Source organism: Diadema setosum, chromosome 5 (genome assembly GCF_964275005.1).
Source record: "Diadema setosum chromosome 5, eeDiaSeto1, whole genome shotgun sequence".
In the NCBI taxonomy this organism is placed as follows: Eukaryota; Metazoa; Echinodermata; class Echinoidea; order Diadematoida; family Diadematidae; genus Diadema; species Diadema setosum.
This window is the reverse complement of record NC_092689.1, coordinates 35,392,024-35,536,202: the sequence shown is the minus strand read 5'-3', so window position 1 is coordinate 35,536,202 and position 144,179 is coordinate 35,392,024. Positions and strand designations below refer to the sequence as shown.

At 39.4% G+C, this 144,179-nt stretch overlaps 1 protein-coding gene across 1 annotated transcript; it reads left to right on the top strand.

The window, feature by feature from the left end:
- The first annotated feature begins 66,588 nt into the window (after positions 1–66,588).
- LOC140228878 (apolipoprotein(a)-like) lies at positions 66,589–123,354 on the top strand. The gene is made up of 25 exons (XM_072309147.1): positions 66,589–66,703; positions 67,852–68,067; positions 70,710–70,851; positions 71,686–71,879; positions 75,816–76,046; positions 76,719–77,021; positions 79,092–79,349; positions 79,694–79,939; positions 80,776–80,916; positions 81,248–81,469; positions 83,539–83,676; positions 88,072–88,164; positions 89,061–89,312; positions 91,050–91,107; positions 91,703–91,779; positions 94,057–94,311; positions 96,085–96,207; positions 96,992–97,148; positions 98,453–98,634; positions 102,580–102,693; positions 118,995–119,151; positions 120,099–120,277; positions 120,971–121,157; positions 121,524–121,780; positions 122,943–123,354. The coding sequence occupies exons 1-25, from the start codon at positions 66,589–66,591 to the stop codon at positions 123,257–123,259; spliced, it is 4,614 nt and encodes a 1,537-aa protein (XP_072165248.1). The 3' UTR covers positions 123,260–123,354.
- The last annotated feature ends 20,825 nt before the right edge of the window (positions 123,355–144,179 follow it).

The following is a 144,179-nucleotide window of genomic DNA, read 5'->3' as shown; positions in this document are numbered from 1 at the left end:
CATTAACATACGGTAACAATACAAACGCAACGAAATGACAATTATTTCTGCCAGCTCACTAGTTTATTGAAATTAAAATATTAGGTATGACGAATTTAGCGCTACTAAACTTCCTGTCTACCAAAATACTATTACGTAGGTTAGTCCTAACGGGATTGAAGAACAGTCTAGTCAGCTCACAAATACATGTATCTCATTTCACATACAGATAAAGAGTGGGGGAGCAGTCCGTCGTAGTTGACCCGTGGTTTGGTGAAGGACTTCCGCGGAAGGGCTATACACTGGTGAACATGGACGAGAATAGCAAAGTAGCCTGTTTGGTCCTTGTGCCTTGGTGGTTTGAATACCATGAATACACAGCGAAGACATCTAAACACTTTCGATTTAACCATTGACTCAACGAGGGATATACAACTTAAATTGCTGGTTATTATTTTCTTTATCAACGACGAAGCCCCAACTGCATTTAGAATGAATGTGATTGGTACAAGTGGGTACGTTGTGGTTTTTCTACGTTTATTGCATCTTTCTCTAACTTTGAATCGACGGTGCAGTATTAGGGACGGTATAATTATTCCATTCTTTCCTTCCTTTTTTTTTTTGTGACTTATGCGTATAAATATATTGCGTGCTCTCTCTCTCTCTCTAAAACTTAACATTGCTTACCGAACGGAAAAAAGATATTGTACTAAATACATATCAAATGTATTGAAATTGAAGGGAAGTAGTATGCCTGGCATGCAAAGAGTTAAGCCTGATTACAGTCTCTTGTGTTCACCTTGTTGGGGGTGGAGGGTGTAATACAATGAATATCACAGTAACAAAGTGGCTGATAAACCTTCCTCAGGGGAAAAAAAAAGAGAAAAGAAGTAGCCACTCTCACTTTTCGCATCGCTTATTATCGCAGAGAGATTTGCGCCTGGCCTGCGCAAGATAAACACTTCAGGCAATGAGTATATTATAAGAGGCACGGCTTCGCCCTCCTTTATGCGCCGAAGTATTTCCCGTTTTGAAAAGTATTTGTGGATATGAAATGTCTCCCATAAACAGGACGGGATGAAGTGAGAGAGAGAGAGAGACAGACAGACAGACAGACAGACAGAGACAAAGGGAGACAGAGAGGAAGAGAGGGAGAGAGGAGGAGGAGGAAACGAAGGCAAAGTAGCGAATGTCGCGGGTTGACGAATTTTAATCAAAGCTGCACTCTTGAGATCGAGCTCGCTGCAGGCACAAGGAGTTGGGTGTCGTCCTGACTCCATCGGCAAATCGAAAACGGCGTTCGTGTTCGCGGCAAACATCGTCATGGATACGTTACAATGATGAGACCCAAGGGGGCGCCATTGCGGGCAAAAAACAAGAGAGAGAGAGAAAAAAGGAGGAAGATATAAACGCGAAATTGTGGCATCCAGATGCAGGATATCGATCAACTATCGCATGGCCAGAACTTTAGAAGAGAAAGAGAGCAATGGTTTGAAGGTTCTACATCTGCTCTCTCTTGAAAAGGCTTCTTCATCTATCATGTCTACGGTGAAATGTGGATGAGCTCGTTAGGAAATGAATACAGGTGCGTTATTGGGATTGTGTAGCCTTACCAAGAACGACAGAGCAAGGACAAATGGGAACCGTAATCAGAAGACGCCAACCTCCATCTTATGTCATCATGAATATACATGATGACAGAATACTTCCCAGAAGCGAGGGTAGACTAAAGTACAATTTATAACAATATTCAATGTTGAGCAAACACAAACCATACAACGACAAACAGGAATACACACGAACCACGTAGTTATCATGCGTAAGGCTCAAAATGAGCTGGTAAAGTTACGAACATAGTTTTGAATGCATAATCTTACCCCGCAACTCATTGTCTTAAAAATTGTACTGAAACTGGGCCAACAAAACTGATTTCTGCGATATGAATATGCCCATAATGTCTTGTAACGATCCAGGAAGGGAGGAATATTCTCCTTCTAGACCCCCCCCCCCGTCGCTTTGCTCCCTAAAACACAGCCACTTCATTTATTGTGAACATCCAAATATACTTGTAGATAGATAGATAGATAGATAGATAGATAGACAGATAGATAGATGGATGGATGGATGGATGGATACAATAAATTGTGCTGTTATTTCGGAATTTCAAAGATATTTTTTATGGCTAGTGGGAACATATACTTAGGACTGCAAATCACGCAGCAAATTTATATTCATACCATTTAATCAGTAATGTCACAATTCATCAATTGAGTGTAGCATGGAGGATTTACAAGAAACCACAAATCTGTCTCGAGGCTGTTTTTAAAATGAATCTGAGTTTCACTAATATGGTCCGAATTGGTTTAAACTGGAATGTGGTAAGACATAATCAGGGAACGAAAAGCCTTCATTATTCAAGTGGAAATTGCGTGAACACTGACAGGGCTTGGAAAATTGTCTTCCTGCCTCAAGGACAGACATCCTTATAGGAAAGAATTTGAAAGGAACCTGCCAAGTAAGGACTTTGATTTTGTCATTATAATGTCAAAAACAAAGTCATTGATCAGCGGCATCCTTTTAAGTGATGGTGGTTGGGGTGTATCTGTCATCGAAAGACAACACGCATAAACATGACATGTATCACAATTACTTTCGCCTAAAAACAAACAAAAAAAAATCTCCTTATACTCAAGAATAAGGACAATACTTAAAAAATCTTTTGCCTAGTTTGCCGGGTTGATGCTATTACTACATTCATCACCCAAAGTAATCAGGGCACTGCATGCATCAAGACGCAACCACCGCGCGTGCCTGCGTGATAGTACAGCTAGTTTACATCTACTCTATATACATGTACGTGTATGCATTCTGACACAGTAGACCTATAATTAAAAACGCGCATGATTAAAACGCGCAAACAGACAAAAGGCAGGGAACTTATAAACTCAAAATTTCGTAAACGCCGTTAATTATTTCTTGGTTTCTCTCTTCACAGAAATCATAGCCATTTTATAAAAGCATTCAATATCATGGCTTTATAAAGCAAAAATGAGATGCTGAACCAAAAAAAAAAAACAAAAAAAAAAACTTTCTTCGCCTGGCAGTTCCCTTTGAGTAGCTGTTATAAAATAATGTGTGAAGTATTTCTATGCTGCGAAAGCGAAATGATCTTACAAACTGCATGTTTAATGATGGCGATGTTAAAATTGGCTAGATGAAGCTCCTTTGCGTTTAGGGAAGAAAAAAGAGATATATGAAGAAGTCCCAGCTATGAGGAAGTTCTCGAACAGACGCTCGGAAAAGAATTTTAATCAAGACTCGAACTCCGGTTGCGGAGAGCCACGAGCACAAGAGACCCTCGCGTCAAGGAGGAGAGAAGATCAGAGCAAAGCTCAGTCGAGATTAGGCTTTGTTCTTTCGAATCGAATGTCTGATGCCGGGGCACCCAGGGAAACTCTAACTCACGGCATTCCACAATGGGGTATTTCTGACCTCCGCTGGGGTTTTTAGGCCATGAATGGATGAACTGGGCCCGCTAGAGAAAGGTATCGTATGTTGATTATGGTCTGCAGCTCAGTCATTTTCAACCATTTCTTCTAAAACAACAACAACAACAACATTAAATACCAACAACTGTACAGTGGTTTAAAGTGCGAGATAAAGTTTGTCATTTTATTCCTACGATTTTCACTCAAATCGTCATCTGATGCATAACAGGGAAAAAAGAATTCAAATTTGAATTTGATACATGTATTTTTTTCTTTCCTGACGAATCCTTGAATGATTCACATATCAGGAATAAAAGAAGGGAGACATGCCTCGACGGTACATGGAGGCGTCATTCTATATTACATGAGGATGCTGTAAACGCATCGTCGTGCAGTTACTATGGTGACAGACGTCGGCAATATGGCGACAACGTCATTTTTTATTATTTCTCCAGGAGGAAGGATATCGAGTTCCCTTTAATATCGAACACCACACAATTCCCCCATTGAAAGAGTCAATCTGATCTAAACGTTGGAGAGCCCGTGAAGTATTCACGAGTTGTGGCGGTGACACGGTGTCAAGTTTCTCTTTAATTATGGAACATTATTAAATCACAAAACTTTGCAGAATTTTACTAACCCACTGAGGTGATGTCCTGGTAGATGTGAGAGAAGTGTTCATGAGGATTCGCAGGTTGTAGAAAAGAATAGCGTAAACTCTTTCTAATCTTAATGTTCGATGCCTTTCATTTTCACTCACAACGGTACATGGCATTGCGACTTGTCATTAGTTTTACATGGCTGCTGGGAAAGGGGGTTAGTTCGTTTATCGAAAAACGAAAAAAAAAGTTCGTTTACGCAAAGGTTCGTTGATCCGAAAACGAAAGGAAAAAAAATGTTCGTTTATGCAAAGGTCCGTTGATCCGAAAACGAAATGAGGTTCGTAATCAGTGTTGCCAGCGTGAAAAATGGGATTGTGCTTGAGGCGGCTCAACGTTATTCTAGATTGCCATGAAATTATGTTTTTACATCACATCAACCAAGAAAAAAAAGGAAAGAAAGAATAATTCTCTCGCCAAATTGGCTGACAAGCAAAAAAAAAAAAAAAAGTCCTTACATTTTTTGCTCCCAATTTTGTCGCCGAGTCTGCTGACAAGCAAATCCACAAAATCCACAAATCCACAAATCACCTGATTAAAAAAACACAAAAACAAACAAACAAAGTAACAAAAAAGTATCACAGTACACAAAACGCATACTGGTTTCCTTTCTATGACAATTATGCTAATATGTTTAAAATGGCCTAATTATGCCTAGCATAATGCTAGATGCTGAAGCGCCAAATATTATGCCAGAAAGCACAATGATGCCAACTCTCGCAACGTTGATTCTCATTTCTTTTTATCTACGCACTTTTTTCTTTCTGTATTTGTTTGTTTGTGTGTTGTTGTTTTTTCATTTTCGTATAAACAAACCTTAGAAAACACGAACCTTATTTCATTTTCAGATTCGGAATAGCGAGCCTTATTCAATTTCGGGACTAATGAACCTTCGAAATACCGCCGCAAATGTTGGGGTTAACTGGCCTATTTCAAACTATCTTAGATAAACAAACACAATATCCACTTATACAGAATCTGTGCGTTTCGGAATAACGAACCTTTTTTCACTTTCGGATTAACGAACTTTTGGAATAACGAACAACATCAAGGGAAGGAATAGTTTGTAGGCATCAGGTAACCAAGTTACCGACAGCTTCCCACCGCAGTATGCAAAAAGCTTAAAATCCAGTCCAAATATATAATACAAGTTAGTCTGATGATAAAAAAGAATAAAATCTTACGGTAAAAATTTGACTGAAATCGGATGAAAAATAAGGAAGTTATGGCATTTTGAAGTTTGGCTAATTTCTTCAAAACTGTTCTTGTACAGTGGATATGAACATGCAAAGCATGAGTGAGCTAACCATGTCATGCATGCCCTCACAATTTTCCATTGATCGTGTACAAAAAAAAAAAAAAATGGCGAAAATTCAGTGTTTCTGTCATTGAAGTCTGAAGAATGATATTATTCCTGGTTGAATAACTTCAGAATAGTGATCAGTTAGATATACGAGGATTTGAGTCTCTGGCATAATTGCGTTTGAATGATAAACTGGAAATTTAAAAATTGTATGAATAAACTACATGGTAAGTTGTGAGGGGGTGACAATCTCACTTTGCCATTTGCATATTCATATTGACTGTTGAAGAACTGTCCTCCCCCCCCCAAAAAAAAAAAAAAAAATAGCGAAATTTCAAAATGTCATAACTTCCTTATTTTTTTTCATCCGATTTCAATCAAAATTATACTGTTGACTAGTTTTACATCTACCGAAGATTGCAACGAGACGAGCTGTTTCCTCCTCCCCCCCCCCCCCCGGTTTTTGTTTTTTTTTATTATTTATTTCATTTAAAGTCCCAGTAAAATGGCTATTGGAGTGGTAAGGCTGGCCCGGTTTGGATACATTCGAGAATCTCCGTGACGAAGTGTGTAAGGCTTTTATCACTAATCTCTATGTAAGTTAACATACAGGCGAAGAATACCGACTGGTGTAGACCGTTACGAGGGAGATTTGGTGCTCGTACTCGCTGACACGTGGCTGACGGGCGCTATTTGTGGTTTTGGAATGCCCCCTGTCTGCATGGAATTCAGTTGTACCACCTATATGTTTTCCCATAACTAGACTAACTTATATTTGGACTGAGTTTCCCCTTTAAGTAGCGTGCATGGTGGAGTAACAATTTCAGCCAGAGACTTGAACCAGGGACCTCATGATTGCGTCTATCCACTGAGCCACAGCGGCTCTTTGATTGACTGAAGGGTGTGTCACTGTGGTGTGTATGTGTGTATGTGTATTTTTGTGTTTATGTGTGCGATGGGGGTGCCTACGCGACATTGGTCCGAAGTATCTTTAAATCAAAGTTGTGATTCATATCCCCGGCAACGATCCATATTATAATGATATTGCTATTTTATTTGTGGATGGTTGTTAAGAAAGGGTAGTGTCTCTCAAAGAATCAACCCTCCTTTGTAGTATTTGCAGGGATCCTGAAAAATCAGACATCTGCCAGTAACCTCTTTGTCACAGAAAGTGTTAAGATCAGTCTAAGGATGCGCGTTCGTCTAAAAACAAAGAGAAGTTAGAATGAGCTTGACGGTTATTCTTGACTATACACTCTGCTCTGATGTCGATAGCTGTCTGTTATGTATGGGTTTATGAATGCTACTATGAGAGGCAGAACACATCCCCCACTGTACATGTTTGATGTTTGTATGTTTTGTCATTTATAAGTGAAAAGGGATTCATTTTGGCTAAGTGTCCGCTTGTAGGCAGAAATAAAGCATCGGTCGAATGGGATTATGCTGCGCAGATATCTCATGCTGATGTGAATGTGTCATCTGCGTCCCTTAGTGGATTTCATGAAGTATGTCGGAGGATTCTATATTTGAACAGTTCTGACGGAAAGGGAAACAACTTCGTCCCAGATACTGGCGCAAAATACCACGTAAGAGTTCATCAAATACCAAAAGGTCACATGTCTTATCCTGGGAAGGGACTTAACAATCCCGACGGGAAGCCACATCAGCATTAAGAACTCAAAGCTTCCATAATAATTATTATGAAGCAAACAAAAACATAATTCTATGAATTTTTTGCTCTCGATTCTCCACATTGGTTAATCCTGTTGATAGATACGAACTGAGTTCTATTAAGGTTTAGCCGGCAGCCTGCATCTTGAGTGGATATAAACTTTCACGGACATGATCTAATGCGTCATCCGAAAGGAAGAAAAAAAAAGATCTCTAGGAGAAGCAAACAAAACTATCGATCAAGACTCATTGCCGTGTATTTCAAAACCTTGTAGTCTACAGCCAAATTGATGAATTGGGTCCGACTACCTGTCATCATGTTTACCACCAACCTTCACCTACCGATCTCCAAATACCATGCGTCAGTTTCCATCAAAACACTTGACGGAATACTTCATCATGCGATATAAAGGATAATTGGATTCCAAGATATTCCTGACAATCATCAATCGCTGTCATTATAGAATAATAATAGATCTTGTAGGAAAACGACCACAGAGCCTTAATTCTGGTAAACATCCATGTATCATACGCATTCGTGTAGACCTTCTACATTTATGTCCTTTATTTATGTAAGATATCGTCTGCTAAATACCCTATGAATAACATTTCATTTAAAGACAAGCGTTTTGAACCCACCACGAGTAAAGACAGTGCTGAAACAGTTTATTAAAATTGCAAAAAAAAAACAAAAACAAAAACACAACAACCTCTCGTGATGATGGAGGATGTGGAAGACATGTTCTTTTTTTTTCTCCTTGTCTTGTTTTTGTTGTTGTTGTTGTTAGATATTCAAATAATCTTTATCCATTGCTGTCAACGGGGGAATCTCCACGACCGAAAAGAAGTGACATATCTGGCTCAGGGAGCCCCAAGGCTCAGTCAATGGACGTTACGCTATAATGAACGCCTTGACATGGGTTGCCACCACGCCGTGAGTTTCCGGTTAGTAGTCCTGATCAGCCCTGTCCGAAGTGGTTTTGGATTTTGTTTAATGTGTGCGTGTGTAAGTGCGTGTGTGTGCGTTGGTGGATGCATGTATAGTGTATGTGTGTGTGTGTGTGCGTGCGTGTGTGCGTGCATGTGACAGTTTTTGTTTTTTTGTTTGTTTTTTATATGGGAAGAGGGGTGCCTACATTGTAGCATTGTAGGAGGTTAGATAGATTACATGTCAGTGCAACTTCGAGTGTTATCAATATTCCGGTGTCATCGCAAAGTATTACCACAATATTGTGTATATGGGAACTATGGGGAGTTGTGGGCGAGAGTAAAGCGGTTGCTTTGCAAGTCCAGTTTCCAGCGTAGATCAAATGGCGCTAAAGTTACTATATAAGAGACTGCAGAGATACTCGTTTGAATCTCCGAATCGGAAATGAGAATAATTAGGCCTACACACAGTGCATAAAAACGTGTAAAATTTACGTCCACACACTTAAGAAAGATAATGATAGGGCACCGTGTATGAGGTGGTGTAGACATTACATCGATGTGAAGAGAAGCGTTTATAACATCTTGAATGCCATTGAATTGTTCATAGTTTATGTTGTTGGGAAACACAACAGCACAAATTTACAGCTACAAGACGCAAAGTTCTACAACACTGATCAGTGGTACTTGAATATTACAATTTAACCGGTATTTCTGTTCTAATGCAATAATAAAATTAATTTTGAATCTTTCAGAGTGGGTTTGCCATACCATGTATCAGGTCTATAACTTCAAATGCCATATACTCTAATAAGGGCGTTTTCAAGTCGGTTAGTTGCGATTTCTGTGATCGGTCGATTGTGACTTGCGCTCTAGTGTTTTCCTGGGCGATTGGCGCATTACTATGTGTGGAAACTAATCGTTAATATAGAGATTACTTAAAGGGATATTCCAGACGATTTTCATCATTTCACATCATGTAGTACATAAATCGACAACTCCATGTATAGATTTGTGGAATTTACTATGGTTCTTGAGCAGAGAAACAATACTTTGAAAAACCTTAAACAAATTACACTGAACAAGGATGATGACATAGGAGGTTCACATATTTCAGAAATGTAGCAGTGTAATACCATTACAATACCGCTTGTTTGCGAGTTCACCTGTGTATAATCTATGCATACCTTCTTCTTTTGTTCTGCTTCCTTGAGCCCCAACTCATGCATTCTTATGGTGACTCTGCCATGTCATCATCCTTGTTCATTGCAATTTGTTCTAAATTTTGAAAATATTCTCATTTTTCATCCCAATCATCACAAATTCTGAAACCCTGTCCTCTGTATAACTAATTTATAGTTGTTCAAATGTAAAAATCTGAAAATTATCCGGAGGTCTCCTTTAATATCCTCTGTTACTGTGTCACCATGACCTTCCTCAGGCGTGCCACATTGGTAAAGTTTGTTAACCTTTGTTAACTTAACTTAACTACGTCTAGTCCATTGATGGCATACTGAATGCTACTGAAAAAGAAAAACTTTGCAAGCTGAGTTTAGAATAAGTGCCTGAGCCAATAGGGGTTAATCATTGTGGGCGGTGAGCTGGCTCAGTCGGTAGCGCGTCTGCCTCCGACCTAGACGGCCAGGGTTCTAATCCGAGTCTGGACTGAGCAATGTTGTGTGTAATCATACCGTCCCCTCTAGCAAGAGGCAAAACACTCTGTCCCTAGGATAGGACATAAAATGGAGGTCCCATGTGTGAGAGAGCAACAACTCATGCACGTTAAAGATCCCGCTTCATTCATTCGTCGCAAAGAGCAGCGTGTATAACTCGGTGAAGTGGTCCCGCCTCACATCCAACTGGACCCCATGGAAGACAAGCTTAGCATAGCTGAATATGGGCTATCCAGCCATCTTTCAGATGGAACAAACAAACAAAACAAACAAAAGACCAAAAAATCATTCATCATGTAATTGACCAAGTGAAAATTGCTTGCGTAATTGACTAGTTGTTTGACCTTATATGATTGATGTCTTTTTTTTTTCCGCTTATATAGGCATGCGCATAACTGTTCATTTTCAATAAAATTTCACATCGATTACTTTTCATCGTGGAGGTTTGATTTTTTTTTCTCTTGATTCATGAGCGTGAGCAGTGTATAGAACCAATGACGTGCAACGCCACAGCATTTTTTTTTTTAGTCGCCTTATCATCTTTATGGGACATCCGTCTGTCAGATTTCGTCACACCAAACATACCTCCATCCCACCCATTCCCACCGCCCACTCTAGCCCCACGCTTTCCTTCTTGGAGTGATACACACATTCTCGCTTAGATGATGTCGATAAATTGGTTTGATTGTTTCTCGAAGACGTGGGAAATCAACTGTGTGATTTGTGTGCGCGCGTGCGTGCGTGTGTGTGTGTATGTGTGGGAGCGTGTGATGGTGTATGTTTGTGTGTCTGTGTGTCTGTGTTTATTCTGACTAAAATGTCTTGCCGAGGGAGCATTATGAATCTCCACACCGAACAATCTTCCCAAGAATTCGCTGAAAAGTGTTTCAAATTGCTTGTTGTCAAGGATGAAAATAGATCGCATCTGATTTGTACGCGAAGGAAAATAAATGAATAAAATTGGGAACCGTTGAAGAAGACGTAGAAGCCCCTTTTGTGAGGCTTGCTGGCAGCTAAATCGAATTGTCAGATGTCGACGGAGACAGGATAGCATACACTTTACGTTGTATACTGCTTCTTTCTATTCGTAATTTGTATCAAGTTTTTGTGACATTGAGCTTTCCCCTCCTCTCCGGTCTAATCTGCCCTTTGATAGTTCTCAAATCAAAACAAAGAGTCCATCTTTTCAGAGTTAAATTCCATCCTGTATTTACGAGTTGAGATTATAATTTTACTGTGTCTTGCATCCTTTATCTCATATTTGAGGCATAGCCTACTACACTACAAATGGGGTTAAGTAGCTACATTCCTTTTACATAATTTACCCATTGTATACATGCGGATTTCCAGTGGCGGGTCCAGGCGGGCGAGCACCGGGCACGCCCACCCCCCCCCCCCTTTAATTTTTGTTAAAACAAAATAAATTTAAAAAAAAATGGAGGCCGCATGCCCCCCTCCTTTAATTTTGTAAAGGCGCCCCTCTTTTACGGAATTCCTGGATCCGCCCCTGGATTTCAAACACTCATGTATTAATACTCTATTCACTCGAGGCAAGCACACGCAAACACACGCATGCCACGTAGTAGATAAAGACACTCAAACACGCGCGGAAATGTATCATAATCTTATCCGTGTATTATTGTGTGAGTGTAATTCTTATTCATGTGAATGCTGCCGAGGGTGTGTGTGTGTGTGTATGTGTGTGTGTGTGTGTGTGTGTGAGTGTGTGTGTTTGTGTGTGAAAGGTGTTATGAAGGACGGTTTTCTTTTGTTTAACCTTTTTATATTTATCTTTTATTCAACAGCTTCAACTGACTTGAGATTGTTTCATTTGAATTCATTTCGATCCATTGGTTCTACAAGAAAAATTTGAGAAGCCTGGCCTTTTTCATGCTTGGTAGTATCGGGCTTCTAAAGTCCGCATTCAGTAGGCCCGAGTGCACATTGATTTGAAATCTTATCACGTAGAGGGAAGATCGAACTCTGTATAAAGAAACACACTCTTAAATGACACAGCGGTGTAGGAATCGCATTCTTTAGACAACCCGCTCCTTCATCAACCGGTGAACTAGGCGCCCATTTTAGTTGTTGCTTTTTGCATTCCTCGCAGGTGGATACAACCATGTTTTCTTGAACCCCTTTTCCGGCTGACTCAGCGGTTGCAATATCTTGCTTGTTTGACCGCGTACCTTGCTTGACATGGTAGTCCAGGCAAGCACTTACCTGCCGAGCATTATAGCGATATGGAGTCAATAACCTCCTCGGGAACTACTTTCGTAATAGAGTTCACGTTGTTACAAAAAAAAAAAATACATGTTTGTTTGTTGTTGGTTTTTTTTTTTTTTTTTTTGGTTTTTTTTTTTTTTAAGATGCTCTCTAGTATGTTTGACCGCGAATACCTTGCTTGACATGGATGTAAGTCTTGGCAGGCACTTAGACGCAGACCATTTAATAGCGCTGTGGAGTCTCCTTGCCAGCCTCCTTGGGAGCTATTTTCGTAATGGAGTTTACATTCTGTATAAAAAAAAAATGCCTTATCCTTGTAAGACGCTCTCGCCCAGTCCAATACAAAGCCTCTTGTCACATGCGAAATTACACACGCACGACGGCAGAAAAATGCAGCTTTCGACAGCATGATAGATTGGGTACGTATCACACAGCAACTTTGGACAGAATCAACGTAATACATAAAACTGATACATTAAAGGAAAGCTTCGTCTTGAGCTCTGACGTCTTTCTTTTGACTACTTCAGGTTATATGCCCAGACTGATCTTGCTAAATAAACATAAACATTCGGGTGTCTGCGCTTGTTTGTGGACATACTCCGCTCAGTAAGCCAGCCCTCATTTCGCGCGAAATTTTCCAGCAAGTGTAAGAATTCATCAGACGGCGGAACGGAGCCTAATGTTCGCCATCATTAGAGGGTGAAAATGAAGCGCCCTTTTAGAGCAGACAGCCCGATCTGGAGAGATTAACGATACCATACAGACAATAAGTATCATCTAAAAGAGAGACAGAGAAAGTCAAATACAGACATGACGTACAAACGGACAGACTGAAAGAGAGAAGGCAAGAGAGAGAGAGATAGAAAGAGAAGGAAAGAGAAACAAAGCTGAATATCACGGTAGAAAATTCGTCAATCAAGACCAAAAGGCCCTTCGTGCATAATAGTCTTCACAAGACCACAAATTGTCGGCAGCAATCTCGAAAAGTAACCTCCGTGCCTAGTGGTCTGTGGTACAAAAGAAGTGCTACAGCTCCAGGAGCGAAGTACAGTCAAACCTGCATTAACGGGCACTTGTTCATAGCGGACACGCGCTGTATACGGCCATTCAAAGCAATTCCCCCGAGAGAAAAAGCAACGTTAACGAACCTGTCTATAGCAGCCACCCGTCTTTAATGGCCACTTTTTCCCTAGTGACAGATTCGACCGTAGTAGCGATACCTGATGCACCTATCAGTAGGACTATATATATGAAGTTATTGAGTGGTCAGTGTAGTCAGAGTTTTGGTCTAAGTTATGCCAAAATACTAATGATAGTAGTAGTAGTAGTAGTAGTAGTAGTAGGAGTAGTAGTAGTAGTAGTAGTAGTAGTAGTAGTAGTAGTAGTAGTAGTAGTAGTAGGAGTAGTAGTAGTAGTAGTAGTATTATAGTAGTAGTATAGTAGTACAAGTAGTAGTAGTAGTAATAATAGAAGTAACAATGGTGTGTAGTCACAGTTACTTTTTTGTTTGTGAGCATTAAAGAGCTGGTGGAGTGAAAGAAGTTAAGAAGAAGACTTGTGTTAAGATGTCACCTGCTCTCTTTTCATTTACTCTCCAAACTGTCTACAAATTTGAAAATAATAGTGAATTTAGATCGACTGGAAAAAAAAAGAAACCTACTTGCTCTTTCGCTGCTTATTCCTTAGAATTAATCAATTTTCCCTCTTTTCATCAATTGATTTTTCCATTATTCGTTACTGTCATTAAATCTTTTGCTCCTCTTTCTTATACCCTCTGCCCTTTCTCTTTCTGCGCTTTTTTTTTTCATTCTAAAACGCCCAGAGACAGCTAACTGAATATCCTAAACGACCTTCTTTTATGGAACACAAAGAAACTTGAACCTATTCCTTGCCCTCTCGATCCCGACAACCGCAAATTAAAGCGAGGGGGAAAAAAGAGATCTGTGAAAATTATCTAGGCTTACCAAATCAGGGCAATAGCTTCCGGAGCTTTGACCTTAAAGAAATCCTCATCTATCGCCCAGTTGCTCGTCTCGCTTTCATGCAGCTTGTCTGTCGGGAACCTAATATTATACATTCTGGTCAATATAGCCTCAAAATAATGTGGTACTCGGACAAGGACAAGACTGTAGGCGGTTGCATATTGGGTGAGAGCAACTGACACTTTTTGCTTGCTCTATCTACCTGCCCATGCACGAAATGAACGTGTTGCATTAACCTTCCGGTGCAAGCATGCCTCTGCAGGTAAACACGATTTCTGCCGTCTGTCATTAATGCAGTCGTTGGATTTTTTTTTTGTTTGCTTGGTTTTTTTTTGTTTGCTTGTTTGTTTGTTCGTTTGTTTGTTTGTTTACGAAGTTTGATTAAAAATACAAGGCCTCGTGACCTATATGTCTGCCGGTCCTAAACGACATGTATTCTATAAAATGACAGAAAATGTTTGAAAAGCCATTCCTGATCAGAAGGGCCAAAACAAGTCAAGAGTCTCACAGCACGAACATTTCTGTTTAACAGTCATCTGCATCTAGAACTGAATCGCTTCTGCCCTTGATTCACTCATTTTGGCCCGGGACTGCGTTTTGTTTATTTACCTAAATGCTTATCAAAAATTCATTCTGGAGACAACGCGAGACAAAATTGGTTTTATAAAGACTCATCGCATTCTTTTATTTATTTTTCTTAAGATATCAATTAATCTATTCAAAATACACATACACACACACATACGCACGTTCGAACACCATCACACACGCCCATTCCCTTCACACACATCACCCCCTACAAACACACGAACACACGCGCGCACATAAAACACACACACACACACACACACACACACATACACACACACTCAAAAGAACCACCAGTATGAAGTGGCTCCGCGGATGGAAGCAAAATAGTAATTACATCTATCTCTCTTGACAGCCGCTCTCAAACATTCTACATGGTCCCACATCATAATGACTAAAGCGTACATTTCGATTAATATCAATGATTTTAAGAGGCAATACTCACCGCAACACCGGCCCAGAGTGGCTCCAGATAGAAGTAGAAAAGCGTCTTCAGCGCGATGGACACTATTCCCAATATGATTGACACTATAGCACCGACGATCTGCAGTGTACCTAGCACGTAGGCCGCCGTGGATGAGTAGTGCGGGTAGACGCCCTTCCTCTCGACGAGGTCGTCGTACTGGTCGTCGGACAGCGACGTCATAGCCGTCGTCGTCGTCGTCGTTGTCGTCGAGGACGCTTTTTTCGAACTCATTCTGTGGTGTTGCACAATGTGAATATAGATAGTAGCAATGTAACTGATGACAGTTTTGTTCAAAAGATATATAGACCGTTATCTACTTTTTAGATAGGAGTTGTTCATTCATCATTGTGAAATAAGAGTATAATAGTATACACTTTAAGTGTAGACAGATCTCCCACCTCACTGAAATTAACTGACATGATATACACTCGACATGTCACGATTAATGTGTTACGTAGTCATCCTTGAAAGAAGAGCCAAATGAGAGGAGAAACGTACAAATTCTAATCAATGCCGTGTTTGGTTTCATTAATCAACTGGTTTTTGTATTTCAAATTAGTCAAATTCTTCCGTCGAGATGTTTTCATTGCAACTGATTGAGAAATTGGCCAACATCGACGTAAATAAGTTGCAATGGTTTTTGTCTGTTCGTTTGTTCCGTTCTCCAACAGTGATAATATGACACGCTGCAGGTCCTTGTTATTCTAATAAATGTCGGAAACATTTAATCTGTTTGGGTGCAGCATATTTTGAATGCCCCGTAATTCCTTATTTCATTTAACTCAGTGATTCCAGAGAGGCACCACATTAAAAGAATACTAAAGTTAACTCATTCTCTTTCACACTGGCAAGTATATAGGTTTGGGTCTCTTTGTTGTTGTTGGGTTTTTTTCCCTGATTTTGTGCAAATATCATGAGTATACCTACTTCCATCTAATCCTTTTCTAATGCATAATTTGTGCACAGAAAACCAGAGGAACCAATTTCATAATGCCAAGATGATGCTTTCTGCCCCAGGACTTTATGGTAAGAGATCATTAGAAATATTTCTTCTTCAGATATACCATATTTCCCGACCACAAGCATATGTCATTCCATCCGGATTACCGTCAGTCCACAATATCAGCCACCGATAACTGGCCCCTGGACATTATGCCCTAGAAAACTTATATTACGTTTCGAAAACCATCACAAATCGGCCATCTTTGCCAGAATGCTATAGATCTCATACCGGTTCTGATTGGCCCTTCTCGGCACATCTGACAGATATGTGAAATTATAGAGCAAAATGATGTTGAAAACAGAGATAAAATCAAAGAAGTATTAGACGAGGGAGAGTGGATGAATATTGAAAGCCCTTCCGAACCCCCCTCCTTTTTTTTTTGAAAGTTTCGAACAGAACACTTAAACATAAACAGCTTTGAATCTGAAAGTTCAGTGACATCGCTGAGGTGGTGAGAAGATTCTTTTCGCTTGACCGATATCGCTCATATGTTATCCGATCCCTTACATTTGTTTTATTGTCTCTTGTGCAAACACATTCTTCTGCGCGGTAAACCCTAATGCTGACACAAACGTGGCAGACTATATGTCATACAAGCAGACCATATAAATGAGCTTTCGAGGGGAGACGACATCTTAACCGAATTACATTTCTACTAGAGCGTGCTCAACTGTTCGATCGACGAGGCATGATATTAGGCGTTGACGACCACATCGAGTGACATATGTGGGACTGAACAAATCTTGAGGCGAGCAGCACGTCGGGATAGTGTTCAGCAATCTATCGAATTAATGTCATCGTGATCGGCAAGTGGACACACGCAGAAGAGAAATGTTACAATAACATGAGTAAGAAAGTCGAACTGGCAGGGCATGAGATGTTTTGCTTTGGGCAGGTTTGCGTAATCAGCATTCATTTCCTAATGTTTTCATGTCCTGCTTAATCTGCCCCCTTGGGGTTTTGCACCAACTGACGTATTAAACGTCAAAAGGCGTCGCAGATCTTGTTACGCCAGCAAATACATCATCAGTCCATCAGATGAGTGTATACGGTTTCTTGCGAGCAAACTTTACGACTCGTTTGAAATCTTCCTTGTTGGACAACATTTACTAACTGACGTTCACTAACCGTTACTGTCAGAAATTGCATGCATGTACGTATGTATGCATATTAACAAGTTAGTGTAAGTATGATTATTTGTATGTATCATGCATGTTCGTATGTATATTTTCCATAACATCAATTGTCATAACTTGCCAATGGAATGTCAAATGTAAAAAAAAAAACATGATTGCCATACATAAAATTTTCAATATTAATATCGATTCAATCACCTTTCTTGTGTGCAGAAAGAGGTTAGAAAGTTTCGGTAGAAAAATTGCCTTTCTACGTCTTCTGAGCGTTGACTCTGAAGTGAATTAAGCAAACGGCAAGATTTCAGAATTCCGCCAAAATACTGGCACCCCCTTCTGAATTATAAACCACTGGAAATCAAATTATTTGTCTTCATAATTTCGAAGACGTATTTGATTTGTATTGATTTTACTTGGTCTGTGCAGGTCATGAGAAGAAAATAAAAAAAAAAAGGAATCTGTTTTGATAGCAACCCCCTTTTCAACTCGAAGGCGAAGATATTTCATAATGAAATTCAAATTGAGTTTAAGCCAAGACTTATGGTTAGATCACAAATTTGCACTACTATCAATGCTACTTTAGTGAGATCAAACCTAATTCTACTCTTATGGTGCTATTTTCACAGCATCAGGGTTACATTTACTCTGCTATCACAGGTAATTAAGATGTAGGGTGCCTATACATGTAATACCACTCAGACTGATACTAGTCAGATCAAACAACATTTTGACTGCTTTTAAAGGAGCACGGGTTTGAGTATTATGTCAGAGGCAAAGAGTTAAACAAAGTCGATTTTTCCTTTAATGGATAAAACTGATCTCATGGTCTACACGCGAGTCGTAGTAAAGCCTTTCTACTACAATACACGCTCCCACGACTTCTGATTTGACGTGTAGCAATAGTGTCCCGTAATCAACACGGCTTTCCCCCTTGCACGCCGAAGTCGGCGTTTGTTTGTATACAGGACGCGCATCGCACGACGAAACGTTCGGAGAATCAGACACATTCGGATTCTGTGTTAAATCATGAAGCTCCTTGGTTAAATACATGCAGGCGTCCTCATAGGCTCTTTCTGATCCTCTGTCTCCTCTCCAAAATCTTTGATCTCCTCCTCTAATCTCTGTTTTGCCTTTCACGTGTATCATTTATCACTCTCGTTGTATGTGTGCGTTATATGTTTGCATGTAATTATTGAGTCACATGAAAATGGATATCAAAAAGTAATATGTCTCCAGAACAAAAAGACGGAGAAAAAAAAGGAGCGGGAAAAGGGGAGGGAGGTATTATAAATAGGATTCAGATGATGTTCAATCAAATGTAAAATTTGAGACGTATGGGGAAAATACAGTCTGGGGCCCAGTGACGTGAAACTCCATCAATCAGACACTTACCCTCACCCATCGCCTCTTCTTTTTCCTCTTCTTCTCCTATACGTTCTCCTACTACTAGTATAGCAACCTTCATCCTGCTACTCCTGTTCCTCCTCTTCTTCCCAATTCTTTCTCTCACCACCACCCTACCCCACCCCTCCCCTTCCCCCCCCCCCCCCCCCAACATCGTCCCCAGACGAGTATCCAGCTATTCATGGCCTGGCTGTATGTAGCGCGCTAACGGTTTCACGGTGCCGTCGCACTATCTGCTGTCCAGACGGGCCTATTTGCGCACGCTGCGGGACGGAATGATGTCCGTTAATATTCCGCGCCACGAGTATTGACAAATCACTGTGCCCACTCCTTGCGCACCGATCTAGAAACCCGGTTAATCCTGCACCCAAGACCCCCATACTTATTGGGCCGTGGCCCAGTTCTTGTGTTCTTCACATTTTTTCGCTCAGAAAATTAATCTTACTCATCAGTGAAGGAGAGAGAAAAAGGAATCTCTGCCATATTTCCCGCCTCATTTGAGTTTCGACATCATGTCGTCGTTCTTTTCTTTCGGTCCATTGAAGAAGTGGTATAGAGTTACCAACATTCCTTCATCATTTCCGTTAATGAAATTCTTAAATCCATGCCAACATTTCATTTCCCCTCACTCGTATGTTGCTTGGGTTTTTTATCATGAATCCGCTCTCAAAGTGAAATTCTACACCATGTTCGCACTGGATTCTGTAAAGAGACTAAACACAGAGACGAAATTGATAATCAAGGTTTTATCAAAAGCGAACATGCATTATGTAAATAAGAACGTGATGGAGTTTACAAGTTTTATATGTTTTCAGGAAAGAGTGGGGTCAGTTACAACCACGTACTTGGAGAAAGTGATGATGTCATTGAATCCCGGGACTCCCGATGACCTATACACCAATCTTATTATGTAATTCATCAATCTATAAAACGCAAAGCCTACTTGCATCATATTATTTTGGTATACTTTTCTGATATGATTTATAGTACTGCACAAGTGGGCCTTATTTGCCTAGCGTCAAGCCCATGCACCGTATAGTTCCTTGGCCTACTTTAGTTGATGGCCCTCGTGACCCTTGTTCGCTTAGTGTCTAGCTAATGGGCTGTATGACTCTTGAGCTTTATAACTCGTGGGCTGTATGACTCGTGAGCAATATGATTCTTGACTGTATGACTCGTGGGTAATATGACTCGTGGGCTGTATAACTCGTTGGCAATATGACTCGTGGGCTGTATAACTAGTGGGCAATATGACTCGTGCGTGTCGAGCTCGTGACATGCACCCCATGGAGTGTCGCAGATATGCAAGGAGCTGGATAATAATGCAGTGACAGTGCAAGCCGATTCCAATTGATGTGGTTATGACGGACAAACACTATAATCCCTCTAAAAAAATGCTTGCATGATTCAATTACCTGATCTAGGTTAACAATTCATTGCAGTTTAAGTAATCAACTTTATGCACACCTTAGAATAACAAATGTTGGAATATATCACAAGATATATGTCCTCCCAAAACACAATGTAATATGCTCATGGAAAGGGCGTTGCATTAGACAGGAAAAAAAAAAAAACAAATCCAAAAGCATATTGGCCACTTTCTGCTTGACAAGTCACGTACACGAGCGCTTTCACGGTTGAAGGCGTATAAGACCAACAAACTAAATTGAGTCAACAGTCTCTTGCGACTCATCTTCAAAGTGACACCGAACAAACTCGTTAAATTTCAACTCTCTTCCGCCTTTATACGTAAACCGCCGCTATTCCGGCGGGATGTAAAAGGTACCGGTGTATGCATGAGCGTATAGGGAATGAAATGTCATTTGAAAATGTATATATTCAACCAGATATATATATATGTAGATAGATAGATATAGATATAGATATATATACATATATATATATATATATATATATATATATATATATATATATATATATATATATATATATCATATACAAACAAAGAGAGATAGAGAGAGAGAGAAAAAAAAAAGAGAGAGAGACATGTACCTGATTTGGATATGTTGTTTGCTACTCTATACCTGACAAAGTCAATCGCGTGTGAATCCGTCTTACTTTCATACAACGCTGTTTCGTATACGCGGCGCTCACCTAGATCATCTTGTGGTTACATGTATGCTTCAGTGTGCGTGTGCTATATGGGGATCAAGTTTGAAAAACAAATTACCATCAAAGACTGCCGGGCGCATCGGGGGAAATAAAAAAAATAGAGGGGATGATTAAATCTACTATATATTTCTCTTTGCATGATGGCGCCATGGGTATAATCATACTCTGCGGTATTAAAATAAAGGATTTATACCAGTACTCCTTTCCAATCAGTTCCCTTGATCGCGTTGGCCTTTTTCCCTGCCACAGAACCAATACCCTCAATACAGGGAAAAGACAAAAAAAAAAGGTGAAAGAAAAGAGGTGACAAATAAAGTAAGAGAGAGTTTGAGAGAAAGAGAGAGAGAGAGAAAAAAAAGGAGAGATCTGGAGATGTTTGAGCTGCAAATATCGCCCCTGTCAGGGAATGCTGACCACGATGCACTTTATCTTTGCGACGGGACGATATTGACCAAGAGACCTCCCAAAAAAGCACTCGATGTCAGCGAGCCAGAAACCTGAGATGTGTTGCCGAGGAGTCCTGAAGAGGTAGTCCAACAACGGATTCATCTTCGCCTGATTGATAGTGAGACCCTGTTGCCTTGCCATTTCCTTCTTACATTTCTTTCTTGTTGTCCTCCTTCTTCTCTTCTTCGTCGTCTTCTTCAACTTGTGTTTCTTCATCAATATCCTCATCCTACTTCCCTTACTGAATCTCCTCTTTCCTCGTTTTCTCCCTTATTCACTTCTTTACCTTTCTTCTTTCTCTCATTTGCCTTCGCCTACTTCTTTCTTAGCTTTTTTTTCTCTTACTCCATCTCTTACAAACTTTACTTCGGATTGCTGTTTATCTTCTTCAGTCCTCTTGTCTATTATCAGTTCTTCTTTTCTAAATTGTTTTTATCATTTATTTTTTTCTTCTCGTCTTCTACATTTTTCTTCTCCTTCCTACTTTATAGTATTTGTCAAAAAAAAAAATCCTTATTGCTGTTGCTTTATCTCTTCACGTCTTTCTTTTGTGCCTGTATATTCATAGATTCTCTCCCCTCAACGACCCCCCCCCCTGCATGTTTTTGTTTTATTCTTCCACCTTAAACTGCCCAGCACCTTGTCAGGAGATTACTAGCAAACATTCGGCCACTTCGAGACCCTGACAATGACAAATCGCCCTTCGGGATCCGATGTCGTGTTTGATGAATGAATGCTTGTGCAGAGAGCGGCCAGGAGTAGAGCGTTCCGTCTGTCCACACTTTTCGCGAGCAAACATACAAAAGTCACCAAACAGCCGACACCACTTGTGTACAGAATCCGTGTTTGTCAGTGATCTCCTTCGAGGAGACGTATTTTCGCAGATTAGACAGAGTTTACTTCTTCACCCCCCCCCCCCCCCACCCATGACATAACTGGGTGTTGGCGTGAATTCTGCGAACTAATCGGTACCGCAAAATCAGGTCCACTAAACCAGTCGCTGCGTCTGACGCCGCGGTTCATTAAAGAAGCGCGTACGTAGTTCATCCAATATTTTCCGCATTGCACTGGCAATCTTCAGCAGTCACTTCCTATGGCAAGCTTTGCTCTATCACTATTCAGCCAGAATGAAAAAAAAAAAAGGTATCCTCCAATTCCTATAATGGCCTGGCGCAGTTCAAGGTCAAATAAACAAAAGTCATGGTTAACATTCCCATAGCCAATACATCGCAAACCTTGTGTTGTTGTTTCTGTTTTTTTCAATGTTTGCAATTATTGTTGGGAATTCTCCTGTTATCCTCCGCTTTCCTTTTCAACTATTTTGATGGATGCTGATACAAAAAGTAAAGGTTTGTGACATTCCAACAAGCGTTTGTCCTAAACTGAGGACAGTGTAATAGTTGAATTCGAGAATTTCCTCTCGATTGCCAATACTCAGGCAAGCGTCTATGGGAAATGCGTGTTGTAGCAAAATCAAACCGTCCTAAAATTAAGCACATGGCAACACCAAAATACACACAGATACTACATATATTTAATTATGTACGTCTGTTTGAAGGTGTATGCATGTACGTATACATTATGTATGTATTCTACTGTTTAAATGTTCCCTCATGTTTGTTTGTGTTTTTGGAGTGTGCTTTCTTGCAGTAGCATCCAATACAAGATTAGACTACTCTCACTGACGAAGTATAACACGGGAGTACGAAGTCAATAAGAACGACTCCCCTTTCCGTATCAAGTGAAGTTGACCTGAGCTAGCTTCAATATCACGAGAACTTGGTGATGAACAGCGTAGTATATTGGTTCTTGATTACCACTCAACATTTTTCACCCCCTGTCGTAAGTCTCCATAAAGGGTTGCGCGCCTTCATATTACCAGCAGTGTCAAAATGTCTCATGCCCACGCCATTACGAGTGGAATGATGAAACATTTTCTTAAAGGATTTCGGAGTATTCCCTTCGTATCGATAGAATATGATGACAGATAATGTCAGGTTTTTTTTTTATGGATAATAATGATATTGTCAAGTGGTTCAATCACAATCACACCTGAAGGGAGACTTCTGGGAGACTTACCGTCACCATTCAAACCATCATCTTGCAGGTCGATACATAGCAAGATAAATTAGTTTATATAAAAATGCAGATCTCTCTCTCTCTCACACACACACACACACACACACACACACACACAGACACACATACACACTCTCTCTGTATGTATGTATACAGATATATACATACATAAGTGTATAGATAGATATATTATTTGTTAAAAGTTAATAAAGTGTAATCAAAGCATGGATTCCGCACTGTCGAATGCAAATAAATGAATGTCAAGCAGGTCACAGGTAGAATATGTTTTCAATACATCGAACAGCACACTGAAATTCGCAACGTGATATTAACTTTCTCTGTATTCAGACTTCATGTGGCTGTTTTTGTTCTTTTTTTATTATTAGTAGTAGTATGAACGCCTAATGTTTCATACACGTCGCCTGCGCAATTTCAATAAGTGATCATTGGTATTTCGGCAGGAAAAATACGCGAAATGAATCATGATTTTGACAAAAAAAAAAAAAAAATGTGTGCACAGGTTAACCCCACCTGCATCAGGATGATTGCTCGACGAATTCAAGGAGAAGAGTCAACAGCAGATGAGAGGGAATATCTCTGATATAAATGATCATCGAGCGAGGCAATCTTGCAGTTGTTGGGTTGTCGTTTTTCCTTTCAAAATTATGGCGCCAGTGGAAGCATTGTCGTGCTGTGGTGAGTAAAATTACATACATTAAAAAAAATGGTATTCATGTCAGGATGAACCAAAGAAAACAATCAATTCTCTGGAGTAAAATCTTCCTTTGTTTGTTTATAGTTGTGTTTTTGTCTTATTTCAATGCAGCAATTTGTACTCAATTTGTATTGATTTTACCGAAACGCGTGCGTCAGACTCACGTCAGATCTGAAGGTAACAAAGAAGAAATGTAGGACCATGGATGTGTTCGTGGTTAGGGCCAAAGAATATCAGCTCTACCAATGCAACCTTTCCAAACGGTAGGGCGACCTTTCAAACAATAACAAGAATTTTGAAGCTTGCAATTCCTTGTGGAAGTGATTTGCCCTGCGTTAGTGACAAAGATGAAAACTCCATCGCAGAAAATGTATTTCGATATCATGATGAACAATGTGTCATTCCCAGGGGGTAATGACACAGAACGTTATCATTTATTGCAGAATCAATACATATCAGAAGAAAATAAGAAAGGAGTATCGGTGTGTGTAATCTTATCTAGTTTTCTGATAGGAGCTGAAACAGTGGTAAACATTTTGTTATGGTATTCCGGAGATGCCAAGATTTACAATTGTCCTTAAAACAAAGTTACCTTTCAGCTACATTTGGGTGCAATTTTAACGATTTCGTCACTATTTTCTTTCGTTTAGCTCATTTGGTCATGTAACCTTTATTCGACAATAGTAATACTGTATCATGTCTATTTGTGCGTGAATATGTGAATACATTACTGTAATCTATAATCATGTACACGTGTATACTTATTGTGAGTTTGATCTGGCAAGCTTGGTATCGGAAGGTTTCTATCAACCTCTCTTTCTTGCTCTTTCTGTCTCTCCTATTATCCCCCTTACCCACGAGCATCATGTTGGACCCCCTTCTCTTATTGCATTAACGTAGATATTGTATCATCGGTTGCCAAAGGGTCAAGCTTATAGCTTATTATTGGCGACCGTTCTGTATGGTAATTCATAATACATGTGCCGTAATTATGTTACAAATGTATTTGTAATCAAAATTGTTGAATGTACAAACAAGCTATAATGAGTATCATATTTGTATATATTATGTTTGATCATTTTGATTAAAAAATTGTAAATGATGCCATGCGGAGAATGAATAAATCAAATCAAATCAAATCAAATCAAATCAAATCACTATTTGGCAATGACGTTGTTTATAACAGAATTCAAACTTGAGTAAAAAAAAGAAATGAAAAAAAAAAAACCAACAACTACATTTCCAATAAATCAGAAGCCAGCACTTTGGAGTTTGATTTGTAATACTTCTTCCATTTATCAAGCTTATTGTTTTACCCACAACTTTAAGACAATTCATGCATAGGCCTATTTGAATTATTACTACCACATATATATTATTTGAAGAGTACAAAAGCATGTAATAAAGCAGACTGTTTTCATAGGGACTGTGCGATTGCAAAGGAAATTAATATTTTTTGTCGAAATGATGATAATGACGAAGCATGATATTACCACTGCACAAGATACGAACGCCCTGAAAATGTGTTAAATGAAAGGGGCTGTTTCTCTTTTTTTTTTTTTTTTTTGTTTAATATGGAGGGCTTACACGTTCAGGAGGGGTCCATGGGCAACGTCGGGACGGTGCGGAAGAAGTTGACCTTTTTCCCCCTGGTTTTAATGGGACGGTATCGTTTTGGTTTTAATTAGAAACTTCTTACATAAACTGTTAAAACGGTACAATTCTAAGAGGAATTCAAAGTTTATTTGACCAAGATCGGTTTTAAAGTGGCTGAGATATCCAAAAAAACAAAGAGGTCCTAAATGATCAAAGGTGGGTCCCACCTTTTATTAGCACCACTTTGTTCTACTTTATTTTTGATATCTCAGTCATTTCAAAACCGATTTTCATCAAATAAACTTTGAATACCTCCAACACCGTTATTGTATGCTTTTTTCATATTTCATAAGTGGTTTCTAATTATCATATAAAAAGTTAACATTTGAATTTCCCATCTTAACCAAAACTATACCATCCTAGCTCTATATTAATTCCTCAGCCCATTTACGCACAAACACACACACACACACACACACACACACATGCATACAAACAAATACACATGTATGTATGTATGTATTATATTATGATAAACAGGGCTCGACATTAGCCGTGGACCGGGGCCACTTCAAATGATGTCGGGCCACCAAATATGAGAAAAGATGATTATATTTTTCGAGGCCCAACGGGGCAACTAATATTAAAAATGGATGTTTCCTTTTGTTTTTCATTTCTGATTTAAAGTTTTAGTGGCCCGAACGGGCCACCAGAGAAAGAAATGAGTGTCGAACTCTGATATTACATTGATATCTCGAATAGCACTGTGCGTGATTGTGAAAGAGCAAATCGGTTAACCCTTTTCTGTGCAAGACGTCTATTATATTTCTCTGAAGAGAGAAAGAAGTTATAGCTTGGTCGCTAGGTGCAGCCTACCTGAATCACAACCTGCCGTCCTCCGAACACCTCATCTATCCTCGACGGGGAATGTTCCGCGAGTCAGTCATTCACAACGGGCGATGTAAATTGAAGCGACCTTCCTCCTCTCTTCCAAAACGTTCTGTGACGACACTAACGTGTATTTGCCTGCGATTGTCATTCACATCCCACCTCCATCTCCTAAGCAACGGGAAAAGATGCGGAGCTCGCGCGAAATCCTTCGCGAACCCTCCTGCACGTCCATGCAGCGGCTAGGAGATAGAGTGAATTAGCGCGTGGAAGTGCGGAGCTGTTCGCGCTGCAGTGAGCTTCCCTGGTTCGATTTCTTTGCGCAATCGATCGCAAGCCGAACGATCGGATATTGATTTTGCGCCATCAGCAAGGGAAGAACGTAGGAAAGGAGGGGGGGGGGGGCGGGCGGGCGGTCCGTGGGGCGTGGGGCGTGATCCAAACGTTTCGTATGCGTGTTAAAGCATTGTAATCATAAGTGTTCAGGGCCCCGTTGCAAGAAAGTTGCAATCAATTGCAAATAATTGCTAATTTTGAAACAACCATTCTGATTGACTCAGGGTCTGCCCTATTAAGGAGACATGCATGCAACAATGATTTTGATTGGCCAGTGACAATCAGTTGCAAGTTGCGTTTAAACGCAAAGTTTCTAGCAACGGGGCCCAGATCCTGAGTTTCTCGATTATTTCAGCACATTCTACATAATTGGCCATGTAGCTCCCTCTCTCTCCCTTTGTTTCTACACCTGACTTTCCTCTCTTTAACTTTCTCACTACTAAACCTGAAACTTATCGGTTTCCCCAGTCCCAATATTAAGCCCTTTCCCTTTTTCAATGTAATTATTCTCCGTTCATTTTTGATATTTGTATAGTGTGTGATTAACATCAAGGAATATATCTACTGCAACCAAGCTAAGACTAGTAAAATGTTACGTGCATTCAACGATCCTTCCCTGTTGTGAAACATGGACATTGTACTTGGATAGTATGAAAAGGCTGGCTGCATTCGAGATGTGGGTATTCAGACGCCCGGGCCGTACATCATGGTCAGACAGGAAAACAAATCAGTATGTTCTAGATCATCTGAATGTCACAAAAACCTTGATGAAAGACATTAAATCAAGAAAACTCAAATATTTTGGCCATGTTAAAAGGCATCAAAACATCCAAAAAAGTGTACTGGAAAGGATTGTAGAAGGCAGGAGATGCAGACGACGCCAGCGCAGTGTGTGGTGTAACAACATAAAGGAGTGGACAGGAAAGAGTGTGGCCGCATGTCGTAAGGCGGCCACGAACAGAACAGAGTGGAGGTCCATAGTCACCAACCTTCGGACTGAAGACGGCACTTAAGAAGAAGATAGTGTGTGAATTTGTTTCCCTTTTCCTTTGTCCTTTTTTCCTTATTTATTTCCTCATTCTGTTCCCTTTTCAAAACAGAAATTTCATCAAATGTGGATTTAATGTCATCCATGCCGGGCGCCAACGATGACTAACCGAGTTGACCTCTGACCTTGACCTCAAAGGTCACGGTAGAAAATGACACCAAATATGGAACCTCGCCTCGCTCCAGCCAAGAGCGAGCAAGTTAAGATTTTTTGTTACCCCTGCCTGGCATCCATTATTTACCAATCAAGTTGACCCGTGAACTTGAGCTATCTCCAAAGGTCATGGAGATAAATGGCGCCGAAAAATGCAACTTAGTCCTGACGTCAGCTAAAAGCGAACGATTGCTAATGATTAATTTGGGTGCTTTAGTCCCACTACTACTCTAAATAAACTGTCCATTTCTCCTCTTGGGTCCATTTCCCTTTAATTCGTTTTTTTTTTTTGCTTCTGTTCCCCCTCTCCACATACGCTCGATAGTGCAATACTCATTACTGTTTGATCGAACTCGCACTGGGGCTTCATTGGCGAAAATATTGCGTTTCCCACGCTCAAGCGCGGTGTACCCATGGGGACAGTTCGGTCCATATCCGTTCATCGATCGCAGACCATACGACCCTTGCTGAGCACCACTCTTTTTTTTTCCGTTCCCTCAGATTTCTGCTAGATCGTCTTAACTTGCTTAATGCCATGTTTAGATCTGGAAAGATTAGTCCCTCAGCCCCTTGATTGGCTTTCACCACAAACACCCTCTGTTCCAGGAGATGAGAGGGTTTGACACAACAGAAAGTGGGAGGTAAATCCTCTCACATTCTTAGTTAGTCCCTTATGTATTTTATAATGTGAGCTCGTAATTTCGGCTTTCTGTTCTTTTTCAGTCTTTCTGTTAATCATTCTGTCCATCATCCCCTAATTCTTGTTTTGCCGTTCTTCACCCTTTCTACGCTAGGGACTTTTAATAATGCCATGGGGTTTTCTACTCCCAAAGCATGCAAAGGATTAAAAGTGCTACTTCCGCATTCTCTGTGATGTTCTGTCACTTGCTTCTTTCATGTTCTGTCATCTCTCGTTTCTTTTGATACTCCAGTGTCCGTTCTTAGAAAGGCGACTAAACGCATGTTTCTTTGAGATGAGTTAGGTCACTCCTTTCTCTGGTTTTTAATTGAATATGTGGGGTGATGAGGGATCGTTGTACTAATCTAAATCAAACACACGGAGAGCGTCTGGAATAGATAATGATCTCGCTGAAGCCTGAATGCCAACTCACAGAATCTGAATTTGCTATCTCGAATGCCGGATGCCATTGATGTCAGCGACGAGACGCCTTCTTGATTTTAAGTAGTATGGCAGACGGCTCAAGAAAAGGAACATTATACACTTTTGGGCAACGGGAATTGCGCCGTAACCATGGTGACAAGTGGAACAATATTCTGTTTTCATCATCGACCAACAATGCAGTCTGATCAATGATTTGACATGTGCTTTCTATGAGTACAGGTGAAAGAGGGATGGAAAGGCTGCTGCGCCTGCGTTCGCTCGACAATTAACCCGCTGCCTCCGAAATGCAACCATTCCCTTTGAGTTAATTAACCTAATTCCAACATCCCGTAAGCAACGGGACGCTACCAATTCTATCACCCTCCTCTCACCTACTCTCCCTCTCTGTCACCATCTGTCTTTCTCTTACCTTCTACCTCCCTTCCCTAGCAATGGTTTGCGATTATTCGGAAGCAGCGTCGATGAATAGATCCACGCCTCTGGGTTCCGTTTCTAGATGGTCCGGGAGATATTTCGCGATATCAATCAAAAGAAGTGGTAAAACCGTAGAAACGAGTTGGAGCGCTGTAATTGAAATCTTTCGCCGGATAGTGTTTCGCGATGAGATGCGGTTCAAATGAAACGTCGCCGTTTGCGTGCAATAAAGAAGAGTAGAATTTCGTGACATACGTTGAAAAGTCATATTTCTGTAGGTGGATCTCATATCATAGACGAAGATAAAGGATTATGCATAAAAAGTCTTCCTTTGCCCATGTAATCCCCACGTAATATCTTTTCAGCCGTTTACATCTAAGCTCTCTCTTTTTTTCAATTGGCAACTGGGAGAAATCTATAAGAGCCTAGTAACCCACATCAATCCTGTACTAGTGTTTCAAAAAAGCTTCGAATATGAGCCTGTTCACTGTGCAGTAAAAAAGGTGCCTGCAATTCGATCACAAGTTCGACCAGCTTGTGGTGTGTCGGTTTACAGAAGGAAGGAAGAAACAATTTATTTGTGAACTTTTTCATTTTCGTAAAAGCAGCGAAAAGAAGGTATCCCGTCAGTGAATCTAGGAGTTCTGGTTGCACAGGTGACTTAGTTTGAGTGTCGGCATTTCATCCAGATGATTTCCTATGGGACCCTCAACACTGCATGCCATTCAGGTCACGTGAGAGTGCGTCATCATTCTGGGGTCTTTTTCATACCACTGATGCTTTTGCCGCTGTACTCATGTAAAACCGTGTGGGGCCGAAGTGAACATCAACACTGTCCAAAATGAGCGCATTATCAGTTTTTACTCAATATAATTGCCATCATGAATACAAAGAGGGGGTAGTTGCTGTTGCCCGATTGTATGCATCATTATGGGTTTGTAATTCATGAATCACTATGAATGTCTACTCATTTTAGCGGGAGAAATGTTATCAGTTTTCACTAAGTTTACTAGTTGATCTGCACACGGTGATTTTCAACATCCGCAAACGCAGAATCAATTTGATTTTCCAGACAAAACAAAATAATACCATAATCGTTATAGTTTTTAGTACCAAAACGAATCGGAAGCTCTTTAGATTTTATTTCCGTGAAAGTTTTCATAAACATCATTTTTTTAGAATTCAAACATACTTAAATACTCTTCATTCGACTGCACATTCTTACTCTCTAAAATTTCCATTTTATACTCAAAAGGATCAACTCAAACATTGATTCATCCGATTCTATAAAAAAGGGTTAGTCGATTTTGAAATAATACGTTTCCTGTATCCCAAATGATAGATTTTCGTTCTTGTAAACAAGCACCTTGATACACTTACTCACAGATATGAATATGGTACTCTCTTGCTTACATATTTACAGACAAACACAAGTACTCTTATCTGTTTTGTTGCTATTGTTGTTCATACAATTCTCACGTAAGCAATGCAAACAAAGCAATATAGTTCAGATCGTCGTTTGACAGGTTGTCATGCCCTCAGGGGAGTTTATCGGTTTGTTTTTTATTCCAAAGAAATGTTCATATAAATACCAGAAGAAAGCGTATCCTAGATTTTAATAAAAGAGGGATGTGGTTTTATGCTCGAAGGGGACAAATAATAATTTTGATTGAAAGATTCGGATGGTTTTTGGCAGTGGATTCTGGAAGTTTGTAAGAAATATACGCACCAGCTTCTTTCGTCTATTAAAGTACCCCACTCTACACAGCAGCCATGTGGTGTCTCTTGTGAAAAGTTTATATAGTGGCAACATAAGTCGTAGGAAATGGGTTAACTTTCTGAAATGGATTTGGACATTGGTGACAGGTACAATATCTATGGAGCCATCCCCAATGCCATACTCTGAATTTAAGATTATTCTCTCAATTTCAGTAATAAACAGTTCATGCTTAACAAGCTCTCGACGTGACCTAGATATACTACAGAGCCAGAAAAGGTCTTCTCGGAGAAGATTTTTTTTTTTCCGGCGAACTCGCAGTGGTCATTCTCCGTGTCTTTGGCCCCGAGTGCGATGTGCGATGCATGACCATGCATAGGGGGCCGAGTTATACACCAGAGCCCCAAAGCTGAGAGCAAGGCTTACGTCATCATGAACACTTCATTAGAAACGAGATTGTTCGTGTATTCTTAACCCGCCTTGTTGTGGAGCGTCCCGACTTTTGAATGGATGCCATCGGAACAAGTGGATAATCTGCGGGAACCTGTCACTGCCGGGAGGTGTTTTTGTTTTTGTTTTTTTGTTTTTTTTTTGTTTTTTTTTTCAGCGTCGGTTTGCTTGTCTGGAAGATAGTTTATGGAAGATATTGCTAATGGATTTGAACAAAATAAACAGCGAAGGTCATATAAGTTTAAAGGGGTAATACAGCTCAGTTTCCGATAGTGATCCTGATTACTCTCTAGATCGAGGCGTTTTTTAAGCATTTCATTCTCATTTCAAGAAAAGGGAACTGTATAGAGAGCCGAGGGAAGGCTTCATCTAATCGTTGTGTGGTGAAGATTTTGGAAAGGAATTGAAAATAGAATTTGCTCCTTCTGGAAATCATCTCTGAATTCACTGTCCCTACATTAAAGCTCAAAGCGAACATTATATTGCTTCATGATACTACGACTGTAGTATCCCATAATCCAAATGTATACATGTATATATATCGACACGCATAGCACAGAGAGAAAGAGAGAGAGAGAGAGAGTGAGTGAGTGAGTGAGAGGAATGAGGAGGCAATATAGCGACAGCTATTTTAAACTCCTAACTCTCTCACACACCGCACACCATCAATATTACGGCCTGCGGTACATGTTTAACGAATGTGTCGCGAAAAGGAACGGGGGGGGGGGTCGCGTTTTAGTCAGACAGCCGTTTTAGTGAACGAGTGATCTGCACTGATCAGTATCAAGCGAGTGAAATTGCATCCCCACGCGAATGCTGTTGATGTACGCCTGATGATACACCACGCTGTCAGAACCAATGCCTGCCCTCAGCCAAACTTGCTGTCAGTCTCAAAATCAAACTTATCGCTTCGAACGCGATATAGACAGACGATCATTAACGGCGGGAAAGAGCATAATGCTGGAACGTCTCCAGTTAATTTGCATTGCCATGGAAACCAGACTTTCTGCACGCGCAGAAGGGAGGAGAATGACAAAATTGGAGACGTTTACACAAAACGCAAGCGTAAGTGAGTAATAACGATAAGAAAGTACTGCGGATATTATTTTTGTAGAATCCCTTGGGTAAAATAGGAAAGAAATCCTATTACAGAAGACTTCATTAATTTCCCGAAGACGTGGTACAATACCCTCAAAATCATTAGACTTGTTCCCATGACAACAATGTAGCAGGAAAGATAAGCTGATGAAAACCGTCATCGTTGTCGTCATTGTTAATAGCGAGCTTTAGATCTGCGACGCGACAGTTAAGACGACGCAAATTGCGGGAAAAAAATATGTCCAGCACATGCGCGAGATATCTGTTTCCATTGTTTCACCAGCGAGGCTGAGTCGTCTTAGCGTTCGCGTCGCATTATCTCAAGCACGCTACTATCGTTATTACCACAACAACCACCACTTCACGACTAGTTTCATATCTTCCTAAGACCAGATGACAAATACCATTTATGTTGAGGGGTCAGAGGTCAGTTTAATGAATTTATTGGGAACAAAATACACCAAGAAGTCGTGCAGATTGTTACAAAACAGCAAATGACACTTGGTCGGATGTATTAATAACTAGCAATTGCTTGTGCTAGCCTTTTGTTTGATTCCGTATGCATAAAAACCAAGCAACTGCTTGATGTGTGTGTGTGCGTTTGTGTGTGTGTATTTTTTATGAGTGTCATTGCATAGCGCTTAAATGAAAACTCACAATTAGGAATTTAAGATAGGGAATACATCAATCACAACCATCATTTGCCTTTTAGAAGCAGTAGAATATTTATTACGAGGCTAATCTTCGTATCAGCAGTAATCGATTGTTGCGTTAATAAATGTTTATCTAAAAAAACAAAAATATTCGTTTCTCCAGGATGTTTTTCTAGCCTTACCGCTCAGTCATCCAGTCACCCACGACAAAGTAAAAATATCATATTATGCAACACATTAAAGTGGACGAGTCTCCCGGGAAATGTTACACAGCGTCTTCTTGTTCAGTTTTGTTTAATTCCCACTGAATAATTCGCGCGGGTAATTTCGCTTTGGGCTGAAAAAATGCGCATCGTTTACTCCATCTCTTCTGGTCGCTAAAACGATCACAGCGCAGACGCAGTGCTTGAAAAAACAGAGGATGCCCGATAATGAGAGTGGCTTATAATATGAAACATCTTTGGTTCTTTTGTGTTTATTTGCGTGTGTGTGTGCGTGTGTGTGTGTGTGTGTGTGTGTGTGTGTGTGTGTATTGGATTATTTTTTTTTTTCTCAAAGTGCCGTACAGCAACAATACTATAAATGTGCAAGTTCTATGCATACCACGTGAAACTTTTTCTAAAAGCCCCGATTTACTGTCTGGACTATACCACCATTCCACCCCTCCTCCTTTCAGCTCCACCAACATCCCACCATGGGTTAAACTTTGCCCTGCTTCTGCTCTGACTACATAGGGATGGGGGGAGTATTTACCCCCAGAGAAACTATGAAGAACATAAGTACCAGCAACTGGTGGGTTATTGCTATGGCAAAATTTTGACCCAAAACGATCGTGTAATTCGGAACCCAGATCGAAATCCTTAATCTTGTCGTCCTTTTATCTTTTTCTTTCCCTCGTACTTACCCCCCCCCCCCCACTCTCTCTCTCTCTCTCTCTCTCTCTCTCCTCTTCCTCTCTCCTCTCTTTCTCTCTCCATTTTCCCTCTTTTTTCATCCCTTTCTCTTCCCCCTCTCTCCCTGTCTCTTCTTTCTCACTGTTCGCGCCTTTTCTTTAACTTTTTTTTTTGGTCGTTCTCTAACTCGGTTGTCAGCGCCACTCTCACTAACCCATCGTCTTCGCAGAGGTTTCACACTTTACAGTCATAAGATAACAAAAACACAGAAATAGTAGTTGTCGTTTCGACACCGGCGCCAAAAATGAAAAATCGAATTCCGTGCATTTTGAGACGTGCTTACTGAACAGATAACATTGTTAAAAGGATTTTTTCCTTATCTAAGCGATCGATCAACCCTCGATCGATTCCACGTCGCCGCTGAAACTGTTGTCGCGTACTTGAACTTACACCGTTATCATGTTACGGGCTTTTTGTGTTTAGGTTTCGCCGGTCGGGCTCTTGTAGTTGGCATTCCACTCACGCACGCGCTTAATCGCATTTTCATCTTGCCAAGTAATGTCAGAATGCAGTTATAGCATACGTTGGAACCACAGACACGCGCGTACACACACGCACTCACAACCATACACTCACACACAAAAGGAAATGCAGCCCATGGGTGAACTGACAGAGGGGCTAGTCTATTTGTAAATCGATATCGAATGCATTTGGGCTTAGGTTGACTGCAGCACAGCCACATCTCCGATGAAGCAAGTTTTGGCATATTGATTTACGCAATCCTCGTACCATCAGCTCTTATCACTGCTTATCACGAAAGGCATAAGTATGTGTGATGCTATCGGCTTAGCGATGCCGAAGAATTTGCTCTTGTGCTGTTAAGGTTCTTTGCTTTTTCTTCATAAAACAACGTTACTTAAAGAGAAAGATTTGATTCATTTGCGCATGCATATGAAACGATATACTCCGATTTCAATTTAAAGCAATTCAATTTAATTCAATGCAATTCAATTCGATTCAATTTAATTATCATTTATTTCCATCCAACAAAAAAGTAAAACAAAATACAAAGCATACATTACACAAATTATATTGTTCTATCATTTTTTAAATAATGCATAATGTAATGTGGGAGGTAAAGTATATGATAAATGTACAATTAAGTAGAATAACAGAGAAGAGCTAAGCAATGTTATCAGAAAAGTAGATATGGTAAAGAGTGGACCGCTGAAAAGCTGTTTACAAATGCAATTTGCAATTTGTAAAATTATTCGAATCTACAAGTGTTAATTCAAAGATTAGAAGGATTTATTGCATATGCGCTTCTATGAAAACAAGCTAGTGCCGTGCTGCTGACGGTTACTAATGTTAAACCGTTCATCTACCACTTTGTCTGTTGCACAGATTAGAATCACAACATTCCTGTCGTAGACAAACAGTGGTCACGCAATAGAAATTCAAGTAACGAAATCATCAATATCGACGGTGTAATGTGAGTAATAAACAACACAATGCAACTATTCTTGCTAATTGGTCGACAGCTCTATACGTGATATTCATGATAATTATACCAGGGTGTATATATATATATATATATATATATATATATATATATGTATATGCATTACATAGACACATCCCCCCCTCTCTCTCTCTCTCTCTTTCCCCTTCTCTCTTTATACCAGCAGGATGCAAGGAACACATCCGCGATTCTCTCACTTCGGGCCCTTTGAACTAGTCCCGTGGCGGGAATTGGATTTTCGCATTAATGCTGCATTATCGTCTGGGTTGAGGCACTAGATCACACATCTTATCTCACAGCATTATGCGCTGTCACGAACGCATCGGAGTTGGGTTGGGGGAGAGGGTGCAATTAGTTTTGAAAAGAGGGACGGATAAGTGGTGTCGACGATACTGAAAAAGAAGTACGTGAGTTCCAGATGTAATCCAGGTTACCTGATTAGACATGTTTTCGGTAATTAAGATGCTCTTCGTTCTAACTTTCCGACAAATACAGGTAATTCAACAGTCCGCAGAAGGATCAGATACTAGTATGTGTATATTTTAACAGGGTAAAAATAAGCATGATTTTAGTAAGCAGGTATGCATGTTTGTGTGGGTAGATTGGTAGATTTGTGAAACTGTGGCACTATGTGAGTAGGCCTGCTCATCTGGGTACACTGCAAATATATCTATCTATATCTATATCTATATATATATATATATATATATATATATATATATATATGTGTGTGTGTGTGTGTGTGTGTGTGTGTGTGTGTGTGTGTGTGTGTGTAGGTGTGCGTGTGTGTATGTGTGTGGGGAGTTGGGTCAGGGATGTTTCATTTGGACCGAGTTATCATAAAATCAGTACATAATCATGAGAAGTCCACAATCACTTCAAGATTTCGATTTCTTTTCTTTTTTTGTTTAAATAATCAGCAGAAATACGTAGGGCCTACCCTTAGTATTAGTATGTATCTTGTATTCCTGGGCAGCGTGTCCTGAAACTTGTCAATCACTGACAACTGTTTTAAGCCACTGAAATCCTTGCATCTGATTGGCTGAGAGCAAATTTGTCCGTGAAAAATCAATGACAAAACATTAAGTTGATGAAATGTTCCACTGAAGGCTCTGTCTTTCGATATTTTTCGTGGCGTCTGATTTAAACAAAGCAATATGATTTTCCTTTCCTCCCTGTTCATTCCAATCCCCCCCCCCCCCCTGGCCCTCCTCTCTCTCTGTCTCATTTCATTTGAGACATTTGTCTTGTCATTTGCATTTGTTTTATGTATATCCACGCAAAAAAACCCGGAGGAATACTTTGGATTTTGCCATCATCTGACGGATTTAACTCGTTTTCGGCGAGAATTTGCAGTTGAGCCCGCAGGGAGGCAGGTGCTCCACCGATGCCGTGTAACAAAAGTCACTCGACTGACCTCTGGTAATCACTGCTTGTGTATGTTGCAGTCAATACCGGCTCGAATTCTCTCGCTCACGGTTCGACCACGAGGAGGGAGAAGACATAGAAGAAGAAGATGATGATAATGATGATGATGATGATGATGATGATGATGATGATGATGATGATGATGATGATGAAGAAGAAAAAAAAAGAAGAAAATGAGAAAGAAAGAGGGGAAAGGAAGAAATGAGGAGAAGGAAGAGGAAGGAGAAAGAATGAAAAGAAAGAAAATGGAATGTTTGCCAAGGTTTGACGGAGAAACATATTAACATATGCCTCTCCTCAGTTGTAAATTTCTGTCGTGACTTTTGCCGACCATGTTCGCACGTGTCGTACCGGTCAACAGTGTGTGTTTATAATACAATTGCATCGGAGTGTTTGGATATGGCCGTATATCTTTGCTCTCGTCGCGTTATGTGTACTGTATTAGCGTATAATACAAGGTATAGTGTGTGATCATTTATGTGAGGAGCCGATATTAAAGCGTGAAGGGAAGCAGAAAGTGGTATGATCATGTATCACGTACCTTGCAGCGTCCATCTTTGTCAGACGTGTGTATCACCTTACATGTCATGTGACTCTTCAAATAATGACGTCACACGTTTTTCCGCGGCAGAAATTAGTGGAGTCATATTCGCCTGTCTGGAGGGAAAGAAGCTTTGGTGAGAAAAAAAAAGTTAATGAAAAGAGAAAACGGGTGGAAGGAAGGTGGAAAAAAGATACAATGCTAAGGATGAAGAAGCTGGTGATAATAATGATGGGGATGATGATAATGACGATGATGATGATGTTCCATTTACTATTGAGATAACGATGAAGACGGAGATGATGACGATGGTTGCGGATGTGATAATAGCTCTGCTGAAAGTGACGACAATGAAGTGTAAATAAAGATAACGGCGGCGAGGAAAATTATGACTGCCATTCTCCGATATTTTACATTATATCGTTACTTTCTTCTTCTTCTTCTTCTTCTTTGCTGATGCTGCTATTGATGTTGTTGCTGTTGTGGTTGAAGTTGTTGTTGTTGTTGTTGCTGCTGCTGCTGCTGTTGTTGTTGTTGTTGTTGTTGTTGTTGTTGTTGTTGTTGTTGTTGTTGTTGTTGCTTCAACGAGGTAAACTCGTCTTGCCATACCGTCGCTCCTCGGGAAGTTCTTGTGACGGACAAAACAAATTAAAACACCAGTTACGAGGTTACGAACGACTTAGGAACGACTGGTGATCAGTTCTTGTGCTGAATTATTGAAAATCTAATAAGTATAGCACATCAGAACTGATCACCAGTTGTTCTTAAGTCGTTCGTAACTAAAGAAACATCTTTATGAACACCCCCCCCCCCCCCCCCGAACGCCTATATATGCTCCCGGGGACAGAATCCTTCCCGGCACCTGCGTTCTTGGGCAGATGTTTTACCTGTGTAACGTCATCCTTGATTCAGGTGTACACAAGGGTCCCTGACAAGCCTATAGGGTAATAATGATACTTACAGGCACATCTGGAAATATCAGTGCTAGCCCTGAAAAAAAAAAAGGAATGCGCTGATAGAAAAGACTATCTCGTTATTATCCACACAATTATAAATTAGGGAAAAAGCATGAATCCATGGATTGTCGTCTTTTTTTTTTCTAAGATTCCCTGCATGTATTAACAAATGTACTCCTAGGTTTTGTTTCATTGGCATATTCAATTCAATTAAAAAAAAAAGATATTTCTTTTTTAAAAAGAGCATAAATGAGTAGGATATGCAAAGGACATGACGATACAGTGATCAATTGCCGACAGTAACATTTTTTTCAAGATATGTTTGTTACAACAATGAAAATTAAGTTTAAGACATGTTCAGAAAAAAAAAGAAGAGGGACCCACTAAGAAAATGTGCTTAAATGTGCGAGTCCCTCAAAGAAAATCCAAACAAATGGATGAGGAATAAATCTACGTATAGATATAGATAAGATCCCAGTTCTCAAGAAAACAAATTCAGGTCAAGACACAGGACACGGGACATTACGATAACATATGACATAAACATTGACAAAACAATACAAAGACACGAGAAAGAGATAGATGACAACATTAAAGACAATTGCTTTTTTTTTCACTAGTGGAACTTCAACATACCAAGAATCACACAATGAAACCCACTGTAATGTGCCATAATCCCCTTGTAGTGGCACATTTTAGATCTCCTTGTGAGAAAAACTCAGGGGTAAACCATGACGCTTTAAGAAAGCATGACACTTATGCCTTTTCTTTTATTCCTTTATATCGCTACAATGTCATCTCACAAAACATTTCCCTGATTTGCTTTACCTCTGGGTGTGATATCACAAATGGAATTATTTTCTTTCTTTTTTTCTTTCTTCCGAACGGAGTATTATACACGTGTATTTCTTTCATATTCATAACGCGTCATCAGATCGAATTGTGCACGTGATGCTGCAACTCTACTGACCATTTTGTACGAGGTAACGAGGTGAAGAGGAGAGCAGAGGAGATGCCTTGGAGTGTAATCAAGGAAGGTATACCAAACAAAGAGTTTTCGGAGTGTTAAGGTTTCGTCACCCCTCGATTGCTGCTTTGGGGCAACTGAAAGGAACCCCATTCACCTCAAAATTCGAAGTTTATTGTAAGAAACGAAGTAAAGTCAAACAAAGGGAATAAAAGCGCTTCGTGGAACCTGGATGAGAAATGAGAAAAAGCAAAAACAAAACTACAGCAGAATTGATATTCGTAGAGCGTGCACGAAACAGTGGCATCGTTTCCATTCTCATATGCAAAGGACGTGGAGGTCATGTTGTTATCGCCTTACGATACTCACGAGGCCTGCCCGCTAAGGACGTATTTCAACAATCGGTTATCATCAACAATAAAGCATGTATATTATGTCTGTATTTTGAATCATTTTGACAAGTTCGACAGCTGTGTCACAAACTGCGTTGCTTTTTTTTTTTTTGTTAAATAAAAAATAAGGTCATCATTGCCAGATCCGCTCTACTAAGAATGAAATTTAATTTAATAGAGGAAATTCAGTAACAATTTGCAGAAAAAAAATCATATATACATATACGTTTAGCTATATAATGATATATATTCATGAAATTGATGTTCCTGCCTTATGAAAAGGGGTAAAATCATATACTTAACGATATTTTGTCCGATTTAAATGGTTTTCATCAAGCCTATCTTTTATATTTGTCCTTTTTTAATCGAAGTCATCTTAAGAGTGGAAAGGATTTCCAACACCCGTATCCTAGCTGTCACACCAGAACTTTCGCCTGCACGTGCCAAGATTATATATATATTTTTTTTCTCTTTGTCCTGTTTCTTTCTCTTTCCGCGAATTGTTGCTTTACCTTTTTGTTTCACTGACGTCATTGATCCTGTCCACAGACTATCGACCTGGTGTGATCAACCGCTAATTTGATTTTTATCGCTCCGTATGTACACGTTAAACGGCAGCCTGCCTCGTGTGCGAAACACTGTCTCCTTAATTCGGTCTCTTCTATGCCCATACACTTTGCCAAGTCTTAATCGAATTCATATGAAAGAAGTTTCCGGACGTATAATTCAATAAATCCCTTCGCGTGGTGCTAATTGGCGAGACCCGCGCATATCACAACAATTGAAACATGATGTTTGCATGAAGTCCGAACTTTTGCGTCGAATGAATATGAAAAAAAGAAGAAATAACACTTCAGCTTGGCATGTTCTTTTGTACGAGGAGATTCGCCATACTGAATATTCTGCTCAGAGACATCGTCGAGTAAACTGAATTGTCTGTGTCTCATCTTGTCATTGAAATATTCATCTGTGATTGACAGAGAGAAAAACGCGTCGAATTTTATCATCAGCGTTTTGACAGGCAATCGAAAACAGACTGATGCATTCAGGGGAAGCTATATTATACGGTGTTGTTTAAGTCGGCTTTAAAGAAACCGAAAACATTAATTTCACTAATTCATAATGTAGTAATATTGAAGTTCTACAGGCTCTTGCGAGAAAGTGATTATGACCACAATTACTCGTGTTAATTTTACAAAGCAACGGATTTCTTGCATCATAACTTTCCCATTGGTGTTTGAATGTTCAGATGTTTTGAATGTGTATACTTGTTTGGTCAGTAATGCAGCGCATAATACCCCCTCCTTTTCTTTACTAAACAGGTCACCTAACAAAATTTCTAGAACTGTCGGTGTGGAGGTCATAATCTTCTTTAATTCATGTCAAAAAAAAAAGGAAATGATCTAATGATCGTTTTCCACTCCTTGGAAAAAATGTAGAACCGTAAACTTTCTTAACTATCTAATTTCCTGCGTGCCTTTCAGTTTGAAAGCTTTTTTCTGTTAGGGTCAAATTGAACACGAAGCGTAAGAACGTCCTACTTCTCAACCGTCCTTCTGCTATCATCCCATTGCCAAAAGCGCTTGGAAAATATGAAGTCGATGGCACGATAAACATTCGATTTCAAACCAAAGATTGTGATAACAGGTATCAATCATCATATATGTGGGTACAAAAAAATACATTGTAATAACTCTGATTACTTTAAATGATGACGTTTTAAACGAAGTAGTTTTTAACCTTGGAGGCCCCTATAAGTTCTATCTAATCTCGAGAAAAAAAAAATGTTGTGGACTTTGCGTGAATGGTTTGCATGAGCTCGCACGTGAGTCGTCGGTTTGCACAGCCTTTCGATAGAGGGCGATGTATGCAGAGAAAGTTACCGTGCGAGCAGTGGCCGCAGAAGGCAGTGGCTAGCGTAGTCAGACAGTATCCTTTTGGTTATGTATTTCTTCGAAGTTTCTTGCATAGGCGATAAGGGTTTTTTTTTTCTTTTATTTCTTTTGTTCTTTGCATGTTTATGAATCATAACGTGTGCTCAAGTATACAGTTTGTTTTTTTTTTTACTCTAACAAGAAGAGAAAAAGAGGGATACGGGAGAGACAGACAGACAGACAGACAGACAGACAGACAAAAACACAAACGGATATAACAGAGATAAAAGAAGAAAGAATAATCGAAAGGGGAGAAATGGAAGGAAAGAGAAGAGGAAAGAGAGAGGAGAGAAGAGAAATGATGGCAGAGACATTAAAAAAGATAAGAAGAAAGTTATAAAAGAGCGGGAAAACGGAGAGGGACCTGGTTTGGGGGGGGGGGTAGAGGACAAGCGAGAGAGGAAAAAAGAGCTCCAGGACATAGGCGTGAATCTTCGGGGAGAACCGGGGTAGGCGGTATTGACAGGCAGCCCGAGGCTTGATCGATCCACTGGGCTCGAGTTTGATTAATAATTCCACTGCCACATGACGTTCTTGTTTAACTCCCAGCTCGTTCAGCGACAAGAATTGAGAAAAATGGCTAGTTCCTGAATATGGTTAACTCTACACACTTGCATAAGCACATGCACACACGCACACGCACACACGTACATACACACACATTCACGTTCACATATCACTCACCCCCCCCCCCTCCACACACACACACACACAAAGACATAAGCCTTCACTTACCTTCTTCAAGTTTATTGCCCTGTGGTTGATTTTGTAAGAGTTATTGAGAGCGGGGGATACCAAAAAAAAAAAAACAAAAAAAAAAACACAAACACATAATGGACATAGAGACTCAGCCGGAAGTCAATACAGTGTACACATGACAAGCGCAAAGATGATGAGAACTGCAGCAAAAAATCGTTGATGCAGTTCAAAATATTTGACGAAAAGCAACGATTGAGAAGAGGGAGATAAGATTGTCGTGAGATATCAAGAGTAATATCAGTGACAGGGAAACAACGATACAAAAAAAAAAACAAACAACAAAGCACAAACAGAAATTCAAACACAAACAAATCATCTCCGACATTATAACACCGAACGGGGTGAAAGGTAGATAACCGGTCGTCCCTTCGGAAGATGAGTTGGAGAGCCTCGAAAATGGATGGGAAGAGAGTTACGACTTCCTGGATTATCCTTAGGGAAGCAGTGAGGTGTGGCCCTCGAGAATAAAGGAGAGGGCGAGAGCGTCCCTGCGTGCTCTTGTTCGATTCGAACATACGCAGAGTAGGGAAAGTAAGAGTGAACCGGAAACGGTGAACCTCGAAATATACAGGCTCCGACAAGTAAGAGTCCAAATCTCAATTCCCATGTATAACACATTATTACAATGAAAACAACAGCGGCGGCGAAACAAAGTTCGCAAAAACGAACACTTTCAAGAGATTGATATGGCATTATTTGGGCTAAAATCATTGGAGGTTTCCCGTTCATGCTGTAGAAGACCCTTTTTAAAAAAGGACTTCGATGCATCACACTTGATCTCAATCTTACAATCCATTATCAAGAACGTCATTTACGGAGTCAAAGCGTTCATCAAACCATACACTTAATTCAAGACTCGAATTTTACGATACGGATGCAATGAATCAAATCAGATCATATCAAATCAAACAAAATTAAATGGGCTGCAAATTCGTCAAGGACGTCCTCATCTGCCAGATGACGCTTTTCCCCTGCAAATTTACACACAATATACTCAAATGCACAAAGACCTGTCGAAGTGTATTTCGATATTCGATAAAATATGATCATTACAGGATGAGAGGTGTGTGAAATTGTGTCCCATATTAAATTGGGTGATATTCCATATTCCCATGGTTCGTTAATCCGAAAATGAAATGAGGGTCGTTCTTCTGAAGGTTCGTTATTCCGAAACCTACAAATTCCAATTATAACTAGATGGTCATTAATCTGAAAATGGAATGGTGTTAGTATAAATCCGAACATTTGTGGCTTTATTGAGGAAGGTTCGTTGTTCCGAAGATTATTCCGATGGTTCGGTATTCCGAAGGTTCGTTGATCGTAAAACGAAATAAGGCTTGCAATTCCGTAAGTTCGTTAGAAGACACTTTTTTGTTTTCGTTTTCGGATGAATAAACCTTATATCGTTTTTGGACCATTGAACCTTCGGAATGACGAACTGTAGCCATCGAATTAAAGGGGATGGCTAGTAACTAATCAGTGGGAATCAGTGGGAATGCTGGGGGATATAATTGTTCCAATTCTTGTGGGATTAATTTAAGAGTACATTATTGTTGTGTGAAAATGATTTGCCTCAGAATGGTCTCATATTTCAAGAAATGTGCAGTTTAATGCTTCCAGGTTAGCATGCCTGTACAGTGACGGGGCATTAAACTGCACATTACTTGAATATGAAACCGTTCTGAAGCAAATAATTTTCACAGAACAATAGATATATAATGTACTCTTAAATGAATCCCACAAGAATTGGAACAATCATCCCCAGCATTCCCACTGATCAGTTACTAGCCATCCCCTTTAAGGCTTTGATAGTAACCCTTAACATCTCCATTATTTCCTAAGAATTGACAATATGACATAGTAATGTGGGGAGAAGGAATAAAATAGAAATAACCTGCCTACCCAGTTTGATACAGGTGTTTCCAACCCAGCCCCCCCCCCCCGTAATAAATTATGTATAACTCTGCAAGCCATTTATACAATGCTAATGACAACAAACGTAATATTTCTATCATGGCAAAGAAGGCACTTATGGAGAGTGCAATGAACTGTCGTGTTACAGAAGAATCATAACATAATTACCAAGGAAACCAGAGCTTGGATACACACCATTTCTTTTCTGAAATCCTTACAAATTACAATTAGGTATTTCAATAATCTCGCCATTGCTGTAATACTCTCTATAATAACATCCTTGCATGAATGAAAATGTATTACTATTCTCCTTTATCAATTTCCTTTCATTCCATCAAAGCAATACAACTTAATGTTGAATTATTGAAATCAAATGAAAAAAAAAAATGAAATTGAAAACCAATACAACAAAATAACTCATTTCCCATAGTGAATGCAATTGCTAATCCCAAATTATTAGAATTCATTCTTTATACTAGGTGTTACACAAAACATTTCCCACTTTTGATCCTATAGTTCAAAAACTATGTAACACTGAGGTTGGTATGAGCAATAGCTGGATAGTGTACAATTTTGTTGGAGGCAATTTTAAAAGGACAGCATAATTCAGTTTCATTAAATCAAATATCAATTTTCAGTTAGGTTTCATATTTTGCTCTATTTTCAACACTCTGTATAAAACTTGAACTTTGCACAGAAGTCAATTGGTGTGAATGGTCACTTATTTATTCGTGAGGAATTCCACTATCATAGATAGTCTTTATTCATTCTGAAATATGATGTATGGAAGCACAAGGAAACATGTGTTTACCTTTTTCATGTGCATGCATTTCACCCTTTGCTAGGATTTCAGACTAGCAGTGCCCAGGACAATCCATCATGAATAATTAATGAAGCATTCAGGTGGTACTCAGGTCCATTGTTCAGGGTCATTGTAAGTAGGCCTACACACTCACATACACATCATTAGTTCTTTGTAAAGTTCAGGTTTTGTGCAGAGGGTAAAAATTTGACCAAAATCTGGAACCTTCGTAACTTTGAAATTAATCATGGATTTCATGAAACTGATATGATATAGGTTTTCATATTCAAATCACCTCCAACTAAATTGTACACTATTCAACTATTACTCATACAATGGCAGTTTTATCTGATACATAGTTTTCGAGCTATTAGGCATCAAAAGTGGGAAATGTTTTGTGTAACACCTAGTACTTCAACGTGTACTTACAGGCACTTTCTCAAAAAACAGGTAAAGGGACTGCCGTGCCTTATAATTCGTATATTACAAATCAACCATTCTTTTCTGCCAGTTAGCACAATTCTATTCAACATCTTAAATGTATATAGAATTCTGATCAGTAAATAGATTGAACTTACTAATTTTGGTGGAAGAGAATTGTCAGAAAGACAAAGATAACATGAAAATATCAAAACATACAAAAAACATAAACGCACGTGCATTATAGTTATACTGTAGGTAAAGATGTGCATGCGGGGATACAGTGCACACACAAACAGTATACAGCACGACATACATGTATGCATTTATTCACTAAAGTTTATTTCATGCATATAGAGTCTTAAAAGCAAACACATCCTTCTCGACTTGAAACTGAGATATGTTATTCAAATTCATGAAATTCTTCCGTCGAGATGTTTTCATTGCAACTGATTGACAAATTGCCCTACATCAACGTAAATAAGCACTGAATTGATCAGTGTTTTAGTAGTAGCCATGATAAAAAAAAAATCATGGGCGTACATACTCGAGCAGGATTCGAACCTACGACCTCCTGATCACCGGACAGGCGTCATCTCCACTAGACCACCGAGCTTTCGCCCGACAGCAAGTGTTGGTTCTAATCCTTATAGCATGCAGCGGGTACTGCTTTGTTATTCAAATTCATGAAATTCTTCCGTCGAGATGTTTTCATTGCAACTGATTGACAAATTGCCCTACATCAACGTAATTGCAATGAAAACATCTCGACGGAAGAATTTCATGAATTTGAATAACAAAGCAGTACCCGCTGCATGCTATAAGGATTAGAACCAACACTTGCTGTCGGGCGAAAGCTCGGTGGTCTAGTGGAGATGACGCCTGTCCGGTGATCAGGAGGTCGTAGGTTCGAATCCTGCTCGAGTATGTACGCCCATGATTTTTTATCATGGCTACTACTAAAACACTGATCAATTCAGTGCTTATTTACGTTGATGTAGGGCAATTTGTCAATCAGTTGCAATGAGATATGTTAAGGGAGGAATAGTACAATGCCTTCTGGATGAGACAAGTCAAGTGCTCTTCCAATGTCCTAGAAAAGATGAATCATTAGCGTTACCCATTTCTATTAACAGTCTTCATTGCAAACATTTCAGAATGGTATACGACATGTATACGACAACATTTGATATGAACCCTTTGCACTAGTAATGCATTCAGATATCATAGTATCATTTGTAATTATTTTTTTCTGCTCTTTTTATGTTCCTTCTCATGTGTTCTATGCACTTACAAACCGGTTGGTGGTTAACTGTACCATATTTGATGTTCATTTTGTTCTTTTTTTTATTGTGTCCTCATGTAATGTAATAAATGTATATCGACGCAGGGTTCGCTTGTAAAGCAGACCTTTGTGGCTTTTGAAAGGGGCTACCCTGCCTTTTAATAGACGAAATAAATCCTATACGACTCTGATATCGCAAATCGTTGAAGAGTTGTCATGTGGAGAGGTCTTCACAAGGAATTAACCACAATTTTAGACATTCATATAACTTAGTAAAAGATCATCCGATCTTCCTCAAATTCTTACCGAGTGCTTCACTAGTCATTCTGTGTTAATAAATTGAATTCACATGCATATTTCGGCGAACTTGCACCTTTGAGGAGAGTCTTCATCATCGATACGCGCTGGCGAAAGTGTAAAGCGAGCTTCACTGACCAACGCATTCTGACGAATCTTATTGATTTGTTGGTTTGTTTTTGTTTTTGTTTTTTCAAAAAGAGGGAGAGAAAGCAACACATCACAAAGAAGTATACGCGGGACTACAAGAGAACAAAACGGGGAAAAATATAAACATTCACCATCGCTGAATGGCATCATTAGATGCCAGTGGCATTTCGAAGCAGTGGTCCCCAGAGAGTTAAACGGGCTGATGACCAAGACAGGTTCTCACTAATGTGCCCACTGTAAAAACAAAACTTGGATCCTCTTTACACAGCACAACGTTGCCATCAGCAACAGAGTGTGACAAATGTAGACTGATCGGTTTGGCAAAGACATTATGCTCTTAATTCCCTCCCTCCCCCTCCCCCCGTCTTTCTCTACCCCCCTCTCTTTCTCTCTCTCTCTCTCTCTCATGATCTCTCTCATATATGTCTCTCTCTCTCTCTCTCTCTCTCTCTCTCTCTCTCTCTCTCATGATCTCTCTCATATGTCTCTCTCTCTCTCTCTCTCTCTCTCTCTCTCTCTCTGTGCTCACATGCTGAAGGCGCTATTTCTTGTGCTAACATATCATGATAGACGAAACATATATATTGTCATACAATACTTTGTACATTCCGTAAACTTTATAATATTCTCGATATCTTGTATTTTTGCATGTTTGACATTGTACTTTTGTACATTGTACTTGTACTTTTGTACTTTGTACTTGTACTTTTGACATTGGTATACTGTACAATGTACTGTACATTGTACTTGTACTTTTGACATTGGTATACTGTACTAAAAGCTTATATTATATTTTTGGAACCCACATCCTACAAGCTTTGCTTTTTAATGGGTTCCTCATATTGACACGTCAATTATACGTCCTTATACATTTGTGCAATTTTGGTTCAAACTGACCATTGTGATAAAAACATTTCTTTTTTAAAATCAAATGGAATATAAAACTTGTATGAAATGTGGAATATGGAACATGAATAAAAAAAAATAACTCGCATTTTTGCAGTAACGGGAGTTTTTATTGCAAAGAAAACAGACAAGGAGACAAAGATCTGTTTTATTTAACGGTCTGAATTGGAAGATATGTCGGGTAAACTTGTAAACAAAACATTCAGCCGAAGAAATTCGTTTCAAAAAAAAAAAAAACAACAGACGAAAACCTAAGATATTGTTGGGAATGTTTTCAAAATGTCGATGTTAGTCAGTTAGTGGGGAAAGATGGTAAAACAATATGGCTTGTATTGATGATCCACGTTGTAAACAAGAACATTTTTTATTAACGTTTCTACATTCACAGCATCACGTGTTCGTATCAGCTCGTTTGTTTATTTGTTTTCTTGTTCCTTGGACAACTGAAGCACATTGTTAGCATTCAAGTTAGTGTACAGTACTCACAGTTAATTCGAAATCCGTCTTTCAATTCGTTTTGATTTTCGACGTGATTCTGAGTACCTTGCATTGATTTCTAAGATTTCTTACATAAAGAAAAGGAGCGGGGTTGATAGTCAATTTTTCCGACCTTGACAATAACCAGAGATAGATAAAATTAGATTTATAATAGAAAGTATTATGAAAGGTGATCTCCACGCGTGGACAGGTCACAACAGTTGAACGTGGTATGAACAAATTAATGGAAAGGTTTACCAAAAAAAGAAAAGTTACTACCGTTATAATAATGAATCCTACAGCTAAACATATCACAACGTTCAGTCCATCAATATAGGCTAAAAAGCTTTAAGCAAATCTACTATTTGATTGACGTTGTTTAGATTATACTGACGCAGAAATAGCGGTACTTGTAGAGAAAATGTACTACAAAATTCAGGGGGTGTTATTGGAGTTTTTTTTTTTTCTCCGATCAACTCTGAAAGTAAATCGGAAAGTTTGCGCAAATGCCTGCAGAAGACAATTCATTATTTCAAGCTAATCAAAAAAAAAACAAAAAAACAAACAAAAAAAAAACAAAAAAAAAACCCGAATGCTTAGACTTGTACATAGATAGATCTCAGACTCCTCTGGACTCCGTTTCACCGTTACTATAGGAACCATTGAAAACCCTTAAAGGGACTGTACAGTACTGGTTGAGGTGGGGATTTAGGTTTATAACATTCCTTAGTGAAATAATGAGAAACCTCTTATGAAATTAGAAAGAGCATGTAATTTTAAGAAGGATTCAATATTTATTTGATGAAAATTAGTTTTCAAATGGCTGAGATATCCAAAAAAAGTGATAATAATAAAAGGCGACAGGCCACGCCTTTTATTAGGATCTCTTTGTTTCACCTTGTTTTGGGATATCTCAGCCATTTCAAAACCGATTTTCTTCAAATAAACTTTTGATACCACTTAGAAGTGCATGCTTTTTGACATCTCATAGAGTGGTTTCTGAATATCTTGCAAAATGTTAAAAGCTAAATCCTCACCTCAACCAGAACTGTACAGTCCCTTGAAGGCCAAACTGAGTGGTAGTAGCCTCCTATTATTACCGTAAGTAACATATTTCAGTAAGTTTGATTTGCAGTTTTAATGAGCACCTCAAAAAAAAAAAAAGGAGGGGAATAAAGAAAACAAAATAAAGCAAAGCAAGGCAAAGCAAAGAAAGAAAGAAAGGGAATATTGATGATTTGACTTCTGAAGCAAACAATTTGAAACAAAACATTCTCAGTAGTTATTTTTCGTGACATGCGTACGCCAATGCAGGACTGATAGTTGCCTGTAGGAAGATAAGTCATAGCGCCATCCGCGTTGAACGACCCTACAGAGAGGTCCTTATTGCTGCAGCAGCGCTTTATGAATAATGTGTAATTGGCAGAATTGACAATTGGAGAAGAAATGTGTAAAAACAAATCAAAGAGATATAAGCCGGAAATGTAAATGGGGTAAAGTACTGAGTTGCATGCAATGCTCAACTCAATATCCTTTATCATTAATAAACTAAACAGTGATAAAGTCTGAGGGAAAGACCATTTTGTGTAGACGTTTAGTTGTAGTTGCTGCGGTTTTGACAATGATGATTTGTGTGTGTGTGTGTAGCACATACTATGTGAATAAAATTTCATCCCTGTTTATTTATAATGTACTAACTAATGGGAGAGGTAGAGGTTTCAAGCAATTACACCATTACCTCGAGTGATTTGCAAAAGTCATTTCCAGTCAGACAACACATTTGTGATTTGCTGGACGTTCCACAATTGCCATCTATTTGGTCTGTTCCTAATGAAACCTTTACTATTCTGCTTGTTTTTCTCTACCATGTTGGATGATATCAATTTCAACATAAGTTAATTTTCCCCTTACCGTACGTCTGTTGAGAATGAGAAGGGCTTTAAGTCTTCTCGAACACTATGGGTTTTGTGGTCACTTAACGCCCTTATCATTCTCAACCGACGGACTATGTGTTGTACAAAACATTCATGAAAGGTCTCGGTTTAATTTGTGTACATGTATACAATCATGACTATATACCAACGGATGGCCACACGCGCAACAAAAAGCGCGCGATTTCTTGTTAGGCCTATAATATACACAGTCATGGTGTAACTAGACCTATTACCGTCCATAATACAAGCCTGACGATATGCCAGTATTTATTCTCAAAGTACTCCTGTGACACAATTCCTCTCTTTGCCGTTTATTACCCATTGTTCACCGTGAAGTGCAGGTTGACCAGGGCTTTCGTTTCCTTCTTCAATAGAACAGTATCTAGGTGAAACCGGAAGTTGTGTTTCATCGCCATGGAGTGTGCATGGGATTGGGGGAAGGAGAGAAAAAAAAAACCCAACAACACAAACGTACCTCCATTATTGTATTCTGTTTTCGTACACAGGCAAACGCGAAAGTTGTAAATGTATATCAAAAACTTCCTGTAACGCGCGCTCAAACGCATTAATAGGCCTTTATCTCTCCACGGGTGTTATACGTATAGCGGTATAGGCCGGTGGTCCGGGACCACGAAATTTCCAAAAAGGTTATCTTCTGGTGGCCCGAGCGGGCACCTCAGATTCAAAATGGATTGTCATGTTTGTTTGTTTGTTTGTTTTTTATTATTATTTCCGGTCATTCTTTCCCCCCCCCCCCCCCCCTGCCCATCAATATTGTTGGAAATTGAAGGTACTGCCATAAAGCAGAGCGTGTAGCTTGGCAGTCTCCTCAGGAGCAATAACAATATCAGATCACCATTGAAATGATGAGTAAGCATGGGAATAGGAAATACATTCCAGTTGCGGGTGGTCGCCTTCCGATAAGTTTAAAGGAGACCCACATATCATTGCTCAGTTTCTTGGAATGAAAGTTATGATGATGGTATACTCCCCTGGGCTGCAGAGTCTGGTGCAGCTTGCATGTCCTACTGTGGCAAAAGGAAGCAAGTAACATGAGACTGAATTCTTATAAATGACCAGCAAATATTAATTTGAGATTTACAACAATATCATTACGTATTAACTTAGACATTTTTCGATGGAAGATTTTTTCGTTTTTCTTCACAACTTGGCATCAAGGTAAAAATAACCAAACAAATATGCAATCTAATATTACGAATGATTCAGGTTTAGCTGATTTGTCTCTTCCGTCCTTTTGTCCTTTAAACTAGGGTAGAGATCAGTGCATATCGGAAGACTATCGCCCTCGATGGTTGGAAGTCAAGGAAAGTGCTGTGATATCGCCTGACAACCCACGCTTGCCGCCTCCACCGACTTCCGCTCGAGCTTTTAATCATCGGGCCCCGACTTTCCGGTGGCCAACAACAGAAACAACGATAACAACAAGGCTTTAGTCCCTCAACTCCTTTTCCTTTTCATTCCTCCCCCCCCCCCCCCCCATGCACCATCCTGCAGATTTCGTCATTGACATGTTTGACAAAGAAAGCCATTTGGATGTACCATTTCCTCATATATACCTGATGATTTTTCAGTGACTGCATGAGAAAGTATACGTCCATTCAACAACAATATCGACATCAATCAGTCAAATCGACTGTACATGCAACAAACGACTGTGATCTTAACACATCATGACTTTCCCAATCTGTTGAGAACTAATGATCTTGCTCCTGTGTACAGGGCACAAACATTGGAAACAATTTTGCCTTTCTGACTTTTCGTCCATTATTTGAAAAGCATTTCATAACCTGCTTAACGGAAGGAAATTTGAAATGAATAAGATAGGGCAGGGGTCCTGTCATACTTTATGTAGATATTTCCGATCATTAACCTCACCATCATTCTTTGAAAGGTGACTCTGACACCCATGATCGAAGATATAAACGTCCTTTCTTCTCAGTGATTGTACGTACAAAAAGCGACCGCTGAGGCCATAACAATCCCTCCCCAGTAATATTTCATGCACTCCTGATGTTATTTGATTTTTCGCATTATAAATCAGACATTCTACAAAAGCGAGTTTTCACCTCAACGCTTGACATATCATAATATCAGTTCCATTATCAGCAAACTTGTGTTATTTCGTGCATTAATGTCTCTTTTATGCTTCCCCCTGTAGGGGGGAGCAGATTAGGGGTGGAGAAAGGGCATTATATTTGTAACGAGTGGGTATGAGTTGTCCCATGAATGCCATTCTCAGCGTCGCTATATTTGGCACAAAAGCCATTGTGCCCCATGTGTTGTGGCCAAGGAAAATACGCTACTAATCAAATCATCCCAACGAGTATAATGCTTCTGTCATTTCGTGCCTCCTAGCTAATTCTTTTCTGCCTGAATGAGGCATAATATTTGAAAAGAAAATAAAATATGGGAAGATTTTATCATTTTTGAATTGAGGTGGGTAGAGCGGTTTGCAGCAAATTGTTCGTCGATGCTTGGTAAACGATATTGACGTAAATCTTCATACATTGCTTTAAAGATATTTGCTTACATTTTTTTTTCATATTTATTGGCTGTAAAAGCGATGTCAAAAATATTTCACGGAGCATTCTACTGTCTGTTTCAGCTTGGCTTTGCCTTCCTCTTCTTCTTTTCTTTTTCTTCCTCCTCTTGATCTTCTTCTTCCTCCTCTTACTCTTCCTCTTCTTTTTCATCTTCACTTTTTCTTCTTCTTCTTCTTCTTCTTCTTCTTCTTCTTCTTCTTCTTCTTCTTCTTCTTCTTTCTTTCTGATTCTCCTCCTTCTTCCTATTCAAATGTTCTGAGCCCCAATAGAAAGCTTCTTGTATTTCACTCCCAAACACGCGAACGAGGTACAACTGCAAAAAAAAAGAAAAAAGAAAAAAAAAAGAACCCTCCTGCGATGTCAATAAACTTTACTATGACTCACAAGTAAGGGGGATTCTCTGAAATCACCCGCACTTCTGTTTCTTGGGTTGCCATGGTTACCAGGAAGATGCTGATCGCGGATGTTCACGGAGCAGTTTACGTGAGGAGGAGGAGAATGCAATCTGCAGCAGGTGTAGCAGCACGTGGCTAGAAGGGTTGCAGGGAGGTCACAGGGGGTCGGTATATCGTCACAACTTCCGAGTGGGTCATCCACCCCCGAGCGAAATCTAGTTCTTTCTAATGTTGGATATAGGTTTATTGGATTAGATTTCTACTATGATTATTGTTGTGTTTATATATATGCATGTCTTTTCACCTGCCTTGTCTCCCAAAATATTTGAACTTACCTTTATTAATAAAGTAAAAGCGATAAAATAACGTGATAAGGTTATTACAATGTAAGTTATATTCTTCTTTCTTATCATCTTGTTGTAGGTTTTGGGTGTGGTTCTTTTTCGTTTTTCTTTTTTCCCAAATCACATGAGAAATCTACGCTAGGTGATAACGTCGTGATCTCACACCTGGTCATTTGATTGAACATACAGTATACAAAATTATTGTTCTGGTTAACAATTTAGCCGCTCTGAAGTTCACCAGTCACCATCGCTTAAACCTTTTTTCAAATATTTTAAGCAAAATGGTGAATGATATGTGGATCATTATCATTCTTGAATATATATTTTTAAAAGAGGTGAAATTTAGCGAAGATTTGTGTGAAAGCAAGTGGGGCATTATTGAGCGGTCAAAACTTCATCACTTTTCTGCCGTGCAAATGTGACTTTAATCAACATAACTGTTCTGGAAGAACGTGTGTGAAATAAAAAAAAAAAAAATCAATGTATGTCCAATGTCAGTGAAACTTGCAGTACACATTACACTTTCCTTCTCTGTACGTACAATATGTTTTTAAGTTTACACAAACAAGACGGGGATGTCAACGCAAAAAGAGAAGAAAAGAAAACAAGCAAGCAGGGAATATTTCGCGCACAGTCATAATCCAGTCAGTATCAATCTGTATATTCCAATGTAGCGACATCCAAAGTTTGGCAGCAGGTCAATGCTGGTACGGGTAACCACAGGGGAAGTTCGAAACTTCCACTTATACGGCAGATAGAATCGATATTTCTGTGAGTTGGACAGGGATTTATCAAGTCACTGAAAAAAAAAGTTTTTTTTTTTTTGGGGGGGGGGAGGGAGATGGCGTATAAGAATTTCACATGTTTTCATTTCAATGCGGTGTTGGTATAACGAAGGTTCGCTTAGATAAGATGTTTATTAATCATGTTTACCCCAAGTCTCCCTTCCGGTTGCAGGCAAATATGCAGTTTCTCTTTGTGTACATTCTAAAACAAGAAACTATTCCCATGAAATAAATCCAAAGTTGTCATGATTTATTGACAATGATTACCTTTATTTTAGGGCAGTTGTTGAACTGTCGACAAAAGAGAAGGAAACTATTTCATAAGCGGATAAATCGCAGGGAAGGTATGAGCAGGGAGGTGCTTCCACCTCCCTGGTATGAGGCGGTGTGATCGCCTCTGAGACTTATGTCATTGGCTCATCCCCCTCCCCCCTTTTTTTTTTTTGGGGGGGGGGGTCAAATAGCAGTGAAAATTACACTGTTTATAGGCTTAATGATTGATGGATATTACACTTTGACGTGATATGATACGTGAATGTGAAATAAAGTGTCCCTTTACAGCATATAGTTTCAAAGCAATGTAAAGGAAAGCGTTCATTTTCAGCCGATTTATTCACCTCATTGATTCAGTACTTTCTCATATTTTCCGTTATCATAATGTGCTGTAGAAGGGCCTACCAGAAACTCATTTCAGGAAAAAAAAATGTGTCCTTTTAGAGGAGAGATGTGTTGCATTGATGACGTCATATCACAACTGCAAAGTTAAGGAAGGGTTTCAGAAACTTTGGATTTTTTTTTTTTAGAAAGTTATGACCAACGGTTAATGAGTACCTGGATGCTTGACGACAAGTACATTATCTGGAAGAGACCCCCCCCCCCCCCATCGTCACAGATCAGGAAATTGTATACTGACGATTATTGGTCCCTGTCCCATTTCAACGCCATGCCTTAATCAGACAACATCGTCAACACTGGCTGACACCATTCCGGCCTTGGACAACGACTCATACCAGTTGTAGGTTGGATGTGGGACAATCCATACAGTCCGCACTCTCTCCACACCTCGACGCCGCGACAACGCAATACTTTCGAACGGCTCCAAAAGGACAGCGGTCACTACACATACTAGAACTTGGCGCGAAATCAGCCAAGTGCCCTAACCATTAAGTTTGGTTGTTCGCTCTTACACAACACAGCGACCCTGAATTAAAAAAAAAAAAAAAAGGAGAGAGAAGGGAAAAAAAATCTGCCAAGTCGTGCCAACTTTCAGTCAACTCATGCCAGGCCGATGAGCCGTCAGTGCAGCATTTATCTGTAAAGGAATATCGTGTGGATCGCGAGTCATTATCGCGTCCTGCATTTCAATCGATTTTTGTTTGTTTGATTTTGGATGCGATTTTTTCATATTTTCAAAGCCAATGGACCAGTGAAATCGTTTGAGGGGTAAAGAGGGAGGGGAAGAGAGTAAAGTAGTCCGCTCGTAACTGACCTAAACTTTCAGCAACCGGCCTGGAATCCACTTACGAGGGGTGATCATGGGCTCGCGTCATTTGAAGTTCATCATACTATACGGAACAGCTCTTCTGCTCTGCTTGGTGAGTGTTGGTCATTATTTCATGAAGTATACTCATTCATCTTTAATCGCCAAGGGATTGATTGTGATCTTAACATACCAATATTAACAACTTATAGTGGATAGTTTGTCAACCCGTTATTACATTATGATATCATTCAGTTTTCTTCTACGTACCGGTAGCACAACCCCTATACTCCATATCCACGAGCTATAGGGAGATTAGGAAGAAATTGAATGAATGAACAACTGTTATTTGGTTGTAAATGAGGAAACATTTAATTGTAGTATCCATGTTTGATACTATCTTTCATACTATTTTGATACTATATTTGAATGATGATCAATACAGTTGACTCAGAGGTTCAAAACGTGTTAAAAAAAGTACACGATTATTCGGTGAAACAGAGGCCTTTGCGTACCCCCAAGAAATTAATTGATTGTTGTTTCCTTGGGCCAAAGCCAGCATTTTAGATCATCGGTTATTGATATGGTCCGTCATAACGCTGTTGCGTCGCAATCTATTTGCAGAACATTTGACATATTGGACAGTAAATTGGCAGCGCATGATGTCAAACTAAACTTTCACTCCATCAACCAACGTTTAAAGGGAAATTCCGCGCCAAGTTCACGTTTACTTGGAAAAATATCGTATAGGACACTGAAAATTGACACCATCGCCTTACAACTCTAACACTGTTTTGTACGTACGTATTCTCTCTCACTCTATATATGTATATGTATTTATATATATGTATTTATATGTATATATATATATATATATTATATACATCACATCATAGTATATATATATATATATATATATATATATATATGCTATTTTTGGGGATAATAATAACGGTATCTAGTATTTATTATTTCCCTATAAAAAGGGTCATCGCCATTTAATGTTTTTGATTTATAATGGTAGAGTAATCTTACGAGGAAGATATCATTTCTTTCTGCAAATTCATTTCAATCTGAAATTTGGTGAAAATATTATTATGTCATTAAGTCAATGGGAAAAATTGAGACAAATTGTTTTGATGATAATCCAATAATCTAGTTCAGTAAATGTCATGCCATTAAAAGAGCTGTTTCAATAAAAAAAGGAAACATATAAAGATACAGATTTCCATAATTTTCTTATCTTTTGTCCCATTTTTAGATTTCCTTTTCCTAGTGTCCGTTTTTGTTGTATTAATCAAAATAAATATGGCGTAAACTTCCTAGTGACAATTATTACCATTTCTCTTTCATAGACACATAAAGAGTATAATATTCAACAATGAGTTCATCTCTCTCCCTCTCTGAATACACACAAACATATGCATATATATATATGTATATATAATATATATATATACATATATACAATATGTATACAACTGTATATTCCCTCTCTCTCTCTCTCTCTCTCTCTCTCTCATATATATATATATATATATATATATATATATATATATATATATATATATATATATATATAGATATATAGATATATATATATATATATATATATATATACAATATGTATTCATCTGTATATTCTATATGTATTTATTTATTTATCTATTTATTTATTTATTTGTGTGTGTGTGTGGGGGGGGGGGGGGGTGGCCGGGTGCTTGTGTGCGTGTGTGTGTATACAAGTACAAGAGGGACACAAACTGAAAAAGCTCAGTCGTCATTTCGGTTATTGAAACGAACACAAGACTATATAAGTTTATTAAATCTCAAAGCAAAGCCTTCTGGTCCATCAGGATGATCGCAAAATTGGAAAATGTTTGTCTGTATTGGTTTACCTTTCATTGCCTGTGACCTATTGCTGTCGTGAATGAATTAATGATTCAAAAAATGATGATTATTAAAGTGGAAGCGCTGGTGTACTCCTGTGATGGTAGAAGTTTAGTTGAGGAAAGCGTTCGTGGTATATACCGCCCAACTCTTTGGAAACAAAATACAAGGGGGGGGGGGGGGTATTTAGTAATTATTGTATGAAGCTCTTGAACACATATAAGAAACACATATATAGTATAATTTCGACAAATCTCTGTATGGAATCGTTTGCTTTCTTCCGGCACTTGATAAAACTAGCTTTGATTTCGTCTCAGTTTTTAAGTAAAGATGAAAGAAACATAATATCATTTCACATTCGTTTTTTTTTTTTTTCTCACTTTCTACCTTCTGCCAAAGTAGAGCAATTTGCACAAGCCGTATTCTTGTAAACTTCCAACGAACCTGTTTCTCTCTAAAGACCCCGGCCCACACCCACGCACATACTTACTGTAAAACTAGAAGTATTCGGGGCATGAAATTTTCGCGAATTGCCACTGGCATTCAATGCACAGTGTAGACAAGAACTTTCGCGTGCAATTTGATTTCTTGAATCTTGGCTTTCGCGAAAATTTCATGCACGCGAAAATGTCTACTTTTAGAGGATAGACTCGAGATACTTAAAGGAAGAGAGGACTACTTCCTTGTAGAGAGACAGCAGTACCTTTAAAGGAATTGTATAGAGTATTGGTTGAGATTAGGATTCAGCTTCCAACTTTTTAATGCTTTTGACACTTTGATACGTTAGGTTACTTTAAATCAATGTTATTTTGATGAAAATTTGCTTTGAAATGTCTGAGATGTCCAAAAACAAAGTAAAACAAAGAGATCCTATAACAAAAAGTGGGTCTCACCTTTTATTACGATCGCTTTGTTTCAAATATCTCAGCCATTTCGAAACTAATTATCATTAAAACCCCTGAATTCCTCTTAGAATTATATGCTTTTTCATTATTTCATGAGAAGTTTCACATCATCTAAAAAAAAAAAAAAAAAATCATCATCAAAAAATTTTCGAAAAACCTGAAGCCCCATCTCAGCCAAAATTTTACCATATCAGGTGGGAACCTGAAATGTCATCGTTGCTCAAAAGGTCGTTATCATTGGCTTTGTAACAGATGGGAAGTCCAAGAGAGCTTTGAGGGGAAACACGGTCACTGTTTGCTTTGCGACGTTGATTACCGGTAAAATAAGAATTAGATTACATTGTGGAGACTCTAAAAAAAAGTTGTTAAGCTGTAAGCAATCACATTAATGGTATTATCTTTACCGACGCTAGTCACGCATGGATGTGTTATGTCATAATAGCTTTTGTGAACCCGGGTTGTGTAAGCATAGGTATATTTACCTATTTTGCAGGACATTTTAAGTATCAATGCATATGTGATCATCTTAGTAAGATCACCATGGTTTGAATGTGAGTTCCCAGGTTTGGAAGTAACCTTAATCCCATTGGCAATAATCAATGGTCGTTACCTACACCAAAGTTTGCAGGGCTATAAGCTGATGCCAATCTTTTTCCCACTCAAATTTGTCTGTAACTTAGGCAGTTTCATACCTCCAGATAGGAAAAAAAATAATATCAAATCAACATAAACAAAGAGTCTTCGAGGAAATATACACGTCAAATAATGATTACGTGGATTCAATAATGCAGAAATATTAGAAGAATACAATCATCACTGACGTATGAGGAAAATCAGACAATCCGTACAAAGGTTGCGGATTCAAGTTTTGATTACATCCCCGTGCACCGTTGTCATCGCTGGATCGCTGAATTCCACATGTCATTTTTTGCAATTTGTTAGCATAATGAAAGACATTTGGTCATTTACATCCTTCGGAAAGGAGAGGAATAAGGATACCTCTCATTCCAATTTCATTTCATTTAATTTCAAAATCATGTCAAAATAAGAAATATATAGAGCTATGCATATGCCAGGGCTAACACTGCTTTAGTGCGTGATTTGAGATGTTATGACCCCATCATTTCTGCCACTGTTGTGGCCGTCACTAATATCACTTGTTCGTGAAAATATGGGAAACTTTGCAACCCCTTGACTTTCTAAACTCTGATCTTAATTTGTTTCTGTTCTTCTGCTTGCATTGTATTCATTAAAACCGACTTTGACACGATGTGAAACTATGTGTACATGACATGGAACAAACGCCTGCACAGGTGTATTACTTGTCTCCTTTTCGGCAAGTCGGCTTGTGACCCTCAGGTCCATCCAGGCACGAAGCCCCTTGCAACGGAAGGCGTGGAGGTGGCGAGATTGTGACGTAATGGAGATGTCCTCTTATTCATCTCCGCTACATCCCCTCATATCACCTATGTGCAGTCTGTAGCTGTGAACCTATAAGCCCTTCCCCACCCCTACACACAACATCGTTCTCTCGCACACACGCACATGCTCACATGAATCCTGGGTTCAGCATGTAGGCCTTATACATTGTTGTGGTTTTTATAAGACATCTTGAGGATACTAATTTGCCACCAATTTTACGAGGCATGACCGGCGCCACGTATTCAAAAGTGGCGGGGGGGGGGGGGGCACTTCCGGGTTTCATGAGCTAAATTTCTTCAGCTGACAAGCACACACAAAAAAGTCTTCAACGCATCTTTCTCATTTCACTTCCGGGTTTCTTCAGCTGACAAGCAACAGTCACTATACTGCCACTTCCAGGGTGTAAAAAAGTGTGTGTGTGTGGGGGGGGGGGGGGCCAAAGTGGTGACATTCCATGTATTCTTATGCATAAAAAGTGAGGGGCCCGAGGGGCCCCCACCCCATCCAATAAACACGACAATGACTGTGCATATTATATTATATGCTTTATACTTTGTGTATGTATAGTTTATTTATGTGTATCACAGTCATTTACCTACCATCCAACCTTGGACCATAGTTATTAGCATAGAAAGGAAAGTACACAATCAGGTAAATTCAGGAATGTGTTGCTGCTGTTGTTTTTTCAATGATAACGCAAACAAAGAGACATGTCCTTGACATGCGATTACACTGACAAGTTATCTGAATGCAACAGAGCATATACCACTGAACAACTCCATGCTAAATCACCTTTGGGAAAATACTGAGCGCAATCACGTAAATTCAGGAATGTGTTGCTTTTGTTGTTTTTCAATGATAACGCAAACAACGAGACATGTCCTTGGCATGTGTGATTACACTGAAAAGTGTTCTGAATACAACAGAACATAATAATATGCCACTGAACGACTCCATGCTAAATCATCTTTGGGAAAATACTGCCGTAGCAGTCATTCGTGTTATAAACAAAAAGTATAATGACTCCCTTTGAAGAGATGACAGCACATTATGTTACATGCCCATTGTGGGGTATGCTTGGAACAATCGATGCAAAAGTAATGAATTTTAAAATTTTGGTGTTGGAACCACTGGATAAGGAGACTACTTGAGTTTATGACATGCTGTGTGGACAACAATATAAAAAAATATAAAGAAAATTCAATATGCTTTCACTTTTCTAGCGTATATAATGAAAGAGCACTTGACTAACCGTTTTTATGCAGGGGGAATTTACTACCCTTAACATAAATATGTCAGTATCAAGTTGACGGAATGTGTAATTTTCATGATTTTTTTTTTGTGGAATTCTCTTTATACTGTTTTCCACAATGATGTTATAACATTTAAGAGCGTGTCCTTTGATCTCACAGAACCCTGTCAACAACTTAATGATAAACAAGAACGACATGAAATACAAGGGAAAGAAGTGGACGAGAGGCAGTGGTTGAAAAAAAAAAAAGGATGAGAGAAAAATGATGATAGAAGATGAGGTTGACGAAAAGAAGTTAACAAAAATATCAAAACAAGAAGAACAAGAACAAGATGGAGAAGGAGGAGAAGAAGACAATAGGAAGAAGAGGAGGAAGAGACTTGATGGGAAAATGCTGAAGAAGAAAAAAAAACAGAGAAGAAAAAGTAGAAGAAGAAATGGCAGAAGAGGACAAGAATTTTAAAAAGTGTCTTCAAAAACTCTAACTATATGGTTCGTCTTTATTGCATGTAGCCTTATTGACGAACAAAGAGACAAAAATGGAGAAAGACGACACACGTATAAACTTGACTGATTAAAGCACTCGTTTTCTTGACAAACTGCCCGTAGTTCTCTGATCACTTCACAGAGAATCAAAGGTGGTGTTTATGTACCCTTATGTCCCCGTCTTACGGATTTAACATCAAAATAAAAGAACTTCTGTGTAAATCAGACAAAACAAGAAGAGATGAAATGTTTTCTATACGAAGATGTTATCAGCAAAAATCTGTCGATGAGGAAAAAGTTGCTAAATCATACCATCTCTAGAACAAATCTATTCATGCGAATGGCAATATTCACAGCAATATTAAGTTCGTTTTGATCGTATAAAACAAAAGGTGCGGAAGACTTGTATTTGCGGCTACAATTTCTTATTCCGAAGCTTCGTTTATACGAAGTTTCATTTATCAGAAAGTGAAATAATGTTCTTTATTTTAAAAGGTTAGTTAGTCCGAAAATGAAAAGAGGTTTTGTCATTCCGAAGATACGCTTATCTGCAAACGAAATGTCAGGTTCGTTATTCCCGTGATTCTGAAAGTTCTTTGTTACGGAGGTTCTATATTCCGAGTTAACTGACATCAAATGCTTGCAGGCGCGGTGTTGTTCATTGATAGAAAAAAAAACCAACAACCCCAATAAAATGTGATTGTTGTTGGTTGTACTTTTTAAACCCTACCAAGAAGCACCGTCATACTTCACGCAAACGTACCGCATTTCCTTTTCCCATCATACTTATTCCATATTTGTCATCTCACCTACTTTTTTGTTGCACTGTCTTGTTTGAATATGCTTGCATTGTGTGTGTTTATCTTTTATAGTTTGTTATTTTTTCCTTTGCTCCATCGCGCCGAGCCTCATCAGGAAACGGACTATACCGAAAACCTGAAGTGGCCTTCGATCAATCGAAACAGGCTTGTTGACGTAACAAGCAAATAACTTTTCCAGCCTTAGTATACCAGGGGTTATCTTCCATCTCATTCGATATATTCCAAGTGGTATTGGTCTTTTTTTTTCTCTCTCTTTTTTTTTTTTTTTTTTTTTGGGGGGGGGGACTCATGTAAGAGTACGAGTACGAGTACGAAAGCGTACGAAGAGGACGAAGAGATAGGGAACTGACTTTGAATAATGGACAACCACAAACAAACTCAACAAGGTGCCTCATTCAGAACCAGAAAAGCAGAGTAAGGGCGACCAATTGGGACTCGTCAAAGGCGCCACAAACTGCCTTCTCGTCTTTTGTTAAACAATTAAGCAGTGATAGCTAATTTCTATACGTTCTACTCTCACCTTTTGGTCCTGGGACATACTCAAAGCGCCTATATAGGCCTATGCAAGTTTCAACATTGTATGCTTCATGCGGACTAAAGCTAGCCTGCACTTCATGAAAGAACCCCCAACAAACAAAACATTTAAACCCACTCCATAAGCACAATAAGGGGATTGTGTCTTTGGCGGTGTTGTTTTGTTATGTTTTTGTTTTTTGTTCTTTGTTTTGTTTTGCTAATTGACTGTTTGTTTGTTGTTTGTCGGCAAAATAATATCAAAATGTCATCGACGGATTTGGATGAAATTTTATAAAGGCGATATTCCTGCATTCATTCAATCCTCTTTTTTTTTTCATTCTATTTTTCCAAACAATATGCATGAACATTACGTCAAAATAATATATTTCATGTAACATAGTATCACATAGAACTCATATTAAAAGAAAGAAAGACTGGAAATTATCAAATGTTCCTTGCGTCAATACAGACACGAGGAGATGATCAAATTTTGGCAGTGATCCGGAGTTTGAAAGGATTGGCAAATAGGGCCATTTTCAGCTAAAGGATTGGGAAATAGGGCCATTTTGAGCATAATATTTTATGGTCAGCGGTTCGAGGTCTGCGCTCTCCGAGTGCTTTTTCTTTGCAATATTTGTTTTCTTGCTTGCTTTCTTCAAATACACGTCGATAATGTGGACCTTTTTAAGTCTTGCGTTTGAGGCAAAAAAAAAAAGGAAAAGAAAAAAAGGACCATGCCTGGATGTGGCAAAAATAGTAATCAGTGTAGACATGCCTCAATACAATGAAAGCTAATACCTTTCACTCCTATGACTATCGCTGTTTACTATACGGGTAGAATAAACTAAACCGTGTAAAATGGAGCCAAGTTAAGTCTTTATGCTATACAGAAAACAATGCATGCATTTAACCGTTTTAGGACCACCCTCCTCAAAAAAACACACAAACATGTTGCCGATGACATCACTATTGAATAAAACTTGAGTAACGCTATGCCTTGATATCTAGATGTGTACATTAACTCTTGTATGTCTCGCTTCATCCATTCCTGTGTTTTTTTTTTCTGTCTTTCATTGTCTATTACAGTGATTCACTCTGTACTTTCGATTCAGACACTGACAGCCCCATTTTGAACACTGAAAAAACAGAAATGACCTCGAATAGTGGTAAATCAGGTATGTCAAACCGATGTAAAATCTGCAAATAACATTTATTTGCAGATTTCATATCACTTTCACATACCTGATTTACCGCAAAACTTAATTGGAGTTTCCGTATAGACTCATCTCCGGATCAATGATAGAATCTATATGTATGTATGATAAGTTTTGCTCTGAATAATAAACACACTTCATTCTTCAGTGTTCTTCTATGATGCCATTTATTACAATGTTGAATGGCTGACGCCATCTTCCATATTTCGAGATTTTATAAGACTGCATGTTGTGTTTTCATGGAAATGGATGACTTTCCCCAACTTGAGAAAAAAAAACCCACCAATTTGGTAATTATGTCACTATAAGACTGCTTAGACAATAATTGGGTGTTGTGTCCTCCTACTAGTATAATATGACACATTGCGTCACCTTTTAACTTACTTGTATAGTATAGAAATGTGCTTTGCGTAAATCCAGACTATAAAGAGGTAAGGCGCATGAACAAAGGAAAGACAGCTGACACCGGCTAGCGTGTTTGGTCAGATCGGATATTGTAAGATCCGACTACCTGCTGCTCGCTGCCCGATATCCGGTAAGACCTGGAAAACACGAATCCAGCATTTCCGGTTCAGCTTCACACAGGCACGGACTACCTGAGCGCAGAACTGCACAGAACACAATGAACACAAAACTCATATAATAAGTTTTACGCTCTTTACTATATCATTTGGTAGGCCTATACTGAACTACGGAGGCCTAAAACATCCGATGTAGAAAATATCAAAGGACAGTAAGAGGGTTTACTATGTCCGATTCTTGCATAACACACTGTACTATTTAGCTACATGTACAAAGAGAATTACATGTAGGCCTAAGAGTTTCATATTATAAGCTGTGTGCATTCACACAAATTCATATTGATTTATTTCTGTTCTCAGTGTACATTCTACAATCACAGAAGGCCTATGTACTACATCATTCCTTTTAAAAACTGCATAGCTACATGCGTCACAACGCTACTACTCAACAGCCATGACAGTTGCAATGACGTGTAGCTGCATGTACAATGATGTCGGATCGAGAAGAGTTCATGAATGCACGATGTACTGTTAATTATAGTCTTTATAAGGCCCTATATGCTGCATCACAAATTTTTTTTTTTGCATATGTCCAGGGGGCATTTCATGAAGCAGTTTGGTCGGATATTTTTCTGACAAACTCTTACAAGCTACTGAAATCCTTGCATCTGATTGGCTGAGAGAAAATTTGTCCGACAACTTTGTCGGACAAAATGCTTCATGAAATGCCCCCCCCCCCCGAAATCTCTATTTAAAATCTTTGTGTGTGTTTTGCTCTCCGTATAATAGGCCATGTGTATTAGAGCAACTTGAGACGGCATTTGCAATAACGTGATCTGTAAAGGTGTATTGTTGCTTTCTTTCTTTAAAAAAGAGAAAGATATAAAAACAAAAAGGAAAACACACAATGTCCCTGGCTAGAGACCTATCCCGCGATCATGATTGTTAAGACTCACTTAAAAGTAAAGATTGTAATAGCAGAATGAATAAAATCAGTATGGTAATGCTGACAACGTCAATGGCAGGTAATGTGTTGATGATGACGTTGATATTATAATGACAGAATGACAATGATCTATTATGATGACGATGATGGTGGTGACGAAGAGGAGAATGAGAAAGATGATAGTGGTAATAGTGTTGGTGGCGATGATGATGAATATTGCATATCCATCAAGCGTAAGACCAGTGATTAATATTCTTCACTGTCAATGTCAATATTGAGAAGTTCTCGCTGTTTTAAAAATCCGTGATATTGTTATATGCATCAACAAACTCACAGTGTGGTAAATGTTGGCTCTGTTTTTATTTTCTCCTCAGATTTCAATATCAGGAGCAAGTAAGAAGATACACGCTCCACCTTACGGTAAGGCGAGTCCATCCATCCGCCCTTCAATGACTATCAATATAATAATCTCCAGCGAAGAGATCATAATGTTTTTGTTGGTTGTCTATAATTGATCTGTTATTCTTTCTGTCCACCTGACTGACTGTTAGCAGTTTCACGCAAGAAGTTTAAGCTGACTGGGATGACATTTTAAGGGAAATACAGTACACAGAACAAAATTTATTATTATTTAAATTGTTTTATGGTGATCTATAGATCACGGTCTTGATTGCGACTTTTCAAATTGCTTTTATCGTCATGAGACAAGTAAGATTTTAGCAGTTTCTTACGTAAGTCTTAAAAAGAATGTTGTTCATGTAGGCCTACTGTTTAACAAAATAGTAATAAAGAGAAATCATATTGCATGTGTTACAGATCCAAACGTACACCTATTAATTGTATTCTTTAGTATGTGTTTGTTTGCTGTTTGCCATTTTCTTCTCTGTTGTCATGCTTGAACATCCATATATGTACATATAACATCTATCATTTTGAATGAGCACTGAAGGTGGACCTGTGCGCTATATACAAGTAGCCACTTTTACTATTATTAGTAGTATTATACGCCTCTTCTCAACTTTGATAAGGCCAGCAGCATCAGAAACATTGCTTTACCTAATGCTGGACAAAATATAATTCTATATTAATAAAAAAAAGTAGGCATGTAATATTATGAATGAACGATGAAGTGTGTCAATTATGTCGCATATTATTTCCTAATCTGGCTCCCAGACCCTCTGCTCGCACTATTTTGCTAGGATATTGACACCTGTTGACACCAGGTCGAATGTGACTGGAGCAGGTTTAGGTGGATTTGTCGGCAAAGGCGGCGACGAAGTAAGTTGGCAAAGGGTCTGGAAAGTAGATTACATATTTCGGTGATCATGATCTCTGATTATGTTGTTATGTGTTTTCTTCCCTACACACAATACTTTTCCAGCAAGCAAATTTGACGTCGTTGAAATCGAGTCAACGGTCAGTCGGCAGAAGCGCGACACCGACGACGACTCAGATGAGGTGATCTCGTCGTTGTCCAGTGATGTCGAAGACGAGGTCCAAGCGTTCCTCAACGAGATACCGTCCCGTCTTCACATACCCGTCTCTTTTTCTGCTTCATTCCACACATCTAGTAGTGGTCAGAGAGCGACCAGTACAGGTGATAAAGCGACGTCCATTATCATTATAAAACTGTTATTCTTAGTGTATAATACACTTTTATTATCATCATTAGTTATTAGGATCATTACAAAATATCATTATCATTATCATAATTTATATGTGTCATCATTATCATCATCACCACCATCATCGTCGCCTTTTTCATTTTCATTATACCGTCATATTCATTCATTCATTCATTCATCCATCCATTCATTCGTTCATATTCATTAATTCATTCGTTTATTCATTCATATTCATTCATTCATTCATTCATTCATTCATTCATTCACTCATTCATTCATTCATTCATTCATTCATTCATTCATTCATTCATTCATTCATTCATTCATTCATTCATTCATTCATTCATTCATTCATTCATTCATTCATTCATTCATTCATTCATTCATTCATTCATTCATTCATTCATTCACATTTTCGTCCACACGGGATCAGGCAGGTGGCTCGTCGAGCCCTCTTTTCCATTTCTTCGGTTTTCTGACAAGGTAGAAGCAACTTAAATAATATGGTACGCCAGTGGTTCCCGTGTTCGTTTTATTTGATGTTTCCAGAATCCACTTCAAAATTGTTATCAAAATTTATAATCAAATTTCTTTGCCACTCATTGTATTCCGTATATTGATGGCTGCATAGAAACGTTTGCAGAATTGTCATTTTTGTATAGAAGTTATAAGACCATTGAAGACGCATACAGCATGCCATAATCTTAAGTTGCGCGACCTAAAATTCTACCTATCGTCTGCATGCATGCGGCGGTGGCTGGGCGCGGAGGCGGAGCCTCACTGCACTTCTCCTAGCCCCTAGTTACGGTCTGCTGTGAGATAAGCGCCTGCCCTCACATTATCTGCGAACCGTTTTTCCGTTGAAGTCCAGATCGGAGCACCCAAAACGTTGTTGTTTCTGACATTCTGGTTCACTGCTTGTTAGAAAGAATTGGCAGTCGGGCATTTAAGGCATGTCTAACGTTAGATTTCCTTCCTAATTATGTAAGTTGTTATTGTCATCCTATTTTAATACCGGTACGTAGGCCTACTGCCTACTGCTACTGGTCGTGTAACCGCAGCAGCGACCCCATACGGACAAATACGTACTGTGTTACAGCGCCCCGCGACGGGGTTACTGGTCGTGTTAAGTTAGGCATGCTGTAACGTAAAAGTAAAACATCTTTCAGAAATGTCACTTTGCAGTCACATATCTATGATCCCTCATCAGTGTAAAAGACAATCAATAATTTGAGTTTTTAAGTGGAGATAGATTTTAAAGAAACATTGGATTGCCATTGCTGATTAGAGCTGATCATTAGGCCCTACATCACGGCATTGCTCTGTCTGCAATTTGTTCTGCATGTGTCAACTATGTAGAGTGTAGAACCAGATCATCCAATAAGATTTAGGCTGCCATTTGTATTGCTATATTGCAGTATTAAAATAAGGCAAAAAGCACAAGTCACTTTAATGAAGTAATTCACATTTGGTGAGGGATACAGTGTGAGATATGTATTTTTTTTTATTAAGGTGTAACCAGTACAGGAAACTGGAGATTGCACTTAAAGTGCAGTTATTGATTTTGTGTTTACTTGAGCTGCACTTTGTTTGGATTTTATTTTGGTGGGCAGTTGAGTTGGGACTATAGAACATTTCTGTAATAGAAGGATTAACTGTGGTAGATAACAAAGAATGGGGAATAGCTCTTTGTGCACTGTGCCTTTTCTGTATACACAGTATACAAAATATTTTGTCGGGGAATTAAGTTGGCCACCTGGAATGATCTTTTAATTGCATTTGTGTTTAAGTGGGGAAATTGTGGGAGACATTGGATTTGGGGTTCCTTTGTTCTTAGCTGTGGAGGTTAGCTTTTTGGGAGTGGGAGGAGTTGAATTTTAGATCTCACCAAGGACAGACCTACAGTATATAGGGGAAGAAAATGTTCTGAAAATGATGAGCTAGTTGCTGTTCATCATCAGCAGTCCGAGAATGAGGTGACAGAGTTGTATCATCTTCGAAGTTTGAAATACCTTGTGACACTTTGATAGATCTGGTGAATATGTAACTTTGGTTACAGAAATAAAGCCGCCGAGGTCAGATCGGAACTATACACCAATAGTTGAAATCTCCCTATGTCTGAGTATACAGTATGTGTGGCAACGATGGTGATGACAGTGACAACAATGAGACTGTGAGAAAAGGTCCACAGGAGTGCAATTGGGTGATGCCCTCCCCACGTATCTCTACATTAATATGAAAGTTGCTGAATTAATGGTAAATCTACAGAGTATTATACATCATAATGTGCAAACAGGATTTCAGGCACACTTGAGGTGCAAGGCCCTAAACTTTTATCAACCAAATTGTTTGATGTCTTCACCAAGGAATAAACAGGAATGATCTCACTATTGATATCACAGTGCATGCTCATGACAGGATTCTAGGAAATCGGGTAGGCCTATACAAATGGTAGTCCACTAAATACACTAATTTGAGAACTGGTTTAGTACATTTCTGTCTCGGGGGTTATCTACGGCGATGCTTTCCTAAGAAATCATGAACTATTGGCCAAACATTGAACAATACAATCTATAGTAATTCATGTTTGATATTTTGTCTGAAATTGAACCAGCTTTGCCGGTGAGGCTGCAAGGAGGTGATTCACCACAGGAGGGGAGAGTTGAGGTGCAGGCCGATGGTGTATGGTACGCGGTATGTGATGACGAGTGGGATATCAGTGATGCAAACGTTGTGTGTCGACAGCTGGGACACGGGTAAGCACTGAAAGTATTATAACACTATTGGACTTATAGTCATATGTGTGTGTGTGTGTGTTTGAATTTTGTTTTTATTTTGTTATGGGGGGGGGGTGGTGGCTGGGTTCAAGGATTGCTAAATTTGCATCATGAAGTGCCATAGGATAAAGACCCCCAAAATATTTGAGGTGGCAGTTCAATGATATTGATAATAAAGATGAGGATAATCATGCTTTGATGATTGGGATGCATTTATGATGCCTTTAACAGTAACACTTTAAAGAAAAAGTTCAGTTTCAGTCTGCTGCATGTGAAAGGTTGTGTTCGATTGTGTGCTATGCTTTTCATCAGTATAATATCAAAGTGTGATAAAAATGGTCAGAAAGTGTTAAAGCGGGCTTGTACCTTAATGCAGTTGGTGTAGCCTGCATTCTTTCTGAATATCATTGTTACAAAATGAACAGAGTTATATGAGTCAAAAGTTTCATCTCCTGTTGATTAAAGATAGTTTTATTTTTCATTTAACAAGTAGTTTTTCCCCAAGTTGAGTCTTGTGCAACATTGTTGTGTGTGTCTTTTAAACCGTAGTAATATCTTCTGTCAAAAGTTTAAAAGGCATCCAGAGTTACTATGTTCTTTTACGTGGTGTTGTTTTTTCAAGGTTGCATAACGATTCGCAACAGTGAAATTATTTCTGCTTTTATGAATTTTTCTGAAGTTGTTGGGCAAAACAAACTGAGCAATAGAAGTAAAGCTTTTTAAAGTGATGTGATTTTTTTCTGTGCTCAATATTTGATCAATCATATCATTTATTCATGAATTGCATGATCCTTGATCATTTTACCTGTGAAGTGATGCAAGTGAGGCATACAGAGCTGCTGTGCAGGCCTTTGGCTACAACAGAAATGGGTTTGCCATGGATGATGTTGACTGCAGTGGAATGGAAGCTGGCCTTAGTCTTTGCAGCCACTCCGCCAGACATAACTGCTACCAGTGGGAGGTTGCCGGAGTGAAATGTAATCCATTACCACCTTCTGCAAACAGAGGTGAGAAATTTGTATTGCCGGCAGAACTGTAAGTTGCAGAAATTGCTGGTTGTACGTATGCTTTCCTGGCCAATGCCAGAATACAGTCAATTTGATATATTAATCATCACTGATGCAATATCATCTCTTAACAGGTCTAGCAATTACTTGTTAAATTGTCTGTTCATATAAATGTCTTCCTGAAGAAAAAACAAACAGACAAACATTAATCACAACTCACACTGCAGTAGGCTGTGAGTGGGAAAGATGATTTTCTTTTCAGAGGCAACGTGCTAGAATGTTAACCAAAGAATAGAAAGTAAAGTTACAATGATACATTTATGCACCAGTGGAAGGACTGTAAGGTATGGCGTCATTATTCCATCTAATTTGCATATGTGTGATAGTGATCACTGTCACTATATATCATAAAATCATGAAACTTCAGCTTTATACAAGAATGTAAGAGTTCAGAGTTTAGTCTGATTTCAGACTTGTTTATTATGTCAAAAACCCACTTTACATACCTTTTTTTTTTTGGTTTACATTTCCAATGCATAGAAATGTTCACAGTTTAATGCACTTCAGACATTTTTTTTTTTCATAAGTTTCAGATTTTTCAGACTTTTTTGTGCAAGTACTCTCACACACTTGTTTCTAAAAGTAACACATTTTTGCCTGATGCTTAATCAAACTTCAGCTCCCTCTCTCTCTCTCTTTCTCTTTCTGTGACTGTGCCAACACTCTTTGATTTTCTATTCTAATCAGTTCGATCAAAGTGTGCAAATACCCCTGAAAGCTGTATTGAGCCTGTCTAGTTTTTCTCTTAACCAAGTTCAGACTAACTTTCCCTACCAAACCAAAGCCTTTCCTGCAACTCTGACAGAGACCTTGTATGCAAGTTTGATCGCAGCCATTTAACAGTTGACATTCTCTCCATGCAGTTCATGGCAGCCATGAACTGTCTTTTGACACAAACATCAAAAGCAAATTATGTGACAGCATTGTAGTTTTGTTTGAGGTTCTTTTAGTCAAGAATTGCTAAAGCACTGAAGCTTACTGATGTATGTCTGTTTGAAATGTGTGTCCTTTATGTTTCTTGTTATTTATTTATTTATTTATTTATTTTATTTGGTTTTGGTTTTTTTTGTGTGTGTGTGTGTGTGTGTGTGTTTTTTTTTTGGGGGGGGGGGGGGAGGGCAGAGAAAAGGAAGGAAACCAACTGTTCCCTGAAGACAGCCACACAATGTTTGTTTTCCTGTATACGTCTTTTGATCCCACATGTGAAATTACAGTGCATCATTCCTGACCCTGTCACAAAACTCTAGATAGTTCTGTAGATACTACCATGAAGTACAAATTAATATGATACAGTATTGATACATGGAAATGTTTGCCAGGTTGGACAGTAAATTATTTAGTTACCATTAAGAAGGATGAACTCCTCTGCAAAATCTGCCCAACTTTGAGGCTTGACTTGGACACCTTTCATATTTAGAGGAAGTGTATCTTAGACATCAATATAGATCTACAAATACCATGGAATTCTTTGAGTGGAAAAAAAAAAAAAAGATGCTTTTAATGGAGAGCTTGTGTCAGAAAAATTTCACAACAGAGTGCTCAAAGTTATTTTTTCTTTTTTTTTTTGGGGGGGGGGAGGGGTGGAGGGGGAGAGAACATGTCACACAACAGTGTATTGTTTTATCATACAGAATTTTCATGATTTGAGTTATACCACAAAATGTAATTGTATCCCCCGGCATGTATACCGGAGGATACTTTGGATTCAGCAGCGTTACGCCACCGTCTCCGCCGTTGTAGTACCCTTTTATTTAGAATCCACAAACTTTCCAATCTATACAAATGGTATAGAAGAAGAGAAAAACAGAAAAACAGAAGAGTTTTCATTTTTATTCTATCACCACAATGCAAAAGTTTATGTGCAACCAAACAGCCAGTCATTTCAAAAGTACTCCATTTGTTCTATTCCCCCGCCCCACATATTCTTTCTATCATACATGTAATTGCTTTTCGATGCTGACATTACCCAATTTGAAAGTAATCTCCCATTATTGGTGCTTTATTCCATTCAAATCTGAGAAAAATGAGATTATTACAAAAGTGAACAAGTCAGTCAAGGGGCTCTGCGTACAAGGAAGAGAAAGAAAAAGACCGCATGTTTCTATACTTTGCTTACAAAGTCACAGGGAATGCCATTTCTTATCAGTGATATGAAACAAGGCTTTTGTCTGCACTTGGAATGATTTAATGGATGATTTTCCTGATTTGAGAGAGCACTTTGTCAGTCACTGGAGCATGAAAGCAATTTGTCTGGCTCCGATACAGAGTGTGATTTTGATTGATTTCTATGGAGATGGGGGAGGGTGCTACAGACCCGCATTTGTGCCTGCCAGGCTGAACCACCGAAACTGCTGAACAGCCAGAATGAGTGGGCACTTGCCAGCTTTAATGGCAAACTTCGGACCAGTTAGAATTTAGTCTGAGAAGAAAGAATGAAATTTTACCTGCACACTGCAGTGAAAATTGGATCAAAAATCAGACAAAAATTAATGAAGTCATAAAATTGTGAAGCTTTGCTAATTAAAAAAAAATTAATACTTCTCTAACAGTCAATATGGATATTAAAATGAGTGAGCTGATGATGCCATGAAACAGATTAAAATTTAGGAAGTATGTAGTTGTGAAGTTTCTCTAATTTTTACAAAACATTTCTCTTGCAATCAGATATGAAATGCAAATCAGTGAGTTGATGATGCCATAGATCAAAATCAGATTAGAAGTTGAAGTTATGTAGTTGTGAAGTTTCCTTAATTTTTACATTTCTCTTACAGTTAAATACGAATATGCAAATAAGTGAGTTGATGCCGCCATGGATCAAAATCTCATTAGAATTATCAAGTTATGTATCTGTAGTTGTGAAGTTTTCCTAATTGTCACACAGTACTCTTACAGTCAACATGATTGTGCAAGATTGTGCAAGTTGTGATGATGCCATTGCCTCACAACTTGCCATGTAGTGCCAAAATCTTTAAATTTCCATTATTATTTTTTTTTTTAATTTAAATGCAATTACTGTATGCCCCAGTTGTAAATCCTGATATACTGACAGATCATTACTTTGAAGTTATGAATGCAGAAATGATATTGTATTTTACACTTTGAAGCTGAAAATTTGAATTTTTGGCAATTTTGGGTACACAATTAATGGAAAATTGTGAAGAGATGACATGGTAACTTACTCATAGGCATATTCAATATCAAATATTCCAGAACTGTTTTGCAAAATTAGCAAAACTTCACAATTTCATAACTTCCCTAATTTTTATCAGAATTTTTATATAAGTACTGGTGTGCTTGTGAAATTAATGCTTTCTTTTTAGACTAGCTTTATAGTGATCCAAAACTTCCCTGTAAGTATAGGACTGTTGTGCTTGTAAAATTCGACTCTTTTTTATCAGTAGAGTAACCCTTAAGTGGTCCAAAAATTCCCTGTAAGTAAATGGTCATTGTCCAAATAGACTATTTTGGCTTACCTAGTAGAAGAAAGTATCCTATGGAATGCCCTGAGTGCAGTCATGATCTGACAAATGTTGGCCTGTGTTTCTTGGTTCCTGCAGCATGCCACAGAACTTAACAACCTACATGCAATTCTTGCCATAGATGCCAAGGTTTGTGGACAAAAGAAATAGGTATTGTATGTGGCGTATTGCAGTCGGTGAAGCTGCAGTCATGCACATTTCTGATAGATGCACCAGTTGCAACATTTCATGAATTTGAAGATGCACCAGTGTTTGCAAGTTTGCTTCGTATAGCATGTCAATCATCACATGGATGGTTGGCAAAGCATCCTCTGAGTTTCCAAGCTTTTTTGTGTAGAGTGGTGCATCTCAAAATCAGACCCAGCAAGTTTTGCTCTGTACAACATCATACATGTAGTTGCAAGGTCTGCAGGGCTGGTACCTCCACCGAATTCGCCTGGTGTGGTGGTGCGCGTCAATCTTGATAGCTTGCCACACTGGCTGCGGGATCTGCTGGGACCACCACTACCGGAATCCAGCTCAGACACTGCGGAATCAGCAACAGATGAATGGAGCCAAGACTCGGAATCCGATGCCTCATCTGACTCATCAACTGGATCAGATAGTTCAGCTACAAGTGGATCACAGGGTAACTTCAAGATGTAGGGCAAGATAGTCCACTTTGCACTTTTGTTGTTTTTTGTTTGTTGTTAATTTTTTGTGGGGAGGAGGGGAGATGACAACTCCTTCATATAAAGTGAATTCCTTGCCGTGGAGTAGCATTACTCTCAAAGTGCAACAAACTGTTCGTATTGGTATCCAAAAGGGTGGACAGTGGCCATGTCTGTGACCCTGTGGGAAGGGCAAACTGTAGCCTCAGCCCACTGCTGATGGCTGCAAGAAAGTGAACTGATACTGTACTAAAGCAGGAGTTTCTTTACAAACTGAGGAAAGCAATTTTAATGTGTCAAGGCAAAGGATGGGATGATAAAGAAATATCTAAAAGATGGGTAACAGCATTAGCGGAAAGAAATTAGAAAGAACAAAGGCTGGATCAGCCTAACAGCTGCACAAATCTTACAAAAAGTTTCCGTGCTGATCATAGCAGTACTGAGGTCAATAGAAATGCTTGTTTTACAGATGTCCTGATATCTTACATTTTGACCAGGTGTGTAGTATATTTGTGCATTATTTCACCAAGTATAGATTGATGAAGGCAGGTCATGGTGGTTACAGATTGTGTCGGAAGAAAGAGAAATACACTGTGTTGATCTAGTTAATCATTTGCTGAAGGTTTGTTGAATTTGTTTGTATCATTCAGTAGGGAGGAGTACCAATGTTGAGTGTTACACTTCAACAAATGGCCAAGACTACCGCGGAACTGTCTCCGAAACGGAATCCGGACGGCCTTGTCAGAACTGGAACGCCCAGACACCACATAAACACGAATACACGCCAGATCGCCACCCGAATGTGCTGGGCAACCACAATTATTGCCGGAACCCGGGGAGATATTTGCGACCGTGGTGCTACACAATGAACCCCTTGGTTGTTCGCGAGTATTGCAGTGTCGGGGACCCACAGGCCAGTTGCACTGCAGCAGCAGCACCACCTGCAGCACAAGGTTCTTATCGTTGCTCCCAAAGACATTCGTTGCTCTGTGACGTATAGTTGCACCTTGGCGCAGAGCGTAGAGTAGCAAACGTGGCATATATATACCCGAGCGAAGAGCACTAGCATGTTTGTTTGCATGTTCTGTGTCTACTAATCACTGGGGTCTGAAGCTTGACTGAAATTGACTAGATAACCAAACTGTCTTTGTTTTTTATGATGACAGCCTTTCTGCCGTAAGAGAGCTACCTTATGTAGAGCTCCAGTATAATGAGTCTTTCTCTCCATGAGGGTCTGAGGCTGCATATGGTTGAGATTTTGAAGGCTGTGCAAAACTTCCTCCCCAGTTGCTAAAGTTGTTTCTGGTGAAAATTTCTGGTCCAACGGGAAAACTGTGTGAACTGTTCATACTTCTCGAGGCTCTGCATGGTCCATCTGCTCAACATACCGAGACTTTGGTTTTGTAATGTCCACTCTTCCCGTCACATGGAGAGAGCACACAAAATGTTGTGCTCGTGTTGTATTCGTATTGATGACTGAAGATCATATTGATGTCTGTAGATTAGTGACCTTACACTGCATGTTACGCAGCAGCTGGTATTCCTGTTTACATGAGCACTTCTTGCACTACACCAGGAGACACATGTAAATGATGTAACTTTTTAATCAGGATCTATCAGTTAAGGTTCTCATATTCCCCCACACAAACACATATTGTAAATATTGCACACTTACAAACACTCTTACAATTATTCACACACATGTGCCTCTGTAAACAGGTTGATTTTCTCTCTCTTTTTTTTTTTCTTTTTTTTTTTAGTGTGGATGAGTAGAGAATTTTTACTACAATGTGCCTGTCGTAAAGGAAATGTTACACCTGCCGTTACTTATGTACCAGTGTCATGTCGTGAATCAGATGTTGTGTATTTATATATATTGTATTTTATGCATGCATAGTAATATTTTGCATGCTTCTTTTGTATTTCTAGCACTACATCTACTTGAGGAGATGTGATTAGTGTATTGGCTTGCATGCTCAATGGTGTGCTGTCTTATTTATCAAATTCATATCCTGATTTCCAACTTTCAATGGCATTGTAATTCATAATATTCTAGTCATTCAATTCCGTAGAATGTATGTAGTCGTAGAACACAGTTTAAAGGTTGTGTACAGTTCTGGTCGAAGTGAGGATTTAGCTTTTAAGGTTGTGCGAGATATTCAGAAACCACTCTATGAGATGTCAAAGAGTGTGCAATTCTAAGGGGTATCAAACGTTTATTTGGTGAAAATTGGTTTTGAAATGGCTGAGATATCAAAAAAACAAGGTGAAACAAAGAGATCTTAATAAGAGGCATGGCTTGTCGCCTTTTATTATTATCACTTTTTTGGATATCTCAGCCATTTGAAAACCAGTTTTCATGAAATGTTGAATCCTTCTTAAAGTGTCATGCTTTTTCATATTTCATAAGAGGTTTCTCATTATCTCAAATAGAAATGTTCAAAACATGAATCCCCACCTCAACCAGTACTGTACAGTCCCTTTAAAGTGATTTTTGTGTAGAGATATAAGCGCGAAATTTGGAAATAACCACAATTTGCATGAATTTCGTGGACATGTGAGATATTTTCTTGCATAACGCTCTACATGATTATTCAGTTGAGTTGATTTGTATTTGTTAGTAAAGTACATTTCATTAGAGTTAGAGCAATACAAGGAGCATTCCAGGAAAAATGAAGTTATGATCCAAGCTCCTCCTCGTTTTGATGCTTCAGACATATCCTCATCACTGTCAATGCTGAAGCAGAATATCACCAACAAAAACAAGCACAAAGAATAAGAATAGACAGCAGACTACAATGCATTGTACCCCCTGCATCTTATTGGATATATACTGGATATTTACTGGTTAATGATGAATTATGCTGGCTCTCTCTCAGAAAAAAAAAAAAAAAAGAATCATAACATCTCAAAAAAATCTGTTTGTGTTTAGTGGCACAGTCACAAGTAAATTGCATATTATTTCATTACATGCAAAAACATGTCATCTTCATGTGAATCTTAATGCTGTGCAGTTACGCAAGCCCCCCAGACGGATGCCCTCTCCAATTTTGCAATCTTCAGAGGAGGGTATCTCCCGGGCAACAACCAGCGCGTGCTCGACTCCACCACTGTCGAGCAGTGTGCCCAGAGCTGCATCGATGAAAGGTCGTTTGTCTGCCGCTCGTTTGACTTCAACAAGGAGAACAACCAGTGCTTCATGGCCTCTGTCAACTCCAGGGACGAAAATGTACAATTCCCCAGCAACACACAGTTTGACTTTTATGAACGCATCGACGTAGGTGAGTTTTCCGGATTTGAATCCAGCCCTGCCACATCGATTGATACGTTAGGGAAACATGAAGGCTTTTGTATCAGTTGCTTTTGTTTCGGATTTTTCTTTAATAGTTCTTATGTCAGAGAGGGATGGAATATCTATGCTTATCTCCTCTAATACGTGTACTACTCTGTAACACAACCACACCAGCTGTATCACACTAAAAGATGAATGTGATACATCAGTGAAGTCTATTCAAATGAGAATTTAGTCGAACAAACTGAGCAGGATAGCATTGCAGATGCACTTGAACAAAATTCTTAATGACTTGCCTCCGGCATTTTGCTTGTATTTGCATCTGCATCCCAGGTCCTCTCTCACTCTTCGACATAACACCGAACTCGGCATTGCCGGGCCACAACGTCCAAGCCCTCTCCGCCGTTTCAATGGAAGAGTGCGCGGAGCAGTGCCTGCTGGCATCTTGGGCCTGTGCCTCCTTTGACTTTGCACGCCAGTCTAATCGCTGCTGGCTGAGCGACAAGACCACAGCGGACGTAAGCATACGGAGTGACTTTCCCAACAATCCCTACGACTTCTTTTCCCGGCGTGGTCCAGGTATGTGCTCCTTTTGATCACTAAAAAAGAATTTTACAAAAATGGTCACATCAGACCATAAAACCTATGTGCTGTATATGTTTTGTGGTATTACAAAATTATTTGTCATTGCATTTGTTTGTGTTGTTTCTGTTTTTGTTTCTTTGCCTTGGCTTGCATGTGACCACCTCAATTGAGAGAGTGTTAGTATTTCAGTCATTGAAAGTAGTATAAATTAAACATCATACAAAAATATTTGCTTTTATTATGTGTGTAGTATATGGAGTACATAACTTGTGCCTCTGTCAATCAGATATAGTATCTAATTTTATAGAAATTAAAATGACATCAGAATTGAAATCAGTTGATAGATGTCACAGATACTTGTAGAGTTAGTGGTAGAGAAACTATATATATAAAAGTTCTGCATAAATTGCTTATTGTTTAATTAAATATTGGCTTATTAGGGAAACTTTGCTTATAGTGACATTATAGAAACGGTGGGTTTTATGTGAATATACTGTATAAGCTGTTATTTTCGCGAGGGTTTAATTTTCGCGAATTTCGCGAATTGCAGTTGGATCGCAAATTTAACAACACGCGAAATTGTCTCCATGCGCTTTGTTAATAGAGCATTAACGTAAGCGTCGGCGTCGATTCACGAAAACAACATCTCGCGAAAATGTCTATGACCTCATCATTTGCGAAAATATCTGTACGCGAAAATAATGGCGTATACAGTATTTGTAAGTATTGCAGAGTTAACATGAAACTTTTCAGTGTGCTGATGGATTTCCAAGTCTGGTGACAGCCTAAATCAAGATTGCTTTAACAACCCCCTTCCCCCCCTCCCCCAGCCACCCCCAATTGTTACACGAGCAATGGAGAGGACTACCGGGGCTTCTCTTTCACTACCCAGGGAGGCCACCAGTGCGCCAACTGGATAGCAGCAGCCAACCAGAATGTCGGAGTGACGCCCCAGAGCTATCCAAATGGTGGTAAGTAAAGAAGAGGGTTTGAAATTGTTGGAAACCATCACAGATGTTGTGCGTGTATCAGATATTTTATATCCCAGGCAATTTATTAGAGGATTGATATTGCCTGAATGCTAAAATTATTGCCTTTATGAATACAGAGTGACAGCAACTTATGTGGTTAATGTAATGGCAACATCATTGAAAGCCATGCAGTTTACTTGAATCTTTGGAGTTGAACATGGATGTTTTGAAGAAAATCATACAAGCACAAATGAACCCATGATGCAAATATTAACTAACACCAGAGCACTCTTTTCAGCAGTCATTCTTTTCCCTGTTGTGATTTCCGTAGGGATTGGGAACCATAACTTCTGCCGCAATCCCGACCAGGACGCTCGGCCCTGGTGCTACCACAGCAGCCCTGGTACCTCTGTCATCACTGGCTGGATGTACTGCAACATTTCGGTCTGTGCCACAGCTGCCACGAGCACCACCACCACCCGACAGCCAACGACCACCACAGAGCCTACCACGACATATGCTCCACCACCCGTGGCCTCTCAGGAGCCCAATGGTATCAAAAGACAAAAAGATTATGCGTGATGAAATCTTGGGTTTGATTTTTAAAGCTGTTTGTCAGTGGGACAGTTTTTGCTGTATATTTTTGTGATGCCTGTATACATAATGATGTACAGATTGAAATAATTGGATGCCCAAAATACCTTTGCATTGGTATAAACAGTTCTAGGACAATTACCCCCGGGACAATTACCCCAGACCCTTCCCCTGACCCTAACCCTAAACCTAATCATGAACCTAATCCTAACCCAAACTTTACTCTAACCCTATCACTATTAAAGCAGTATTTAGCCAGGGAGTAATTGTTGTGAGGGGGGGGGGGGGGGGTACTGTCCTGATATGGGTTTAAACCTATGAGGTTAAAAGGAGCCCACAGTCAAATATGGAGATTTTAGACCATTTCGAAAGTCCAATTCATCTGTGAATCATGTGTATTATGAAATGTATGCTTACAGATTCTGAAATGGCAAAATATTACCTGTTTTCTCATCATGTGTCTTGTACCTTTTTGTCAAGCTGTGCAACCAGTGCAAAAAATCTAATTAAAGAACTTCACCAATGTATATGTTCATGCACATAATTATTTACCCAGAGAATTTACAAGAACTCAGTACTGACATGTAACTCAATTTTTATCAGCGTAAGACTGGACAATCAATAATATCAAATGGGTTAGTCAAGTACCAGTTAATGATTGGCTAAACACAGTCACGTGATGGAGGTACATTCGTTATGTTCACCCATGGGTGAACATTCTTGTGAATGTTCTCCCATGGGAAAACATTTTCACGTAACAAATGACAGAAGGCCTAGGACCGCGCGGGCACAGTGAATTTGGCTCTGCGCGAGCGAGCGATTGAGGGCGTTAACCGCGTCGTGCTGGGTGGTTGACGTATTTGACTAAACCATATAATATAACAGATGATGACTTTTGTTGTCGGGAACATGTACCAAACGTTCCACCCTCAGGGTTTGAAATGCTATTTCGGGAGGCAATAAGTCCCTCAATAGCATTTCAAACCCTTCGGGTGTAACATTCGGTATGTTCCCTCCCCTGCCAGTCATCATCTATATAATGTAAAATGTATGATGAGAGCCAATCAAGCTGTGAACACTGAAATCACACAACTGTGTTCCCTGTGCATGGTGTTGTGGTGATCATTTCCGTGTCATAAACTGCACAGCTTTGGTGGCGAGATATGCACCACTGCTATAGTTTACCTTGGCTGGCCATTTGGTACAAATTCGACAGAAGCTGTATTGAGAAATTTTTGCAGAGATGCCTCCCATCTTAGTAAAAATCATATTTACAGTAATCAGCAATAATAAAGCGCTTCATACAAAATGTTTCCAAGTGCTGAACATTTAAGCAACACAAAAAAATATGTTTATACGAGGGCCAAATTGATGATGACAATTTTACATACATTTTAATACAAACATACAGTTTTTGTAAAGCTTTAACTGGAACCTTCTGTTCTCCTGAATTTAACAAAACAGCACTACACATAATCAGGGATTTTTACTTTTTTCACATAGATATATTTGGGAAATGTTGAACATTTTTCAAACTTCAGTACCTCCTGGGTCTCACCCTGACAGAGCTGTGTCTCCTTTCCTCTTCAGCTATCGCACAGGAAATGACCTCTACCGTCTCCCATTTCCCCTATCCAATTGGTGCTCACATCTTTACTGAAAGTCTGTCAGTAAATGTTTTACTCCAATGCCCCTCACCTCATATGGATCAAAATTGATTTTTTTTTTTTTTTTTTTTGGGGGGGGGGGGGTTGTATCAGAATTATGAGGGTGCCAGAGTATTGAAGTATGTGATCATTCCCTAAAGGATTTTTATAGTTGTATTTTATGCAATGCTTTAAGCATTGAACAAACAAATCCTTCCTCAGATGTGGAGAGTGCAATGGCAACAAGGACTAGAAACAAAAGAGACTTTAAAGAATAAGAGTGTTAACAAATCAGTGTAGTTTCTTGGTATGCTGATGTCATTCTAACTGCTTCTCGTTTACGCTTGTCAACCTTTTTTTTTTTTTTTTTTTGCACCTTCAGTCCCAGTTCCCATATCAAGGGGCAAACCAGCTTTCCAGAGCTCGGATTATATAGGCGCGTCATTCATTGCTCATGCGAGACTTGCAGTGGACGGAAATCCCAATTCGAACTTTGCTCGTGGCAGCTGCTCCAGAACACGTATGTATTTTGCAACATCTACAGTACAGTTCAAGTTCTGTCATAAACCACACTTTGTCGTGATTATCTTGGACAAAAGAGACAGTGTGCTGTGCTTACCTTTTTTCAGATTTATTGATGATGGCATCACCCTATGCAATTTGCATCCTTGTGAATATTATTGCCCATTTTGTGATGCAGAGTTTCTTTCAAAATTAAAGTGATTGTAAAAAGTGTTAAGTAATGCATTACAATTTATTCAAGTTTGTATTCATTTCTTTACTGTTAGGCATTTCATTTGTGTGTCATCTTAAATATTTTATCAATTGTTGTTATTTATCCTTTCTTATTCATCCGTCTCTAGGTCTTATTCATGTCATTCAGACTGAAATAAAATGACATGATTTTTTTTGCCAATTTAAGAGACTTCTTAGGTTTGCGCAGCAGGTTTTCATTAAAATGAGAATCTCCTTTTAATGGATGAAAATTTGCATGTGTGTTGCACATAGTAATTGAGTTTCGAAAGAGTACCAGCAAATGTGGCTGATAGAATAAAATACAGTCTGTCAAAGCAAATATGTTCCTGTCATTGTCATCATATCTTTCAAAACATATGTTTAATTTACTTTTGGAAGATACCATCAGAATGGGCGCTGTGGTGCTGCTGCCAACTAGCTCTGAAATAACGCGCTATATCAGTGATTTTGAGGGTGCACTGCTGTGTGATATTTCAACAGGACCTTTTTCAAAGGGCAGTCCAACAACTGGATCATTTCTGCAATGGAAAATGTGATAATTTTGGTGGAAATTTGAAGATGATTTTTTGGACTCTTGTGACTATAAACCTATGCCTTGTACACTGCTTCTTATTACATGGCCAACATTCAACTCTTGACCATTGTGTTTGTGCGTTCACTGATGACAACAAAGTAGTGGGCTGTGCAACCAGCCCTAGACATTGTTACCTGGAATTGAGCTGTATAGAAATAACAAAGGCAACTATGCCTTTACAATACAGCACTGCTGAGCTGATGTCTATGAGACACTCATGTGGTACATCCTCCATTCCACCTAGTGTGTTTAATACATTAAAAGATATGGGGATCCTGCATTTTTACGAAGTCGACGAGGTGGTCGCCATATTCAGCGTCATTCCCTGTTTCGCCCATCAGTCAAGACTTCCTGCAAGTTGCTTGAGTCTTCACCTTCATCAAGAGTTAGGAATTCCTTATCAGCCAGGGCTAATTTTTGCTTGATGAATGCCCAGTCTGTAAGAAACAAAGCTACAGAATTTAGTGAGTTTGTTATAGATCACAAGTTGGACATTGTTGCAATATGTGAAACATGGTTAAGGCATGATGATCAAGTGGTCATTGGTGATATAACACCTCCAGGGTATAGTCTCAAACATGTTTCTCGATCGTCATCAAAAAGAGGTGGTGGAGTGGCTCTATTGTACAAAACAGGTTTTGATGTAAGATTCACTGATCTTGGATTTACTCCAATTTCTTTTGAGTTTCTGTCAGCTGAGTTTATCAGTTCAACCGTGTCACTGTCTCTAATCATCCTGTATCGCCCTCAACAGAAATCGACGGGGTGCTCTTTTAGTGATTTCCTTGATGAATTCACCTCATTGATTGATATTGCTTTTATGAACCCAAAGCCTCTCATTGTAGTTGGAGACTTTAATGTTCATGTCGATGATCCAGATGATGCAAGTGCAAAGGCTTTCATGAACCTTCTATCTAGCAGTGGCCTACAGCAGCATGTCACAGGTGCTACTCAGAAGAAAGGTCACACACTTGATCTGGTTATTACTCGCGAAGCAGGTCCACCTGTCATTGGTAACCTGAGCATCACTGATGGCATATCAGATCACTCTGCTGTACTTGTATTGGTAAAGTCCATCTTCACCGCCCCCCAACTCAGACCAAAGTGGTGAAATCACGTAATATTTCTGCCATCGAGATTCCATCGTTTTGCGAGGATGTGAAATCTACCTTAGACTCTAACCACAATATAGATGGAGATCTGTGCATTGAAGTTGAAAGCTTCAACAATGTTCTTGCTGAAGTACTTGACAAGCATGCGCCTATGAAGGAGCGAACTGTGAAACTGCGCCCTCAGTCTCCATGTTTTGATGAAAAAATCAGGGAAGGAAAGCAACTACATCGTCAACTGGAGAAGAAATGGAGAAAATCGGGTCTTCTTATTGATCGGCAAGCATACTGTCAACAGAAGCAGACAGTAATTCGTGATATTAGACTTGCAAAATCACATTACTACAATGATCTATTCATTGAGCATGCCAAAGACCAACGACAGATTTTCCATTTAACCAACAAACTTCTCAACCAGAGGAAGAATTCATCTTTTCCAAGGTGTGAATCTCAGCAGGGTTTGGCCCAGCTTTTCTGCGAATTCTTCACAGACAAGATAAAGAAAATTCGAGAGGAATTTGGAATGGCTGATGACTTTTATCTTCTTCAACAAGACACCCCTGCAGCATGTCGTTTCCCAGGTTTTGATGAAGTATCAGAGCAAGAGGTACTTCAGATTCTTTCAAAATCCCCAGGAAAGTGTTGTGATTTAGACCCAGTTCCTGCATCATTGATGAAGAAGTGTGCCACTGCAGTAGTTCCAGCTATGACATCTATCATCAATAACTCTCTGAAATTGGGTGAGGTTCCTCCTGTGCTAAAGGTTGCTAAGATCTGCCCTGTGCTGAAGAAGGTAAATTTGGATTCAAATGTGATGAGCAATTTCCGTCCTGTGTCAAACCTCTGTTTTCTGAGCAAAACCTTAGAGAGAGTAGTATCCAAGCAGCTCACAACATTCTTACAAGAAAACAGCTTATATGATGATTTCCAGTCGGCTTATCGTGCTCACCACAGTGTGGAGACTGCTGTACTTAGAATTCAGAATGATCTCCTTCAAGCTGTGAATGTTGGGAAAATATCTCTCCTGGTCCTTTTGGACATGTCTGCAGCCTTTGATACTGTAGATCATGGAGTTCTTCTTACTCGCTTGGAAAGCCTCTTTGGTGTAACTGAAATTGCGCTTCACTGGTTCCGTTCTTATCTCACTCAGAGAACACACTTTGTGAGCATGGATGGTGCTAGCTCTGACAGATTGCCTTTGCAATATGGACTTCCTCAGTCTCTGCCCTGGGCCCAGTGCTCTTCTGCATGTACTGCTTGCCACTTGGAGATATCATCAAGAGTCATGGCCTTAGTTATCATTGCTACGCTGATGATATCCAGATATATTTATCAGTGAATCCTGTCCATTCTGAAGTAATCCAAGCAATACAGCGTATTGAGGCTTGTGTTGATGAGTTGCATAAGTGGATGATTTCAAACTTTCTGAAGCTTAATGAAGGGAAGACGGAGTTTATGATCATTGGGTCTAAGCATCAAAGACCAAAGGTAAACGTCACTGGGATCAGAGTGGGTGGAGATATCATCCCTCCTTCAGATACTGCCAGGAATCTTGGAATCATTTTTACTCTAATCTTTCCATGGAAAGCCACATCTTGGCTGTATCCAGAGCAGCTTTCTTGGCTCTCAGAAACATTGGCTTGATCCACAAGTACATCAATAACCATGTTGCAGAACTTCTGGTGCATGCATACATCACATCGAGGCTTGACATGGGAAATTCAGTATTGTATTATCTGAATAAATCACAAATACACAGACTTCAGCGCCTGCAGAATAGCGCAGCTAGAGTTGTCACCATGTCCAGGAAGAGTACAAGCATCAACTCTCTTCTGAAAAAGCTACATTGGCTATGTGTTGAACAGAGGATTGAGTATAAGATCAGTTTGGTTGTGTACAAGGCACTGAATGGCTGTTCTCCATCATATATATGTGATCTACTAGAGCCATATGTCCCAGCAAGAGAAAATCTACGTTCTGCAGACAAGTACCTGCTGGTGGAACACAGAGCACACAACTCTTGGGGAGCTCGTTCATTCCGCGTGGCTGCTGCAAAGATATGGAATGGCCTTCCACAGTCTATCCGCAGAGCTCTTACCACAGAATCTTTTAAAACAGCCCTCAAGACCCATCTCTTCAAATTGAAAAACTAGCCAATGTGTAAGAATGTATGTTTACACATTTGGAGGCAATTACTTCCTGGAACTATTTCTTTTTATTTCAACTGTCATATCACAAGCGGAGCACCCATGAAATTTAAGCTGAATCATGTATTTATTTTGAAGCAAGCGCCATGAGTGCCTGACTTGGCGGATACCGGCGCTATACAAGACTTCATCATCATCATCATCAAGTATTTGCTGCAGTGACAGCATGCCAGCTTTTATGTACAGTTCACAATGTATGATGAATGCAAGTTTTAGTTGCAACGTCGACTGTTCATTTGTTTGTGTTTGTGTTTGTGTTTTGTTTTCAGAGCACAGACGCAATTCCTGGTGGTACGTGGACCTGCAGGAAACTGCTGAGGTGACAGACATTGTCATTGTTGTTTCAGAGTCATCAGCACAGGGTAAGGAGAAGCTAATATTGTTACCATCTCTTTTAAGTAAGAATAAGGGGCAGCATGACTTGCCAGTGATCAGCTTATGCCAAAAAGATCAAGTTGAAATAGGAGATGACAAATTGCTCTTGTAAAGTAAGATCAGGACCATAGCAGCGCTTTTACATGATTGCTAACCATGCAAGTGTAGTGTTGACAAACATGCATGTTTAATGCTAACATGAAATGTTGCGATATTTACAGCAGTAGCATGCAATAATTGGGAAATATTATTTTAAATAGATCATGAATGGAATTGCAAGGAGCAATGATTACAAAAATGATTGTCAGAAATATGTTAGAAAGCAGAAGTCGAACACGATGGCTAAATGTGAATTTATGAGAGTGCAAAGCTTTTCTGGGAATAGTTTGAGACAGGAATGAAACCCTGTGCTTTGCTCCCTCAGATGATCCAATACCTATTTTGAAGGAATCTCCTTGATCACCAGTGAAAGAAGTGTTGTAAGTTTGGTTGAGATGGAGGATTCAATTTTTACTTTTTCATGAGATACAATTAGAAACCACCTGTGAAATATTAAAGAGCATACGATTGTAAGAGAAATTCAATTTTGATGAAAATTGGTTTTGAAATGGGTGAGATATTCAAAAACAAAGTGAAAGAAAGTGGTCCTAATGATTATAAGGCCTCTATGTTTTGGCTGTCTCGGCCATTTCAAGCCCAATTTTCATCAAATAAACTTTAAATTCCTCTTAGATTTGTATGCTCATTCATATTTCCCAAGAGGTTTCTCATTATCTCATAAAAAAGTTGGAAACCTTTAGTAACATCTCAACCAAAACTATACCATCCCTTTAATCTGTGGAATTATCACACTCTTCCTTGGATTAACCGTGTACTGTTGCAGCTGAGAGACTCCGAGGCGCTGTGGTCACCGTCGGCTCGTCCGCTGATGACGCATCATCCCGCGAGACCTGCGGCCGCATCAGCCGGGCCCTTGCGTCACAGGCCAGTGCCAGTCCCCACCAGAGGCTCCGCATCACCTGCCCGTCCGCCATCAGCGGACGCTACGTTCACATTGGCCTGGTCTCGCGCAAGGACTACCTGCTGTTGTGTGAGGTAGAGGTGTACGGCTCCACATCAACACCAGTTTCGACAGGTTTGCACCTTTGAAATAGTCATAGCACATTTTTCATTCTTTTGGGCCTTGACAGTAAATCTGGCCTTAATGTGCCTTCAATGTTTGATGTGCTCTCTATCTCTCTTTTTTTTTTCTGATTTATTCTACTGAGGTGCCATTTCCACCACCACTGTTAAATTGGACACTAGTCTACATCATCAACTTTTAATCGTAGTCAGGCTCTACAAAGTGTAACTGAGTGGTCCATCAAACATGAATGAAGAAAAGATGCAGAAGGAATTACTTTTAAATGCTTTCAGAAAATTGATGGCAATATGTCAATATCCACAAAAGTTCTAAAATGTTGAATACTTCTGTGCTGTCACCTCCAGTTTGGCACTTCAGTGTGATTTTCCTTGATGCTGCCCTATCTTAGTTATTTGTTCCCCTGGTGCTTCCCTTAGTTCTATAGTGTTTGTTTGTTTTAGTGTTGTTGTTTTTTTTTTTACGGGCATTCATTTCTAAAAGTGGATGGACAGGCACTGGTTGTTGTGCAAGGGTTGTACAATAACCTGGCCCTTGCTGGACTGTGATACTAGTCCTACCATTTTCTGCTCAATTGTGATTAAAGGATTAGAAATGTCTACAAAGGAATAATAGTGCAAGGTAGAAGGATGGCTTGTCCAGTCAAGTCTTGCTCCGGAAAAGGAAATACAGGGACACAAAGTGTCATACATTATGAAATAAACTGTTTCATTATCACATCAAGAAATCAAATAAAAAACAAAACAAAAACAAAACTATAGACTATGGGGCCTATTCCTATGCAATTCAAACGTTTAAAAGGACATGATCAAACCGTTAATTGAGACTTAGATAGATGCCTCATTGGGTGCTTGATTATGTGGACAGGAATTCTAAGGACTACTGACAACTCCATATGCCACAATCAAACTAGCTCTCTTTCTTGGATACAGACACATTTAAGCCAAAGAGATACAAAGATGGAGCTATGCAGGGATGAATAGGTCTGGCAGGCATAATTTAGCACCATTCAGTATCGCCCAATGTTCCGCAGAGCAGAAAATGTTTGTTCACTCAACAGTGAATCCCACTGGAGTAAAAAATTGAAAGATGGGTCTTTACCACAAGGGGGGGGGGGGGGGTTATACCAAGCACTGGACCTATTTTTCTGGACATTTTCACATTGCACTTTTCATTGCTTGACATGGAGCTTTACAGCACTTCCATGACTTTCTTTTTTCTGTATGTATTTTTATAAAGCAATTTGAAGCCTGTAACTCGTGTTCTTTTGCTCATTTCCCTTTTCCCCCTCATATATTACACCCTAATTCTTCTTCCCTCTCTTTCATATGTAATCATTAACTGTTGTTTGAAATAAGATTTGTCTTCCACTTCCTCCCCTTCCCACCCCCTTTCTCTCCCTCTTCAAGTATACACCATTCTTTGTCTCTTGTTTCTTATTTTTCTGTCTCCCTTTCTCTCTTTCTCTCAAATTATCTACCTCCGCCTTTCTGTCTGTAACCCCCCCCCCCTCTCTTTCTCTCTCAAATCATCTACCTCTCTCTGTCACTCTGTTATTCTTTCTTTCCATCCATCTGTCTCTCTCCCTCTGTATGTCTTTCATTCATTCACAATTTCTGTCTCCTCCTTCCTGTGTCTGCATCTCAATAAATAAATGCCAACCAACCAAACGAACAAACAAACAAAAATCTCACTCATTCCCTTGTGCTCAACAATGCACGCTCCCTGCAGATACGCCTGAGCCACCTGCATCCTGTGGACCTGATGAGTTCCAATGCACCACCGGCAGGTGAGACCATCCCTTCTTCCTCCCCCTCCCCCTCCATATCATTTGTAATCAAAAACCCAATCATGCTGCACCTGCTGTCTCCAGTGGTTTCAGTGGTGGCAAGCCACTGAGTGCATCTTTTGAGCTCAAAAGTCCTCATACAATGACTACTGAAGGGGGCCATACAATTATGCAGACAAATGACGTGACGATTCGTACACATTCAGTACAATTCTAGGTATTCCTCTTTCTATACTTTTATTACAGTTGATATACACATGGTTGGGCATTATTTGAAACCAAAGCAGACTTCTGCGGACCCCACATTACAAAATGTTCCAGTTGATTATGAGATATTATCAAGTATAAAACTCAATCAAACATGCTCTTGGCCTATCAGTTGCAACATGTAAGGGCACAAGCTAATTTAAAAGACTTATGCTGTGATGTATCTGGTCATTGTTCATACAGTTTTAATCAGCATGATATGTATGTGGATGTAGAGGAAATAGAATTGTCGATGTAGCAATTTTTGATGGAGCAAAATTGACAAATGTCATCAGCTCACCCCTAAGAGTTGTCACTCAAGCCTGGATGTTGAATTCTGTTGCCGTAGTATCGCTTGTGTGCCAGAGAGGTTGGAGTGCAACGGCGAAACAGACTGTACTGATGGCAGTGATGAAGACAAATGTCGTAAGTAGCATAAAGTTCTGCCTACTCCATTTCTCAGAAGCCGCCGTATGTTGTGCCCCCCCCCCCAGCACTGAACATAGGATGTTGACAATCCGTAGAGAAATTTCGTTCTCGTTCATATATATTAATCTGTGAGGAGACACCACAGTCTTTCAACATCTGCTTCTTTATTCACCAAGTCGAGTGGTGATGATTGTTAAAGGAGAAGTCCGGACGAGTTTGAATAAATTTCACCATAATCTACATAAATCAAGGACCATAATGACTAATTTTCATTGAAAAATACCCTCCCAACTCGTCACAATCGATTTTTTAACATCACTAAATTTGAATCGTAACTGTTCAATTTCTGTACGCCGGCGAGAAAGATCACGTGACGGCATGACGTATTAGCATCACATTGCTTTTTGTTTGGAGCGTCAGCTGGCTCGGGGTGCCCTGCTTGAGCAACGGCGACACGGGCCGAGCAAGCGGTAGCGTTCCGCGTGGTTCCGGCCGTGCAGCGGATGCGCACGGCATGATCTATTGCTTCACTTCGAAAATGCCGATGTGTGAGCATTTGGGTGTTCTAATAAACCGGGCGATGGCCAGAAGAAGAGTTTTTTGGGTTTTTTTTTACCATTCCGAACCCAGAAAATGAGCGGGAAAGGTGTGCAAGATGGCTCTCCAAAATTTTAATTTACAAGTTTGTCATCAAAACTTACAAATACTACTCGATGCAGCCTCGTCATACTCCCCATCGGTGGCGTAACTGCAACCACCAGCCCCATACGCATAGCGCAATGGGGCTGCCCACTGTAGCATTCAAAGTCACGATAAGGTAGTATGATAAGGTAGTATCAACTTAAAATTGAAAAATTTCTTCAATTTGAAGACTTACCAGGGAAGTGGAAGTATTGACAACAGGCTTCGGGCAACGCTTGGTTCTGCAAATAGTCCCTTTCTGTTTGAATTAATGACTTAATGTGACTCGGTCGAGAGGAACCTGGGAGAGCTACACTGAATTGACGGCCGGCGCATAACCGGAGATGTGTGCGCACAGAGATGTCTCTTTGTGTGTGCGCCTGTGCTGGCTGTCAATAATTCAGTGTAGCTCTCCAAGGTTCCTCTCGACCGAGTCACATTAAGTCATCAATTTGAACAGAAAAAGACTATTGGCAGAACCAAACGTTGCCCAAAGCCTGTTGTCAATACTTTAACTTTACTGTTAAGTCTTCAAATTGAAGAAATATTTCGATTTTAAGTTGATATTTATCCGCGATGCTACCCGATCATGATCCTGAATGCTACAGTACACAGTCCTATTACGCTATGTGTATGGGGCTGCTGGTCGCAGCTAGTTACCGCGGCGGTACTATGATGAAGCTGGCGCTTGCGTTTCTTCCGCGGTTCAAGATATACTGTTGTAATTTACCACCATCAGACATACTCGACAGTCTCGGACAACAAGAGAGGCAATAATTCTGAAATTGACATACTGATTTCAGATTGTTTACACTCATAAGTTGAAAAAACGATCGTGATAGCATTTGGCAGCAGCAGACGTAAATGTATGCCTGATCACTCTGATGACAATAGCCAATGAATTGTAAATGATGGGGTGGACACTAATAAGTACAGCAGTATTACAATACATATAATATTTCAATAAAATGAAAATGTTATAACATTGCAACTATTTTACATTAATCTTTGATGGATTTTATATAGATATATACCGAAGATCATTTGAATAAAGGAATACAGCATTTGGCAACAGCACTCCTAAAACAGTGTACGGACTCTTGCGGTAGCGCCAACTAGGCAGACCTCAGCAGGCATGCAGATACCGCGCCGCAGTCAGCAGTGCAATGGGAGATCGATGCGTAGCTGGGCTGCGCTCGCGGTGCTCCGCTGAGGAAAGTGAGTCTGTGACGTCACGCGCAATGCATACTGGGACAGAATACGAAGGGCTGCTTGCGATGGATTCGAACATGAAGAATTACCTTATTTTTCAAAAAAATCATAGTAAATGTATCTGATGGTCTTTTCTCATCGGGAAAAGGGTAATAGGTTCATGAAATATTGTTCTTTACACGGGAAACGGCTGATAATTGTCCAGACTTCTCCTTTAAAAGAATTTCAAGTTGAAGTGTCGTTTGTTGCTTGTGACATATATTTTAAAAGTGTCTGGCAACAGATAATCACAACTATGTCACAGATTCAGTCACTGTTAGCTGTCAAACAGTTTTTGCTCTTAAATCTCTGCTGAATCGTGACTTTGCATCCCGTCTGCAGCTGACCCAATGGAGGATTTCCATGTCTTCAACAACCAGTACCTCCCCAACCGGGAACCTCTCGTGACCTATGTTGGCAAGACCCCCGAGGAATGCGCTCGCTTCTGTGTCACAGCTACAGACTTTGTCTGCCGCTCCTTCAACTACGTTAGCAATCGGGGCGCAATCTGCAACCTGTTCGATGTCAGCCGTGCGCAGAATGGCAGACTCTTCAGTCAGGAGGGCATCACTTACTATGAGAGGATCTCCCAGACGCGTGAGTGAACACCATAGGCACCCAAATTTCCCGATATGTCCCAGAGATTTTCCTCTATAACATCTACTACACCAACCCTTGGCTCCCAGTCTGGAAAATGAGTGCACTGTGGAATAAAAAATGACCTTTGCACACCAACTTTACATACAACTCCTCAATCAATCATGGTTTTAAGCTCATGTTAGCCAGAGGCGCAAGTGAGCTATTGCAATCGCTCTTCATCCAGCGCCCAGTGTGCATCGTTCCCCCTAAAAAGAATTCGTAAAAATCTTCTCTAGAACCAGAAGTGACAGAGCTAAGTTGATTTTAAGAGTAAGTACATTAAGGATGGTAGTTTCATGTTTGTTCATGACAGATCCAGGTGTGCCCCCGTTACTTGGAGCCTGGGGGAGGGGGGAGGGTGTCCAAATTGAGGCTAATCTTCACATTATTATACATCATCCCCTTGAAAATGTTCAAATTTTTGCATGGTCAGATTTTTACCAGATTTAGCAGAGATTATCACCATGGTGATGGAATATGCATCTGTGTAAATGGGTATTATTTCCCACCTGGCGGCTTTAAGGGGTACCATGCCCCAGGGGGAAGCAAAACTCCCAAATTTAAGAAATCTTTATGAAACTTCTATCTAGAACAAGAAGAAATAAACTAAGTTAAATAGTGCTCTGAGTAAGTAGGTTGATGACTGTATAGTTTCTACCTTGTTCATGGCAGATCCAGGAGTGGCTGGGGTGGGGGGAGCAACACATTTCACACTTCTTTGTGAAACACATGGTCAGATTTGTCACCAAACCCAGTGTGTTATCACAACGGTGACAATTTATATACTTATATCAAGGACCACATGTACAGTACCCCCAATTCAAAAAAAGAAAAAAAAAAAAAAGAAAAATGAAATGTTGTTTAATACTGGAAATACTCTGAATATATACATTTTGACTGGGCTTCAAGGTTTTTCATAGCCGATCCAGAGGTTGGGGGATCAAATGGGGGGGGGGGGGGGGGAGTTTCTACATTTTATTTATTTATTTTTTTTTTTTTTACTGTGTAGTCAAACTTTGGAATGTATATTGTACTTTGAAGGTATTTTTACCAGTGAGATAAAAAGTGCAAATGGACACTACATGTATATGCCCCCATAGAAGCTCTCAAAGCTACCTCTGCCCCCAAGTTTGCAATTTTCTCTGGTGTATAGCTGCAAGAGATTGCGTGGAAGGTGAACTTTCAATGCTCAGGTGAGTGCGAGACCCCAGGGGCTCTTACTGTATATGCCATATATTTCACGAGTCTAAATTTTCGAGAATCAGGAATTCCCGACGATTTCGCGAGTGGTTAAATTCGCAATCATGGCGTCCTGCACTGAATGCAGAAATGTCCATGCGTACGTCACATTCGCGAAAATAAGAATCTCACAAAATATTCGGCGTATACAGTATGTGATTCATCTATTGTTTTGTTACACATTATAGTGATTTTGATTTGATGCACTGTGGGGAACCAGGGACCACTGCAGGCACTGTAATGAATTGTTGCAGCAACTCCCAACTCGAAAGTTTCCAGTTGATATCATCTGACAAATGAAACTTGCCCACATTTTGTAGTTCGAATTTGGCAACCCATTTTGTGTGATAGCAGCTAATCCAATGTGTGAAATGTGTACATTTGACTGGTATATTGCATCATATTGTCAAGGTAATGTCATTGTGGAGCAAGATTTGTCCCTTGAATCTGTTGAGTGATTGCGGCATCTTAACAACATCAATCTCCTCACAGCGAACTGTGTGGATGGGAATGGAACCAGATATCACCCATGCCCGTCGGGCCGCTGCATCCCCAACATCTGGTTGTGTGATGGAGACAACGACTGCAATGACTTCACCGATGAATCAAATTGCGGTATGTTGACAACTCTCATGCAGGAAGACATTAGGACATCAATATCGATAGTTTTTTATTTCTTTCACCTATATTCCTTTATTTTGAAGTTTTGACTAGCTCCAGCAATGCTCTGATAGTAAAGAAATTTTCTCCTCACAGCGAACTGTGTGGATGGGAATGGAACCAGGTATCACCCATGCCCGTCGGGCCGCTGCATCCCCAACATCTGGTTGTGTGATTGAGACAACGACTGCAATGACTTCACCGATGAATCAAATCGGTGAAGTCATCATTTCACTTACAATTTTCAAGTGCCAAAGCCCTTTAGGAATAAATTCATTCAATGAAGTGCAAACATTTTAGAAGTTCTCCAAGTGCAGCCACCAGATCTTAAAGTAGCAGGTTATCCAGTAACATAACATTATGTACCATTGTCTATATTACATGTGAAATATCACTGTATGAGTGAATTTTGGATATTAAGCTGTACTCATTTAAAAAGAACAGGCTTGGTCAGATACCTCACTTCTAGGTCTCCGGGAAATATATTTGCAAGAACTGTTACTACGATCCAATAGCAGACACTTTCATGGATCTGTTCGGTAGCAGTGTTTTGCAAATTATCTCATATATTTGTTTGCATTTTTTACGGAAATGCGGTAATTGCAGTTAGTTGCCATATGGCAGCATGGAAAAAGCAATAAGTCAGCTATGAGCATGCGAGCTATCGCCATGGTACAATGTATCTGGACTTCACGTTTCCGATTCGTTTTCTCCACAAAAAAAAAAAAAAAATGACCAGGAGTGCCCGAGGGATTCGACATTCGCCTCGTAAATGGGACCGCTCCCAACGAAGGGCGGATTGAGGTCCAGTACAGAGGGGAGTGGGGCCTGGTCTGTGATGACGAATGGGACCTTAATGATGCACATGTTGCCTGCAGGGAACTTGGATACAGCAGGTTAGCAGTGAAAAACATAACATTGACTAAAGCAACAACAACAACAAAAAAAAACAACAAAACAAAACAGTACCCCAAAGATCCAAAACAAGCAAATGTATTGTTGTATGCATGACTGTATATAATTATGAATGTGCATATGAATGTATATGTATGACTGATGTATGATGTATGAGTGCTGTGTTGATGTATGTGTAGGTCCTTTGCAGGATCACACTCACATCCTTCAAAGATGACATGGTGTACCATGAAACTACCTACTGCCAAAAAGTTAAAGGTCACTTTTTGTAGAAATTTTATAAGCTCTGATCTTGTCAAGGGGCTTGTGTCCATCTGAGCTATTCATGATGCCGGAGTACTACAGCACTTGTGCGTATCAAAAATAAAGGTACTGGCAGTAATCCAAATTTTGAGGGCTGTTATTTTATAAATGTCAGCTATGGAGAGTGCAATGTTGGTTGTGAGGAAAGGGGAACTCTTCCTCTTCCCATTGATACCTAATTATGTCGAAAAAAATGCCATGCATTACTGAGCACATGAACTTTAAAGACAACAATGACAAATTGTGCTTTTTCCAAGATTGAGTGTCACATGAAGGAACAATTGATGGCTCACTGAATGGATGAGATCTGTCAATGAAAGTGTTCAAATTAACAGGCAAACTTGCACGACTGCAGGTTTGTGTTCAGGCTTTCTTCTAACCTTTCATGGTCCATAACCTTCAACATGGCCACACTGTTGATCACTTGGTAACTCCCACAAAGGCTATTCCACCAAGCCTGTATCCCACTATCCATTTTCTCTCTTCATATTCAAACATGGTTAGTTGCTGTGATATGTGTTGAATATGAACAGAGGAAATGGACTGTGTGGATTGGTCTTTGTGGGAGTGACCAAGTTATCGGACAGGTAAAAGGTTGTTTATATGGATCATAAAATGTTAGAAAAAACCCTTAACACAAATCCTAAACACAAACCTGATTTCGTACAGGCTGGCCTGTTTATTTGGCCACTTTCATTGACAGATCTCATCCATTCAGTGAGACATTCATTGTTACTTCATGTGACACACAAACTTGAAAAGTGCAGTTTGTCATTGTTGTCTTTAAAGTTTATTTGCTAGGTCATGCATGACATTTGTCAACATAATTAGGTACCAATGGAAAGAGGAAGAGTTCCCTTTCCGTACAGCCAACATGGTGCTCTCCATAGCTGACAATTAGGAAATGATAGCCCTCCAAAGTTGGATTACCTTTTTTTATACAATCTGTAGTAATGTGTTTTATTTGGCATTCTGCTTGCAGGGGGGCAGCTAATGCCTACACTGTGAGTGAGTTTGGACATGGAACACTGACCAGCATCTTGATGGACGACGTGAGATGCACCGGCAATGAGGCATCGTTGTCCGACTGCCCGTTCCAAGGCTGGGGCATCAACAACTGCGTCGTTGGGGAGGCTGCGGGCATCCTGTGCAAGCTAAATGAAGGTAAGAATGTCTCCTATAGGGGATCTTTTTTTCTTCCTTAAAATCCAAAGTGGTCAAATTGCATCCTGGACAATCACTTTAAAGGCAGCCGGTCGTCGCAGGCGATTCGCAGCTCAGTAGAAAAGCACGACAAACTGCTCCTCCCGTTATTGTACCCCCGTACGTACCGAATGCCGAACACGACGCTACGCAGCGCACCAGCGAAAACCAGATGGGGCACGAGCGCCGTGCGAGCTGTCCACTGTAATTTCAACATGGACGCCCGAATACCTACCGAATGGGGCCGAATGGGTGCATGCACAAAACCGCACAACAGCCATGCGCATGAAAATCTCTCCCGGTCCGCGACACAACAAGTAGTGAGAGCTGTCGGGTGTACGTACGTACGTACGTATCTGGCTCCAGTCTCTGTTTATATGCACTATGGTGCCAATTTCAGCAATCTAAGCAATAATATTTCAAAATGTCTGAAAATATTATATAACAATATCATAAATTATTCATATATTACGTTGTTTAATATTTGGTATTTATAAATATGCTTTGATGAAGAAATATTAAAACTCTAAGCTTCATGTATAGCAAGTTGCAATGCGTATGGCCATATGGCAGGTTGTTATGATCTCATCGTGCAATGTTGTCTGTTGCGTCAGCTGCATGCGTACAGCTTACAGTACATTGGGCCGGATCGTAACATAACAAAGTTGACAGAAAGTCGTCGGTACCGGTATGTCAATATCAATATTGTGAGTGGTATGCGTGTACTGTTTGCAATAAAAAGTGCTGTACTGTTTCGGCTTAGCCTTGGCTTTGGTTTAGTAATGAAACCTCACAATGGAGATCAAACAGCCGTCCAACTCGAGGCAACGTATCTACTTGTTTGACGCTATCGACGAGTGGAGAACGCAGAGAGACGTGTTCTTAGCTGCTATGGAGGACAAGTAAGAGACCAGAGGGGGAGGCTTCAGCGTCAGCGTGCCGATGAAAAATTTGCTTTCCACTTGCTGGAGTTGCATGAACAGTTTTGCAGGAATTTTTATTTAGAATGTGCAAATTCGTGTTACGACATGCACGGTGGAATTGTGTTGCCACGGCTTACGTCAATCAAGCAACCCCAGCTGGCCAAGTCAACAACTTCAAGGAATCCAGATCCAGATGATGTGTACGTAGAAGTCTACACATGAATCAATGATTGATGTGGAATGACTTTTTCTAATCTAGTATCAGTAACTTTAGGGCATTTGCGTTTGATCGACAAGTAGGCCTATTTTTCTATGTATAATTCTGCAAAAACTTCTCTAAGTTCTCATTTATGTCAAATTATGATAATGCCGTAATTGAAATGACATTTGCTGGGTCAGTTTAATGTCATTAGTCCCGTTAAATGAGAAGTTTTTCATATCAATCATGTTATGCAAATTCCCCAAGAATATGATTTAGGATTTGCAAATGAATTAAAAAAAAATGAATAGATCTATCGCAAGCTCCATCATACATGTAGTCTAACCTAATAGATCTGGTAGAACTCTAACGTTTAAACAGGGGAACTATAGGTTCAAAGATGATAGATCTAACAATAATAGATTCTAGTTTAGGCCCTACTTCGACTTGAAGGTATGTCGGTTGGTGCACGGCCCCCTTATACCACGGCCACAGTTACACTGTGCAGTGCAACTGTGGCCGTTGGCCCTGCACGGGCACAGTCGCTTCCCCGTCCTGAATTTACACACGCCAGGGCAAGTATGGTTGGACCTACTACTAATCGACCGCCTATAAAATGTTTATCTGCTTGATAAGAATATTTAACACTGAAATTCACGTAAAAAAACTTGACCTACGTGATTGAGAAAATCCAGCTCTATCAAATGCCGTTGTTCCGTTTTCGATTCGAAGTTTCAGTGCAAAATATCGCCGACGAACTTGCGTGGCCTCGTTTCAGCTCCCCGCGGTAAATCGCGTTATTAGGATCGACCGCTGTTTTTGCATTGACAATGCACGCAAACCGAGTTGTATTGAACACCGTGTTGTACGAAGCTTTTTAGAAGCCTTTTAGAAACTTCCATAGACATTACATTGTGCTGTCATTACGATTCGGTGAAAATATTCGTTCGAAATTTTGTCCTTGATTAAAACCGTTAATGAACAATGAATTATCGCGTTTTCCCACACCATCCTCATCTACATTCAAAGCCAATCCATTTTTATGTGCTTTGCGCGCAGAGAAGTGCGTACCAAGTGTTCAGTGCGCGAATTATATGCGGTCGGTTTCAGTAAGGGTGGTCGATATGTAGTAGGGCTACCATACAAGACACAGGGTCTCCGACCCAATCGTCCGCGTTCAGAATGGACAATTCGGCGGTAATATCCGCTACCCATGACGATGTGTCATCGTCCATGATGGCCACCCTACCTATATATAATCTGATCTGACGATTACAGTGTAGTTAACGAGTGACGACAATCGACGGTGCGATGAAGAGAAGGCGTACACTGTAGTCGTACGAAGTACACATGTATAGGCAGCTAGCTACTATAGCTCATGCGAACATTGCATCACACAGTACATACAGTATACCATACATTCTCATTACACAAAACGTACTCCCCGCGCTCAGATCAATCAAGCGAGCAAACGAGATACTATAGCGCGATACATTGCTTTAGGGATGTCTTGCGCACACACACATTTCGCTTCGCAGCAACTTCGGAAGCGAGTTTACGTGTTGCCGCCCGCGGCTGAAATATGTCCATGTATCCTCGCGCCTGGGTGTCTTTAAGTCATCTTCAGTTTAAATAATGGGGGGGGGGGGGAACTTGTACTCCTATATTCATAACACATTGTTTCTCCCATATCCTGCCAAATAGCTTTTCGGAATGGGTGGTGGTCCCAAAATGGCCAGGTAACAGAGGTCAGACTATATTTAGCATCCATGTCTGTAGGGCACATGGTGGCCTGTTTGTCTACTTGTCCCCTGTTTCCAGGCAAGAGATTGCAGCTGGGCTTATGTACTCACATTGACGAGGTGCTTTGTCATACCTCCATTCCTCAAACCACAAATCACCCAAAATCATAGCCCATTTTATGTCGCTGTCTGGTGATTACAATTGTATGTGCACTGATGCAGATGTAATTCTGAATGCAAGTGTGTGTTTTGTTTTTTTTTTTCCATTCCTGCCACCTGAATCAATGCATTCATATCACTGAGACTGCAAATATTTTCAAGTGGCTAATATCATCAAAAACAGGTTCCCCAACAATCAACTTTAGTGTCTTTCCATTGAAGGGGTCAAACCACTCAGACAGGGGACATGATTTATCTCAGTATCTCTCTTTCTCCTTCTCTTGCTCAGTCCCTCTCTCTCTCTGTCTTCTCTCCCTTGCATTAGAAGCATGGCATTTCCCTTTCAGTTTAACAGCATAACTTAATTGCTTTTGGCTTGTAAGTAGTGGTATAGTAGGCATAACCTTTTTCTCTCTCTCTTTTCCTGTTGGATTTGATAACCCTTTCCAAGCCACTCATTTATTTGGACTCCAGGATTCGTAATATTAATTTGGTAGAGTAGGGCCCTGTTTTTTGAAGAGTTATAATTGATTTAAGGTGATTTCTATCATAAGTATGTGGCATTCTGTGTGGTAAGTAAATTTACAATTGATTATAACTTTTGGTAAAACGGGGCCCAGAGATGGTTGCCAACCCTGAAAGATAGTGACCTCAAAGTACCGAGTGGACTTCAGGCATCTGTGCCTTCAGTTAGCTAAAAGTGATAATAGAGTTGTGTCAGGAAATGGTTGTGGTTTGATGGGGGTGGGATGAATAAGGAGGAGGAGTATAGCTGCTACGGGCATTAACCCCTGTTGGTTCCAAGAAAGCATTTTGAATTTCAAGTCCCAAATCTTGACATGCCTGTACACCCATTTCTCTTTTCTATTGCCCTATCAAACAGACTGCGGATCGAACGAGTTCCAGTGTGCCAACTTGATGTGCATACCTGAAAGTGAGAGATGTAACAATGTAGACGACTGCAGAGATAACTCCGACGAAATCAACTGTCGACCAGGTTTGGAAATATCTTAAGAGCATATCTTTTATCTCTTCTTGGTGTTTGTCTTTTTTTTTTATTCTTCCTCCATTCACAAATTCTTGTGTTGATAATCTTCTCTAGAATACACAGTCTTTGGAACAATAAGTCCAAGTTTCAGGAAATGTTTGGTATGCTTATTAAATCAAAAATGTTTGCATATATCATGCATTTATTTTTTATCAAATATTATTTATGTGTTGCTTGAAATATTATTTATTATCTATCAAATATGTGTGACAATATGTACTTCAGAATCAAATGTGCACAAGTGCATTAACACTGGTACTTATGGTTTACTCAAACTCTTGGATGTGTAATCATCCAGTATATAAATTAGAGTATCAATAATCAGGCCACAGCAGTACTTTTATTTTTATTACCTCCGCCAAGGGAGGAGGTTATGTTTTCGTTACCGTTGGTTAGTTACCGGGTAGTTTGTTTGTTTGTTAGTTAGTTATTTTGTTTGTGTGCAAAATAACTCAAAAAGTAGTTAACGGATTTGGATGAAACTTGCAGGAAAGGTTTAGAATGATAAAAGTAACAGATGATTAAATTTTGGTAGTGATCCGAGAATTTTGGGGGAATTTATGAAGGATTTTTGATATTTTGGAAGGTAGGGTCAATGAACTTGGGAGTTAAGGCTGCGCGTATTTGAGGTTTGCATGCGCGCACTAAAGTGCGTGCTCTAGTTTCTGCTAGGGTGAGGCACGCCGTGCAGCTGAGGGTTTATGGCGTAACAAAGGCTTCTATGTTTTCTATAATCGGGCGACTTTCAGCACACAATGCTATAAGTATGAATGGGTGGAAATCACTGATATCTCTATGGAAGAACAAGATCAGTGATGGAAATGAGCTGCATGCTTGGCGGAGGTCTGCGCTCTCAGAGTGCTTCTCTAGTTATTTATATGTTTTTGATCTCGACAGGTTTGAAACAAAATGCATACTTATGTCTTTGTGAAGGTTTTTTTGTTTTTTTTTCCTTGAATGGATTATGATATGTGATTGTGTGGGCACCCAAGGTTTAGGTGCAGTACTCACCTGATAATCAAGAACCACCTTAGAGGGAACACTGCTTAAGTGCTGCAAACTTCAATGTGACAAAATTTTTAGCATGTCATTTCCACCACTTAATTAGAACAGCAACCTGCTTAATGAGGACAGATGTTGGCTGAAAAACATGCCTTCATTCTCCCACATTGATATCCGGAAGAAAAAATTAAGAAAAGTAGTCACACAATGATGTCTGATAGATTCTGCCTATTGGGCAACTAAAGACATTTGCAGTAAATTTAGTATGTTACACAGTAGAATGGCATTGTGCTGGCAGTGATGTTGTTGAGCGCTTTCAGGTTCTACTCATGCATGCAATTTATTTTGCATTGCTGCTTTGTCCATTTGGTATTTTGTGTTCTTTTTGCTGTAGGTTGTTCAACCCAAACATTTGCAGTAGGATGTAGTCAATGGGACTACAAAATTAAAGCTGGCATTTTGCTGGCCATGATGTTGAGCACTGTCAGCTTCTACTTACACAGGCACTTCATCTTGTGTTGCTTATTGTCTGTGATTATTTATCTTGTCTAATGTGGCCATGGATATCACTTAGTACCATAACTGTGCATGATTTAATGTAATATACATACTGGGTTTCATGTGGGATGTTTTAAGCTCTTCCCATAACTCTGACACAAAGAAAACATGGTGTCAGATGTCAAGGAGTAGGTGGTAGGTAACTTTTACATGACAACATGAGGTTGAAGATGCATGCATGTCTGAGAAGCTGTTGGCTGTTCTCTCTCTCTGTCTGTACAGGTGAAAAGTAGAGAATATGAAGTGGGTTTGTCAAATACCAGTCAGCAATTGAACAACAAACCAGATCACATGACAGATGAGCATCTGTGTTTTTATCATTTGGGCAGAGCAGCTAGGTTCTGCCGTGGGAGAACACTACTTCAGAATCAGAAAGATTTGGGTCACAAAACTTTTGCAAATTGGAGCTGACGCCCTTTTTCATGACATGAAACTTGTGCATATTGGACCGAATTTGGAGCCCGTTTTCCTGGCCTGGAACTTTTGTGAATTGCCGCCCAGGAAAAAATTAATAGTATACTACATGTACTGGATTGTGTAGAAAAAGCCTTCGTGTATATTTTACTTTCACAAGTCATGGCTTCCTGTGAAATTTTTGAAAGTTTTATCAAGGCAAAATTGCTGGTTTTACAGTATCAATTTTACAAAAAAGTAGCTGCTTCAAACACTGTATACGCCATATATTTCGCGAGTCTAAATTTCCGCGAATCGGAAATTCCCGATGACTTCGCGAGTGGTTAAATTCGCGGTCGTGGAGTCCTGCATTGAACGGAGAAATGTACACGCGTATGTCACATCCACATCGGGATCAGAGTCAATATTTTCGTGTGTTTTAATTTTTGCGAATAGCACCCGACTCGCGAAATTCGTGAGAATAAAAACCTCGCGAAATATTCAGCGCATACAATAGATAGAATACAGATACTTTAGCACCTTGAGAGAAATGTAACTTTATGCATTCTATACAGGGATAACAATTGATAAAATTTATAACACCTACCACACTTTGATACGAAGAATCAGCAATTAAGAAATTGTATACTGCAAGGCATGAGATTCATGTGCAAAAGCTTTACTATGAAATAACTTCAAAAGACAATCAAACTTCACGTGTATGCTCTCAAAGTGCACTTGTACCTTGACAGACATGCATGATGCCAAAGATGACTTCTGTTGTGGGGAATTTAACTGCTCACTCGCTCAACCTCGGGAGGGTTTCAGAATATTATGTCGCAAAAATCGTGCATCTCTCAGCCTTGTCTTGGAGCTTGTATCCTCTCTCAATATATGGAACTTGCCATATTATGTTCTCTCCCACGTGAGCTTAGTATCGATACCACATTTTACGGATGATTGGTTGGGTAGACTGGAGGAATGTTTGATCATAGAGACAGCACACACAAATTGGTAGCATTAGGACCGTGATGGATATTTTGAAAAGAACAATTTATTTGAAAAGGCACAAACGATGGTATTTACCCTCATTTCTGACCGTCAGTCTCTCTCTGCCCGTATATGTAGAAATATGATAACCATTAGGAAGACTTTGTTTGTTAATACCAATCATTGGTGACTAGGAAGCGGCAACAGATGAAAGATGAAACGGACAGGTAGTCTCGGTGGGAGGACTAGAAAAATCATGTCAAATATAAAATTACACACTTGTTTCCACACATTCAAGTTTCAATCATTGGTGGCTGTCTAAGTAGTGTGGCAGCAGACTCACAGCACAGGAAATTACCCAATAAGCTTTAAACAATTACACACACACACATATAAATCCCAGGTGCCCTATTGCATGTCTGTGGTCACACTTAGATCGCCTGAATGTTAAAGTAACATACATATTTCACAGCATTTTGTAGTGTTGTTTATTCAAACTGTCAGACAGATGAGCTATAAGCTAAAATACTAGAAAATGATGCCATTTCAATAAAAAAGCAAACACATAATAAATAAATGCATAAATACAGATCCAAAGTTACTGCATAATCTATGTCATTGCAAATGAAAAATGCGAAGCCCTGCTTATGATAGAACCTGTATGAAAGCACACTATTCAGCAAAACGTTCAGTGCCTCTTAAAATACTGTTTGATTGACATTAACACATTACATTAACATTTACATTACACAACACATACATTAAGCCCTGCTTAAGATAGAACCTGTTTAAAAGCATTATCTATGTCATTGCAAATGGAAACGCGAAGCCCTGCTTAAGATAGAACCTGTATAAAAGCACATTATTCAGCAAAACATTCAGTGCCTCTTAAAATACTGTTTGATTGACATTAAACTTGAATTACATTAAATTTTCATCTGCAAATAGATGGTATACAACACATTTTGTCCTTTTTTTGTGCATTTCCTTACAAGGGAGTAGTGATAATGACGAATGCTGTCAGATACCCTGTTGAAGGAATTGGCCAGTATGCATTGTCAGCAAGCAGTTTTGATTATTACTATCACTGAATACTGTGTATTTATGTCCACATATCACTTGAATACATTTTTATCAATCAACCCTGTACAAAATTCCCTAATTTATATATCTCTATCTGCTTATATGTTTGTATATTTCTTTCTATTTCAAGTAATCTGTACCTATATATCACAAACATTACTTAATGTTTTTCATTACATGAGATTATTGGTTTTAAGTCTATTATATAAATTATAAATATATCCTTATCTCTCTCTCTCTCTCTCTCTCTCTCTATATATATATATATATATTTATATATTAACTCTGTTTTAAATTTCAATTAAGAGGCAAACTAAAAAAATCACAAGGTTAAGCATGCATAGCTTTTTTACCACATCCCTGAGGCACATGTGCATAGATGTGTTTATTGTATGCCTCTTGTCCTGTCGAAACACAATCATCTGTAGTCATATAATTCACACACACACAAAAAAAAAATATATATATATATATTACTTTGCAAAAAAAGTAAGAATTTGGTCAAGGCACTTATTTTTCCCTTTTTCTTTTTTGTTCTGTTTAAAAAAAACCCAACAACAACAACAACAAGATAATCTACCAAAGTGTGTAATTATGCTGAATTTGTAGATGTTAGCCAGTTTGCAACCCTCGACATAAAGTCCTTTACATGGTTTACTTTGATATCACTAATCTATGACCAATTGAGCATAAATATCAACAAAATATAAAGAAACAGTAAAGAAACAAATATGTTATTCAAAACTATGGTATAGCACACAGAGAAAGAATTATGAAACTTAAGACACACAATGTCATGAACAAAAACAACAACAACAACAACAACAACAACAACAAAACAAAGCAAAACCAGATTTACACAATACTATGATTTTTTTTTTTGGGGGGGGGGGTGGGGGGTTGTGTTTTTGGTAGTCTAGTTTGTTTACCCGTCAGAAACTTCGTGCAAAAATTGTGAATTGACTTAGGCAAAATTTGGAAGGAAGGTCAAAAATGAGGGTAAGGCACACTTGTAGTATTTTTTTTTTAAATGATGTTATTGTTTTACTGCCTGGCTGTGGTGAGATGGTCCATTTCAGAAGACTGTACTTGCACTCTTGTTGGAAGCGTATTGCACCTCCCCACCAAGCCATCTGCACTGTCACCGTCACCATCCATGAGTGAGCTGCATTTCAGAACATATGAGAGAGAGAGAGAGCCCTTTGGGTGTGGTTTCTTCATTGACTCCCCTCAATTCGTAGAAAGGTGTGACTTGAAAATATACAGTTTTATAGTAAAAAAAAAATGTGAAGTGTCTCCTTCATTGTTTATACATGCATTGATGTTAATTGCCATTGGGGCAAATAAGTAGCTACCACATGATTGGAACAAGGATATACAGAACATCGCTTTTGTGGAACAATTTTACAGCAACATTTATGAGGCACATTATTTTTACTGCATGAACAGCAAATTTCATTGTGTGTTCAGTTTGGGCATCACGTAAATCTCAAGTTACAAGAGTGGTACCACACATGTGACTTGTAGGGTAAAAATGATGCATCAAGCTTAAGTGTGTACAAAAATATGACTACATTCGACAGAATGATGAAGTGGAGAAGCTTCTTCAGTGGCAGCTGGAGACAGTCTAATTATTTTACTGTTGATGAAATAAACTTGCATTTTTTTTTAGCTCACCTGAGCCAAAGATTCAAGTTAGCTTTTAAGATCATTCACTGCCTGATTATGATAAGTTGCCCAAAAAAAAAAATGAACAAGAATGAGATAAAATGAAATAATTTGATCAGACCTAAAGTTGGTGCTATGCCATTATGATGATATGAAAATTGAAAGGTATGATGGAGGGCTTAAAAACCACATACTGTGACTAAGTGTGCCAGGTACATGTACCAGCAATGAGTTCAAAAACCTTGCCAATTGCATGTACTGATTCTAACCCAATTCCAGCCAATCTGAAACAGGCTGCCATTCACTTCAAGCCATGCTGTAATCAATTTTCCAGGCTCCCAGCAGTTCATACTACTGGCTTTCTGTATAGTACTTGGGCCTCACCTTGTTATTTTTGCGTGAGGCAGGCCTGCTCCAATCGTAGCTGCAGAGGGCAGGTTTCCTGTTGACGGTGGAACTGCTGCATCCTCCGTAGTAGACACTTGTATACTTGTTGGAAGTGTCAATCTGCTCCAGGCGTTGCCTGCTCCAGGCGTTGCTGTTCCATGACCTGCTCCAGGCGTTCCTGCAAAGGGCAGGACTCCTGTTGACGGTGGGACTGCTGCGTCCTCTGTAGTTGACACTTCCTGTGTCAACCTGCTCCAGGCGTTGCTGCTCCAGGTGTTGCCTGCCTCAGGTGTTGCTGCTCCATGACCTACTCCAGGTGTTGCTGCAGAGGGCAGGGCTCCTGTTGACGGTGGGACTGCTGCATCCTCCATAGTAGACACTTGTATACTTGTTGGAAGTATATTGGACCTACTGTTCCAGGAGTGCCTTCTGTTGTCTTGACCATTCACCTGTGAACTATAAGTAAAAATAGAACATTTGAGAGAGAGCCTTATGGGTGTGGTTTCTTCATTGACTCCCCTCAATTCATAAAAAGGTGTGTCTTGAAAATATACAATAGTAAAAAAATTGTGAAATGTCTCCTTCATTGCTTGTAGGTGCATCAATGTTAATAACTGCCAGTAGGATACTAAATACACCATATATAATAGCCAGTCTAATTTTTTTGTGAATCGGGACTTTTCTGACAATTTTGCGTGCGGTTAAATTTGCGATTGTGGAGTACAGTATTATTATGCCTCATGTTCATGTACCATACTGCGTGCCAGTACATGTACTCATGCATGTCGCAGGCATGTGGATCAGAGTTCGTATTTACATGCGGTTGTTAAATCTGTTGATAGTGCCCCACTCATTATCATGAAATCCACGAAAATGCAGACCCCATGAAATATATGGTGTGTATAATGTACTTAGCTGCCACCACATAATCAGGTTGTGAATATTATATGCTGGAGCAGTGCTTTAACGGGACAGTATTACAGCAAAACTTCTAAAGCATATTGTTTTTACCGTATAAACAGTAAATTGCATTGTCTGTAAAATTTTGGGCATGATGGCTCTTTGTGTTTGTGTGTAGGTGCACGTGTATGTTATCATGTCTGTGAATATAAATCCTGAAGGACCTATTACACCTTTCCGGGCAAGCTATGTGGGCTTGTTGCATGTATGGAATTTCCAGCACGCAGGATAATTTTCTGCAAGAGGACAAGGATTTGGGCAAGTTTCGTGTGCGTCTTACCTGCTGTGCTATTTACGTTCTACTCGCGTTCTATTTACGGGCAAGTTGTGTGGGAGTTGCCTGCAAGGTGCTGCCGCTATGGCCCTTCTACTGGTGTTCTGCGTGGACATCTGTGGGCAATCCCGTGACTCACCCAGAACAAGTTTGAGCATGCTCAAGTACCCGTCCCACCTTTCCGGGCAAGCCTTGCTTGTGACTTGTGGGGAACAATTTACCTGGAGGTGCCCGCAAATGGCCTGCACAGTGACAGTACCTAGCATGTAGCCGCCCGTAGTTGCGCACGCAAGTCTGATTTACCCGCAGCCAAGTTTTGAGCATTCTCAAAACTTGTTCCGGGTGAGTCACAGAGATTGCCAGCAGAGGTCCATGCAGACAACATTCTACAAGCATAATTTGGGTGTTTTACTGGCAAGGAATGGTGTCGATACTGCCAACATCCATGTACAATGTACCTGGTCAGTTTTGCAGGCTTGGAGAGAGATGTACGAGCAAATTGTGTGCATGCTGGGGGTCAGTGACAGTTACTGCCATTTTGCTAGTTAGTTGAGAGTTGGCTGCGGCCAGGATAGTGACATTCTCTGGGACCTCTGCCATATAAATAGTCCTTCGCAGGAATTACTTCACTGATTGTCAGCCCCCATGCGCTTGGCATGCATGTCACACAGAATACCCATAAGTCCACGTCCAGTAAGTAAGACGCATGCAAAACTCTCCCAAATCCTTGTCCACCCTCAGAAATTGTCCTGTATGCTGGAAAATATGATAGGCTGAATAATCAGAAAGCTTTTTCTGTAGTGGCTGGAGATAGTCAATATATTTTCAATCAGTGGAAATATCTTTAGCATTACATTTTATTTCTTTTTAATTGCATATGAAATCTTGTCACAAGATCATTATAAAAGCAGTTTTTTGTCAAAACTACAATGATAGTCTGTCTTTGTTGAATACGTCTTTGTTGAATATGCGTAGTTGTAGTTTGAACTTGTTTGATATTCAGGAGTATGTCCATGTATTCATATTTATATGTAGTGTATGTCTGAGTAAATTTGCGCAATCAGGTCAAAGGTCTTGCTCCCAAGTCACCCCTGATTATACAGTGGCAACTAAGATGTGTTATATAGCAATACAACGTGAACACATGTCTTTCTTCCTTGATGTATCAGTATACAAATGATGCACTGGACAAAGCGGATCAGTGAGAATTGGATCCGCAAGTTTACAAGACCGTCCAATTCGGTGGATTCCATATACGGTGCGCCACCTATCGGTTGTAGCGGACAGGCCGAAATCCGCAATGCCTTATGGGAAAAAGTCGACATCAAAATTACTTGCATTATATGCACATTATATGCAGCAGCGCAGCTCAGCTCAGCCGGCCGCGCCGGGCGGGCCGGCGCCCGGGCGCCCGGGCTGGGCCGGCCGGATATCGATTGCGAGATCGAGAGATAGATAGTTAGGCCCTAACATGAGTAGCAGATGACAAAATCAACAAATCACAGAAAAAGCAAACTTACGCTGCAACACATCCACAGCCAGCAGAATGGACTAAAGCGTCTGTTCTGCCGTTTGACGCTGCTCAGGCTTCACAGTTGCCTTGATGTAAATGTGGTCTGGGTGATTCTGGATGTGTCCCATGGACATCTTCAACGTGATTGTTCTTAAACATAAGGTAGCCATCATCTTTTTTGAAGCTTGCTAGCCTTTCTGGGGTCCAATCACACTATTTGATAAGGTAGGCAAACACATCTCCAAGCGACAGATCAGGCATAGTACTCAGATCCCTAGTCCATCTTACTGGCCTATCGTACAAGTTCACTACAGTCCCATCTGCTGATCGTACACACCTTCGTTTCTTTTCCGATTCTGCGTGGTCACACGGTTCAAGAACATCATATTTATCCCCACATTTCTCCGACAGCTGAACAAGTTCGTCCTTTGTTTTTCCTCGGGTTGGTATGCCACGATCATTCAGGTATTTCTTCAGTTCGTCGACTCGCATTCGCCGGAAGACAGCTAGGTCTAGGGGGTCTGCCATTTTCGCCTTGAGCCTTGGGTTTGGGGGGTCTGCCATTTTTTTGTCCGCTGTGCTTTGTGGCAACGCGACCGTAACGCCATAGACGTCTACCTCTAGTTACCGCATATCCAGGCGCTAGGCCAGTACAGTTATTGTACAGTAAACAGTGCATTGCGCATGCAGCTACTGTCTGCTGCGCTGCAGCGTAGCTCTAGCTGCATAGCGCGATGTCGACCCCAAAGTTGAAAATCGGCCTGTCCGCTACAACCGATAGGTGGCGCACCGTATTTGGAATCCACCAAATTCTCACTGATCCACGAATTAGGCCTGTGCATCATTTGTGTTATAGAATGAGCCTGTAAATTCATGAAATAACAACCGTTTTCCCTGTCATGCATCCAGTACACCTACAGTTGTACAACACTATACAAGACTTGAGCCATCCGTTTGGATTTCACTGGACGCATGGCTCAGTGTGGATCAGTTAAAATCAATGCATGACAATTGACCAATCAGATTGCAGAGGTTCTAAACCCCATTTTATAATAAGTATTATATGTGACCGTGCACCACAAAACGAACAAAAAGTCGCATATAGTGATTTTGTGTGAGGACTGAAAATCGGTGAAATGGGTCAACCTAACCAATCTTGAGTTCTTCATTTTTTCTGAAAGAGCAAGTCTTTGTCTATATTATGTTAAAGTTTGGGATCATAAAACTGACAGGAACTTGTGTTTTCAGCAGTTTTTCTCGAACGCTTTTTGGTAGAATAGTGTGATTAGTTGTTTCTCATAGAACCCTATTCCCGTTTCTCAAAAACCTTGTCCATACACTTCACTTTCAACTCCAATAACTTTAGAGAGAATAATGCTACTGCATTGAAAGTTGGTATTGATCATCTCATGTGCTAATGAAGCATGCTCAATTTCAGTTTAATCTGATAATCTGTTCATTGTTGTTGCTCCAGTGGTCAACATCCTGTTTTGTTGTTTGTTTTTTGTTTTTCAATTCATCTCACAGCCAGCATAGCTTGGTAAAGATTAAACGCTTGAATACACCCTGTACTTCAGAGCCCGTTTTCTCAGTTCACACTTTCCAGAGTGTGTCCTTTCTTTCCAATATTAAGATTGGTTAGGAGAGTCCATTTGAATTGAGTTATACATCATTTTAAAGCTTAAAGTCTGGTGTTTCATAATGTACTCTTAACTAAAAATCCATATCTGGCGACTTTTTGTTTGTTTTGTGGTGCAGAGTCACATATTATAATGTCAAACATTTATCAGAATGGTCACTTCTCTGCTAGTTGTTACTTCTTGATCTATGCATGAGATACCACATTATAGTTGGCAACTTTAACCCGTTGAGGACGGACTGATTTTGCTTCAACACGCATTTCCCATAGACACCTGCCCGAGTATACTCGGGGCTCGTCCTCAACGGGTTAATAGCATTGGTGGATGTTTCATTTTTACCTGGGGTCAGTTTCCCTCACTCCTCGGTCCATAAGTTCCGCCTGGTATGTCAGTGGTGTTAGTGACGGCATTTCTCCTAAAAGAGGCAAAATTTCCCATTTGTGTTGAAAACAAGAGAGAGAGAGAGACGAATTAGAGAGCTGTGTGAGTAAATTTTCTCCTCTATATGTGTGAATATTTCAGTGCAGTTGATTTTCACTGTCTATTTTAACATAGTAAAGACATACAATTGTCCTTTCAATCATCATCAATGCTGATTACTCTCCAAAGTTATATGAGCAGATTGAAAATCAATCATTGAATGCATTACATAAGCTTCGAGGGACTGAGATAAAATGGCAGTAACTAGAAGCAGCATGTATAAATTCCTCACCCTCCCCTCCCCCCCATGAAAAAGAACAAATATCATAAGGAAAAATTGATTATTACACAATAATTGAGCTCGAGATAGTCCATCAACTTTGACTTACCCCAACATTTTCTTTCTGCCGTCAATTGCCCTAGCTGTATATGGTCCTATAGAACAAAGTTGTTTTAGTTGTTCCCGGTTGTAACTCAAATAGTACCTGCGAGCCGTTGGTGTATACACTGTGTGTAATATGACTGTGCGATGTTCAGCATAGGCCTACAGCAATAACACTGCTTGCGAGTACTCGTTATAAATGCATTTATATTGTGACGTTTTGTAAATGGGAACCCTGTTCTGCCTGATATCTTCTTATAGAATCATAATACAGTGCAGAAGTCAAAGTACAGTTTGGAGCTGAATACTTACTTTGTCAACAGAGAAAACTAGATATAAAAGGTCTCTCAATTCTTTAGCAATTATCTGCTCTTCGCTCGAGAAATCAATGTCCGTCAGTGATACGAAAAAAAGGAAGTGCACGTCCTATGCGGTGGATGCGTGTAATCGATCACCACTTCCAATCATTCAGATATTTAGTGTGTGTGAGTGTGTGTATTCACAATATAGATTGTATGTGAACAATGATAATGCCTGCTGAATATCTCATTCATTTGTTTGGGGAGAATAATTGAAAAAAATGAAAATCCAGGTGTTTTTTTAATACCTCTGCCACGAAGTGTCACCCGAGGCATTTTTTTTTTTTTTTTTTTTGGGGGGGGGGGGGAGAGGAGGGGGTAAATTATATGTGTAAGACCATTTTCATGCACTGCTCAAAAAAAGGGAGTGATTTTTCAGAGAAGGGGACTCAAATTTTTTTTATTTTATCAGATGTGAAATGCTGACATGTATTGAATTATTGAATGATGTGTTTGGTCTTCTGAAAGAATGAGTGAATGAGAAATATATACTAGCAGCACCCGTGGAAATCCACGGGTCTGAGGGGTTTTATTTTTTTCTGTCATATATACGATTTTGCACATTTTTATTGATGAAATAAAAAGAAAAGTTTTCTCATTCTTTCGTCACTTGTGCTCTCTTCTACCCATGACCACCATCCCCCCACTCACATTTTCGCCCTCGCAGAACAAACAAACAAACAAACAAACAAACAAACAAACAAACATTTAGGGAAAAATCACCAAAAAACGCTTATGAGATTCTCCGAAAGTTCTGCCCACAGATTCTTCCCGTCTGAACGGGGAGATACTATTGACACTATGACTTTGATATTAATTATACCCCCTGCTCTTGCATCCATGCAGGCACCCGAGGGTCAAGGCATCGCATTTTTTTTTTAATTCCTATTTCTTTTCCCACGTTATGAGAGAAAAATATAATATTTTCGTCTTCAATTGCTCCCTCATTTTGTTTTTAATCACCAAAACTTGGTTTGATATATCATAGAACCATCCGTTTATCTGCTTCAGACTAAACATCATCATTATTATTATCATATTATTATTGTTATTATGCCCCTACTGTTATTTTATTATTGTGATCATAGTCATTAGGCTTTATAAGTATAAGAAACCCGTGGAAATCCACGGGTCTCAGGGCTTCGTATTCTTTCTTTAATATTTCTTCAACCACGTTATGAGAGAAGAAATACACAAAGAATATTTTCGTCTTCATTTGCTCCCTCATTTCTGTTTTCATAATCAAAACTTGGGTTGATGGATCTAGAACCGCCTGTTTATCTCATTGATACTGTTTATTGTTTTTATTATCATTATGATAATTGATTATGATTATGATTACGATTATTATTATTATCATCATTATTTTGAGGGGGGGGAGATCATAGTCATTCGGTTTCATTATTATTTTATGTAATTCATTGACATGGCGATGACTCAAGGGAATTAAGAAAAAAAGTTTATCGGTCAAGGATAGTGAATCTTTTTATCCGTCATGTCAAGGTTACTCTCAAGGTTACTTATTTCAAATTGCTTCATTATCATTGATATTTTATAATTGAAACATTGCGTCTCTTCCGCCCACTCTTAGTTATGGATCATAGCACCCCTCCCCATTCATTTGCATTGGCCTATTCTCTTATTATCATTATTTCAGTGTATTATTGTTATTGTTATTATCATTTTTATTATTACTAACATTATTAGTATTATTTAGGGGAGAGGAGAGAGTAGAGTCATAATATAGGATGATCAACATAGGGAGGCGGAAATGTTAATTTGTTAAGAATTGTAAAAATCTGTTTCCCCCATTTTTCTGCTCTTGATAAAAAGCCTTTTCTGAAGACAGTCCTGCGCAAACTGTCCAAAACTGCTTCGCTGCACTAACATACGTAATCTTGTGCTGAGCAGGACTATTGTTGCTATTGTGCTGAGAGAAATAAAATATTTTCGTCTTCATTTGCTCTCTTTTTTTTTCTTTTTTTTTTTATCACTAAACCTTGGTTTGATAGATCATAGAACCACCCATTTATGTGCTTCAGACACAGGTACATTTTATCATCATTATTGTTATTATTGTTATGAATATTACCATTATTATTATGATTATTTTATTATCATTACCATTATTATTATTATATTATTGTTATTGTTATTATTATTATTATTATTATTATTATTATTATTATTATTATTATTATTATTATTATTATTATCATTATTATTATATTACCACTATAATCTCCATTATTATTTGTGGAGGGGGAGATCATATTATAGTCATTAGGTTTAATAAGTAGGCACCTGTTGCAATCCATGGATCTCAGGGCCTCGTATTTTTTCTTTAACTCTTTTCCCACGTTATGGGAGAAAGAAAATTATTTTTGTCTTCATTTGCTCCCTCTTTTTTATTTTTATCACCAAAACTTGGTGTGATGGACCATAGAACAACCCATTTTACTTCCACTTAGAAATTCAAAAAAAAAAAGAAGAAAAGGCGGTCGGCAAAGCGAGGGTTTCCTCTATGTCCACTTGATCATCTTATGAATATTCATGTTTACAGCAGCTCTGCAGTAAACAAATGGACAGCGGCGCGTGTAATCTAAAATTCTAAGGATACAATCGGCAAGGACAAAATTTAAGTGGATATATAGCCGTCCTAAACAGTCTGAGTACAATGATAACCGACTTGAGAGTAAACTAAATGAGCTGCATAGTATCCTGCAGTCGTGCAAAATACAATAAAATAACAGCATTCGTTGTTTTCATTAGGGCACGCCAATGCCAATGCCGAACGTCACTGTACGTAAATGCCCTTGTATGACCACGCCGTGTATTATACCATATGAGAGTCCATATCACGCGCAAGCAGATAGTGTTTCGTGTAACCATTGTCAATACATACACAGGCGCAGGCCACACACTGGCATACCGTACCCACCCGAGAGTACATTGTGTGCGTGCATGCGTGTCCGCCGGAAGATGTCAGAGATTTCGCTGCACCCATCATCTTTATATCCCACTGTCTCTGCAAGCTAAAAGATGCACTCTCGAGAAATCAAGTCCAGCGCAGGATTGGTGAATATTAAAACGCTCAGCTCTTTCGTCACGCACAAAAATGCATTATGCATCTATCTAATTAATTTTTCTTTTTCGTCCTCTACGTCGACACGGAGGCGGAGCGGGGACGAAACCCACGCTATTCGATGCAGGATACCCTCCTGCGGCCGACGGCACCGGTCGCAGCTGCCCGGAGCCGACAGCTCGGGAGGAGATAGACAATCCAGCAACGCCGCAATAAAACAGGAAATACATAAGGCCGCGACAACAACAACAACTTCGCGTATTATATATAGAGATTTTTTTTGTTGGGGGGGGGGGATTGGGTGGGTGGGGAAGACTTTAACACTTACTGTACAGTTCCCGGTGTCACCACATAGGTGCCATGTGCAGGACAGTGTTTTAGATGTATTATGGGATATCCTCTTATGGGTGGCTGAGATGACTCTTATCCCAATATGAATGTGATGCACAAGTATACCTTTTTTTTCTTTTCTCAGTACAGTACTCCATGATTGTGAATTTAACCACTCGCGAAATTCTTGGGAAGCCCCATTTCCCAAAAATTTGTAGACTGGCTAAATATATGGTGTATATCTCTAGTGATTGCAAATCAGTAGAATTTTGAAATTTTATACACTTTTAGTTGAATTCTAAGCAACAAAAAAAGCAGCAACGTAAGAAAAGCAGACGAAAATTGCATTCAATTGTATGGGACGTAAGACACACTCAAGACAAAATGGAAAAAAATAACATTATTATTTGCTTGTGGTGATGGTGCATTTGGGTGATTTCCCTCCACAAAATTTTGTGGTTAATCCATCTCTTCCAAAAAGCTGCTCTGGTAGTTTAAGAGCTACCCGATCGATGGTTTCTGCTGTATGCCTCAGTTGGCAGAAGTATGCTCTATTTGTTCTGTGCATACCGATGGTTCACCTGAAAATAGTGTTTTAACTCATATCCAACACTCTGTAGTTATAAGAATGCCCTATTGCAAACTAGTCAAGGACAACAGACTAAAGTCCTAGTTTGAAGCTTTATATTCTCTGGATGTCTGTTGTCAAATTCCAACTTATATCAGACTGACCCTCTATAGAAGTATTTCATTGGTCATGGAGCATCTGCATATGTGTATGTTGCATCAAAGAAGACAATGAAATCATATTAATGCACTGTAATGGAAAGGTAAAATGATTGGATATGGACAAGGTATGAGCAGGGTGAAGTGATGGATATTTTCAAATGTGATGGTTTGCTCCATTTTAATTGGCATGAACAGTTTTACACGTTGTATTTGCAATATTCAGGATTTAATTCGTGCATTCAGATGAGCACCCATTTTCTAAAATATTGGCAAGATCTGTACTCGTGTTTTTCGTTTGTTTGTTTGTTTTTTTCTTCTGTTATGGCACTAATCCAAATCAAGACAGATTGGATAGTTGTAAGATTCTCCTGACTGATACAATCTAATCATTTTTGCCCTTTTTTTACTTTGTGATTAAATCATACTACTACCACCTTGTTTTAGTAAATGTGTTTAATTTTCCTTTTTCCCTTGAAGTCACAGAAACGGAAACATGGCCGGTGCGACTGGTCGGCGGCCGTGACTCGAAGTCAGGTAGGGTGGAAGTTTTCATCAACAATGAATGGGGCACAGTTTGTGACGACTACTTCACCATCGAGGCAGCCAGGGTTGTGTGTAATCAGCTCAACATTGCGTAAGTCAACACATATTTTCAGGATGAAAGGGTAATTTCACACCGGGTTTCATGCCTGCTTAAACGAATGAAATATAACAAGCTGAACAGAATGTTGGGGTTTTCATTAGAATCAACCCTTATTAAGATAACAAGACAAAGTTATAGGCTTTTAAATTTATAGGGATATTAGGACTAGCCACAAATGCAAATGGGAAGAGATGATGATTTTGTCACCTTGCAAAGCTCCAACTGGCCTTTGCAAAATCTTTAAATTTCTTTACTTTTCATGAAATCGCAATAAATGAATTGTATCCTTCACATCAAATTATTGTAGCCTTAGTACAATAAGTGTACATAGTATAGTAGTAATGCCCTAGAGGGGAAAATCGGTTGTAGTTGCTTAAAATGAATTTCATGGTAATTTTGTTCACAAACCAGTGGGTGGGTTGTTAGGTGGCCAGTATCATGATTTTAAGGAAAGCATGTGATTTTTTTTTTTAAAGATGCTGTCATGTCATGTATCTCAAGTAAATGTTTATATTAAATATGAAATCATGGTAGTTAATATGTTGTCCCGATGTAGCATTCACAGAGTTCTGAAATTAATGGAAGGGTGTAATCCCATTTTGATCCGTTTTTGCCAATTCAGACAGCAATCTTGATGTTGAATCTAGTGGGACATTTTTGTCTACTGGTTGCCTTCAGCTTTTACAACTCTAAGCAGGGCCATATGTTGCGAGGGCTTGCTAGGGATAACTGGCACCTTTTCTGAAAATCTCTTCACACAGCAATCATAGTGTAGTCTTTTTAGGACCAAACAATGCTTAGTACATCTTACTGGCAGATCACAGTGGCAGATGGGTGTTAAGTTGCCCCAAGTTTTTTTTTTTTTTTAACCCTATTATCTTGTACCATTTCTTACCTCAATGCTGTTGAGTCTCTTCTCCTCGACCTCCTTCCACCAGCGGCGACGTCAGACTCTTCCCACAGGCATCCTTTGGAGAGGGCACCGGTCGAATCTGGCTGGACGACGTGACGTGCGACGGGATGGAGCCCTCACTCCGCCAGTGCGCCATCCCGCAGGGCGTGGGCAGGCACAACTGTCGGCACAACGAGGATGTCGGCGTCAGTTGCGGCGAGACCCGTAAGTTCTGGCCTGCACTGCCTATTTCTGTCAAGTCCTCGATGCCCACTGCTGATGGTGCCTGTGTGGCAATGTTGGTATTCATGTCACAGATTGCGTCACACTTGAACAGCTTTCTGTTTGGCTGCCAGCTGTTCTAAAACTTTGCATCTGGCTTTAACAGAGGACAGTGTACCATTGTTATTCTTGCGTGTATCAGTTTCTAGTTATATCAAATAGTCTACATGAATGCTGTCAATGATTGGTCATGATGCAATCATATGACTAATGCAGCAAGGGTCTCTCATCTGGGTTCCCACTGGTTCTAACCTGACCAGATCATTGAAGTTGGATTGAGTCTTTGTATGTTTCTTTCTGGTCCTTAACAGGACAATAAAAATCATCATGGATGGGCAAAAAAATAAAGATCAAGAAATGTGAACTGGTGGAGAAGTTTACCACAGAATGCTGTGAAAAGACTGTTAAGAATAAAATTCAAAACTTGTTGCAGATTTTATAGGGTTTTGAGTTCAACGTTAACTGATCAAAAAATGGAATCCTATCAAAATTTTTGGAGGTCTCAGCAAGAGGATATCAAGTTTACTCTATGTGAAACACTGAGCTTTGTGGTGGCTTTGTTTCAATTAATGATTGGTTGTTGTTGCTGTTGTTAATGTCATGGATTAACCCATTGAATCTCTTTTATTTCACCAGCCACTGTCTGCGGGATACGGGGCATCGAGAACGGCAACATCATGGCAAGAATCATTGGGGGAACCAACGCCAAGCGGGGCAACTGGCCCTGGCAGGCCCAGCTCGTGCTGAAGGGCAGCGGCCATTACTGCGGCGGCACTCTCGTTGACGAGTACCACGTTCTCTCTGCTGCCCACTGCTTCCAGAGGTAAGCTCGGTTGCAGTGTATCACATCACAAGTTGGGGGAGGGGTTAAAATGAAAATTTTCATTATCAAAAAGAAAAGAGAAAAATAGCAACTAGAACACACCCACGAAAAAACAACAACCCAGACATGAACAAACAGGAAACCCAAATAAAAAAGTGTGAGCACATATCGTCAGAGATTGCCAGGAATCTTTGTCAGTGGTTGAAGATATACAGTTACTCAAATTGCAGACGTTTCAGCTGAGGGACTAAAGCATTCGTGATAACCTCATCTTCTGTCCCAAGTTCTGGAGCAGTATGTAGCAGAAGTTTGTGTACCTCACCTATATGCATGTTTATCTGTAGGTTTCCCTCTTCCTCCCAACAGGTATGGAAAGCGGTCGTTTAAAGTCCGGCTCGGGGAGCACAATCAGAGAATCGACGAGGGTTCGGAGCAGGAGTTTGACATCGAGTGCCTGTACAAGCACGCCGACTACGACTCGCGCACCACCAACAACGACATCGCCCTGCTGCGGCTCAATCGTCCCGCCGTCATCACTCAGCACGTGACACCAGCGTGTCTGCCATCGGAGGGAGAGTTCCAACCAAACCACCAGTGCTGGATATCAGGATGGGGCAACTTAGGTGGGAATGCTCTCCTTTCATGCCAATAGCATTTGATAATGTCAACCCTGCTGCCCACTGACCCAGTCGGGGTGCTAGAGGAGAGGGGTATCCGGGTTTAGTTCATGCTGCCATACTCTATTTATCTCTTGAATAAATTTCTCAATCATGACACAACTGTAGCAGTTGGTAATGCCTCAGAACCTTCTTTTCACGCCTCTACCAGGAAGTGTCGCCGGAGGCATTTTGTTTTCGGGTTGTCCGTCCTTCCTTCCGTCCGTCTGTCCTTCCCTGTCTGTCCTTCCATCCATCCGTAATCAATTTTGTGGACAGCATAACTAAAAATATGTTTGAGGTATCCTAATGAAACTTGGCATGTGTATGTATACATGTAAGTGGGTGAAGTTGTGCTTAACAACTTTTTGGTGCAGATGCTCAAGGTCAAAGGTCAAGGTCAAATGCTCAAAATCTCACTATTTCCCCTGTATCTGTGCAATGCCAGAAGGTAATTGCTTGAAATTTAGTGTATACATGTACTACCCAATAAATATTCTTTAGAGAGAGTTTTGGGTCATGAGGCCAAAGGTCAAAGGTCAAGTAGATTTGTTAAAATTTCACTTTTTTCTCCACATCTCATGAATGGTTCAAGGTATTTTCATAGAACTTAAGACATATGCATGTACTGACTGACAGTGATTATAATAGGAATTTGGGGGTCACTTAGTCAAAGGTCAGGGGGTGAAGGTCAAGGTCAACTCCTCAAAATTTCACCCTTTCCCTCGTATTTATGCAATGCTTGTAGGATTTTTCTTAATAGTATATACATGTATTACACTATAGAGATTCTTGAGGAAGTTGTTGTTTTTTTTGCCAAAAAGGGAAAGGTCAAGTGAGAGTGCTAAATTGCACTTCTTCCATATTTCAGAAGTGGCTGAAGGTATCATCATGAAACTTAATACAGCTGTACATGTTTATGCATGTTCTGCCTGACTGCCTTATTATCTGAATGCTTAAGAAAAAGCATACTATGCCAAAGGTAAGTGCCTATTGGGACATAAAGGGCTGCATTACCAAGAAAACGGGTGGTACAAATTAATAGGCAAAGTCAAGTCTAGGTGCAGTGTATGGTATCCAAAAAAGTGTCTACTATCAGAACGTTTCTACTATATTTACCTCTATGCAGGCGATTCGTACCCGAACACGCTGCAAGAGGCACGCGTGCCCCTTCTGCCGCGATCCACGTGCCGAAGACCCAACGTTTATGGCAACAAGCTGACGCCACAGATGTTCTGTGCAGGTTTCCTGCAGGGCGGCGTTGACTCCTGCGACGGGGACAGCGGCGGCCCACTGGTGTGCGAGAAGGAGGGCATCTGGAAGGTGGTCGGTGTGACAAGCTGGGGCTATGGATGTGCCCAGCCAAATGCTCCGGGCGTCTACGCCGAGGTTACGCAGTTTCTCCCGTGGATCAACGAGAAAAGGAGCACAAGAACCTGCACGTGATCACAATATTGTTGGACTGATTACGTCTTGCCACAACCAATGACCAAGCACAGTAGCCTGTTTTCTTTTTGTATGTGTGTATGTATGTGTGTTTATGTTTCTATTTTTTCTGTTTTTGCTTCCTTTTAGAGGGATCAGTGCACTTTGACATCATGCTGTGATGCTACAATGATTAGAATCCAAACCCTGATTAAAATTACAAACAGCCCCAGTCGAATCACATTAAGTAGTCTGTTTTGTTTCGTGTGTGTGTGTATGTGTGTGTGTGTTTATGTTTCTGTTCTTTCCGTTTTTGCTTGCTTTGAGAGGGATCAGTGCACTTTGACGTCATGCTTTGATGCTACAATGATAGAACCCAAACCCTGATTAAAATTACAAACAGCCCCAGTTGAATCACATTTAAGATGTACTGTGTCTCTACAGGTATTTGGTATGGTAATATCATATGAGGAGCTTTTTGTAGCTCAGTGGTTAGAACCACAGACCGTCAATCTTACGGTTCCTGGTTCGAGTTCCTTGGCTGCAATGGTTTTTGCCCCCCTGGACAGGCACTTCAGCCTCACTCGATAGTCCTTTTGAAGAGATGTCAAGCTGTTGGTCCCGCAGCTGCTAGCTAGCGAGCATCTATTGCTTCCTTTATGTCCACTTAGCAAGAAATTATCATTATTAGTCGTGGTGCTGTATTTTGTCATGGTATATGTGACAATCTGACCAGATCATGCTTCTTTCACATTTTTTCCCTGTTTTCTGTTCCTTACAGGGGCATAGTTATTGTCTCTTAATGTCAAGGATTTGTAAAAAGCAAACTCTTTCTACAACATTATTTTTAAGAGCATTTAATTGTGGAGCTGTGTTATAGATGTGTATGTATGTGGCTTTTGTAGAAGCTTGTGCACAGTCAAAAGGACCAGTTACCTCAACTTTTACCAGTAAACTTTAATTAGCACATCACTGTTTCTATCATTTCTCCCTACCCCCACCCTGCCCCATACTAAATGAGGATAAGACAGGAATAATGGGAGTCACAGAACACAGCTTTTGAGTACTATAGACGAACTAATTTTCATAAAGTAAATGACTGTGCTCATCATGAAGGCTTGTAATTATGTATGGTTCTTGATCATGTTGAAGACTCAAAAAGAGATCTGTTAATTCAAAAGTAGATTTTACATCATGTCTACACTTTGATGTGTTTTTGGAGAAAAAAAAAAAAAAAACATGGCTGCTTCATGTAGTGAATGGAAACTGGATTCATCTAGCGCATTACGATTGAAAATTGAGATTGAGAATTTTTAAAGTTTTGGTGCCATCACCACTGGATGAGAAGACTACTACAGATTATGACATCATAATACTACATAGAAAATGATGTAAAGAAAATAACGAAAATTCCACAAGATATCATTTAATATGAAAAGTACACGTTCCCTTGACTTGTTAATGACATATTGTCGCTGTGGCGACAAGACCTCATATCTGAAATTTTGGTGAAAAATGGTCAGACAATCAGTTATGTCCTGTCCAAATCCTAGCTGTCTTACCTAAAAAATGAAGCCACCATGGCATTTCAAAAGAAAGGCTCTTCCATTTGATACAGTGCTTTGGCTGCCATATTTTTTTGCTCTCCTGAAAGTTTGACATTTCGTAGATACGAGGTTTTGTTGCCCCAGCGACGATATGTCAAAGGTAATATCATTCCCCCTGCTTTCTGAAAGAGGTAAGTCCAGTGCTCTTTCATTATGCCAGAAAAGTGAAGAAATGTTTTCTTTATATCATTTTCCATATTACACGTATGTGACTTGTTATAGTAATCTTGTCATCCAGCTCCAAAACATCAAAAATTTTTGAACTTTCGAACGGATTATTTGTTCTAGTATTATGGGTGCATTCACTCAACTACATTTATATTTGGGTTTCATTTCTTGTTATATCTGAGATTTTGGTGGCCCAAACAGAAATGTAGTGGCCCTGAAGTGCTCCAGTGGGCCACCAGAAGATAGCCTTTTTGGAAATTTGGTGGCCTGTAATCAATTTCTAGTGCTTCGGGCCGCTGCTAATATGGAGCCCTGCTTTATGGGCATATAATTTTTGTTTTGTTTAGTTGGGGTTTTTTAAGTGACAATAAAGAATGATGAAATGTCTCACAAATAGAGATAAAGGTGGCATCTCATTATGAAGAATTGAATCATATAAAAACAAGAATCAAAATTTCTACTATGGCCGTGCATGGTCTAAGCTGTCCTTGTTACAATATTACTGCATTCATTGTCTTTGGTAGAGCTCAAATGTTTGCTTTCATAATTACATTTTTTTTCCTTACATGTGATATAATCTGGTATTACCAAGAGATTTCATACACATTCATGTTTATGTTCATGTTGCTTAATGGGTCTAATATATTTTGCAGTACTTTCATAGATTTTTTTTTTCATCTACATGAATCTATGCAACATATGTGTATGATTATTTTCTTTTAGTTATATCAATTTTAAATACTGCAAACAATATTTGGGGCAAAGAAACATCTTTAGCTCTTCATAGCAGCAAGCATGAGTGGTTCATTAAATACTCTGAAGATTTCATACGGGGGAAGATAAAAAGATGAGCTATTTGTCTGCTGTGTTGTTTATAAATGAGTCATACCATTTCTGTATTGTGTGTTTGGAAAGATGCTGAAGGAGAAACTGGGCATTTGTTGATAATTATGTACTGTAAAGGTGGAATTCTTAACACATTTTGTGCAACATTAATACAGGGCAATAAAAAGATAAAAATGATTCGCTTGTTATGTGATATATTACTTTACATCTTCGATATCAAAATAGGTACGTGTATATGTGAGCAGTGTGATTGCTTTGTTATTTGTAGTTTTCTTCACATTAGCTAGTCCTGTAGCGCAGGGGAATTTGCTGTCTAAATATGGACCAGTTATCACTTACCATAGTATGGGCTGCCAACGCCCTTAAATGCCATTGCAGCAATGAGTTGTTGGAAGTGCTTGCTCAATTAACACGACTGACCATGAAAGTAGAAACATGCACAGTTCATCTTATCCAGCTGAGTGCAAAGAATAATTGTGCACAAATTTCCACTTTTACAGCACTGCAAGTTTGTGATTGGAAGTTATCCTGAAGAGAAAGGTATGAAATTAATAAGTAAAAGGTATGTGAATCAATACATGGGTAAAAGAGTGAATGAATGAATGAATGAGTGCATCAGTGAGTGAGTGAGTGAATGAATTAATGATTAGACGTATAGATGCATAGATAATACCAGTACATAAAGCCAACAGATTATGTAATATGAAAATTTGAACAAATTACAAGCAGTTAGAAGAATTCTGAGAGTGCTAGCCTCCACCAAGGCCATAGAGACACTCATACCATAGAACTGTGACTGTAAAAATCCTGAAAGTGCCACTCTTACAGTCAAAAATTGGAGCATGAACATGATCTGGATCACCACCGAAAAACCTCTCACTTGTACCTTTTAACACAACAGACCTTTCCTGAAAGTTTAACAAAATTATGTTCATAAATTTTAATAAGTTCATAGTTTTTAATGATATGAAATAAGTGATTTGTTAACAGAAAAGCCAACAAGCAATTGAATGCTGGCAAAAACATTAACTCCCTTTGGAGATGACTATATGTTTCAAAGCACTTTGTCACTGTGACATGATAAAGGTGGTGTACACATTGCCTACCAGATGAAGACATGCTCTGTAGCATTTAGCACATACTATTAGTTTATTCAATACTTCATAAAAACAATACAAACAAACAAAGAAAAAAAATACACAAAATGAAATACGGGTACATGCAGGTACATGTTGTTAAATATACACAAAAGCTAATGACATGTCTACGACAGATAAAAGTACAAAACGTAAACATCGAAATTATGAAGCATTAGGAACTTGACAGGAGAGCAGAGCCTTATATGAAGCCAAGTCATGATACACTGTGTAGTATGTACCGAGTAGACAACATATTAACATCAAAATCATAGAAAAAAATGTATGTATATGCTGACATACAAACGCACACACAATTACACACACACAACAAAAATTCACACTTTAACCAAAAATGTTTATCTTAAATTTAACAATTTCTATGATATAATTATTCTTAAGATTGTGTGGAACACAAATGAATTTTAAAAATTGTGAGAGTCTGGCTTGATTTTATCATAATATTATCTGGTACTAGTAGTTCATTCCAAATTTTTGGTCCACTATAAAATATTGACTTTTGATGTGAATTTAATCGTACAAAAGGCAAATGATGTTAAAAATATTTCTTGTTGCACATGTATACACCCAGCTATTAAGCTTAAAATGGACAATACAGGGAGCATAATATGAGTACATAGATATTGGACATTGATATGCATATATATTATTATGCATGTTAAGAACTTTCAGACGATCAAATACTGGCTTTACATGTGCATGGTAATCACTACGAGAAATGATTCGGATTGCTTTCTTTTGTAATTTGAAAAGCCTCGACATTTTTTGTTCACTGCAGTTTGCCCAGATTTGTATAGAATAATTCAGAAAGGGCAAAATTAAAGAATTGTATAGTAATAATAAAAACTTCTGGGGGATATGAATGAACTCTACATACAATAAACCAATATTTTTTGAAAGCTCGTTGCAGACAACATCAGTGTGCTGGTTCCAAAACAAATTTTCATCAGTTATTACACCCAAAACTTTTACATATGGAACATGTTTAATTCAAATGTTAATTTGGATAAAAACACGGTCATTAGTTATTTTCTTATTGGAAAATATCATAGTTATTTATGTTAGGAACAAGTTCATTTATTTCTATCCAATACACCAACTTTTGTAATTCATTTGTAAATTGTAACATTGGAATGCCAGAATCAGACATGAACACACTGGTGTCGTCTGCATATAAAATCAACTTTAAACGGTCATACACATTGCATATGTCATTGATATAGAGAATGAATAACAAAAGGCCTAATATAGACCCTTGTGGGACACCACACTCGACAGTCATTTGATTAGAGGTATGACTGTTGTTTGATACATACTGTTTACGACTATTCAAATAACTTTGAAACCATTTATGTACAACACCTCTCATGCCAAAGCAGTAGAGTTTATCTTAAAAAATGCAGTGATTAAGTGAGTTGAAAGCCTTACTGAGATCTAAAAAATAACCCAATTGTTATTTATTTTCTTCTAAAGCATTCAGTACTGTATAGAGAAAGTCAACTAATGCAAAAGATTCAGAATACCTTGGTATAAATCCAAATTGGTCGTCCGTTTTTTATAAGGGCTGACGTCCACTAGGGCGCGGACAAGCCTAGGATGGGTTGAAAAAGCAAATTCTGTCATTTTTGCATGCTGTCCGCGTCAGACGCGGAAATAGTGTGCGAATCGGCTTGTCCCGAGACATTCCTATAGGAATCTCCGCGGACTGACTGCGGACATTTCTAGGAGTGTCCTAGGAATCACTCGGGAAGAGCGCGAAATACTCCGGAATATGCTAATCGTTGCCATACAGCGCGCGGACATAAACTAGGATTAGAGTGGTTAAATCTTGAACGAGGACAATCAGGAAGACTAGCCGACAACATAAGTTAGATATGCGGAAAGTATAATAGAGCAATGTTATAAACTGGGTTGCCGACTTTTTCTCATTTAACTGCCTGCCATCATGGCGGTCACACTAGCCGAAATTCACTTTGCCTTATTGCTTCAAATACAAGCTGTGAGAGATGCTCAGATAGCACTATTCCTGGTCCCCTTGAATGGGTTAGGACCCTGGATGGTCCAATTCTAATAAGTTAGTTATTTTTAAAGCTTAGAACTTAGTACTTTGACATAGGCCTAAGTATTAAAAAAAAAAAAAACGACTATGACCTGTAGTTCCACTTTTGTAGATTTTTAGCTTGGCAGTTACATTTGAAACGAACAAAACGATGTTCTCCGTAATGACAACTACAATCCCTCAAATGAATATGATTTCTGAAAAGAACAAAAAAAGTTAACTCGGAGGAGACGAAGCTGCTTCCTCTTCTTCCTAACTACTGTTGACAAAGTATCCACTGCCTTCTGCTTTGCTTTCTTCATTGGACGCCGGGAAATGCTGACATATAGGCCCTACCTGTTCCTCATCAGAGGAAGAGAGGTTCATCTGCGGGGCTAGGATGGGGACCTCACCCCTCACCTTCTTTGTGTTTTTATGTTTCATAGGCATAATGCTGTATTGATATTTCTCCTTAAAAATCCTTTTGCTCGTAGGAATCTGTTGACTCTTTCGTGTCTTGACCACACATGTCCGCAGCGTCTCCGCGCGCTTGTATTTTTCGATCCGTATCGGCACCGGGCTGTCCTAAAACATTCCGGCTGCCTTCCGCTTTCATTCACGAAGCTACCAGCAACGCAGGATTCTTCCAGGAGCGTGTGCGGAAGGGCGGAAGGGTTGCGGAAAGGCGGGATGTCCTGACGATGTTCTCACGACAAGTTGCCGAATGTGTCTGGAAGTTCTTTTCCGCCTCCAAATTTTGGTCTTGATCAAAATTTGGACGCGGAAATTTTTCTCTCTCCCGAAGGACTCTTTCAAGAACGTGCCGAGAGGTTGCCGAATGAGTGCGGAATTACTAAAGTTGCTTTCCGCGTCTTGTCCGCGCCCTAGTGGACGCCTGGTCTTAGAATACATTATTGTCCTTTTCTAAGTATGCTATGACTTGATCAAAAACACATCTTTCGAGAACTTTGAAAAATAAGGGGAAATAGATATAGGGCAAAAATTTGACATACCTTCCTCAGTTTCACTTTTATAGATGAGTATAACTTTCGCGATTTTTATATCTTTAAGCCCCTGTCACACTTTGCCGGTTAGGCCCAGCGTACAAGAAACGGGCAATATTTTGCCCATCCGTTGTTCAAATCGTCAATCCGTTGGACAAAGTGCAAAGTTTCCGTTTTAGAGGAGCGTACATGCACCGTTTAGGGGTCGAACAAAACGAAGCAACAATGCACCTTGGGCGATTTTGTACAGGACAGTTGAATGTGCGCAAACGCATGAGAAACAAATATGAACTGCTTGCCCACATTACAAAACGCACGGGGAACAAATAGGTGACGCATGAGACGTCAGAGATCCATTGATCTGACGGCAATCGGACTATAAATCTATTGCATCATCTTGGAGCGTCCACCACTCTGCCAGTTCTGCCTCTACCACCTGTACACTTCACGTCATATCAGCTCCCATCAATATGTCGCGAAGGATCGAAGGCCAAGACTTACCTTCCTTCTCAATATGGTGGCTATTTGTTGCCAGACCTTTGACACCACTTTCTTCATGTTGGTCCTAAATATCACTTATATGCAGATTTACCTAAAAATTTCTCACTTTACACAAAATCTCTTTCATGCATGCCCGATGTTACTTCACAAATTAAACCTTCTCTGTTGTTTGTTTCTGATTGATTTTTTTCAGATGTTCTTTATGATGGATGAACGTTTATTTTCTCAAGTAAAGACACACAATAATTCTTAATTGAACTCATCCATTGTACTTGAAGATCCTGAAGTCATAGAACATTTGACTGCATTCAGAATATTAATGTCAGCAATACAATTTTCGAGTTTGGACATTGACTCAAGGTTTGAAGCAGTCTTTATTTTCTCTCAAATAGTTTCTGTCATGTCTGTGATACATCAAATCAAAGGCATCACAGTAAGATGACTCATTTAGATATCCTAATGCTATTCGAACCTTGACGTCATGGATTTAAATTTTGATGGCTTCTGCTCATTGTCTCATTTTCAACTCAAAGTTCACTCACAACTTTTAAACCTGTGAATATCCAAGAGTTATCTCAGCCGATGCCCCCAGTGATATCGAATATACTTCATTGCCCCGTGATAGCGAATCTGATCAAGGCTGCCCTTTTTGTTGGTAGAACCTACAACTAGTGTTTTGTATGTGATAATGATGTTTCCCTAAATTTGTTCAGATCTCTGCAGTTCCTCATTATTTACAACAATCTTACAACAGCTATGATAGTGGACTGAAAATCTTGCTTTTCCGAAACTTAAGACTTGTTGTCCTGTCACAAAGGGATGAGAACTTGATTCCGACCTTGAAACATATGATGCATTTTGCTTTTTTTAGAGCCTACCGGTGGTGCGGGGAGAGGATCGCCTGCGGCGTCTGTCCGTCCGTCGTCTGTGCATAATGCTACAAAAACTTCAATAACTCTTTACTCTAGGCTTCAATTGCGATAAAACTTCGAAGGAAGAGGGGTCATACAAAGTTTCACATTTTACCATATATGAAGGTCACCTCAAGGTCAAAGCTCACAGGCAGGGGTCAATGAACTTTAGGGCCCAATGTTAAGTTTTTATGGCGCGTTTCTATTATGGGTCATAACTTTTGATCCATAGGTCCGTTTGTGACCAAACTTGGATGGTAGATGTCCCTTGGGGAGTGGATGGTCACCACGAGGTCAAAGGTCACAGACAGGGGTCAACGAACTTTTAGAGCCCAATTTTAAGTTTTTATGGCGCGTTTCTATTATGGGTCATAACTTTTGATCCATAGGTCCGTTTGTGACCAAACTTGGATGGTAGATGTCCCTTGGGAAGTGGATGGTCACCACAAGGTCAAAGGTCACAGGCAGGGGTCAACGAACTTTTAGAGCCCAATGTTAAGTTTTTATGGCACGTTTCTTTTTTGCCATAGATTTTAACCCTTTTATATCTCTTTTTATCTGTTATATCTCTCTTTTTATCTTTTATATCCCATTCGCTTACAATTTCTTGCACGCGAATGGGCAAAACACATTATGGCACTTGCCTTGTTTTTTTTATGCGCCTCTCACCTTTTCACCTGAAACACAACATTTGCATGGTAAATTTAGGGAGATTTAGCAAAGTAGTTCGAATTTTTTCGCCTTTGTGTGTATGACAATTGGTCATACAAACCAAATTGCCTGCGTCTCTCTGGACCAATTTGCCACTTCTTGGACCTCATCTGCCTTCTCTGTTGCTTGCGTTGCCCCCTCCAGGCGGCAATATACTTTTGGAGGGCCATGTTAGCATCCTGCAGATTCAGATCTGCCTATAAGGTTGCCTTGTATCGATGTATATAGCTTGAAGTCGGTGGCAGTTTATCGAGACAGAGAGACATTAAATAAAAAGGGCGAGGTCCTACATACGACGTTCTTATATGTCATTGCAGGAGTCAATATTGTAGCAAGGCTGGTAAATAGTCGTTAAACATCAGCTTCATTTCCTGTTCATATTGTGGATGTGATGTACACTTACAGTAGATATTTTGTAGATATGCTGTAATCATCACTAATGACCGTCCTGTCCGTTTGTCATCCCAAACTAAATGCGTTTTGCCCGGTAATTGTCATGTGGCTATGCAGTGGGTATGCGTTCGATGTGCTGTACATAGTCGTTCTATCCGTTCCATCTCTTGCATCAACGGACTTTACAGGAGGCCTAGCGGATCGAAAACGACAAAGTACAGTACAGATACAGGAGAAAACGTGCAACTTTATAGGACAAGGGTCTGATTGCGCTATCCGTTTTTCGCGAGGAAAGCTTTGTGCATGCTGAAAGTTTTCTGACCGCTGTGACGGAAATCACCGGAAGATAAACGCCCATCTGAAGAATAAAAAGGACATGAAACGCATTTTAATGGATATCAACGGATGCCAAAACTCGACCTTCGTTTCCCATGTGTTTGCCTTATCCGGCAAAGTGTGACAAGGGCATTAGGAACTGCACCAGTTGACATGGATAGTTTGAAAATTTCACATATAGGAATATAAAGAATATGAATGACTTTTTTGATAGGCAAAATACCAATTTCATCATGCCCAGGACTTTAGACATTTTTTAAATTACGATTTGAATTACATCATCACAAGAACATGGCTAAAATAAAGACACTTACATACATTTCTTTCAATATTACTCATAATGTTCACTGTCTTGTTCACAATATGAGGCAAATATTTGCCCAGTATCAATAAAAACTGATAATGGCAGATGATCATCTTGCCCAGTCAGTTTCACAATTGCGCTTTAATAAACCCTTCAAAAAAGTTTGGAAATCTGAGTTTGATCAATTATTTCTCATTTTCCTTAGAAATGATTCATTTGTGCTTAGTACCACACAAAGATTGTTTAATTCTCTTTAAAATGATACCATACTTGTTATGATTATCGTATACATGGAGGTGCAGTGCTTACAAATATGAGGTAAAGTCGGAATTTAAAAGCTGCAAAATGGCCCAATTTTTGACGTTCTTAAAGGACAAGTCCACCTTCATATACATAAGGATTGAGAGAATGCAACAATATTAGTACAACACATCAGTGAATATTTGAAGAAAATTGGACAATCCGTTCAAAAGTTACGAATATTTTAAGTATCTGCACTGTAAAAACATCGGCGTTGGATTTAACACCATAGGTGTTAAATCTAACACCGATCAATCTTCAATATAACATATAGAGGACCACACCCACAGGTGTAGAAAATGTACTGTGACGGTGTTAAAAAGTGTTCACCTGGCACTTCGTGGTGTTAATTTGACACTGTAGCTGGTGATATTTTTGACACTGCGCTAGAGTTAATTCATTAAAGACACCACATGGTGTTGATTTGATATTGGTGGTGTTAATTTCAATGGTATAACACCCGTCCAGCTTCAATAGGAGACCACACCACTGGTGTTACTGTGGAGTAAATTTGTTAACATATTTTTTCAAAAATCAAGTATACCATACTTTATCGGAAAATTCTTCATCGTCTTGTTGAAGTTCAGAATCAACAAAAAATTCAGTAACTAAGAAACTATCAAAAAAACAATTTTATGTTTTGAAATGACACCCGGAGGTGTTAATCTAACACCATGAATGAGCACCGGAAATTTAACACCAGCTCGGTGTTTCATATTTAACACCGGACTTTTTGCAGTGTGCGCAGTCACTGCTGGAAGAGAAGACTACTACAGTGTATGATGTCACATGTGTACAACTATATAAGGAAAATAAAAAGAGAATTTCACAAAACTTTACTTTTTGAATAAAGTGCACATTTCTTCGACTTGCTACTAGCGTATAATATTATGTTAAGGGTAATATCATTCCCCCTGCCTTCTGAAAGAGAGAAGTCAAGTATTCTTTTGTTATGCAAGAAAAATGGAAATACGTCGAATTTTCTTTATTCTTTCTTTATATCGTTGTACTCATGTGACATCACAAGCTATAGTAGTCTTTTTATCCAGTCGTGACTGAGCAGAAACTTCAAAAATTCATAACTCTTGAACGGATTGTCTGATTTTGCTCAACCTCTCACTGATGTGTTCTACTAATATTGCTGCATAATTCACTCAACCCACATGTCGATGAAGGTGAACTTGTTCTTTAATGGAGTTTCCTCGTTATGAGTGAGTTGCCCATTGTTTTTTGTGTTCATTTACTGTAACATCAACATTTTTATTTAGTGAAACATGTATGCGTTCAACCAAGCAGATAAACAAACACACACACACACACACAAACACAAACGATCATGACTCAAACCATTTTATCTCACATAACCTCGCCACATCAACCACAGCAAAGACATAAAGAAGTAAAATGGCATGGTCTTGGTTTTATTGGAGTTTCATCTTTATTTTGTCTTCATTTTGTCGTTATTTTAGTCTTAACTTTATGTTTACTTTGTCTTTATAATTGTCAATGAACATAATCGGGGCTCAGTATCTGGTGGATGACCTAAGTGCTTCCACCACTGCTTGGCACCGTGTCCTCATGCTGTTGATTGGCTTCGTGATTCGCTGCTGAGGAATGGCGTTCCGCTCGTCAACCAGTACCTGACGGAGTCCTGCCAGTGTCGTTGCATTTGTGACCCTCTCCCCCACAGCTCGGCCAAGTTAATCCCAAAGATGTTTTATGGGGTTGAGGTCGGGGCTGCATGCAGGCCAGTCCATTCTAGTGATGCCTTCTCTCTCGAGAAAGTTGCGCACAAGTCTCACTCTTGATGTGGTCTTGTGTTGTCATCTTTTTGAAGCATCTCAGCTTCAATTTGCCCTATGGCGCGGGCTTTTTGAACATTGCTTACACGTGGCATGATGTACAACCATAAAACTTGATGAACTATCAAAATTGCCTGGCACGGCACCACTGAAAACTTGAATGTGAAGTTAAGATGTTTATTGAAATTTGCCTCCATGCCTGACCAGTTGAGAACAAAAAACATAACACAAGATAACATGTTCTCTCTTTACTCTTCACGACCATTCTCATTCATAAGGACAGTTCTTGTTCATTTTGCAGCTTTTCAATGCAGACCTTATCAGACACTATTGAGTACAGCCCTTTACTTGATAGCATAATCATAATGAGTAGGATATCATTTCAAAGAGAATTTAATGATTTTTCTATTGATATCAAGCAAGTATTGTATAGTGCGTACAAACTGGAGAAATTTACAACTGAAGTCAGATTTCCAAACTTTTTTGAAGGGTTTATACCATTAGGCAGGACATTATTTTGACTTCTTTCTTGCACCAAGCATATCATTATCTATATATTCCACACTTTCTTTAATACTACTTGTACTTGATTCAAATTTGTTTCTAAAATACAAAATCTTTGCCTTCTTTACTTCTTCTGATACCTTGATTTATTCCTACGTTGCAACTTATTCCTAAAATATCTGTGCTCAGTTAAGAAGAATTGGTCACAGTTATTCGTTTGGTTATATAAGACAATTCAGTATTTATACTTGAATACGGCATGGCCCAAAAGAGTGCTATAAAACTGACTATTAATTGCAAAAGCATGAATGAACGAAAGAAATGATTATCTTTGGTATAGGTTTTCCCGGCCAATTTCGCACTTTTGTCAGTCCATTTGATAAAAGGTTCATTCAATTTAGCGAAATCCTCATCACTGCACATTCTGTCATTCAAAATTGCAAGTTGCTAGTTCAATTAGCATTCCGATCCATGAGATTTGCATAGTAATGTGCCTTTCGAATTCGTAAAACGGGCATTCAAATTGGCACGTGCTCTTCAGTCATTCAAAATCGCCAGCACTGGCGAAAGGGGTACTTCAGTCATTTAATTTCGCGTATGGGCAGTCAAATTCCTAACATGTTCATTCAAATTAATGTCATGTTTTTCTCTTTTGAAAAGTTGATGACATTTAAACGCGTATTTTTATGTGACTTATTGTTTCATCCACGCACTGTTAAGCAGTAAAAGTATCGTATTTTTGACCATTACTCGAGTCTGCTGTTCTGTAACGCCCCTTTTCTTTCATACATGCCATTTTAGGCCTACATGTACCAACACTATTATATAGTTTAACTTCATCTTCTTCCAGTCATGACGGCACAAGTTAGATACACACGTATTACAATTTTCTCAAGGGGACAGAAAAAGAATTATAGGAATATTTGATGATCATAACCTTGACTTCCTAGAACTTGCCGACACACGGAATAAAGCGCTCAACGGCGAGATAAGTAACTGTTGTGGCCACGCACATGTTGCATTATCTTCGGACTTGAAGAGTCACTAAGCACATTAAAGAAAAAAAAATGTTGCCAAAATGTCTAAAATGAGTACGAAAATATGAAATGTAATGACGCTTGGAAAACAAAAACTATGTTAAAAAAATAAAGAAAGAACCAAACCATAAACATGCGTGCTAAATTGACTGCAAAAGATGTTAAATTGATTGCCAAAAATGAATTTGAATGAACGAGAGCAGCATGCCCGTGATCACGTGACTATATCATTTTAAACTGAATGAACGAATAACGAAATGGTGCTTGTTTTACGAATTTCAACTGAAAAAGTGTTAATTAGTATGAGGCTAAAGGTAATTTGAATGCTCCAAAATGAATGTGAATGAAGAGATCATAAAATTGAACTACCGAACATGACTCATCTATGCTATATTTTGCTAAATTGAATGCAGCAATTAGGAACTGGACTGACAAAAGTGCGAAATTGGCCGGGAAAACCTATAGTTGATAGAAGAACCCTTCCTATTTTGAAACCACAATCATCAATTCTCGCGCAGGCGTTTCGATTCTAAGTCATTTTTCCTGAAAAAAAAAAAACGATGATAAAGACTGATCACTCTGTTTGTGAGCCACTCAAAAAGGTAAAAAAAAAAATGCATTCACTTGTATTCATTCATTTTATCCGTTTTCAGTAGTTATTTTGGACGCATTCGTTATCAGTTTTTACGGCTTCACTATCGCTCAGTAAAGTAGGATATCAGTGCCCAAAGTTACAGATTTTGTAAATCACAAATTTTCATGGAGATCAAAGCGCCTGCACGAACATTGATTATCATTGTGTCAAATAGAATTTGAGGTGTTTTTTTCCTATTGAATAATGTAAGGATTTCATTCAGTCGCTCATATCTTTTTAAATAAGAGACAGTTTTGTAGCACTCTGTCTGCCGGGACACCATATCTTAATAGGTTCGTTCATATTATACATTCAATATTTGCATTAGATGTGAAGAATAGCAAATCAAAGTTTGATGTCTCATAATGTGCCCTGTGTGGCTCAGGTTTTATAGGCATTTGACACAGGACTTGGTATATGTCCAGAATAATCACAGTATAGGTGTGCAATCATTTTTTCTTCAGTGCCAAAGTAATATATTGTTATAGTAATTATGTTTGTTTGGTTTTTTTTTTTAAATCCAATAGTAAATATAGTTAATTGTGTACTAAACACTCCCTCAGTTTACAGTATTTGAGTTTAGGTTTGATTTATTATGTGACTGTTTTCCCTATGACAGTGCAGCTGTTGTCACATGTCGGTGTTAGACAATGTGTTGCCAAGGCAACCATATTCTTAGGAAAAAATACCAGTGTTTCCCTCATTCCATTGGTTGGGTTTCTGCATCTAGAGATTTTGGGAGGGTTGTTGAGTTTTAAAATGAGCAGAATATATTTTTGATCATCCTCGGTCAATGTGCTGCCATGGTATCACAATGACACATTTGTTTGTTTGTTTGTTTGTTTTGGGTTTTTTTTTAAATAATATAAAATCACCAGTTTTGCTGGATGAGCTTACACCATCAGGTCAGGATAGGGCATCGGTTGTATTCAGTTATAATTTTAGTCATACTTGTGTTTGAATGCAGAGCATTTTTGTGTAATAATGTATTATTTGATAATGTTTGTATCTGTTTTACATCGATATAGCTGATTCTGGGTGCATGCACTGGTCGGGGAGGAAGGTGTCGAGCCTCGGTGATTAAGTTTGCCTTTTCCTCCCCTGGCAACCAGCAACATGCACCTGGAACCACCACAATTTTCATATCATGTAATACGATTTTCTGTTAGTATTTTATGTCAACTTGTATTGTATATTGAATTGCCGAATAGATAATAATAATAATAATAATAATTAAAAAAAACAAAAACAAAACATGTTACACCGCCACGCTTCGTAAGTCATGGTGCATTACATATAGGCGGGCTGAAATTAATTTGGTCTAAAATGAAACATAGGCCTATATGCCCATAAATGCACCATTATCAATAGAGTTTAAAAAATGACTGTTCTACAACCCTATTGAGTCGTGTTATCTTTGTCATTGTTGTTCTCATTATTTAAGAATGAAAAAGTGAATGAAAAATATGTATGTATTCATTGATAAAGTATAAGCCCAAGAGTGTGTAAAAGAAAATGCATGTATCACATTAATTTCTAAATTCATGAAGTGTGCTGATGTATATGGAACAGAGTACATTATTATGAAAATTAAAACAATATAACATTTTACATTAGCAAAAATGATGAAAATCTTGGTTGTTTATTTTTTTGTCAACTCATCCCAGCCAATCGATATCAAGGTGGACTTCAAGCAATGTACATACAACTCTCAATAAAAAAAAATAACATTATTAAGCAAAGCAAAAGTGTAACATCTACGTAAATAAAAGTAAAGTAAGTCACTGAGCATTTATATGAATCTAAGTTACAACTACTGCTTTAACACGTCAGCGTAAGAAATAGATTTTATATCAACGTAATCAACTTCAACTTTGAAACAGACAAGCTAGCAAAAGAATTCAAGAAACAGTTCTCAATTTATAACTAAAGTACATAATCTAGAAAATTTCTTTTCACGTTACAGTCATATTGCCAGAATACCGAATTTTTCTCAGTTTCAGTCGTGTTTCCTTTCTTTCTTCTGAAATTTTTGTCTGGAAAGTCTAATTCTGCCATGTCTGCTGTTTAGGATTTGTTGTCTTTTCTCTCTTCGTGGCCCTTTTCTTTTCTTCAGTGGGCCAGGAGTGGCTGAAGATACTGACGACATTTAACTTTTTAATGTGACCAAGAACTGCATATATTTTTCATGAACAATAAATGAGTGTTAAGAAAGTACGTCTGCACCTGCTGCAAGCACTGTCAAAAAGTGCTCGGTATTTGATCGAGTGCCGGTCGAAGCATGATCGAGTTTAGTCGAGTATCAATCGACAGCAGTCCTGTATCGGTCGTGTAGCGGTCGAATTATTCATGAAACTGATGAATCCTGGATCGAGATGATCTGAAATCAATCGTGTAGCATTCGAGTATAACTCGAGATGATCGGGAACTGAGCTCGGGGAAAAATCGGTCCCGACCACACTAGATTTCTATACGACCGATTCCCGATCAGCTCGATCTCTTCTCGATCACTACCCGAGCTGTTGGTGTTCGGGCTTCTTACTCGAATATTTTGGACATGTCCAAAATTATCGTGAAGGAAGCAGGAGCGATGCCGATCAAGGTAGATTGACCCCGAATACCAATGCCGAGCGAGCCCGACCAGGCCAAAAAAGCTTGATCGGGATTGATCGAGTTGATCTGATCGGCAGTGGGAACGTACCATTACACAGATCGTGTCATGTCGAGCTGGTCTAAGAAGTCTAGTAGAAATCGAGTATTGACCGTGTAGCGATCGTGTATTGATTGTGTGTAGATCGGGATGTTCGAGTAGAGATCTATGTGGTTGTCGAGGAGAGATTCTGGAGATGTCGAGAATGGTCGGGTGTGGATCGTACAAGATCGAGTAGCTGTCGGGAAGGGATCGTGTTGAAGGACGATCGAGCATTTGGTCGGGATTGCTCTGGTAAAAATAGGTCATCGGGATTGATCTCGCTTGATCGAGTTGATCTGATCGGCAGTGGGAACGGGGTATAACATACTTCCTCTACAGTAAACATTTTTGTTGCAAATGTTACGTATTAATGTATTAAACCATGGCTCATGCATTTACTCACTTATAACACGTTTGACAGGAAAACAATCATAATATCAAGTTGACAACTTTTCAGTAAAATTATCATTAGCATCATTTGGATTATCATGTACAATATTCCAACACAGTGGTACTGAACACTTGAACAAATTTCTCACAGTTCACAGAGTTGATATCATGTCTGAAAAAATTAAAAAAAGATGTGTTTAAGTCACTGTTACTTTTGTAGAAAAGTGATCACTACATCTCCTAAAAGTACACTAGCAATTTCTTGATCGAGAACATGAAGTAAGTTACATTTGGTGAGGGATACAGTGTAAGATTTGCTGTTAATTGGAATTTTTAATTAAGGTGTAAACCACAGTACAGGAAACTGGAGATTGCAGTTAAAGTGCAGTTATTGTTAGTGTTTAATTGAGCTGCACTTTGTTTGGATTTCATTTGGGTGGACAATTGAGTTGCGTTTAACTTGGGAAATTGTGGGAGACAACAGATTTTGGGTTCCTTTGTCCTTAATTAGTTGTGGAGGTTAGCTTTTTGGGTGTTGGAAGAGGAGTTGGATTTTAGATCTCGCCGAGTACAGACCTACAGTATGTATATAGGGGAAGAACATCGAACTGAAAATGATGATGAGCAGCTGCTCATCATCAGTCAGTCCGAGAATGAAGTGACAGAGTTGTATCGTCTTCGAAGTTTGAAATACCTTGTGACACTTTGATAGATGTGGTGAATATGAAACTTTGGTTACAGAAATAAAGCCGCCCAGGTCAGATTGGAACTATACACCAATAGTTGAAATCTCCCTATGTCTGAGTATACAGTATGTGTGGCAATGATGGTGATGACAGTCACAACAATGAGACTGTGAGAAAAAGCCCACAGGAGTGCAATTGGGTGATGCCCTCCCCACGTATCTCTACATTGGTAAAGATGTTGTCGAGTAATTTTGCTGAATGGGGTGTAATACGTGCTGAAATATGAATCATGGATAGGATACATACTATTTGACGTACTGTACATAGATCTAAAAAATTATTTACATGATGACAAACTGTTAACTCCAATAAATTCAAATTTAAATCAGCTAATAAATACACAGATTTATTTTCAGCATTTATAACCTGTAAAATATTATCCATTGATTCCACTGATTGAAGAAAAGAATTTACAGACTGATTCGGTGGCAGATATAACACCAACTATACTATTACGGCATTGCCGTGTCTTAATTCAATAAATAAAGAATCTATGTATGGTTCATTATGTCTAAATCTGATCTAGGTGACCCGTGTAAATAATAGATTACTTAGTATTGTTAATATGTACTCCAACACCACCTCGTCGTTTCCGACTCTTTCCTTTAGCTAAAAAAAGGGTATAAATTTCACTATTGAATACGGGGTCGGATCATGCTCATTAGCCAGGTTTCAGTGACAGCTATTGCAGAAACTATTCTATAATAAACAATTCTATATAAGCATATCAAGAGTCGATTGCAAATTATCAAAATTTTTACGCAGACTCCTGCAGTTAATAAGATGTATTCTTGAAAACTGCTATGAACATTATCGTTACGAAATAAATCAGATATTTCTGAATTAACTTGATTATAAGTGTAAAAAGACTGAGTGGACCCATCCGTTTCTTGTGTTGAATGGAGATAAATGTTCAGACAATCTATACCATTACTACTGACAGAATCAAGGTAAGTTTCGTATACTTCCTTACAACCCAACGGTCCTTTTCAGGACCACTGTATTGATTTACAGTTTTCTTCACAGCTTATTTCTCTTGCGTTCTCCCCCAGGACTACACTTAAACCTTATTTTAATCCCTCATTTTTCATTTCTCCCACACTCTAAGAAAAAAAGGTTCTCAAATGGTTCTCGTCGGCTCCAAAATGGTTCTCATCAGATGGTTCTCGCAAAATGGTTCCGATGAGCACCTATAAATGGTTCCCAATCGAAATGGTTCCGTTCGTCACCATTTGCTAGTATGCGACCCAGTCCCCGAGTGTTATTTGTGGTACTCTTGCAGGTCAAACAATATATTTAGGTCCACTTTCACTTTTCCCCTTGCTGTATATTCGAATGCCAGATGTAAGAATCACCAAAACTGTGGTATTGGTACAAAAATATTGTATGTGTTTCTACTGCTGTGATGATAAAAAGTACATATTGTTTTTATCGTAGACTAATGACTTCTCTTGGCTGCGTGCCAACTGACAGCTGCCACGATCCAATTTTAGCGCTCGATCAGATATGCGTACGCGCAAACGTACACATACTAGTACTGCACTGCACTGTAGGACTATGTAACCGCCGCGCGGCACGCGCCGCGGCTATATTTAGCCCTGTGCTGCCTGCGGGCGCCTGCGCCTATGCAAACCTATTGTACCACCACAGCGGCAGGAGAGTGCCAATGCAATACCATGCATGCAGCAGCAGACGGCTAATAGTACGTAGACGTATACAGACACGTACACTTACACATTCTATGCATCACCAGTATCACACCCATAACGAACGGCACCCGGTAACGTTAGACATTGATTTTGTCTGAAGTGGACTGGAAACGTGTCACTGTCAATTCCATTTTCGCCATGGCAGTCATCACAATTTAGGAGAATAGGTAAGATTTTTAGTTTTAATGTGGTTTTATCTCATTTTTAGACGACAGTTGTTGGTACAAAATCAACTCAAGTTAGATTCATCACTCAGTTTTCGTTTTCAGTCAGTGATTAACCGTTAACGGTTAGCTAGCATTTAGCTAACAGTTAGATCCTAACGTTAGTGTTAGATCTAATTTGATCGAAGCTGCTATCTTGTGTAATGTTTACCAGGTACAGTAGATCCAGACCTAACAATAACATGTTTAGGCCTAACACTTTACAATTAGAAATTTGGCATAGCAATCAATGGCCCATGGGCTTGCCCGAACAGACGCCGTGCGGGGCCGGAGCATGGCTGTCACGTTTTTACAGCGACTGGGCCGTGCTAAGTTATTAGTACTTAGCTAGGCCTGCATGTAACGCTTATGCCTATTATTAGTATTAATAATAGAGTCTGCTAACTCCGAAACACAGCCCGAACGCCGAACGCAAAGATAACTGTGTACAAGGAGCGCCCCGGGGTAAGGTCTAATACCGGAAACCGTTCTACATGCAATAACTTTTGTTCTATAACTGTCATTGTTAACGTTAGAGCCAATAGAGGTCTGTCTACGGCCCAGTAGGCCTAACTGTTAGGTCAAAATCTCTTCAGTATGTTTTCAGGCTTGTTCTAAGTAAGGAGTCACGTCATGTAATGCCGTGTTCTGTTTATCGAATTATAGCGTGACTTTGTTTTATTAACGCGGTGTAGGTCTATTGTTTCTTTCAATTCATATGTCAGGGAAGTGGACACACCAACATGCACAGAAACCAGGGAACAGGAAACTCCGGCCGGGACGATGAAGCAGAACGTACGTGTTTTGGTCGCTGGTGCGGTTAGGGAAAAAGGTAGACTCTACATTGATCAGAGAGACAGCCTGTGACAGACCGTTGACAACATCGGCCAGAACCGTAGGCTTAACACTAGCCAAGAATGAGCTGGGCGGCCACAAGAATTCATCGAT

Coding starts and splice junctions, on each gene's coding strand:
- LOC140228878 (XM_072309147.1), top strand. CDS start 66,589: ATGACAATGATCTATTATGATGACGATGATGGTGGTGACGAAGAGGAG. Junction 70,852..71,685: donor TGTCGACAGCTGGGACACGG/GTAAGCACTGAA, acceptor TTACCTGTGAAG/TGATGCAAGTGAGGCATACA. Junction 96,208..96,991: donor CACCGATGAATCAAATTGCG/GTATGTTGACAA, acceptor AAAAATGACCAG/GAGTGCCCGAGGGATTCGAC.